At 36.9% G+C, this 139,312-nt stretch overlaps 3 protein-coding genes across 18 annotated transcripts; 2 read left to right on the forward strand and 1 right to left on the reverse strand.

Annotated features, from left to right (window-relative positions):
• Positions 1-34,875: 34,875 nt before the first annotated feature.
• On the forward strand, positions 34,876-59,599 carry thrap3a (thyroid hormone receptor associated protein 3a). Of its 8 annotated transcripts, XM_055211101.2 has the most exons (12): positions 34,884-35,241; positions 42,855-43,010; positions 47,739-48,569; positions 49,076-49,143; positions 49,225-49,768; positions 50,355-50,524; positions 52,362-52,473; positions 52,572-52,656; positions 53,375-53,562; positions 55,918-56,086; positions 57,360-57,500; positions 57,870-59,599. In XM_055211101.2, the coding sequence occupies exons 2-12, from the start codon at positions 42,883-42,885 to the stop codon at positions 58,089-58,091; spliced, it is 2,658 nt and encodes an 885-aa protein (XP_055067076.2). In that variant the 5' UTR covers positions 34,884-35,241; positions 42,855-42,882; the 3' UTR covers positions 58,092-59,599. The 8 variants fall into 8 exon arrangements, with proteins under 8 accessions (XP_055067079.2, XP_055067080.2, XP_055067078.2 ...); XM_055211103.2 differs by having other exon boundaries at positions 34,880-35,241; positions 49,076-49,768; positions 57,795-57,934; XM_055211100.2 differs by having other exon boundaries at positions 34,883-35,241; positions 49,076-49,768; positions 57,363-57,500.
• Positions 59,600-60,941: 1,342 nt separating this feature from the next.
• On the forward strand, positions 60,942-81,266 carry sh3d21 (SH3 domain containing 21). Of its 2 annotated transcripts, XM_073872311.1 has the most exons (17): positions 60,942-61,150; positions 64,945-65,102; positions 65,197-65,254; positions 65,609-65,721; positions 66,372-66,462; positions 68,268-68,329; positions 68,479-68,524; positions 68,855-68,949; positions 69,261-69,341; positions 69,550-69,648; positions 69,936-69,987; positions 74,479-74,541; positions 75,141-75,264; positions 75,866-76,054; positions 78,614-78,796; positions 78,892-78,955; positions 80,809-81,266. In XM_073872311.1, exons 1-17 carry the CDS (start codon positions 61,147-61,149, stop codon positions 80,836-80,838), a joined length of 1,512 nt encoding a protein of 503 aa, XP_073728412.1. In that variant the 5' UTR covers positions 60,942-61,146; the 3' UTR covers positions 80,839-81,266. The 2 variants fall into 2 exon arrangements, with proteins under 2 accessions (XP_073728412.1, XP_073728413.1); XM_073872312.1 differs by lacking the exon at positions 69,261-69,341 and having other exon boundaries at positions 60,945-61,150.
• A 2,580-nt stretch (positions 81,267-83,846) lies between these two features.
• eva1ba (eva-1 homolog Ba (C. elegans)) lies at positions 83,847-96,618 on the reverse strand. 8 transcript variants are annotated; one of them, XM_055210887.2, is made up of 5 exons: positions 96,324-96,618; positions 87,404-87,501; positions 86,994-87,146; positions 86,366-86,456; positions 83,847-84,632 (listed from the first exon to the last, which is right to left on the reverse strand). In XM_055210887.2, the coding sequence occupies exons 4-5, from the start codon at positions 86,430-86,432 to the stop codon at positions 84,205-84,207; spliced, it is 495 nt and encodes a 164-aa protein (XP_055066862.2). In that variant the 5' UTR covers positions 86,433-86,456; positions 86,994-87,146; positions 87,404-87,501; positions 96,324-96,618; the 3' UTR covers positions 83,847-84,204. The 8 variants fall into 8 exon arrangements, with proteins under 8 accessions (XP_055066862.2, XP_073728414.1, XP_055066863.2 ...); XM_073872313.1 differs by lacking the exon at positions 86,994-87,146 and adding an exon at positions 91,080-91,267; XM_055210888.2 differs by lacking the exon at positions 96,324-96,618 and adding an exon at positions 88,271-88,417.
• Between the last annotated feature and the right edge of the window lie 42,694 nt (positions 96,619-139,312).

Below are 139,312 nucleotides of genomic sequence, written 5' to 3' on the forward strand. Positions count from 1 at the left end.
AACAGTTTTAATGCAGTTTAAAATTGCAGTTTCAAAGGACCAAAACTTTTAAACGCGTCTTAAAACGCCTTGAGGACGCCGAATGCCAGCTGTTTTCAGCCGAGCACTTTGGTAGCTCTGATACTTGAGCTATGAGCCTGTTGGTTGCTGTGGTAATGTCCCGCCCCTCCTCCATTGTGATTGGATGGCCATGTGAGAACTGACATTGACGAGCGGAGCTTTTCATCCAAAGTTGAATATTTTTCAGCGGGAAAGAAAACCGCTAGCTGCTGGCTTATTTAAAAAACGCAGAGCTTTCATTGGAAACAATTAAAAACATGCGCCGTCTGCGGGCGTAAAAGCTTAATGATCTTATCTAGCCAAGAAAGGGTATTTTTCTTGCCAAAAATTACAATTGTTTCACTAGATAAGACCCTTATGCCTTGTTTGAGATCGTTTAGAGTCCTTTGAAACTGCAATTTGAAACTGCATTAAAACTGTTAAAGGAACACGCCCACATTTTGGGAATTTAGCTTATTCACCGTATCCCCCAGAGTTAGATAAGTCCATACATACCTCTCTCATCTCCGTGCGTGCTGTAACTCTGTCTGACGCAGCCCCCGCTAGCTTAGCTTAGCACAAAGACTGGAAGTGGGTGGCTTTAGCTAGCATACTGCTCCCAATAAGTGACAAAATAACGCGATCATTTTCCTATTTATGTGTTGTGATTTGTATAGTCAAACCATGTACAAATAACAAGGTGATATGAGACACAGCGATCTTTTAACAGTATACATACTGAGAACTATATTCTCTGAAGACGAAGCACTGCCGCATGGGCGGAGTGATTCGCACAATTCTGACCGAACTCTCTGCTCCTCACCAGGGGCTTCTCGTGTGCTGCGAGCAGATCACTCCGCCCATGCGGCAGTGCTTCGTCTTCAGAGAATATAGTTCTCAGTATGTATACTGTTAAAAGATCGCTGTGTCTCATATCACCTTGTTATTTGTACACGGTTTGACTATACAAATCACAACACATAAATAGGAAAATGATCGCGTTATTTTGTCACTTATTGGGAGCAGTATGCTAGCTAAAGCCACCCACCTCCAGTCTCCGTGCCAAGCCAAGCCAGCGGGGGCCGCGCCAGACAGAGCCACAGCACGCACGGAGACGAGAGAGGTATGTATGGACTTATCTAACTCTGGGGGATACGGTGAATAAGCTAAATTCCCAAAATGTGGGCGTGTTCCTTTAAGTGTTGGGGTCCATTAAAGTCCATTTAAATAAGAAAAATCCTGGAATGTTTTCTTCAAAAAACATGATTTCTTCTCGACTGAACAAAGACAGACATCAACATTTTGGATGACATGATGGTGAGTAAATAATCCGGATTGTATTTCAAGAAAATCGACTAATCCTTTAACACATGCACATACTGTGTAGTTTCATACATGCCGGTGTAAAGGGCTGTTTAATGGAGCCGCATACATTCATTATGCATACTCCTACTGTATTTTTATTTAAATAGTTAGTTCGTCCAAAAATGAAAATTGTGCCATCATTTAGGGGCCAATCACACCAAACGTGTTTATGGCAGTTGCAGGCGCCTTTTTTGAATGATATTCTATGGGCAGTGAGCGTATGCGCGCCACCTTGCTATTTTTTCCGCCGGTAGCAACGCGGGTTTTTGAAGGAGGCACGCTGAGAGAGGAAAAGCAGGCGACGTCATTCGCGTGTTTCCATTGTCCAATCGAATGAGGGGAGAGGCGGACCTTACGTTGTGGTGAGGGAAGTTTACAGTTGCTTTGAAGAACCAGAACCATAAATCACGTGTTAACACGCACTTACGTGTTAACGCGTGATGTACACGTTAACACGTAGTGCGTGTTAACACGTGAATTTAACACGTTTTTGCTTCAACGGTGTTCCATATCTTTCCTGCGTGTTTGTGCACCTCTCACCCTCACAACAAGGTCTGAGAGCAAGCGTCCTCTTTTTAAAGTTTCTTGTAATATGACAGTTAACAGCAAAAGAGCGCTCACGCTTGAATATTTGATTGACAAGACAGCTGACTCGTTGGTTGCCTAGCAATATAAAAAGCGCGTCGCTGCTCTTTTTTTTTAAAGGCAGTGCGTCGCGCCTTGCGTTTCCAAGCGTTTAAAACGCGTTTGGTGTAATTAGTCTCTAATTCACCCTTGTGTTGTTTCATAGTTCAAATTTTCTTTTAGATGTTACTATATTTGCAGTCTAAATATTGATGCATTTTAATGATGTCCGTGATATTTGAGATTTGTATATCATTTTGGTAAACCCAAATTCCAAGCTAAGTCCAAGATGGCTCATATATCCCCACTGATGCCTCTTCAGAAGGCCATCAGTTACGTGGTCATACTGAAATCCATGCCAAACTTACATCCCTGTGACCTTTGTGCACATGCTGCAGCTCTGTTGCCATATGCCATGACATCTTAAACTACAAAGATTTATGTCCTAATTCCTCCCTTTTTCAAACCATGCTCACACCAGACTTCATCTCCCACCATGATCTTTCTTGATCCATGAGGTTTTGGGGTCAAGAGCATTTTTTTGGCTCTCCAGCATGGTTTCCAAAACCCTGTTTTCCGAATCCCTTTTCAAATTCTCAATTTTATTTTCTTACCTTAGATCAGTATGAATGACAAGATGGAAACCTAAGTCTTTTCAATACTTTTGATTTACTGGTTGGGCTCTGTAAGAAAACACGCAGGAATTTGCTATCCATGCGACGCTGGCCTATGTAGGGCACCGTGTATCTGAGGTTGTGGTGTATTAATGTCCATTTGTTGAGACATCTGTCAAATTCATACACAGCAGAGGGCAGCATATCAACACGGATGTACTGACGCACGATCAGGTTTCTGTCACCTCAAGCCATTCACGCTAGTTGCCAACATTTATTTTTCTTTGCTGCGACTGTTTCAGAGAAGAATCTAAAGCATGGAATTGGCTATATTTTCCTTCCCAACATTCCCTGGAACTTTATATGGACCCACAAATGACTGGTTTGTTTAAGCGTTGTGTTGTTGCCGTGGGGATCACTCCAATTGCGGGCACCGCATGTATATTCTCCTGCCGGGAAAATAAGATGGCCTATTTTTAGGACAATGTCAGTGGCTGGTGAGTTATAGCGTGGAGGCGAGGCCATGCTGGTGAATTAATTTGCTAAAAATGAAGGACAATGGAAAGTATACAATTGGCGTGGAAGTGGTGGAAAGTACAAGACAGGATCCGTTAAAGGTCGACATCACTCGAACAGTTTCGAATTCGGATTATTCACACATTGCCGTGTGGCCTCTCCAAAGATGAATGCTGATCTCGGCAGGCTTTGCAGTTGAACGTCCAGTTCTTGAAGTTGATTGCCAACTTGAACTGTTGATTTATCTAAACTTTGTCTCGAGCTGAGATTTACTTTTATAATGATGTAAGAGTATTTTTTTCTGGAGTGAGAGCATCCCACTGCACCTGTTGTTTCAGACATTGATCTTTTGACCCGAAAACATCTCAAAACATTTAAGCATTTGGAACATGATTTTATCTTTCTGCGCATTTTAGGTCATATATGAATTCATAAGTATCCTCAGCCTTGGTTTTACTTTCCCAAATTGTCCTCCACCACAGGAAAGTTGCTGGCCAGCATTTTTTATTATTTTCACAAAAGTTGCGCAAAATGCCTTCCAGCAAAATTTTCTTCTATAAATATATAAACATACAAATATATCAAATGAAAGAACAGATCCTCAAACAACAAACAAACAAAACGGGGAAAAAAAAACTTTTCATCCTATCTATATTTTTTCTCTGCTTATAAACTTTTAAAGGATTAGTCAATTTTCTTAAGTAAAATCCAGATAATTTACTCACCACCATGTCATCCAAAATGTTGATGTCTTCCTTTTAGTCGAGAAGAAAATATGTTTTTTGAGTAAAACATTCCAAAATATGTTTCATTTTATTGGACTTTACTGGACACCAACACGTAACAATTTTAATGCAGTTTAAAATTGCAGTTTCAAAGGACTCCAAACCAGGCATAAGTGTCTTATCTAGCGAAACGATTGTCATTTTTGGCAAGACAAATATGCACTTTTAAACCACAACTTCTCTTCTTGCTCCGGCTGTGTGTGTTGTGCCAGCGCGACCTCACGTAATTGCATATTGATGTCAAGAGGTCACGTATTACGTACATGAAACGCGCATTTGCAGACCATTTTAAACAATAAACTGACACAAAAATAATTAGTATCATTCGACATACAACAACGTCGGAATGGTACTTTTTTCCACATTTGTAAACACTTGGGGAGTAGTTTCGCATACGTTGTCCCTGACCTCTTGACGTGATGACTTATTACGTGAGGTCACCCTGGCGCGTCACAGGACCGGAGGAAAATGAGAAGTTGTGGTTTAAAAGTGCATATTTTGTATTTTTCTGGGCAAACATGACAATCGTTTTGCTAGATAAGACACTTAGTTTGGGATAATTTAGAGTCCTTTGAAACTGCAATTTTAAACTGCATTTAAACTGTTAAGTGTTGGGGTCCATTAAAGTTCTATAAAATGAGAAAAATCCTGGAATGTTTTCCTCAAAAAACAATTCGTTTTCGACTGAACAAGGAAAGACATGACATTTTGGATGACATGGTGGTGAGTAAATTATCTGGAAATAAATATGGGTATTTTTCTTTAAAAATATTTTTTTTAGTAAAAAGCTAAAATAATAGAATTTTTGTTAAGGAATGTTGTTAGAGATCAGATTTAGAAAGATTATCAAAACATACACAGAGTTTACAATTAGTAAATAACATTTTTGCTTCACTTTTTTCATAAATTGGGTAATCTAGTGGATAATTGTGGTATTGCAGATTAACATAAAAATTAATCATAAACACGCTTTTTATGCAAATGTTTTCTCTTAATTGCCGAGATAACTCGTCAATGGCAGGGAAGGAGTTAAGGGATATTTCACCCAAAATAATTAATTCTGTTATTTTCTCATCCTCATGTTGTTCTAAATCTGTATGATTTTTTTTCTGATGTACACAAGAGAAAATATTTTGGTTAATATTGATAAGCACAGTTAAACTTATTGTAACCATTGACTTCCATAGTAGGAAAAAACAAATATGATGGTATTCAATGTGGACTTTCAGCTGTGTGCCTACCATCACATATCAAAATATCCTCTTCATCATTCATCACAATACTTCCATAATATTTGTTTATCGTACTATGGAAGTCAATATTTATGGCAGCTGTGTGCTTACCACCATTTATCAAAATTGCTTCTTTTGTGTTCATCAAAATAAAAAAACACATACAGGTTTAAAACAACATGAGGATGAGTAAATGATCACAGAATTTTCATTTTTAACTTACTACCATGAACACAATAAATGTTACTGCTTTCCATGAAGTGTAGGAGTTATCGAGCAGGCAAGCTTTAGGCCAATCGAACCGCAATTGCTCTACAATTTTTAATCTCCACCATCAAAGGAGTTCAAACTAACTTCTGTCTCCAGCTCATCTCTCTCACTTACTCGTAGCTCTTATCTCCTGAGCAACAAGGCCACTTCCCACAGCTGTTATCGCATGATGGCATATTGACGTGAGGGCGCAGAATGGCTGGTGCTCAAAATAAGCCCATTGGAAATTGTTATTGGCTTTTGAGTCCTGAGTACTTTCCAAGAAAGCCTGTTTTGTAATTCTCTTGGTAGAGGTGTCTTTGCATTAAGCTGTGTAGTTTTTGGCATTCTCACTACAATTCAAATAATTTTATAAGGTGGTTGGGGAAAAGATCCATGAGGTCAAAGTAATAGGGGTGGAAAATTTTGCAAGAGGAGATAAATGGAAAACAGCTGGACAACCTGTGGTCTTCTTGTCTTCGTGCGTTTGGGCATAGGTGGATTTTGCGATCAGACACCAGCATGGCTTTCCCTGTAGGACCTAAACTGGTTAAGCTTTCAGGTCCACAGTCATGAGTCACTGAGCTTTCTTTGTGAGGGGAAGAAATACTAAATGACTCACTGTGTTTTGTTAGCCAATAAACATGATGGTGAATTGTGTCATCCACATAATATTATGGTAAGATATGCGACCCACTCTGTGAAAACCCAGCTAAAGGCATTTTTTATGCATTTCACTGTTGAAAATCTAACTTTGATATCTTTAATATTGAATGAGTAAGGTCATGTCAAAGATTCAAATCAATGTGAAATTAATGCTAGAAAATCAAACTTCGATGCCCAATCTCATTATTATAAGTCTTTGGATTTTAAAGGGACACGGCACTTTTTTAAAAAAATATGCTAATTTTCCAGCTCCCCTAGAGTTAAACATTTGATTTTTATCGTTTTGGAATCCATTCAGCTGATCTCCGAGTCTGGCGGTAGCATTTTTAGCATAGCTTAGCACAATCCATTGAATCTGATTAGACCATTAGCATCGGGCTCAAAATTAACCAAAGAGTTTTGATTTTAAACTTGACTCTTCTGTAGTTACATCGTGTACTAAGACTGACAGAAGATTTAAAAAGTTGCGATTTTCTAGGCAGATATGGCTAGGAACTATACTCTCATTCTGGCGTAATAATCAAGGACTTTGCTGCCGTATGGCTGCAGGAGGTGCAATGATATTACGCAGTAGCCGAAAATAGTCCCCTTAGTAACTTTCAATGTCAGGGGACTATTTTTGGGCATTACGTAATATCATTGCACCTCCTGCAGCCATGTTACGGCAGCAAAGTCCTTGATTATTACGCCAGAATGAGTGTATAGTTCCTAGCCATATCTGTAATAGTTCCAAATCACAACTTTTAATTTTCCGTCGGTCTTGGTACACGATGTAACTACAGAAGAGTCAACTTTTAAAAAGGAAAAATAGCAAAACGTTTTGGTTATTTTTTAGCATGATGCTAATGGTCTAATCAGATTCAATGGATTATGCTAAGCCATGCTAAAAGTGGTAGCGCCAGACCCGGAGATCGGCTGAATGGATTCCAAAACGGTAAAAATCAAATGATTAAGTCTAGGGGAGCTGGAAAATTTGTATATTTTCAAAAAAGTGGAGTGTCCCTTTGGGCATAGTACTAGTCCTAAGCCTAGTCCTAGACTAAAACACATGTTTGAGCTGTCTCAAATGAAAATAACTTGCAATGTCAGATCTTAAAATAACTCAGTGCCATTGAATTGTTTCAAGATACACATGCACCAGTAACAGCTTTTTCTAAGGCATGCTTATTACTTAAATATCTTAATTTAACTAAGGCCTTGTCTGTGAAACCAGGTCGTAGTGTTGTATAGGTATAGTGTGGAAGAAGAAAACGATTCTCTCTTACATAAACTGTAAATGAATTGCATGCAGGGCATGTATTTGAATTTCATTCACGCAGATGGATTTAAGAGACGGTATTTGCTTTCAATGTTAAGTACTGTTGAGTTGCCATCATTTTTATACTAGGGTTTAGTTTTTAATGTCACAGCAGGGCACAACAGCTGTCCCTGCTATTTTATCATCTTTATTGAGATGACTGACCACCTCTTGTGTCTTAAAGCCAATGGCGGGGGCAAAGATTCATGGACAGCTGAAATCTGTCATGTGTGGCATTGGGTTGTTATTACTATTCAAACAAGCCAGTCACATCAGTCGCTGCTTGTCCAGAGATACAATTTATCCTTGTCGTTTAATGTGTACATTTGTTATCAGTAGACCATCCTTACAATTAGATTTTTTGGGGTCTTTAAATAGTCCGAGCTCTCGGTTTAGTGTGTATGTGTGTATCAGAGACATTTGAGAAGAGGTACTTAGGAACTGTGGACAGTTTGTGAAAAGGTCTGGAGTGTTTGTTTTAGTATCACAGCAAACACACAGCAGGAGATCTGGGGATCTGTTATAATTGTAAGTCACTAATGCCATTCCAGTAGTTCAGCTGGTTGACCATTGGATTAGCAGTGCAAAAGGTTGTGGGCTCGGTTCCCAGATAACACAGATACTGATATACTGATAAAATATATAGCTTGAATGCACTGTACGTCACTTTGGATAAAAGTGTCTGCCTAATGCATAAATGTTAAAGGTGCCAAAAAATGCCTTGAAATGATATGTTAAATTGTTCTCTGATACAGATATTAAGAAAAAATCAACTGTTCAGAGATTGGGAAAAGACGTTTCTGAGTGGTAAGTTTTTTTTTAGTGTGTCTGCATCTTTTACTGTAATGTAGTAGAACTTCAACCTAAACAATAGCATATAGCATTAACTAGCATATAGCGCTAACTCAGCAGTCACACTTTGTTTCTAGCATTGAAACAAACAGTGCTAAATAGTGACAATGCTAAAACAAAAACGGTGCAAACCATTTTTTATTGCACCTATGTAGCACCTGTGTAGAAAATGCTGGTTGTTTTAACCCATTGTTAAGTGAAATATAAACATTTTCTGGGTTAATTTAACTCAACGGCTGCGTTCGTCTCTTTTTAACCCAATGCTGGGTTGAAAATAATCTCATGGCAATTCGTACGTATTTTACAAGGCAGCTAATTCGTATTAATTTGCAAAACCACATTTGTATACTTTTATAAAATTTGCTTTTGGTCCTGTGACGTTGGGGGTAGTTCACCTAGTACGAAATCATACTAATTAGATCCTCATGACATCAGGCTGAAATACTATTTGCAGTGTCCTAATAGATTGAAGCAGTTTAGTCGATCTTGTTTCTCCAAACTTGCACGCAGTGGCAGAATTTGATGTCCTTCCTGTAGCTGTTCTAAAATGATCTCCGTTTCACTCTGATATATAAAACAATTATTTGGGGTCAGTGAAGGGCGATGGATAAAGCTACAGATGTTGGTGTTTATCACTTATTTTTCACAGGCAAAAGCAATATCCTCTTCAGTTGTACAGGCGCAGCTGTGGACATTGTGGCTTATGTAAAGCCTCCCTTGGTCTTCATAAAAGTCCTGATTATGACTCTGAGATCTATGACCAGTGCAAACACACAAAAAAATGAAATGTTGCCTGACTAACAAAAAAAAAAACATACAGTATGTTCAACCACTTCTAAACAGTCCTTTGAACTTGCAGTACATTACAGTACATTGCATTATGGTTAATAAATGTGACCCTATCTTTGGCTAAAGTCTCATAATTTATTTGAGTATTTTTAATTTTTTAATGATTGTGCTCTCATAAACTTTTAAATTTTTAAAACTTTAAAAATTAAAAATCTGCAAAAGTACTTCCGTCCCCTTGTGGCGATCATTTTCGGATGACATCAGCTAGACAAGTGGTTCCCAAACTTTTTTAGCGTGCGGCCCCCCTTGTGTACAGTGCATTTTTTCGCAGCCCCCCGAAAGAAAATTTATGACAAAAACAGTTTTAAAATGTAATATTTTAATTAAACAAAACATATAAAATTATACCTAGTAGTGCTGTTGGTTAGTTGGCTTTTTTTAGGTTTAATTACACAGAATTCATGATAAATGAATGTATTTTATAAAATGTCATAAAACCGGGGCCCCTCTGGCACCGGCCCCCAGTTTGAAAACCACTGCGCTAGACAGCTTTGGTGTGAGCATCTGTTAACTCCGCCCCCTCCAACTGTCAGTCTGCTGCGAGTTCCATTTCTGAATGACACGCCTACTTTTCTATATCCAATCAATTCACACACAAACCACACCTATTATTTTCCGTTTGTGATAATCTGTTCCACCCGGAAATACGCCACAATACAGAAGTCAATCACAACTTCCTGTTCATAGAGACTTTTAAGTAATATTTTCACAGCGTGTTCTTAACATTATGTAGGATGAACAGTAAATCACAAAAATTACTTTAGTTGTGTTTTCAAAGGCAGGGTCACAAATGCTTTCATCATGACGTCTGGCTGCTCATTTTGTTAATTTTTTCTGCTTCTGGTTGAGCGACATGTTTATGTGCAATGAATTGCTTTCCTTAAATGGCTTCATTTTTACAACTTAGGAAAGGCACATATTCTCACATAGCTTTCAAATTTCTTATCAAAGAAATTGCAACAGTTTTGGAAAGCAATTTTGACATTGATTCATGCCAGTAAGCTGATCTTTGCTGGGCATACGGTATGTTAATATGACGGACCAATTATAATAAATAGTTGCATAAACATAATATATAGAGGTCTTAGCTACCTTGACTTTGCTACATACAATGCGATAAAAAATATAAGTGATTGACATCTGATATCCAGGCTTACATATATAAATATATAAATGGTTCATCTTTCATTATAGCTGGAAGAATATCATATGCTTGATTTGGAGACACAACAGATGGCCTTATGTATGCCTTTCTGGATATTATATCTCTATCTCCTCCGTAGCTCCCGAGGCTTAGTTCTTCCTTACCCATCGGGCTGGCACGTTAACTTATTAAAAATAAACTTGTTCTGGACGCCCACCGTAGTAACAAGGTCTCAAGGGCTGCGTGTCATGTTACTTTCAAGGGCTGTTGCGTTAGCCAAACCGCATTAACCAGCAGCAAGATGAGAGGAACTTTAGTTTATTATTTAGATGCCAACCATGCTAAATCTACTACTTAACATTCTCACAGTCCCTGGTCATTACCCAACATCTCTTGTTGCTTTATGCATAGCTGCTTCTTGCCCCTTGGGGGGTTTAGAGTTCATGTTATTACGGCTTCGTTCTTGGGGTCATTTTGGGAATCGCATCCATACCTTTCACGTTCTGTCTACTCATTTGTATCATATTTTTTATTTGCAGGAGAAACTCATATGCGTTGAATTTTTTCTGTACGATTCCAAAACCATGTTATTTGTTTCCAAGCCAGTTTAATTCAAAAGTCCTCCAAGATAATAAATACTTGCTGCTAGTTGGAGTGAAATGTACGGTGGTGGTTGAAGTGTATGATGCTGTGGGTTGGGATTTTATGCTGTTTGTGCTTTATTTGATCCAGGAGTGAGCCTGTCAGAATTCCAGTAAGGTTTGGCTGTTTCCGAGGAGGTCTCGATCAAGTAAATGAAGTTATAACTAGCACTTCTATGTAATAGTGGGGTGCTTATTTCCAGACAAATTTTTTTTGTTCATGCTTTTGGAATATCTCATCCAAAAGCTAAGCCCACCACAAACCTTGCCTACCAAACTAATTTCCTTTTGTACAAAATAAAAAAAAATCAGGCTAATGCAAAGCATTGTCATCTGCATGACTAATGCGATCTAAGGAGTTTTTAAGGCTGACTACTCGTGCAGTTAAAGCCAAAACAGCCTTTAACGTTATTTATGATCAATAAAACTTTGTGCCAAAGTTCAGCGGGTATCGCTCATTCTGGGGAAATTTTATGTGGTTTATTGATTATCCAACCAAAATGACTTTGGCATCCCATGCACTGTTCACAACAGAGACATTGTTTGTGCTTTATTCGAGCAATGTAGTAAATGGTGAGTAGGAGAAAAAGAGCCAAATCCAATACATGTGGTCTTCATTGCAGCTGCAATCCCAGTCGATGTGCTGCACCCCCATAAAAAAGATATAAAAGAGAGCTTTCTGAATCAATGTCTCATTGTCCCACAATGTATTTGAAGTGCTTTTCAAATTATTTTTTGTAAATGATTTTTTTTTCAGGCTCTTATGTTTAGGTTCAGTAATTTCACTTTAATGGCTTATTTTCACAAATATCACTTTAAAGGGATACTACACTTTTTTTGAAAATAGGTTGATTTTCCAGCTCCCCTGGAGTTGAACATTTGATTTTTGCCGTTTTGGGATACATTCAGCTGATCTCCGGGTCTGGCGGTACTACTTTTAGAATAGCTTAGCATAATCCATTGAATCTGATTGGACCATTGGCATCACGCTGTAAATAACCAAAGAGTTTCGATTTTTTTCTATTTAATACTTAACTCTTCTGTAGTTACATCGTGTACTAAGGCCTTCAGAAAAGTGAAAATTACGTTTTTTTTTGTTTTTTTAGGCCGATATGGCTAGGAACTATACTTTAATTCTGACGTAATAATCAAGGACTTTGCTGCCGTACCATGGCTGCAGCAGGCGTAATGATATTACGCAGCGACCGAAAATAGTCCCCTTGGTTACTTTCAATAGCAGGGGACTATTTTCGGGCGCTGCGTAATATCAATGCGCCTGCTGCAACTATGGTACGGCAACAAACTCCTTGATTATTATGTCAGAATGAAAGTATAGCCATATCTGCCTAAAGAAGTCGCAACTTTTAATTTTCTGTCGCCTTAGTACACAATGTAACTACATAAGAGTTACGTTTTAAATAGGAAAAATATCGAAACAGTTTGGTTATTTTTGAGCGCAATGCTAATGGTCTAATCAGATTCAATGGATTATGCTAAGCTATAGGGCTGGGCGATTAATCGAAAAATAACCGAAACCGAAATTCAGAACCTCTAACCGACATTATTTTATCATGTCGGTTATTTCGGTTTTTAATCCTGTTAATACTTTCCCTTTAAAAACAAACTGCTGCGTGTGATGTTGCGTAACTCCGCCCCGTCCTGTCAGTGGCACAGCGAAACATGGAGGAGAACTCAAACACTGTTTAACTGAGCAGCAGGATCATCTAGTGCCCAAAAGAAGCACAGTACTTTTTTTTAAGAAGTACTCGCGAATGTGCAGGCACCTGTGACAAAAATACGGAATGCGCGATCGGGTTTTTACCGCACACGCGCTCAGTTTAATCTACCGATGGGTCTCTAAGCAGCCCGGGTAATGTCATCACATCTCACTCACTCAAAACCGCGAAAAGACGCGCCCGCGTGAGTTTAATTAGACACTTCAGAGATGACGGAGAGAGAGAGAACGGGAGAACTTCTAGTCTACATTAACACCAAAAGCATTACAGATGAGAATAAATGTCTTAGACATCAGTGCCCAGTTAAGAAAAAATGGATTGAATACAAGAAACGTGTAAAGGATACAGTCCAAGTATGTATTTTGCCCTACTCATCTCATTACAATATGCTATCTGGATACAACTTATTATGCATGTATCTTATGTCTATAATTAGTCATGGGGGTTGTATGATTCTTTGGTTCATAACTTCCCATTCTGAAAGTTTCATCAATTGTACATAATGACATGCAACATCTGCATAGAGTTAAGTCTATTTAATATTTTTCAGTAATGCAGTTATTTTGGGAAAAATGTGAATAATTGCATTGCAGGCTGATTTAAGGTGTGCCCTAAACTTTCCAACCTTGTCAGGGAACTATGAGGCAAAAAAATAATCGTTTATTAATCGTAACCGATGTCGAATGTTAGATTAACCGAGGTTTTGATTTTAGGTCAAATCGCCCAGCCCTACTAAGCTATGCTAAAAGCGGTAGCGCCAGACCCGGAGATCAACTGAATGGATTCCAAAACGGTAAAAAACAAATGTTTAACTCTAGGGGAGCTGGAAAATTAGCATATTTTAAAAAGTGGAGTGTCCCTTTAATCATTTCATTGGTATTTAACAAATTTGACTGTCTTTTGCTACAAAACCCTCTAAGTGGATGCGGGCAAAACTTCTAAAATAAAATCCACTACTTTGTCAAGACATTGTAAACGGGTAAAAGATTTTGCAATTGTGGCTGCCACATTTGAGTTGTATTCAATGTGATCCATGGCTGTTTACATTCGTCCTCCGTGTACTTAGAGGACTTTGCTGGAAAATCCTCTTGGATAACAGATTCTGCCAATTTATCAATATTTCTGAATGGCCTGAGGCCGGGATTAAGCGGATTTGAAGTGGAAGTTTTTGTTGAACATTTGGGGGGCGTTTTATTCGGACAGGTCTTAGCCTGTCCTTTTAGTCCCAGACTAAAATGCATGTTTGAGCTGCCTTAATTTAAAAACATCTTGTACTGACATATCTTAACATATTTCAATGCCATTGTTTTGTCCCAAGATGCCTACCAGTAATGCTTTTTTGTAAGGTATGTTTGTTAAAACTACTTTAATGTCCTAATTATAACTAAGGCATAGTGGATTAATCTAAACCTTGTCCGGGAAACCATTGGGTGCAGAGAGCATTCGATTAATATCATTACCTAATTTTTTTGACAAAGGTGACGTTTGGCAGCTTTTGCATCTCAGCTCTTTATTTGAACCATAAAATGCACAGTTTGATAGCATTGTGTGAATGGCTAGTTCATTATAGTTTGGACTCAATTGATTAGATAACTCTGTGGCCTTGTTTTACAAACTGGATTTAAGATCAATTTTGTGATTCAATAACAGGTGAGATCGTTTCCAAATGCCGGTTCTGACGCTACGCTTTATAAAGAGCCAGATATGAAAAAAAATATAAAACTGCTTAAATTAAACGCTTAAAAAATTTACAATGTAATAAACCCATGATCTTTGACTTAACCCAGGGTTTAGAGATGTTTGAGGAGGCTTGTGATTTGACAATGCTGTCAGTTGTCTGCACAGCTGTTTCGGAAAGCTGAAATCTTTACGCTCTTTATTTTTGGGATGGCCAACGTCGTCTCGCCTCTTCCGTTCTTTGCTGGTGCCAAGAGTCGAATGGAAATTGTGCGCTTACATTTGACATTAGAGTTGTCAAATATGTTGCATGTTTGCGAGTGTCTTTTTACATTTGCGGGTCGAACAGTGTGCGGTTGGGACAGGTGGTCCACATCTGTACAAGAAAAGCGCAGGAGACAAAACGGTAAACAGCCAGAAGAGCAAATCTGGAATTGGTGAAACAGTCTACAACAGAACAGTGAGCTCTTTCAAACCAATAATTTTCCCTGGCACCATTTTAAAGGGTAGATTATATGAGATCATGCACTTTTGGTGCATGAGCAAAGATGAAGCTAAATTATTAAAAATAAAGGATGGGCCTGAGTAAGACTGAGTTTTAGTTCAAATAAGTTTCAATATCTTAGATTTTAATTAAATTATTGATTTATTTTACTCAACCAATGGGAGCCTTCTACATTTTTCACCTTCTTGTTGCTGTAAGGAAATTAAAGAGGCATAAGAATATGTTTCTCTTCAGGTCAGGTTTTAGAAGAAACACTCCTTGTCCTCACTTGAGTGTAAATCCTGTTTTATTCCATGCACCTTTGGCCTGATGCAGCCAACAGTGTGAAAAATATTGGATTTTAGCCTTCAAACAGTGTTTGGTCCAGCACTAACAACAAATACCAAACAGTACCAGGTATTACATACACTGGAGAAAGGTGTACTGCCCGACAGCCGTGTGGGTGAGTCTAAGAGTTGACTGTGTTTTTGCCAATTACACTTAAAAATAAAGGCTCTGTCTCGAGCTGGGTGGTTCTATATAAACATTTATCATCCACAAAATGTTTTTGTGGCACACACTGCCAGAAAAAAATGATTAAAAATGGTCCCTAGCTGTCACTGGGGCAGTACCCTTTCAAAAGTGCACGTTTGCACTTAAAGATTTCATATTAGAACCTTAAAGGTATATATTGCATGCATGTACACTCACCTAAAGGATTATAAGAAACACCTGTTCAATTTCTCATTAATTCAATGGTGTGGGGAATGTTTTCTTGGCACACTTTAGGCCCCTTAGTGCCAATTGGGCATTGTTTAAATGCCACGGCCTACCTGAGCATTGTTTCTGACCATGTCCATCCCTTTATGACCACCATGTAACCCGTCCTCTGATGGCTACTTCCAGCAGGATAATGCACCATGTCACAAAGCTTGAATCATTTCAAAGTTTCTTGAACATGACATTGAGTTGACTGTACTAAAATGCCCTCCACAGTCACCAGATCTCAACCCAATAGAACATCTTTGGGATGTGGTGGAACAGGAGCTTCATGGCCTGGATGTGCATCCCACAAATCTCCATCAACTGCAAGATGCTATCCTACTAATATGGCCCAACATTTCTAAAGAATGCTTTCAGCGCCTTGTTGAATCAATGCCACATAGAATTAAGGCAGTTCTGAAAGCGAAAGGGGGTCAAACACAGTATTAGTATGGTGTTCCTAATAATTCTTTAGGTGAGTGTATACTAGGACCTTTCACCCAGCGACAGCTTGGGACCATTTTAATATTTTTTTTCTGGCAGTGTAGGGAGAGACAAAAAAGTGTTTTTTATTTACATAGAGGCAAAGCATTTAACGTGCCTGTCAAGTATTCCCTGTCAAGCTAAACAGCCAAACACTGAGCCCTTGTGTTACATGATACAGTAAGTTGTAAAAAGACAAACAACAGAACAACACATTTTTGGACCAAAGAAGAGATGTGCTTGCCAAAATAATAGTCGCCAGGGTTAGGGGATAAAAATAACAGTAGTGGATCATCAGTCTGTCAGGAAATATAGCAATTATTCTCAAGTATGTGACCCAGTCTGTTAAAACCAAGCTAAAGTCATTTTTGTGATTTACTGTTTACAAAAAATCATTGTGCATGATGTAAAGAAAACCTTTTTTCAATGCGTGCACTAAATCTACAGCGCATCGGGAATGTGTTAGCATTTAGCCTAGCCCCATTCATTCCTTAGGATCTAAACAAGGATGGATTTAGAAGCCACCAAACACTTCCATGTTTTCCCTTTTTAAAGACATGAGTACGAGTAAGTATGGTGACACAAAATAAAACTTGGCAATTTTTAAACAATAAAAAATGAGAATTATTGTATGGCGGAAGAGCACTTAGTTTGCAGCACTTCGCTGTTTTATTTTGTGCCACCATACTTACTCGTGTAACTACTTTTGTAACAGTCTTTAAATAAGGAAAACATGGAAGTGTTTGGTGGCTTCTAAATTCATCCCTGTTTGAATCCTAAGGAATGAATGGGGCTAGGCTAAATGCTAACACATTTACAATGCGCTGTGCAAATATGAAGTGCACGAATTAAAAAAAAAGATAAGTATGTATTAATTTGTCTAGGCCGGGGGGGCCCGGCCCTGCTCCTGGAGGCCTGCCGTCCTGCGGACTTCGGTTCCAACCAGCTCCAACACACCTGTCTGTAATTATCAAGCAACCCTAAACACCTTGATTAGCTGCTTCAGCTGTGTTTGATTGGGGTTGGAGCTAAAATCTGCAGGACGGTAGCCCTCCGGGAGCGGGGTTGGGCACCCCTGGTCTAGGCTTAGGTAAGAGCATAAAATATTGAAAAAGGGACATGGTCAGAAGCAATGCTCAGGTAGGTCATGGCATTTAAACGATCTGACACTAAGGGGCCTAATGGGTGCCAAGAAAACATCCCCCCCACATGTGGCCCAATGGGCTGGCATTGCACTATGGTAATGCCATGGGTTACACAACAACATTTTTGTGTATATAAATAAGCGTATATGAACAATTTTTGTAATCTTAGGAGCAGAAAAAATTACCTCACGTTAATAAGAATGGTGTTTTGTCAGCATTGAGAAGATAATGAACAATCTAACAAGAACCATATGAAGTCTAGTAGGCTCTATTCAGGCGAGAGGCTTTAGAAAAACCGTTATTTTCGGTTAAGTAACCAAATGTGAACAGGAATGAAGTCCAGATGGGCTTCTTGGACTTTACTGGACTTGGACTTCCAAAGTTGGGGTTTGGCTGTCTGTGACAATGCGTAAGAAAAGAGAAAAATTGTGGTATAATAAGCTTTTACATAACTGGACTGTCTGAAGATGTGCACGTGAAAGTAAAACCTAATGTATATCTTAGCATAGCTTATAAGCATATAATTTTGATAATAACTATAATGCAAATAATTATAATTTGTTTACCCTATTACCCTATTGTTAATACATGCTGTTTATAATCCATACATTTTAAAGTCCCTGTATAGGCCTTCTTCACATTTATTGATATACTGAACTGAAATATTTAAAAAATATTGCTTGATATTGGGATCTCATGTAAACCCATGTTAACTTTTTAATTTTATTTCCTTACAATGTGTAAAATATTGAAGGCTTATCAACCATGAAGTGAAGCCCAGTTGGGCGACACTTTCTTGGGACGCTTTTCATTCATAAAAAATACATTTTTGCCTAAACATAAATATTGATTGAGTACTTTGCAATGTGTGTGTGAGCACACAATGTAAGTAAAAAGTAATAGCGTGTCATTGTTGCAATCTTTGAAATCTTTGAGTCAGGTCAAGTGGCTTTCATTTTCACCTTTTTAAATAATATAAAGTATTTTACATGTGACACTATCGGTGAAATCAAAGCTAAATCTTGTAATGTAATTATGAGATCAGGAGCATCATAATTTCATTGATTTCAATCTTAGATCTTAGCCTTAGATATTAAGATTATATTTTCACAAAATGTTCCTTTACATTATGTAGGATGGTTTTACGGTATGTAGAAAGCAGAAATTCACAATGAAAGACTTTGGCTGGGTTTCCCACAATGGGTTACATAATGTACATGAGTTCTTCTTAGCAACACCAAACTTATTTTCCTGCATTTTATTATCTACCACATGTTAACTGTAAACCAAAATCATAATAATTTGTCTGCAGCCTCACAGCATGAATTCTCATATATTTCAAATCAATTATCAGGTGTGAACCATAAATATATTGCCAAGTGCAGTTACAAAACAAGCGTGAAATTGCTCCATACCAAACAGCTGCTCACCATACAGAACAAAATATTATGCCTTGAGTTTCAGACCCTGGGAACACAAATCTCAAGAGACCCTGTCCTTATTCATACAGGTACAGTAGCTATAAATGTCCTGTTGACACTTTAGTGCAGCGTACTGTATAGCTCATAAATTACTAAAAGATTATTCTACCATATGCTACACAAAACACTTTACACTGTAAAACAATATGAAGCATTTTTGTCAAATCAACATATATTTTTATGTTACTTTAACTTAAAAAAAATAAGTTAAACAATTTCAACTTGATTTTATAAGTTATGTTAACTTATCACAAGCCAAAACTTAAAATAGTAGATTTATTTGACTTGTAAAACCAAATTGTTTTAACTTTTTTGTACAGTGTACACTTTAACAATTATTTGTTGTACTTAAATTTATAAGTTGAATAAACTTGAATTTACAGTCAATTTAAACTTTCTTGACTAGAGTTGCTATAAAATATAAAAATAAAGTTGAAATAATCTAAGCTATTTCAACTTTATATTATCATTTATAGCAACTGCTCACTAGTCAAGAAAGTTGAAATAATTTGTAAATTCAAGTTGATTCAACTTAAAAATTTAAGTGCAACAAGAAATTACACTGTAAAAAATACTTTGCTGCCTTAGAATTTTTTTTGTTAAATCAACTCAGATTTACAAGTCATGTCAACTAACCATTATTTATCTCGACAAGAGATAAGTTGTTACAACTTATAAAATGAATTTGACTTTTTTTAAAATATATATAAGTTATAACAACTCACATGTAGTTATAACAACTCATCTCTAGTCAAGATAAATAATAGTAAGTTGAAATTACTTGTAAATCTAAGTAGATTCAACAATTTTTTTTAAGGCAGCAAGTATTTACCAATGTTTAGCTAATTTAAATTACAAGCTAATTAATAATCACCAATGTAATCATTTTATGAAATAAATGTGCATATTTTTCTATTTTCTAACGTTAAAAGCACAATTTGTCTCTAATTGCTTTAAGTCCTCAAATTTATTATGATAGGCATGCACTTTACACTGTAAAAAATATGCAATATTTTTTTATGTTACTTTAACTTAAAGTTAAGTTAAACAATTTTAACTTGATTTTATAAGTGATGTCAATTTATCACAAGCCAAAAACTAAAATAGTAGGTTAAATTGACTTGCAAACCACGTTGTTTTAACTTTATGCTGCATTTTTTTTAACAGTGTACAGTACTTGTTTTAGATGGCAAGCGTCTGTGTACATTCCAGTAGCTCAACTAGTAGAGCATTGCATTAGCAGCGCAAAGGTCATGGCTTCAATAAGGGAACACACTTAATGAGAAAAAAATTATAGGTTAAGTGAACTGTAAATCACTTTGAAGCATCTGTTAAATGTTAATGTATCATCCCAGGTTCACTGAACATTAGTCAGTGCTATTGATGAGGTCATCAGCCAATCACAGCAGAGACACTACATCATCCTCCCCACATTACTTGCTGTATATCAATGATGCTGTGCTTTATAACCTTAACATGTTTTTAGTTTAAAAATAGCTATTTGAATGTTAAAATCTGCAGGTGGAGTATTTAAGTGGGCAGACATGCCGGCATCTGTCAGTAGGCATTAAACCTCCAGCATCTGTTATAGTCCTGCATCTTGGAATTTTTTATTTACCCGTCTCTTCTTTGCCAATTTATTAGCTGGTATACAGTTTCCAGACTGGCTTCATGGCAGGCGATTCATTGATTGGGTCTCTGAGGCTCTAAAGGCCAATAGCAGCAGTAGCTGTCCAACAAACTGTGCCCATTCTCCCACAAAACCCGCTGTACGAGTGTTGCGAGAGAACAGGCTGTTCCTAAACCTACACATGTACACCACACCTCTGTCTAGATGCCCAAAGCTTCACTTGAATCTGAAGCAAGACGTAGGTGTCTCAAAGCAACGGTGTTGACGGTCCCTCGCACATCCTCGGTTCGTCATTGAGTAAATAGTGCTTTTTCACATCCACCCCTTTTTATAAGACTAAAGGCCTGCTGTGCTAGCTGAAATGCTGTTTTTCGATTTGTCTGTTGTTCCCATGAAATCTTCTTGCACCAGATGTTTTTTGCACTAAAACTGTGCTGATGGAGCTTGGGTTTGAAAGTGAGTCATTGTGGCAATCCTATTTGACTCATCAAAGGAAGATAATATCCAACAAAGCAGAATATTTGATCTGAGTTATTTTATTTCTATCCATTATAGCTTAATGCTTGGCAAACTATTGTTTAGTGCATCTGTGCTCATCTGCAAGTTGTTTTAGATGTGTTTAACTTTTAACTGATTTATATAGATGCTTTTAGCGGGATAGTAAGTAATTTAATTATTTGCATGTGAGTCTTGCTTGGGTTTTCAATATAAATTCTTTAAAATCACATGAAACATCTAACATTTATTTGGCAGACATTTTTATCCAAAGCGACTTACGGTGCATACCAAGGTACAGGCCTACAAGTGTGTGTTTTCTGGGTTTGAACCCATGACCTTTTCCGCTGTGTACGCAATGCTCCGCCACCGAGCTAAACAGGAGCATGTGCAATTATTTGTAAGATTTCCACAGATGCAAACCCATTTGGCTTGGTGTTTTTTGAAGGGATAGTTCACCCTAAAAATAAAATTCTGTCATCATTTACTCAACACTCATCTTGTTACAAACCTGTATTCATTTCTTTGTTCTGTTGAACACAAAGGAAGATATTTTGAGCAATGTTTGTAGCCAAATCCTTTCTTTGTGTGCTGATATCGTGTTACATAGAGGATGGGCTTTGAAATATACATGTGGAGAACTGATCTGTATAGGAGAAGCATTTACAGTGGGAACCAAACCATTAATTTGCTTGACACGTTTAAGAGATAGAACATAACAAAGTGTTTCTTTGCACCCAAAGGCCATAAATAGGTCACCGACTTGCGCATTTGGCAGACACTGTAATCCACAGCGACTTACAGTGCATTTAAGCTATACATTTCATCAGAGTATGTGTTTTCCAAAGGGATCAAACCCATAACTTTTTGAGTTGCTCTATAAACAGGACAGAGGAGACCACAGAGCGGTATGAACGACATGAAACTGTTAAAGGAAAACACCACAATTTTTCAATATTGTACTATGTTGTTACCTCAACTTAGACGAATTTATAGATACCTACCTTTTTTCAATGCGTGCACTTAATCATTGTACAGCGCGTTGTGAATGTGTTAGCAATTAGCCTAGCCCCATTCATTCCTTAGGATCCAAACAGGGATGAATTTAGAAGCCTCCAAACACTACCATGTTTTTCCTATTTAAAGACCGGTACATGAGTAGTTACATGAGTAAGTATGATGGCATAAAACAAAACGTGCACTTCGACCTCGGGAGCAGTAATATTGACAGAAGTTTGAGCGAAAGGGGGAGTAGTCAGGAGTGATGATGTAACTGCGTGCCGAGGTCGAAGGGCTGCAAACGAAGTGCTCTTCCGCTATACAATGTATAACATGTTTTATTTTGTGCCACCATACTTTCTTGTGTAACTACTCATGTAAGTCTTTAAATAGAGAAAACATGGAAGTGTTTGGTGGTTCCCAAATTCATCCCTGTTTGGATCCTGGGGAGTGGATGGGGCTGGGCTAAGTGCTAACACATTCACGACGCGCTGTACAAAGATTAAGTGCAAGCTTTGAAAAAAAGGTATGTATTAATTTATCTAAGTTGAGTTAAGAACATAGTAAAATATTGAAAAACGGTGGTGTTTTCCTTTAAACAAAAGTATTTTACTATAGCTTGCTGTGATTGGCATACCTGTATCAGAATCAAGTATTCCAGAGAGATATGTACAGTAATGTATAATGTAAATCAGGTCAGCACCAGGCATACTCTGTGATTTTATCTCCCGCTCTTGGATCGTTATTAATATTTTGGAAAGTTAACTGTGCATTAAACGTGAATGTTTGCAGACTATGTTAAGAGAAAAAACATATGGAAGTAGGATTTGGACAGGTGGTAAATTTACCCTTGGTGATGATGGTTGAGGATTGAAAGGGGACCTTTGTGAAGATCCAAAATGTATCTTATTCCAGAGCAGCCAGTGGAATTGTTTTACTCTGTTTACAGTATAGTGGCTCAACAGCTCCTGCTTGTAACTTTCTTATTGAAGTAACATATAACAAAACTCCCAGCAGGCATTAGGACTGTAGGCTATATCGGCAGCCAGGTGGATTAACTTGTGTCTGGGGAACTGGAGGGAGTTTTCTGCTTCAGTTGTCGTCTCGTCTCAAACGTTTTCACTGCTGAGCATCCATCTCGCAGCGGGATTTGACTTTAGAGAGGGTGGCAGCTGGCTTTACCATGTTTTTCAACAAACTGTATAGCGCCTGTGGGCAAAACCACACAGCATGTCAGGAAAAGCCAGAGGTCTTTTAATTTGGTGAACAGAGATGCAAGATGAAGTAGCATTCCTTGTGATTTTTCTTGGCAACGTGGAAGTCATTCTTGTCCATGTGTATGGAATCATTGTGAGAAACTTTAAATCATTTTAATATACGACTGCAAAAAAACACACTTGCTGACTGTTTTTCAATGTGCATTTTATCAATTGAAGTCATATGACACATCTTTAGTCAATCAACAGTATCCGACTGATAATCACCATCTGTTGGTTATATTAGATTATGTGCTTGGAATAATAACACTTCTAAACAAGAGCATAATAAAAAAATATGATGCATCAGCTGCTGTTGAACACCATAAAGTTAAAACAACTTGGTTATGCAAGTAATTTCAACCTACTATTTTAAGTTTTGACTTATGATAAGTTGACACAACAAGTTAAAATTGTTTAATTTAATTTATTCAGCACAACCATTTATAGGGTTTACAACGAATGGTGTGAAAAGAAAAAAACATCCAGTATGTGGCAGTCCTGTGGGAGAAAATGCCTTGTTGATTCTAGAGGTCGGTGGAGAATGGGCCAACTGATTCAAGCTGATAGAAGAGCAACTTTGACTGAAATAACCACTCGGTACAACCTAGGTATGCAGCAAAGCATTTGTGAAGCCACAACACGCACAACCTTGAGGCGGATGGGCTACAACAGCATAAGACCCCACCGGGTACCACTCATCTCCACTACAAATAGGACCAAGAGGCTACAATTTGCACGACCTCACCAAAATTGGACAGTTGAAGACTGAAAAACATTGAAAAATGTTGCCTGATTTATGAGTCTCGATTTCTGTTGAGACATTCAGATGGTAGAGTCAGAATTTGGCGTTAAGAGAATGAGAACATGGATCCATCATGCCTTGTTACCACTGTGCAGGGTGGTGGTGGTGGTGTAATGGTGTGGGCGATGTTTTCTTGGCACACTTTAGGCCCCTTGGTGCCAATTGGGCATCGTTTAAATGCCACGGCCTACCTGAGCATTGTACCTGAGCAATGTCCATCCCTTTATGACCACCATGTACCCATCCTCTGAAGGCTACTTCCAGCAGGATAATGCACCATGTCACAAAGCTCGAATCATTTCAAATTGGTTTCTTGAATATGACAATGAGTTCACTGTACTAAAATGGCCCCCACAGTCACCAGATCTCAAACCAATAGAGCATCTTTGGGATGTGGTGGAACGGGAGCTTCATGCCCTGGATCTGCAACCCACAAATCTCCATCAACTGCGAGAATGCTATCCTATCAATATGGGCCAACATTTTGAATGCTTTCAGCACCTTGTTGAACAATGCCACGTAGAATTAAGGCAGTTCTGAAGGCGAAAGGGGGTCAAACACAGTATTAGTATGGTGTTCCTAATAATCCTTTAGGTGAGTGTATGACATTTGGGACACAGCTTATGGTTTGCAGCTTTAATATAAACCTGCATTACCTTTTTGTGGAAAACAAAACATAACATAAAATTTGGGGTAAACTAATCCTTAAAGGCGGTGTGTGTCTGTTTTAGCGGCATTTAGTGGTGAGATTGCGAATTGCATCCAACAGCTCACCCCTCAATTTCAAAATGCATATGGTACACAGGACAAACATGTCACCGTCTATAACAAAAGGGACGAAATGCGCTGTGAAGAACAGTTTGTCCATTTAGGGCTACTGTAGAAGGGGGGACCTGAGGTGTAAAAACGACTCATTCTAATGTAATAAAGACAATACAGTTCATTTTGTAATGTCTTTATACACCACTAATAATACAGTTATGTATATTATATTGCATTGCTGTCAAGAGATCCTTCTTAAAGTTACACAATGCATCTTTAATAGACCCTTTAATGCACTTTTAATGGGTAATCTTGTATGCATGATGGCTTGCAGAATTTACCGTACATCATGACATTATAGTGTTATGTAATGGATTCACCAGATGCCTGTTGCTTCCTGTTGAAAGGAATAACAGATGAAACGAACCTGAAATGATATAAATCCAAAAATGTTATGGAGGGAATTTAGTCTGACTGCAGCTCTTTCTCTGGCCTCTGGTGTGTAATAAATGGCCTCAGGTCAGTGGGGTCAATTATTCACAGACCTGTTTTAGCTCAAGGCTTCCCTTGAAATCACAGTAATACTGATTCATCAAATATCCACTTTGTCAATCCCCCTCCTACAAACGATCTATTCTTGACACAGAGTTTGCTCTTTAGCAGTAACTCCAACTGAGCCACCTGTTATCGGTGTCCCAGTGGGAGCTCCTCTTTTATGAGTGAGCTGTCCCGTATTATATTAGGAGTCTATATAGGTCTTCATGTTTAGCAGGGAGCTGTAACTAGGGCTTTAGATTCTCAGACCTGAACTTAAGCAAGGATTACATTATCTACTTTCAAATGACACAATGTCCCTTTCCTTTTACATTTTACCAATTTACATACATACACAATGTTAATAGAAAACAAAAAACATTCCGTAAACATTAAAAACCATGATGAAAACGTTAACATGTGTGGGAAACTTTCCACGCTGTCTTCTATTTAGGGTTTTATTGACAAAGAAAAAACAAACATTGCCATGATTTGTTTTTTGTGGCTTCTTGATTTATACTTCTTGATTTGAGCTCTGTTTCAAATTATTGTTTTCCCATTACAATGTTTATTTTAAACTCACAAAAACTGTAAATATAGTTGTTTGACTCAGCAAAAGTGTATTAGTACTGTATCCAAATAAAAGCATACAGTAGCTTTTAGCCCAAAGACTCTTGTTATATATAGTATATAGTATCTAAATTAAAGGTCTACATAAAATTGTAAAAAAAATATACTTTTAACCCTATAGCAACTTAATATTTACCTAATAAGACTTTAGTACACTGCCCTACATAAACAGTACAAATACATAACAATACATATCTATAAGGGTACTGCCCCAGTGACAGCTATAGAAACCTTTTTTTTACCATTTAATGATACCTGAACAGAGCCAATTTTACACCATTAATTACAGTTTCTTCTCCAAAGTCTGAGTCATAACATTCATCAACAAATGCTTTCCACAATTCAAACAGCTGACCCACAGACAATGTAGATTTATATGTGATGATAGTTTCCGCCATTTTATGACTCTTTATTATCTGGCATTTGACAGTTTCCGCAGATGAGAATACTTCCAGCTCACTGACACACAAATGTTATTTTGCACTTCATTATTTGGACCTGAAATGCTTTATTTTCCAGTGCATTAAACACTACAATGGAAAGCAATGCTGTCATACAGTAAAAAATGGCACTGTAAATGGTTTAAATAACTGTAAGAATAACAACTTTCGAGTAAATTCATGAAAACATTTCAATTTCTGGACAGTACCGTGCTTAATAGATTTACCAGGTAAGACTTACAACTCCAGTAAAAACAGTTAAAACAAATATTGGTTTTAGGATCTCTTAAAGGAAAACATCACATTTTTCAATATTTTACTATGTTCTTACCTCAACTTAGACGATTAAATCATACCTATTTTTTTTTCAATGCGTACACTTAATTTTTGGAAAAACCGTCGTTAATGTGTTAGCATTTAGCCTAGCCCCATTAATTCCTTAGGATCCAAACAGGGATGAATTTAGAAGCCACCAAACACTACCATGTTTTTACATGAGTAGTTACACGAGTAAGTATGGCGGCACAAAATAAAACGTGCCGATTTTTTCCGAAGTGCTGCAAACTGTGCTCTTCCGCCATACAATATATTTCTCATTTTTATTCCTTTAAAATTATTCCCTTACTCGTGTAACTATTCATGTAACAGTCTTTAAATAGGGAAAACATGGACGTGTTTGTTGGTTTCTAAATTCATCCCTGTTTGGATCCTAAGGAATGAATGGGGCTAGGCTAAATGCTAACACATTCATGACGCGCTGTACAAAGATTAAGTGCACGCATGGAAAAAACATAGGTATGTATTAATTCGTCTAAGTTGAGGTAAGAACATAGTAAAATATTGAAAAATGGTGATGTTTTCCTTTAAGACTCAAATACAGAAACTGTACTACACTTGAGCATACCAATTAAAAGGGGCAGATAAATATGAACCACACACAAATTTTAAATGCAATTCCTTTTAGAATAAGTAGATACATAATGTTTCCATCTTGCTGATTAGAAAAAGCCACTGTATTTGCAATTATTATTTTTTCTACACAAATTGCATTTTGCATACGTGATTACATGCAAACAGCTCCTGCATATTCAGGAAGTTTGTTGGCAAACCAAATGTGATCTGAGGTGAACCAAAATACAAAAAACGTGTTTCGCTTGTCTTGGCGCATTTTACAGTCTTTCACGACACGCTATTCATAACTGACAGACCCTACATATCATCCTGTAAACTATAAAAACATATGGGTCCTAACATGCACTCCTGATCATTTCCAGAATTCCCATGTTTTATACAATGATGTAAGCACATATTCATAGGATAAATCATTTAGGATGGTTTGCTTCAATGTATTTGATTTTATAAATGGATCTTCTGATGTGTTCATGTGTCCAACCCTCAGAATGTAATACAAGTAGTAGTTTCACTAATTTCTTTTGAATTCTAATTCATTTTACCCCACTTTGAGTTGAGCGATATATAATATCCAAAACTTTAATCGGTTCCATTACATGAGCCTGGTAAATGTAATCAAGCTGTGATTAAAAGTCAAGAATATAGCAGGATCTCAGATTTCTTTCAGCAGAAAGCCACCACGCTGACACAGATCAAAGTTCATGCACTGTGGAAACGACTAGAAGGTGGCAACAGATTCCGAATAGTTTTGTCACTTCCTCTGATGACAAGGGCAGTTGGTTACTCCACAACAAGGGCACAACAAATGGTGTGATGAAGATGTCTTCATTACCATAGACATAAAAAAAGAGATTAGTATTTTAATAAATGAATGCATTGCAATGCAAAGCCACAGCAAATTTACTAAACATTGACCATACATCTGAGGGGCGCAAATTCAAAATATGTGTTCGGAGTGTCATGTGTGTTGCTTGCGTTTTCAAAATATGTGTCAACCATGTGCATCACGTGTTTTGTCAAAATAAGTGCCTGCTGCACATGCATCAAAACTGTTTATGATAAAAAACGCTCACGTTCACAAAATACACGCAAGACACTCCCTTAACGGTAAACTCTGATTACACATGAGATTATGCGAGTATCTGGCAAACACGAGCGTCTCTTTTGTCATAAATCCTTTCGACGCATCGGCAGCAGGCCCTTATTTTGACAAGACACATGATGCACATACACGCACTCGACGCCTAGAACACATATTTTGAAATGAGGAACCACACACATGACGGGCTACATACATGTTGTGATGAACTTCGCATTAAGTGCCCATAAAAAAAGAAGTCACCGGCCGCAACTGGTAGTGATTGATCAGCTGATATATCTCAGCTGTCAGCATGTGCTATGGGATAGGATTACTGCGGTGTGACTGGTATATCTATCCTCTCAACTCCAGTTTAATAGACAAAATGTGGACTTTTAGTACAATGTTTAATAGGGCTCCAAATTGGATAGTAAAATCCTACTTAGCAAACGTAATGGCAGAAGTTATGATCTTTTCATTGTAATTTCACTTTTTAAATCATTAAATAATAATGAACTTCTTAAAAAATTAATCAGAATTATGCAATTATTCGATGAGAATCATAATAATAAATCAAATGAGTGCAATTTCCCATGATGCTTTGCTGGCCTTGCCAATAATAAGTACAGTTAATATTAAGACACTTACTGTACAAGAGACCATCCATAATACCTTGTGCTAATCCTTTAGAAATCCCTTTGAAGATAAGCTCCACTGGTGCTTCATGCAACAGCCTGTAACTTAATATAATTTCTTTTGTATTGAGAAAAACAGGTGCCATGGACACTAGGTTTAGCGAGGCAGGCTCAACATAATAGTAAGTAGTTACTGGGCAAGAGATAGAAGACTGCATCACTGTCATAGCGATTGACACCTATTATAATATGTCATGTGTCACGGAGTGCACGCCTGCAAATTTAACATTCCCCTCGGCCAATACAGTGGGGTGGATTGTCACCATTGTTAGACAGTGACATGAGAGGTCAAAACACATTTACATTAAATTAACAATAAATGTTTGGAATGTTTCACCTTTGTCACCTTCAACATTTAGGTATTGCATTGGTATGTACATAAGGCCTTTAATTTATTTGACTAACCTAAATAACAGAAAGTGTTACTAAATTTGTACTCGGGACAAAATGATTCATTGATCATTAAAGAAAACTAAACACCATAATAATAGCCTAAACCATAATACCCAACACCATAAAGCTAAATCCCCTAAGGGTTGAACAACATCAATTCAAAGTTTTACTGAAGATTTGCGGTTTAGTTATTAAATCTTACAAAATTAAACAGTGGTCAGATTAAGATTTTATTGTAATAAAAAAAAATTTGTGAAAAAACGCTCTTCAAAATTTATTTTCAAAGTTTCTTCTGTTTGGACTTAACACAAAAGCACAGATGAGGCCTATAATCTTATTCCAGGACTTTCTGTTGGCATCAATATTGCCATAAAATTCTGTGTTACATAACCGCTTGACATCCATTTAAAGCTAAATAGTTTTCTTTACATTTCCATCCAATGTTTGATATGAAAAAAATGCATTTATTTCCTGCTCAATTTTTTTGCATTATGTTATTTGAATTAACTATTTTGGATTGGACTTCTTCGCAAGACTAACTACAGAAATCTGATCCAAAGACACCCCCGAGAATCATAATAATAATAAATCATGTCAGAGGCATGGGAAATCTGTTCCATATTGCCTATAAGATGCATCAACATCACAATATCACAACTGTAAACAAATTTGGAAAATTGCCTTAATTGCTAAAACATGATGAAGAATGTATACAACCAAACATTTAATTATTTCCAGCTAAAGTTAACCAATCGTTTTTTCATTAAATTTGATAATTTACAGATATAAAACCAGTTTGTGTTTACGTGTTGTGAGAATAAAAGCATATAACCCTGCATATTTTCTGTTGGCCATCACTCTGACCTGATGTAATAGTTAACAGATGGTCAGAAATTTTATAAAACCCACAATCGTGAGAACTGCTATGAATCAAAAAATGGCTGGGGAAAGATAGCTGGCACTAAAGCTCTCTTCCTCCCGGTGATGCTTCGGCCATAGAGGTGTTGCAAAATCTCTCCTGGTCTATGTATTAAGTATTGAATAACACAGTTTTAATAGTTATCATATGTGCCTGACTAAAATTGCATTCGCTGTGGAAAATAGTGAAATCAGTTTCAGACATTATATCAGACATTTGCTGAGTCACTGATCATGTAATACTTTCTCTTGAGGCTTTTACTCAACAAATTGGGTAAAACTAATATGTTGTGTTCAATTCTTCTGGCTTTTGTCTACACCGCTGGGATGTAATGTAAGGAGGTTATTTAACCAATGCTTGTTTTAACCCATTGTTGGGTCAAATATAATTGTCCTTTTTTGACCCAATGCTAGGTTGAAAATAACCCTTTATTTTGTTAGAGTTTAGTCAGTCTTTACAGAAATTAAAAGAATAGTTTACCCCAAAATGAAAATTCCTTAAAAGCATTCTTTGACGTTTTTCTTCTGCATATTTTTTCATATAGCTAATGACAATGAATGGTGACTGAGGTTTGTCAGTTGCTAACATTCTGTGTACTATTTGCATTTGTGTCTTATGAAAGAAAGACTGAGTAGATTATGACACATTTAAATTTTTTAAGTGAACCATTCCTTTACGTTTGCATTTTTAAATAAATTATGTGTGTGAATGCCCTCATATTTTGTTTGTAGTTTAGAGTCAAAGTAGCACCGCAACTTGAAAAAAAACCACAGCCTATGCAAACAATAAGAACTTAATCAAACATTATCTGTTTGTCTATGGAAAAGTTTGCCTAATGTGGTGATGCATGTAAGGTCACCTATTTATATATACAAAGTAGGTGGTAAATTGATAGTCCTCTCTGATTCCATCTTAACTAAACATACATAGTCATGCGCTTCATGTTTACACTAATTACTCTTAACAAAGAAAATAAACTTACAGACATGAATGTACACATTCACAAAACTACCACTATCTCTAAATCTCTACCAAAAAATTTACTACTTGGTTTGTGGCTGCTATTGTAATGGATAAGGCTTGCGTGTTAGACACAAAATTATTTAAAGTTCAAAAAGTCAGCTCTGAAGACCTCAAGGGTTATTCTCCTGTAGTAGTAGAGTCTGCACATACAGTAACAGCTTGTACAAACCTGTCCTCCTACAAAATTTGACCCCACAGGCCGTTTGACCAAGTATACAGTAGTTATGTTTTAAAGGGGACATTTTACAAGACTTTTTTTAAGACGTCAAATAAATCTATGGTGTCCCCAGAGTATGTATGTGAAGTTTTAGGTCAAAATACCATGTAGATAATTTATTGTAGTATGTTAAAATTGTCACTTGCAACAATGTGCCGTTTATGGGTGTGTCCTTTAAAATGCAAATGAGCTGATTTCTGCACTAAATGGCAGTGCCATGGTTGGATAGTGCAGATTAAGGGGCGGTATTATCCCCTTCTGACATCACAAGGGGAGCCAAATTTCAATGACCTATTTTTTCACATGCTTGCAGAGAATGGTTTATCAATAAGTTACTTTATTTTTTCACATTTTCTAGGTTAATAGAAGCACTGGGGACCCAATTATAGCACTTAAACATGAAAAAAGTCAGATTTTCATAATATGAAGAGTTTGGTTCCAAAACGCAGTAAACGCCATTTAAAAAATATTAGTTACCGCCAAAATCAGTATTGTATCAAGTCAGTATTAAAAAGTCAATTCTTCATTTTACACAAAATGTCATTTTTTCTCTCTTTCTTTCCAAACCGCGACAAACACCAGTCCTCCTGCTCTGCAGAATGCAATAAATCTGCTTAACCAATCACAGCGCACCATTCCACGCATTGTAAACATTTAATGGCGGTGCTTTAATTACACACATAATCCTAGTTTTCCTCATCTAATTTGTACTTCATGATCAACAAACAAACAAAAACAAAATAGTAATTTTGATTGCATTGATAAACCTGTGGTGGTTTTCTGTGGTGGGGAAGAAACATAACCCATCAAAATAATAATTTACGCGAGAGGCATTCAGGAGACAGAAAATGTCGGCTGTTGCTTGTTCTCACACTACAGCATCAAGCTTCTGTCATGCTAACACATTGACCCCAGGTGATCTTTTGAAAAACGTTCCATTATTTTATGCTAAGTCAACGAAAATCAAACAGGACCAAAACATTTTACAGATGATCGCTGTCAAAATAGTTCAGCGACGATATCCCAAGGATGACAGCAACAATGAAAGTGATCTTAATATGACAAAGTAAGTGTTTTGATTAATGCCATTAATGTTAATCAGTGTATACCACTAGTCAACTAAATGAATACAACATGGCAAAGGTAAATGCACATTTATATATTGATTCAATAGCATTTTGAAAAAAAACTTGATTTATCACTTTTTGCGGAAAAAATTATACTTTTTTTTATAATAAATCTTTGAAAATCAATTTGTGGATTTGAATCGTTAATGTTATTATAACCTGAAGATGCTATGTGAAGTTTGAAACCAACAAATAGTGGTTTTCATCTTGTCACTTTCTTGGTATAGAAAACATATTTTTACCCAAATTAGTCTAAATGGATTTATTGCATTTTGGAACCAAGCTCAACATATGTCCCTTTTAAAGTTAAGCATATTTTAGCAAGCATAAAAACCAACATTGACTTGTGTTGCATTTGTTGTCTTAAAATAACAATTGACCATCTCTACAAATCGAAAAACGTTGCATAATGTGTTAACTCGAACAAACCTGATCTTGGGCACAAACCTGAGCACTGATCTTTGTACTGCTAACACAATGCTCTACCAGTTGACCTACAGGAAGCCCCAGTTATCAGATTAAACCTTTCAATGCATTAAAAAGGCACATTATGTCATTTTCACTACTGGCTGGAAAACAACAACAAAGGTGTGCCATGATTACGCTGTTAAGGAGCAGGGAATGTTGAAGTACATCAATCCATCGGCACCCACAAATCATGTTTATGGATGATGTAGTAAAGGAACCTTGCGTTATAATAATAGAAACAAGAAAAAAGTAGCATGCTAGATGCTGCAAATGCTATTTCTGCACAGATTGATTTGTGTAGGACCTCAAAGTATTGTGAGACTGACTCCACGTTTTGTAATTGCAGTGGTGATGCTTTGCGTACATGAAGTTAAACACACCTATGTGAAAAAAAACTGAGAACACGTTCCACAGAACACATCAACTCCTTGTCGTGCCATGTCACATGCTGTCTTTGTTTGTGGCTGAATGTGATCTTAACTCAAAACACAAATGTGCTACACACCTCCTTCGTGGGTAAAGGTGATTTACTCGTCTAAACACACATGGCTTAACATTTGCCTTGCAAAAAGAAACATAAGAAGAGTGTTGAATGACCTGACTTAACCCCTGGCCTTTGCTTCTTATTAAAGAGCCCCTATTACGTTGCTTAAAATAGCATTATTTTGTGTATTTGGTGTAATGGTGTTTAAGCAGTTTATGTTACAAAAAACACACTATTTTCCACATTATTGTTACTCTTATCCACGCCTTTCTGAAACGTGTAATTTCTACAAAGCTCATTGTTTTCAGAAAGCACTGGGTGTTCCAATTGGCTAGCTATCCAGTGCATTGTAACTGGCCAAATACCTTAAGTGTGACGGAAATGTGACGCTCCAAGTCCTTACCATAATTTGAAGATCAGCTCCCAACAAGAGTTAATATCATTTTTACTACCTTATTAATACAAGCCCGAATCTGATCCAGAAAATGCAGATGATCAAGCTGATCGGTACACTTCTGCCAGTACGGCTTGAGCAGAACGTAACAGATTGGTAAACTAAAAAATAAAACCATTTCTGCATTTGTAATTGTAGAAACAGCAAACAACAAGCGCTACACTGCTCAAAGCTCATGTTTGAGTTATGGTTTAAATAGTCAGTAGTGAATTCTGTAAATATGAAAACAGAGGCTACTTACAGACTGTGAGTCAGAAGCGGGCCGAATTATGATAATGGACACTGTGTCCATGTCAACTTATTAAGGAAGGAGACTTTGGGATTTGTAACTTTGCACCTACACACCAAAAGAAATGTAAAATAATGAAAAGGAAAATAGGGGCTCTTTAATGTCTAAGTCCAGCCTCAAGATAAATCTAATACACAAAGAATAAGTGAAAAATAAGAAAAAAATAATGGCCTTAAAAACATGGCAATTAAAATTATTAATAATTATTAATAATAAAAAAAATTAAGAAATAAATCTTAAAGATCTTGACTTAAATATGTTCTCTCTCGGAATTACATGAACTCTTGTTTTTAAACTCTTTTGACTGAAGGAAAAGCATGCGCATGTTTCTTTAACTCATTTGAGGGCGGGGCTAATGGTTAACGCGCATTTGATTGACAGAGGGAATCCAGGGAGCGAATTTTGACCTGCACGCTGCAAAAAATCCAAACACGCTGCATATCAGTCTTGTGTTCGACTTCATGCGGCGCTGCGCAGACTGTTCTCTGGTATGACATCAAAGGACAGCGATAGCGATTCGAAAGCAGTGCTCTCGCGGTACTTCGATGTCATGCACCGATCAGTCTGCGCAGTGCCTGCATACAGTCGAACACACCTACTGTCACACCCTCAGCCGGTGACTTTGAGCACTAGAAGCTCCTTTACATCACTTCACTCGTATAGCGCAACTTACTCACATACTGTATGACGGTACAGGATTATCCAACGGCATATTGGTCATTTTAGATTTAAATTATTAACTTATTATCAGTGGCGTTTGTTTGTTTGTTTGTTGTGGCTTTTTTTAAAGCGTTTTAAAAGCGGATAAGTTACCTCAGAAGAAACCAAATGGATTTTGCCTTCAAAATGATTTAAGCAACAGTTGATATTAGCATAAAGTAAGTGAGTCTGTTTCAAAACTGAGGGAAATCAGTACAGTTCTCAAGAAAACGGTCCTCTTACATTTGACAGAACGTGAATCTTCCTAGTCTGGACTAAATCAAAACACAGGTAAGTTTTTTTTACGATTGAATAACAAAAGCACACACATTTACCTGACTTTTGACTTATAATTTAATTTAAATGAAATTATAGTTGCATTATTCTCGTCTAAAGTGATTACATATGCGCAATATTAAACGCAACTCACGTTACTACACGTGAAGCATGGACACGAAACTGAGTAACATTATATCTTGAGAGACTCACGATGTATCTTAATATATCACGATAACAGAGACCTCCGAGCAAGAAAACGTGCACTTGAGTACCAAACAAATATTTCATTGGAAACTTTCAAAACCAGTAAGCACATTTACCATGGTAAATTTGTTAAGGGACAAAATGGTCTGATGCAGTATATAGCATTACGATACCATATAAAAGCACATTATGTATATTATATAGGCACTATACTGTAACTGCACAACATAACTGTTACAGCTTTGGTAATTCATCATTTCAATCATTCAATAATTTCCCTTTATTTCCTTTATTGTTCGGTGAGTATTGTAAATAGCAATTACTTATTAGGTACAAAACCAGGATTTATTTTAAAACAAATTCAATGTTGTTTAATATAACTGATGAGCAACACATGCTTAATTACAACTGCCCTGTAATGTATTTGTAGGTCTGTTTGTGGCCATATTGATATCAGCAGTAGTTAGGATGCAGGATGCTTAAAGGGATAGCTACCCAAAAATTTAAATTCTGTCATCATTTACTTACTCTTCTGTTGTTTAAAACCTGTCAATTTCTTTATTTTGTTGAGCACAAAATAATATATTTTGATCATAGATGGTAAGCACACAGTTGACAGTAAGCAACTGTGTGCTCAACATCAGTTATCAAACTCTAATTTTGTGTACAAAAGAATAAATAAACTCATACAGGTTTTTAGCAACATAAGGGTGAGTATATATAATGACCGAATTTTCATTTTGGGGTGAACTATCCCTTTAATATAGGCTACTGTAATCCAAAAAAGACCGCACTCCCTTGACCATTTAATCTCCTTGAAAGATGTTATCGTCTTTCAAGCAAATATCAAATTTGTTTGGATTTAGCCTGTAACCTGGCCAGCCAAAACTTCACATGTAATGCCATTTTGTTTTGCATTACTTTTCTTCTCTTGCTTTTCACATTTGCATTCGTGCATTTGGCAGATGTTTCTTTTCAAGGGAACTTACAATTGCATAACAGTCAATTTGATCAGTATTTTATCTGTGGGGATTGAACCCATAACATTTGCACTGCTAACACAATGCTCTACCAATTGAGCTACTTGTCAGTTTGGACACTCCTTGCTTTGTCAGTACCTTACAAGGTTTTGTTAGGAAAGTTTGTTATGGTACATTACCTTGGGAATCAGTGTTGTGGAGCACACCATCTAAACAAAGCTCCAAGTTATCACGAAACATAGTTTTTTGTAGGCTATAACATCTTGTTGTCGTATACAAGACTGAAATAGAAAAACACCTTTAAATGCTAGTTCCCTTTTGAAATCACCACAGGCTGGCAGATGTTGTGATGAGATGTCTTCACAAAATCAGTGGTAGTGGGTTTGGTATTGGACCCCTATATAATACTACCGACTGAAATCTATAAACTGAAGTTTTGAAGTTTCCTTCTTGGACTTAATGTTTTATGATAAAATCTTGGCTGTGAAGACATCAAAGAATCATCAGTTCAAAATAAAGGTTGATTTATGCAACAGTGTCTCACATTCAGCTGGTATCTTTGCTCAATGGACCCAACTATATTTATAGAGTTAAAGGGTTTAAAACTCCATTATCAATCAACTGTTGAGTAGCAGAAGCTCCACTGTTCATTCTTCCCAAATCTTCAACCTACTGTAGTTGTCCCATGTTTTTGAAGGAATGTAGCAGTTGCTGTCCTGTGATAAGGAGCTCTGTTGTTTGATTGGCTTATGCAGATAACAAATGGGATAACAAATCTGGCTGCTAATGTAGCAACTGCGGCCTCAGTGATAGAGAAGTTAAGTGTCGGTAGGGTGTTGCAGAAGTACCGTATCGGGTTGCGCTATTGTTTATATTAACTTTCCCCCTTTAATGGAACAGGTGAGGTTTGAGCCTCAGCTGTCACTTTTGGTCGGCATCTATATGTGTGTGTATGTATGTGTGTGATTTGTAATGACAGCAAAAGGGTATGACCACCGGAGATGTTTGACATAGACATTTTTAGATAGCAAATCCTGTTGATTAGCCCATAGAGCATATTCTTCTCCCTGACTAATAGACACATAGACATAGTAGTTGATCCCTAAGGGAAAATTCAGGATAGAGTATATGAGGCTTTAAAAACAGCTGTTTATTCTTAATCTCATGATACTATAGTTTGAAATAGACTCTCATTCTTACTCCATGAAAAGATGCGATCAATATTATACCTTATACCAAGGGGCTGTTGAATGCTTTTTTCTGGTTGAGAAATGTTCCATGGTTGTTGATTAGGGATGTCAATTTATGCAATTTCCCATATTCGATGATCGTTTAAATTAATGATCAATCAATTGAATAATCTTTAACTGTAATAGTGCAATAAGCCTTTACAGCAGTGGCATGATATAGCCAATGACATAAAAGTGTGTGTAAAAATGCCAGCTTCCTCACGCAAATTAAAAGATTTTATTTTGCCTACATTAAATAACATGCTAGTGGAATTGTAAAATGAGTTGTAGTTGGTGTTTTAAGTCCGTGCGTCCATGACAAAATAAAAGTTTCATTATCATCAAGTGTTATTTTTTTAGTTGTTCACCTCGCTTTCCGAGTCGTTGATACACTGTTTGTTGTAATTATATCCAAGAAGCACACAAAGGGCACTTTTCCCATTGTCACCTCAGATTAGACCCGTGTCGTACTTTCAGCAAAGTTGCTTATATTATGAAGATTTCAACCTTCCATTAGAAAACCCGCAACAGTGTTTAGCATGTAGCTCATCAGCCAGTCAATAATGATGATCAATGATTTATATTGCGGGTGTTCAGAGTGTAACGACAGTCATTTACAGTTTACATTTTAGTTTCTTTCCAGAATTTAAGATTACATTTTTCTGTTCATTAAAAACGGCTTCTGGTCTCCTTCCTTCTGTATAGCAGTGTTGCTATGCTAATCTTGCAGGCTTCCCTGAAGAGGGTCTTTGCTTTCAGTATCCTAACCATATTTGCATTTTCTGTATCGGACCCTTTCAGATCCACTGCGGATGCCATTTCGTTGCGTTAGCAGCCATGTCTTGCATGATATTAAAAAGCCCAGGTGTTTGTTTGGCATCGAGCATCATTGTGATCATGACTTGTTTAAAGGGAAAGTTCGGCCAAAAATGATATTAAACCCATGATTTACTCACCCCCAAGCTGTCCGAGATGCATATGTCCATCATTTTTCAGACAATGACATTTTCAGTTATTTTAGAAAATGTTTTAGATCTTTCAGTTAATCAAATGTGAAGTTACGGAGTCCACGACCTTCAAGTCCCAAAAGTGTGCATCCATCCTTCACAGAATGGATCCAAACGGCTCCACGATGATAAACAAAGTCACTCACCTTCCAGGATTAGAGACATGCTGCCAAAACCGTTTGTGCTGAAGATCGCATAAAGTTACACCCATTTCAGGCAGGATCATGGACCCCCTCAAGCCAGCATGTACGAGTATGTTTATTGTTTGTTTACTTTCTACACGAAGATATGCTAACGTTATGCTATCTGGCTGTCTGCCTATCTATCTATCTATCTATCTATCTATCTATCTATCTATCTATCTATCTATCTATCTATCTATCTATCTATCTATCTATCTATCTATCTATCTATCTATCTATCTATCTATCTATCTATCTATCTATAATCTGCGCTATCAGAACTGTACTTTACTCGTCTTTCTATAGTCATTCTCAATGCTCTCAAGGCGGCTTTGGTAAATTCATACAGTGCGTTGTGAGGGAAAGGAGAATCATTGCAAATTACAGTACTTTTTCATACTTTTTCGGGTTTTGTGATACCCAACAACATAAAAGACAATGGATAACAGTTTAAATGTTTATTATCAACAAGCAAATTGCACAAATTCGTTGAAAAATTTTACCTGCAAAACGCCCTTTAAGTTTTATCGATTTAATTCTTTTCAACAATTCATTCTTTTTGAAAATCGATACTTATTGATTGTTAACAGCCCTAGTGTTGATTATTTTTCAATAACCGCACACCTAACCTTTAAAATGCACCAGAGCAATACTTTTGGTAACCATGGTATAAGTGGAATAATTAACTCCGATCCTTTGAATTATTCGAAAACAATCGGCACTCCACTTCGCGTCGTGCTGCGTAACTACCTTGGGTGTGCATTATTTTTTATAATTCAACAGCCCATCAATTATTCCTTAATACCAAGGGGCTGTTGAATGCTTTATTCTGATTGGTTGAAATGTTCTGAAATGTTCCATGGGTATGCATTACTTTTCGAAAAACGCACACCTGACCTGTCAAATGTCTTAAAATAAGCACCAGAGCAATGTCTTAGCAATGTCTGTTATAAACATGGTAAAAGCGGAATAATTTTTTATAAAAAATAAACTTTATCCTTTGTTGATTAAATAATTCTTATTTATTTACCGTAATCAAATCATAGTACTTATGATTCAGGGTTTAGCATTTCTCAGTGACCACCACAAATAGATGTTTGCATAGATGGTTACATCGTGTTTATCACTACCTCTGTCTCACATGACAGTTTCTGTACAAACAGCCGTTGCGTCAGTGGACGCCCTCCGCTGAGTCTCATGTAATTTGCATTTAGGCATATATGCGGACGTGCTCGTCGCAAATGTGCCGCCACAAACTGCAAGTCTAGAGTTTTTTTATGGGGTTCCTGATGACTAATAAATAATAATCGACTCCGCACCTTTAAATTATTTGAAAATAATGCACACTCGAGGTGTTACTCCGTTTCGCGTCGTGCAGCATTACCACCTGGGGTGTGCATTATTTCCAATTAATTCAGCGGTCCGTAATCAATTATTCTTTATACGTAAATATGTCATGGATTAATTTGTGAACTATACAAAAAAGACAGAAAAATCTAATTCCCGTTAAACAGAGCTTTTATAATCTGATGAATCATCCAGTATTTGTCACATCGCAATATACATTGCAGAGAAACAAAACATTGCAATGTTAGTTTCCTCCAATATAGGGGCAGGCATAGTGTGACATGTTTTTAACGTCTGTTTTTCCTGTTATTTCTATCTTGGGGTATCTGAAACTAAGTCTACTAATCTCTAAAGACAGGTGTTGAGAAACGAGAAACTGCTGCTGCGGTCAATTACTTTACATTTAGTCATTTAGGAGATGTTTTTATCCAAATTGTCTTCATCACAATGTAAATTCGTTTAATGGATTTAATATTTGTAAAGCTTTACATTTCAAAATTCCAGTAGTTCCTCCATATTAGAGTAAAGTGGACATTTGAACTCAGAAAGTGAAGCCAAATGTCTGAATGTCTGGAGGCTGCAGGAAATTATGAACTGTTGGCCAAAACCAACAAGCAGTTGATAAGAATTAAATGAAACCTCATTTAAAGAAGTTTAAGATCCATTTAGTTTTTACTTAAATAGCAAGATGGATCTATTCAGGCTATCACACAAATAAGCAATGCTGTATTTTTGGCTATAGTATTCGCTCTGTAATTTCCCATGTGCACAAAGAGCTTCTCTTTTACCTAAATAACTGTGTAGTTCCACTGTAAACAGCAGGATTATGATCAGACTAACACTAGTAAATCATGAGGATTGTATTATGATCAGTAGATTTAGAACGTACTGTAACACAAAACTTTACTGTGTGTTTGCATTTTATTTGAGTTCCTTTTTGTTATGTAAAGAATACAGATGTTTCAGGTAAGTGACAGCTAATTGTTTGCTCATGTGGAGGTGTAGTAGCCTTTTAGTCAAGCGGACAAAGAACAAACTGTTATTACGCTTATTCACGAGGGCGAAGATAGCAATAAAATTTGTAATTTGTAATGTGCTTTAAGAATTAGTATTAGTAATAAACTTAACATAGTAAAACCACAATGTTCCTTTTTTATAATACATTTTATTGTTTTAAAACTGAATACTATATTTATGGTTAGACTTGTGATAGTTGTCAAGGTCCAGCCTTCAGGGTTTAATATGGATATCTACAAGCTTCACAGACAGCTCAAAAACTCTCTCTTTATCTCTGTTGAAAGTCTATTTTAAACCACAATGTTTGATCATCAGTGTTCCCTCGAGTAAACCCAAGTGTCCAGTTAACCACGACATTTGTGGGGGGTAGAGATGACGGACAATAGGCAGAATGGCCTTTCAACAGCTCTTTAAATACATTTGGGATAATATTAAAGAGCCAGTAAAGATCTCTGCCCACCTCACTAATGCGGCTTCACTTTACATCTGTCCTGCCAAACCTGTTGTGATTTCTCATGTGTCTACGTCAAAGACTCCACACTTGCGGTGTCTTTACATTTTTCTTTTGGGTCAACATTATTCATTGGTAATTAAAGTGTCTGCGTGTCATTTTGGTTGTAATTTATGGTTCGACAATTTGTTTAAGAAACGAGTTTGAAAATGATCCTTCACATTTGGTCCCACTAAATATACACTGTAGCTAATAATTATTTGACGTCGTGGATCCAAATCTACTTGATAAGTTTATCTTTTGTTGATTAAATAATTCTTATTTATTTAACATAATGAAATCATAGTACTTATGATTCAGGGTTTTGCATTTCTCGGTAACCACCACAAATAGATGTTTGCACATCGTGTTTATCACTACCTCTGTCTCACATGACAGTTTCTGTACAACACCCGTTGCGTCGATGGATGCCATCCGCTGAGTCTCATCCGCTGAGTCTCATTTAATTTGCATTTAGGCATATATGTGGATGTGCTCGTTGTAAATGTGCCGCCACAAACTGCAAGTCTAGAATTTTTTTTATGGTGTTCCTGATTCACAACCTGTGGATGTTTTCATTACTAAAAGGGATTTTGGGAATGTACAGCAAAACACAGATGACAACAGGTTTACTCTTGACAGCGCAAGCTAGCATAAAGGTAAAGCTAATCTTTTACATTATAGCGATAACGCTAGTAGTGACGATTCTTTCAGACAAATCAGTGATCTACAGTGTTTTTGCGTCACGTTTTGGTATCACCTTGGAACCCCAACCGAGGTGCTACAAAAAAGTATTGGGTACTACGAACTAAACCCAGTGGAAAAGCTCCCAAAAGTAAGCTGACCCGACCCAAATCAAACCAAACCGTGGGGTACTATGCAGTGGAAAGCGCCATAAAATGCATGTTTGAGCCGCCTAATATAAAAATATCTTGAACTGATGTATCTTAACATTTTTTGTCTCAAGATGCATACCAATATTGTTTTTTGTAAGGTAAGGTACAGAAGGTATGTTTGTAAAAACTACTTAAATGGCCCAATATAACTAAAGCCTAGTCCTAAACCAGGTCCGGGAAACCGCCCCATATTGATTCACTACAGATCATATTCTCCCTTTTGTCAGACATCTATTTAAGTATGTCTACAATGATTTTTATTTTTTGTTCCAGATACATATGAGAGTGGCTAGAGGTAAAGATGTCTAAGACACCGAAATCAGAGTCCAGGTCTCGCTCCCGATCGGCCTCCAGATCCCATTCGGATTCTCGTTCCCGCTCCAGATCACAAAGCAGTTCTCGATCCAGATCTAGAAAGCGCAGATATGCGTAAGTGTCTGTTGTGCTAATTACATGTAAAGAAGTTTTGCTTCCTGTAATAAAGTCATTTAATAGAAATCAGTTTTGGTCTATCACATCAAGTCTCTACACGTTTAAAGTAATAACGCAAAACTGAATCGCCAAGTTCACAGCAGTTATGTGCAGATGTTAGATTAAAAGAGTTAATAGTTTCAATTTTCCGTTGCTTTCAGGTTTAAATGTAGGTCGTTTCATCATTTTTCCCTTTCGATAATGTGTTTGTTTAGTGTATGTAAAGTCATACAAAAAGTGTTTAAACAGAATTTTAAGGGTAAAACTTAGTAATAGAATCCCCAAAATGTTAATTCTGTAATGTATTCACCTTCATATCTTTTTAAACTTGTATTTCTTTATTGTAGAACACAAACAGAAACCATTTTTTGAATACACTATTTGCTTTCTTCATGCAAATACATTCAGACTGGAGCTTTCACAATTCATAAGGGACGTAAAAATCACCTTATCATAAAAGTGGTCTGTACTTGTGCATTATATTGCAAGTATTTAATATAATCACTAAATGACAATTAATAAACAAACAAACAAACGTATTTATCAATTATGTTTACATACAAAGCTGTTGAATGACTTTAAACACTGAGGGACGGTTTTCCAGCTTATGCATGTTTGAGATTTAAAAACATTTTGCACTGACATATCTTAACATATATCAGTGCCATTTTTGTCTCAAGATGCAAACTACTTTAATGTCCTAGTATAACCAAGGCTTAGTCCTGGATTAATCTAAACCCTGTCCGGGAAACCGCCCTTATTAATATTAAGCATAAGCAATATAGATCACTTCTGCGCCTCCTTTAAAAGACAGCTATAATCTGTTTTGTGAGTATTTACAATTTGTCATTCATACTGATTCATACAGATATCCTTCAAGGTTCTGTGGGTAGAAAAACTGCTAAGTCTGTAAACACACAAATGAACTTCATCGTAAACACACATGACTCAAGATCGGTTTCCCGTGACTCATTTGACTTTAAAACAATATTCCAGTGCCACATACCCGGCCGCAGATGCCAAACCAACGTTATGCAAGACATACGTCCACACATGAAGGACAACAACCTGTGTTTTAATTCCTGTATGGTTTCTTGTGTTGTAAAAGGGGGCTCTGTTAAAACACATGGCCACAGCAATAAGCTCAGTCAGCATTATTCCCCTGTCCAATTGTTGTACAGTGTTCTTTGTCATCGCTTAAAGTCTGATATTTGGAAAGGGCTGTGGCTTTGGAAAGCTCGCTAGATTTTCTTATTTCCTGTGCTAAAACTGTACTTCGCATTCTCCAATGAGAGCTGGTTTTATACTCACGGCACACAAGCGCTTCTTGGGTAGCCAAATGTAAACCGGTCACGCCTGAAGACTGCTGGACTGTCTGAGACTTGCGGTTTTGCTTTTTTGTTTTTCACAGAGGTTGCATGGTTTTGGCATATACAGATATCCTGTTTCCGATGCGAAGAGGTGGAGAGAAATACAATGTTGATTTTTTATTCAAATTCTTTGCATGGGGAGCAATGTGTTATTTTTCTAATTTGCAAGGGAAATCGTAAGAAATTGTTCTGTTGTGGCTGACCACGGTTTTACAGCTGTTGAAAGGTTTGACGTGAATGAAATATAGACAAAGTGTAGGGGCGTTTATGAGGTGTTCTGTACAGATACACTCAGTAATTTGCAAACAATAAATTTCCCTTGAGTTATGAGAATACAGAGTACTTTTTGAATGAATTGATAAATTAAGGAGCTTTGAAAAGATATTAGTTGACCTTTATGTGTTGTAACTGGCAGGCTGAGATACCTCCTCTTTGCTTCGTAAAAAGAGAGTAGAAATCTTTCCCATATGAACCATGTGACTGACTCTTTCCATTCACGCTTGGGCTCGGTAGAGGAGATGCAAAGTCCCTCTGCTTACTGTGAGAGTATCATGTTGCTCTGTACGCTAACTTCTCACTCTGTATTCCAATGAAAAAACGCATCAGGTGAGTAGAAACAATACTGAAAGTACAGATAATGTAGACTATTATTACTGTCATTTAGTTTGTTTGTAGTTGATTGATTGCACAAACTGGCGTTTGTGTCCTTAAGTTGTGTATTTATTTGTGCCACTGATTTACCATCCAAACAACTTTTTTACTTATTTTTTTTTGTACCAGCATGCAGGTTTTAATACAATGCTAGATGAACTTTGATCCCGACTGTGTTTTTGTCAGCTCATACTGTAGCTGGTGCATGCATTGTTGTATTGCGCATTGAAATGTTTTAATTTTTATGTATTTTCCTTTTTAAGATTATATTCTAAAATTAAACAATTGTTAGCTCACGGTATGAACTACTTGCAGTGTAAAAACTGTTTAGTTGCTTATGAGTGTTTTCAATGTTAAGGCTTTGGTGTATGAGACCCTCTTATACGAGACTGGAGTTTTTTTGTTTATAAATACAACACTAGAGCCACCATGTGGCTAATGTTGATACTGCACCTGATATTGTCACTGATTATTTGTTGGTTGTATTAGTACTTTAAAAAAATGGTTTGCCAAATTGAATACACAATACACTTAATTTGAGTGTTTTTTGTTTTCAATTTAAAGTTATAGGGTGTTTATTTGTATATAGGGCATATCGATGTTTTCCTGTAGCTGCATTAGCAGCTCAAAAGGTCATGGGTTTAAGTTTGATCCCCCAGAGAACAATCATACTGATCAAATGTATACCTTGTTATGCATTAGGGCTGTCAGATAAAGCAGAATCATCAGAATTTTGCAAAGGTGCAAATTGCGATGATTTGTATGGAGTAACTGAATGATTTAAATACCCCCTAAAATGATGCATGGTCAGTTTTAGGTTGATGCAGATAGCAAAGAGAAACATATGTTGTTATATAATTTTTAGTTTATAAATTATATTTTATTATTGTTCAAATTGATTTTACAAATGTAAAGTATTGTTGTTAGGCCTGTCACAGTTATGATATTTGGCTGTGACGATTATGATGATTAATTGCCTGTTCTATTGCTTTGACATTTAATTCTCAGAATTGTTTTGTTTGTTCATGAAATAATTTTCACACATTGTTGTGATTATTTAAATAAAATATTTGCAATGTTTACCTGGCAGTAAACATTAATACACATAACACATATTTAAAAGTAATTATTTAATGAATATATATATATATATATATATATATATATATATTCAAAAACTGAAAATTCTTAATAGAAAAAAAAACACAAAGTGTCTGAAAAATAACTGAAAATAAAAATGCAATCAAAATAAACTGACTATACCAGAACAGGTCTTAAATAGTAGCTAATCCTACTGAGGTCATATTAGTACTGGACCACACAAAAAATATATTCCTTACAGATCCTTAAGAATAGCATCCTTCACTTCCCTAAATTTGGAAATGTTTTACCTGGCAGTTCATACTGCTTATAAAAGTTTTGCATCATTTCCTTAAATGGTGTTTTTTCCCACTGTATTGAATGGCTTTGCAATGTATCGCATTACACAGTCAGTTAAGAAGCGCCATCTGATACTGTTCGTTTATACAGGCGCCGCAGCTACACCTTGTGTTCTTTAGAGAGATGTGCAATCATCGCGGTGATCTGAAATCATCGCAGTGAGGTCAAACAATTGCGATGAGACGATTATTTAATAATTGTGACAGCCCTAATTGTTGCATCATTTAGCAAGTTATTGCATGTCGCATTTTTCGTCACTATTGTGGAGCCCTATTATGCACTGTAACTGACTTTGGATAAAAGGCTCTGCTAAATTCAAATAAGTATTGTAGAAAATTGCAATAAATGTCATATATTTGATTGTTATGGTTAAGAACCGGCTGCCTGTACATTGTACATCATATTTGTTATTTTTTTTTAATGTATGTTTATTTTGGTCATTCATTTCAGTACAATTCCACAGTATGTTTCAATTTACATAATGCTGATTACAATCACAAAGTGTTTTAACAAATACAGGTATGAACAATTACTTGCTGTGTTGTAAATATAAATTGTACTCTAGATTTGTTTAATTGTTTCCATATTTGCTCATATTTAAACGAATGCAGACCTTCGGTGAGTAAAATCTGTTTACATTTGGTTTTAAAATAAGACAAGACATTTAAATGTCAAAAACATACTATTTGGTTTAATTATTTGTAAATATAGTGTCATATATGTTATTAAAAGACTATTAATATATAATTCTTGTGTAATATTAAACTGTACTGTCAAAATGATTTGTAGCATCCGGATTACAGTGTGTTTTTAGTTTTGAGTGTTGTTATCTGGCAATCCTGCAAATGTTGTGTAAGACCAATCAGAATCAAGCATTCCAAAAAGCCATGCAATAATGTTAAGGAACAGTTTACCAAAAAATCTGAATGGTGCCAATATTTACTTTGTTACAATATTTATGGTGCCATTTAAGAAAATATAAGTAAAAAATGTTGACTTTGCTCTTCTTTGTGTTTTAAGAAAGTTACATTGGAAGAACTAAAATGTGATATTTCAGTAAAGATTTCCTTTAAGTAAAGACGTTAAGTAAAGACCTTGAAGTCATTTTTTTTAAAGACCAGTGTTTCCTTATGGTTATGTACACACCATGAATATTGTGTTTCTCTGTTTCAATTTCTATAAGAACTTTGTTGGCTCACTTTATCTTTCTCTCATTTTCTTCAAGGTCTAGGTCTCGCTCTCGGTCAAGATCTCATTCCCCGCCGTCCCACAACCGGGAACGCAATCACACACGGGAGTATCAAAACCACCGCGAGTTTCGAGGCAACTACAGGGGCTTCCGGAGGCCGTATTACTTCCGGGGCAGAGGTCAGGGTTTTTTCCGTGGCCGCTTCCAGCGTGGAGGAAGGGGTGGATATAATAACTACAGACCCAAAAACTGGCAAAACTTCCATCAGAACTCTCAGCAGCAGCACCAACAGCAACACTACCTAAACAGCTTCAAAAGGGGGCGCTCTCGTTCACAGTCACCAAAGAAACAATCCAAAAGCCCTCAATCCCGAAGCCATTCCCGTCGGTCTGACAGGTCGTCCTCTGGGAGATCACCACAGTCGCATGCTTCTTCCTGCTCCAACTCTGGGTCTGCCAAGCGCGATAAAGAATCAAAGGAGGATGTTCCTGTGGCTAAAGCATCTCCAGATCGAGGAGAGGTTGAGGGGACTTTGGCAGACCAGGTGGAGGGCTCTTGTGCGGCCGTGGGGAACGGCATTGGAGATGGGGCTATGGAGAACGGTCAGATTTTGACGAACCATGAGAAAAGTCAAGTTCGCTCGACTGTTACTCTTTGTAATAGTGACTCTGTGATGAACGAGACTGTGTATAAGAGTTCAAATGCTTCTAGTAATGGTGCCACCACATGGCAGAATGCTGCAACTGCATCTCCAACTAAGAGCCCAAAAAAGAAAAGCCCTGCACAGGTGTTCAATGGTTTGGGGCTTTTTACAAATGTTGACCAACAGACTGATGATACAATTGCTATTTCTGCAGCATTTTTGAAGTAAGTTATTATTTCTCTATTCATAGTATTTCAGTATGGTGTCATTATTTTATTCCCCATTTGATAAAGTTTTTGCCTTTTACCTTTATTTTAGTCAGTGTAAGATGACTTACACAATACATTGTCTGTGTGCGCCAGACAAAAGATGATAAGAAATCAGTTGGTTTGCTTTCACGCCCTTCAAATCCATCAACCGAGCTCTTGGAACTAAAAATCTTGCACATGAAGTGCTCGGCATTTCTGACCTAAATGCCTTGTTTACAAATGTCAGCTCAGAGTCTGTAATTTAGATGTGCTTTAAAAGTCTAAAGGGTGTATTGATGCACTTTACGGATGAATTGATTCCCATCTGCACAGTGCGCACACAGTTGTTTACTTGTTTCAGGGTGCCAGCTACAGTATTCATTTTTCCACGGTAAAATGAACTAGTTTCATTATATGCCTAGGTTTCTTGGTCACTGAGCTCATACTTGTTAATCACTGTAAATTTCTCTCTCATTAAACAGATTTCTGGAGGAGCAAAAGGTTAAAAAACAGGCCCCTACGTGGGAGAGCAACACGAATACAGACAAAAGTACTGGGTTGTTACTTAGTGGTAAAGAGAATGGAAGTGTCTTTGAAAAGGGGTCTGATGTTGAGTTGTCTCGCACCTTAGATCACAACAACGCAGAAGAGAAGGAGAAATACAAATTTGTGAAGAGCTGTGATGGTGACATGCCATCCGTTAGTGGCACTCAAAGAGGTCCTCAATTTCTGTGTGAGGATGGCGAGGAAGACGATGAAGAAATGGAGATCTCTGATAAGATGAGGGATGTGGAAACGAATCCTTCCAAAAGCAAATTCACACCTTCAGCTCGTGAAATGTTTGAGGAGCGTGTCAGGAAGCTGCAGGATATGGTTTGGGATGATGAGCTGGAAGCTCTTCTTCTCACCCATAAACAAGAGAGAGTGGCAAATATCTTAGCTGCTTTGTCTAAGAGAGAGCAGCTGAGTGGCATGCTTAAGGACCCCTCTCCTGAAAGGCTTTCAAAAGTGAAACGAAAGGAGAAAACCACACTGGAGACCTCATCGAAATCTTCACTGCTGTCTAGGAGGAGCTCGGAGAATCAGGAGCAGGAGATGTTTGTGGTTATGAATGAGTCCCCTCCAAGAGGGTCAGCAAAAAGAGACTTCAGTGTGAGGATGGATGAGCTAGCAAGGTAAATTATTTTCTCAAAGACCTCAAAAATGACTGTTTGAGATCCCAAATGTTTTCCCAGGGAACATAGGTGTTGATAAAAAGCATATACTGCAGTGGCGGCTGGTGACTTCATTTTTTGAGAGCGCACGATGTGAAGTTTGTTGCAACATGTATGTAGCCCGTCATGTGTGTGGTTCGTAATTTCAAAATATGTGTTCTGCGTGTCGAGTGAACCTGTGTACATCACGTGTCTTGTCAAAATAAGTGCCTGCTGCAGACACGTCTAAAGGGTTTATGATAAAGGAGACGCGCGCGTTTGCCATATACTCGCATAATCTCATGTGTAATCAGAGTTTACTGTTAAGGGAGTGTCTTGTGTGTATTTTGTGAACGCGAGCGTCTCTTTTATCATAAACCGTTTTGACGCGTGTGCAGCAGGCACTTATTTTGACAAAACACGTGATGCACATGGTTGACATGACCCAACAAACATATATTTTGAATTAGCGCCCCTCGGATGAGCAGTCACGAGCAGCCACTGATATCTCCCAAATGCTTATTTTCATATCCTTAATAATTATATGCACAATTGCTTTGCTTTGTAGGTCATCTGCTTTAATGAATGAAAGAAGGAGTTTTCTAGATCTTGTGCATCTTGATAAAAAGGATTGGGATCTTCACGCTGTCCTTCAGCACCTTCAGGCTCAGCAGTCACTCAGAAGCCCCTCTGAGCTCTTCGCCCAACATATAGTTTCAATCGTCCATCACATTAAAGGTGACTAAAGCCTTTTCACTTAAATACTGCAACTTTGTAAGATAATTGTTTGTTATACTGGCTATATGATTGTTTAACCTTCTGTACAATTTGGCATTTGTGACCCTGGACAACAAAACCAATCATAAGGGTCAATTTATTTAAATTTAATTTTAATTTATTGTTAAATAAATAAGCTGAATAAAGTTAAATAAGCTTTCCATTGATGTATGGCTTGTTATGATAGGACAATATTTGGACGAAATACTAAACTATTTGAAAATGTATCAATCGCCCAAATTAAGACATTAGCAACTACATCCACGCACAAAAATAAAGTTTTTATATATTTACGGTAGGAAATTTACAAAATATCTTGATGGAACTCTTAATATCCTAATGATTTTTAAAGAAAAATTTATAATTTTGACCCATATAATGTATTGTTGGCTGTTGCTACATATACCTGTGTGACTTAAGACATTAAACTTAAGACTTAAGTTTGTAACGTTGAAATAAAATCTATAAAAAAATTATTTTTTTACATTGTCACAGATCTACGCATTTTTCCGTGGCTGTACCACGGACTGTTTTTTTTGCGTGTCATTGTGACGGATTGGTTACTCAACTATTTTGTCCTATTTTCTTACCATTGTCGCTTCGGTTTAAGGTTATATTTACATTAAATGACATCCCTACCCAAACCCAACTCTAACCCTAACGCCAGGCGACAATGGTTAAAAATCTGAAAATATAAAAAATAAATTAGAAAAAAAATTATAAACCAATACTTGAAGTGACATTGTAATGCAAACACCAAATCTAACCCTAAACCGAAGCGACAATGGTTTGAAAATAGCAAAAAACAGTTGAGTAACCAATCTGTGACAATAGCCTCTTTCACACAGTAATTCTGTTAAATTACCATGAATTTACCAGTAAATACAAAAATGTGCTGTTCACACATGCAGTGACGTTCCGTCTTTTTACCAGTAAGACATCATTCACACATCAGTATCAAAATACCGGTAAACTCGGAGAGAAAGCGGAAGTTACCTGCGCGGCCGGCGAGCTCCGTGTCGTATTTGTAAACAACGGCGGGTTATGACTTCATATCCACGGTCGGTATTTTGTTGTTTTCACATCTGTGGCAAACGGTCGCGAAGTGACCAAACAAATTGCGTGAGGCGGCGTCAACCTGCGTTTGCACATTAGGCTTCACAGATGGTGTGCTAAGGACGTCGGCAATATGGCAAATAGACGGTAAGCTATTTTCAACAACTTTGGTGAAGAAATGTGAATGTTTACTTCAGGTGTGCTCGACTTTTAAGCAGCATGTGGAAACGTCCGTAAACATTTCGTCGTCCGTTCTAAATGCCGGTAATCCTATATTTTTCGTTCACACATAGCGTTTACCAGTAAATTACTGGTAATCTTACAACCTGTCTTACTGGTAAATTGGGAGCACTGATTTACCGGAAAGGTTCTGTTCACATATGACATGTTAACTGCAATTTACCAGTAAATTACCAGTAAAGACTGTATGTGTGAAAGGGACTAATGACACGGAAAATAAAGTTTTGTTTAAAAGCAGAGTGTTTGTTATTTCATTTTATATTTTGTTTGTTTTTATATTTATAGAAGAAATTTTTTGCAATGCATTTTACTTTTGTTAAAATCATTAAAAATGCTGGCGCTGGCTGGCAACTGTTTTTTAAAAACGCTGGCGGGGAAAGAGTTAAATGCCTTATTAGTCACCTAGCATCTGCCAAATGCAAAAATGTAAGTGTTGTTCCAAATGTGAATGAGCCCCCAACCAAAAGTTGACTGCATGTAATTATTTTCTGTTCTCTCACAGCTCAGTATTTTCCCTCTTTGGGATTGACGCTAAATGATCGATTTGCCGTGTACCAGAGAAGAGCTGCTGAGAAAGAACTCATGAAGCTTAGAAAGAGTCCGGAGATACACAGGTACACCTGAGGATACGGTCTAACACACATCCGATTGACTTATTTGTTTTAAAAAGTAGATCCATAAAGCATGTATCTCTATTCAACTCTATTCACAGGAGAATTGATGTTTCTCCAAGTGCTTTTAAGAGGCACTCGCTTCTGTTTGATGAGATGAAAACCTCCATGGAAAACAGCTTCAAGGTGACCGAAAATTTTGAAATATGACGTATTTCGGGAAAAAAGAATGCTACGATCCGGCCTGAGCGTTCTTAGGCTTGTTTCTGCTGAGAGAGGCATTAAGTCCAAGAATGAGATGCAAAAAGTGGTGCATTGAGGTTGTTGTGTTGTAAATGCCCCCACAACATTTGATGGTAGCCTTTTACTATGGGTACTAGCCTTCCTAAGGCTGTTGAATCCAGAAATCAGAGGTCAGAAATGGAAGTGACCAGTTGTACCCAAGTCAAATCCATTCAAAGGACTCTAAACAGTTGTCATAGTAAGTATTCCTCTACAAAGCCTGCAAAGAACAAGTGAAGGAACTTTAGGCACAACAAATTAAAACAACATACTTTCATGAGCACCAATGAAAGTATTTCTACTATGGTCCTAAACTGTTTCATACTGCACTGCTTTGTTTTCTGTACTACGTTTGATTTTGTGGAGCAAGTGAATGGAGATCTAAGCCCTTGGTACGTTTTAATGTTTGATGTCTACTGTACATTACTGTACATCGCAGAAGAATCACTGATCTGAGAATTGTTGTATATAATGATATATATCATTCTCTCATCCGTTTGCATGTCAACCATCGCTGAATTTTTTCGTTTTGGTCCCGTCCCATACAATGCTGCATGAAGCTAACAGAACACGTCAGCTAACCTTCATCTGGCCACAACGTTTTTTTCTCTCCTCATCACAGGTTAATGGAAAGCAATCGAAAGGTGATACAGTGGACCTTCGCATGGATATTGAGCGCAGAAAGAAATACTTTGTTGGAGAGAGAGATCACAAGGAGGAAGAGTACGGAGGAAGAGTATTGAGAGAATCTCCAGACACAAGCAAGGAAACGTCCACTCAGAAGGCATCAAAGAACCACAAAAAATCAAAGTAAGCTGCCTGGGGAAAGAATAGTTGAATAAATGTGGAATTACTGTTAACAAGTCAGAAACTCGTATTAATGTAATATTAATGCTGCATCAGTTGCAGTCCTGGAGGTCCACCTGGCACAAATCACATTCAGCAGTTTTACCTAAAACACCTCAACCTGGAACTTAAAAAAATTAGGTTGAGTCCAAAAAGATGAAAACATAAGTGTGAAGGGTGAGTTGACACTGACAGCTGTTTTTGGCAACAAGAAGACGTTTTCACTGAAAGTTGGTGATGTGAGGTGACATGAGTGACAGCAGCCTGCGATGATGTCACTGTTGAGCAAAGATGAATTTAATGCAATGATCAGTCACATGATGCAGTGACTGACTACCAGTGGAAGTACAGTAGAGATAGTGGAGCTCACGTGACAGCTCCATCTACTGCTGACAAGTAGGAGTGTGAATGCGCCTATAGTGCTTTTGGTCAGCTGTATATTGTTGAGTCTTGATTTCAAGGTTTTACTATGTGCAGGTAAAATTAATTCCTATGTAAGCCACTAAACATGTATTTTAAACCTAAGTAGCTTATACCAGTCATAAGGGCTTGAGATTTATACATACAGTGGGGAGAGTGGGTATTTGACACATCAGCATTTTGTCAGTAGGGGGATTTCTGGGTGGGCCATTGACCACATTTCCGCCGGATGTGGCCATCGGGCCAAGTATTGAATTCATACAAAGAAATCAGAACATTTAGGTATGCAGGTTGAGTCATAATGGGTGAAGTGAAATGACACGGGGAATAAGTACAGGTGTTGAACACACTTTATTTAATACTTTGTAGAAAAGCCTTTGTTGGTGATTACAGCTTTTAGACGCCTCTTGTATGGAGAGACCAGTCGTCTGCATTGCTCAGGAGTGATTCTGGCCCATTCTTCCTCACAAAGGGTCTTTAAATCTTGAAGGTTCCTTGGGCCTCTTTGATCTTTAGTCCTCTCCATGGATTGTTTTATGGGATTTAGGTTAGGTGATTGACTGGGCCATTCAAGCAACTTGATTTTCTTTCTTTGAAACCACTTTATTGTTTCCTTTGACTTGTGTTTGGGATCATTGTCTTGCCGAAATGTCCAGCCTCTTTTCATTTTCAGCTTTCTGGTAGATGGCAGCAGATTTTTATCCAGAATGCCCCGGTACATTTCTCTATTCATCCTGCCTTCAATAATATGAAGTCTGCCAGTACCCCTTGCTGAAAAGCAGCCCCAAACCATTAAGCTTTCACCCCCAAACTTAACTGCTGGTATGGTGTTCTTGGGGTGGTGGGCAGTGCCATTTAGGACTAAAGCAGCTGATATCAATTAGTACTGATAGGGGGCAGGGTTTCTCTCTCCATACTGACAGATTTCAGGTGATCTGCTGGCTTCTATGCCATTTTGCATCTTGTTCTCTTCATGTGTTTAATACTTATTCCCTGTGTCATTTCACTTTGTTTGTTGTGACTCAACTTGTATACTTGAATGTTCTGGTTTCTTTGTATGAATTCAATATTGGGCTACATCTGGTGGAAATTTTGTGTCGGTGGCCCACTTGGAGTTTCCCTTACTGGTAGAGGTGCTGATGTGTCAAATACTTATTTTCCCCGCTTTATTGCTGAATAAATAAGCTTTCCATTGATGTATGGTTTGTTAGGATAGGACAATATTTGGCAGAGATACAATCATTTAAAAAACTGAAATCTGAGGGTGCAAAAAATCTAAATATTGAGAAAACCTTTAAAGTTGTCCAAATGAAGCTTTTAGCAGTACATTACTAATGATAAAAAATTGGGTGACACTTTACAGTAGGGTATATTAGTTAACATTAGTTAACTACATTAATTAATATGAACTAATAATGAACTGCACTTATACAGCATTTATTAATCTTTGTTAATGTTAATTACAACAATTACTAACACTTATTAAAATCTTGTTAAAGTTAGTTAATGCACTGTGAACTAACTTGAACAAACAACGAACACCTTAATTTCTATTAACTAACATTAACAAAGATTAATAAAGACTGTAACAAATGTATTGCTCATGGTTTGTTCATGTTGGTTAATACATTAACTAATGTTAACTAATGAACCTTATTGTAAAGTGTTACCAAAAATGGTTGACATATTGACATTTTCCAAATGTCTTCATGGAACATGATCGTTACTTAATATTCTAATGATTTTTTGCATTAAAAATTGATCATTTTGACCTATACAATGTATTGTTGGCTATTCCTCCAAATATACCCATGCGACTTATGACTGGTTTTGTGGTTCAGGGTCACCTATGTAAATTTATAAATTCTTATGTGAATTACATGTTATTTCTTACTTAAGGAAAAAGAAGAAGAAGCGAGAGCGTTCGCGGTCATCCTCCTCATCTTCATCTTCCTCTTTTGACCAAGAGGAAGAGGCTGAGATGAAAGCAGAAAGCTTCACCAGAGCCCGACCGGGGCATAGAGAATATGGAGACCCGCTTCAGAGAGGTTCTCTTCGAGGGGGCTTTGTAAGTTCACTCTGTTCTTATAGAAAAAAAATTGTTTTCATTGCTTTCACCGCAAACAATTACTTTCTTACCTAGTATTTTTGTCTTGTTTTCAGTACAAATATCTAAAAATTCTGAAATCAAGATGAATTTTCTTGATGAGCAAAATGACCTAAGAAAATAAATCTAGTTTGTGCTAAAACAAGCAAATCTGCCAGTGGGGTAAGAAAAAAATCTTGAAATAAGTTTAATTTTCTCTTAAACATCTAAATCAAGAAAACATTTCTCACCCCATTGGCAGATATTTTTCCTTTTTTCAAGCACAAATTCACTTACGTTTTATATTTTTTCAACTAAAAACTAAACTTATTTTCTTCTTTTGCTTATTAAGAAAATTTTGCTTATAATTTAGCTTATCAAGAAAATGCATATGGGTAATTCTCACGAAATCCAGACTTAAAAGGTGTCCAGCATAAAAAAAATTAAAAGCCACTGAAGCCAATTTTTTTGCACATATAAGATTAAGGTCTGAAATTTTTTTATATCATTAGATCATTTTTATCATTATAAAAAATTATCATTACTGCAACATGATATTACATTAAATATATGCATTTACAAACTCATGTTTCGGTAATGAGAACTAAAAGGTTGTCTAGGTACTATGACAAACAAAATACCTGGTAGCCATCTTGAGTGTCACAGTCAATTATGTCCCTTCCAACATTTTTTTAAATGTTAGTTCCTTGAAGGCTTAATCAATGATTGAAAATTGTTGCGGAGGATGAGAAAATTGGTCTTGGACACATTTATATTCCTTATTATTGTCTCTACATTTACCAATGATCACGAAATACTACATGTTTCTTTACTGTAAATGTTTATAGTATAACATGCACTTAAGCTTTTTATTTTTTTTTAGATTTTTTTAATTATAAATATTTCCATGTCAAACAACCCAAATCCAGTCATGGACACGTTGCGGTAATGACAATTTTCCCCTTAAATGTGGAAAAAAAACTAAATTGGTTTGTATGTTTTCATTTGAAATCATGTGCAAAATAGTACGTGAAGAGATGTTTGTAACTGAATGCTTCTTATTTTGATACTCTTACTTTGCATTTACTTTTTTTATCAAAATGTTTCATGACACCTTATAAGTCTAATTTCACAAGAATCACCCATATTGATAAAAGAATTTTATGATATTTCTACTGAAAACAAGACAAAAATACTAAGTAAGAAAGTCATTTTTTGAAGTGTTGGATCTTATGTTTTATATTTCATTTCCTAGCAGCTTAGTATACGCGGTAGAAGTTGGAACAGAGGAAATTTTCATGGAAACGGTAACGGCAATGATGCACAGACGGACACGCCGGTGAAGAATGAGGACTGGGATCAAGAATACACTCCCAAAAGCAAGAAATATTTTCTAGTATGTTATAATCCTTTCAAGCACTTATCTTACTGTATCTATCATGCTAGTGTTTGGATTGTACAGCTTTAAAATGAGTTTCCATTTAAAAAAAAAAAAAATTAGTAATAACTGAAGAATAAATTGAAGTGTTTATTTGCACATGCTGTCTGGGTTGTTTTAGCAGTCCATATACTCTACTAAGATTTATGCAAATCAGGAAACAGGCCAAACATCCACAAAAATTTGTGAGCTACAATTTGTGCAGCAAAATTTGTCTCACCGCACTGCACCCTGTGCTCTTTTTTTAATAAGATTGAGTCTACAGAATGAGAAACAACATTTTATGTTGCTGTTTCAACCTCCTCTTCTGGGATACTGTCTTCACAGCACAGTGAAAGAGACGGTGAAGGTGAGAGGAAGCTGACTGAGGTACGAGGGCGTGGTCGAGGTAACATTCTGCGAGGAAAGGGCCGTTTCATCCTCCGGAGGGCCACGGGTACCAATGCCACAAATAATACGAGCCCCAAATGGGCTCACGATAAATTCCAGGCCACTGATGATGAGGGTGAACAACAAGGAGAGGATGTAAAACAGGACCACAAAAAATGAGACACTCCTGGGGCAGCACAGAATGAGATTCCTCATCAAGATGCATAGGACTTGGCAACCATCACACTGTCATCTATTTACTTTTCAATTAGCTTATGGCTTCTTTCACTGTGCTAATAATCTGGTTTTCATTTCTTTGTGAGATATTTGTAGGGAATGATTTTTTTTTTTGCAATACATGTTACAGTTAGATGTAGGTATTCTGTCCTTTTTATATTTGCACATAGATTCACACACCCTAACACAAACAAACACATTATGCATTTGGCAGAAGCTTTTATCCAAAGCACCTTATGGTCTGTTCAGGGTACACATTTATCAGTATGTGCGTTCGAACCAACAACCATTTGCACACAATAACACATAACACAATGCTGTACCAACTGAGCTAGGAACATAAAAGTTCAATTGAGTGCTATAGCACCTCCGTTGTGGAAAGCAAGCCAATTCGATGAATCCCTTTATCTCGTAAAACAATTGCAACATTCAAACTCTTTATATAATATATGCAAAAGCATTCATATGTAGGGTTTCAAAGCAAGATGTCTTAGATGTGCTATAGTGCCTAATGTCTAGAAAGTGTGAAATTATAACTGATTTTGTTCTTTGTCATTGTCTTTAAAAAGGACATTGTTGCTGTTTGAATTAAAAACTAAAACTGTTTTAATGGATGTACATATTTATATTTGTGGACTTAACTGAAACTCTTTGAGACCCTGTGAATCTCTGTGATGCCAATAGAATAGATACATGACTTATAAGAATGACCTAGGACTTGTCTCAATATGGGACCAAACTACAGCAGGTAGACGATTCTGTCTCAGTGACTGACATACTGTAGTGTGTGTATGTGTGTGTGTTTGGGGGGCAGGCTTAAGCCTAATCCCAAACTAAAATGCATGCACGTAACAGAAAACAGCTTACACTGACGTATCTTAAAATATATCAGTGCCATTTTTTTTGTCTCACCGGTAACATTTTTAAAGGGTATGTATGTTAAAAACGACTTAAATATCCTAGTTTAACTAAGGCCTAGTCCTGGTTTAATCTAGTCCCTGTGTGGGAAAACTCCCCAAAAACGTCTAAGAAGATATGTTTAAAACTGGTCAGATGTTTTTTTTTGTTGACATTTTTGAACGCTGTTTGACTTTTTTTAGACAATAGGTGTGTGCACTCTATTATAGTGTTATATTCGTCTTTTCTTCAAAAGCTGTTTCTTGCAAAGCACCTTTACGTAAAATATTTGATTTGGCACTTACCTTTATTTTTTATTTTTAAGGGTAATTTGTTGTTGTTTTTATTTGATTTTGAAGATTTGAAGAACTGAATATATTATTGTGAAAAGGGGCAAACAAAATAAATAAACAGAATCAGTCATCCTTTGATTTTTTTTTATTTGTCTGGGTTTTGATTTGCACTGTCCAATGTATGTTTTGACTTACATTTATATACCTACATAAAAACTGTCAGACAGAATAAAAAATAAAACAATTTTGCAGATGAGTGAATTATGTTGTGACTGACCTTAAACATTTTAATACTTTTCTTTAGGAGTGAATAGTTGATCTTTTTCTTTAATACAAAGACATTAAAAACCTTAAAGGGACACTCTACTTTTTTTGAAAATAGACTCATTTTCCAGCTACCCTAGAGTTAAACTTTTGATTTTGGAAACCATTCAGCCGATCTCCGTGTTTGGTGGTACCACTTTTAGCATATAGCAAAATCCATTGAATCCGATTAGACCATTAGCATAGCACTCAAAAAAGTTTCAATATTTTTCCTATTTAAAACTTGACTCTTCTGTAGTCTGGTACCGCCAGACCCGAAGATCGGTAAACCGTAAAATCGAATGTTTACCTCTAGGGGAGCTATTGTGGCCTATTTTCAAAAGAGTGGATTGTCCCTTTAACCTTTTTATTACACTCTAAAAAATCCTTGCACTTAAACTTTTAAGTTTAATCAACTTGAATTTCCAATTTAATTCAACTTTTGTGACTAGTGAGGTTTTGCTATAAATTATAAAAAATAAAGTTAAACAATATTGTCCGATGCGCATATTTTAACAATATGCAAAATGTACAAATCTCAAAGTAAATGATGACGCGAGTTCTCTTTTTTTGGACTACAACAAACACACGGATTGTAGGCAACTGTTAACTTCCTGGGATTAGTGATGTAGACAAGACCGACATTATCATAATTCCTCCCGTTCGGACTCACAGCCTGTAAGTTAACTCCTGTTAGCATTGCATTGTTACCGAATCTTTCAAACATGGTAAGAAGCGTCACGTTTCCAGCTCACGTCAGAGGTATTCAGCCCAATCAGAGCTTTTTTTTTAAATCGGTGCGCTTCAGGAAGAGAGTGCAATCTGGAGGTACAAAAATGTGTGGTATCTGAAAAATAATGTGTTTTTTAACCATAAACCATAAAACACATTGTATTATACCAAATACACAACATAAAGTAGTTTTTTAGAGGTGCTCTTTAAGTTATTTCAACTTTATTCACATCAACTCCTCATTTGTCAAGAAAATTTAAATTGATTAAACTTAACAATTTAAGTGCAACAAGAACTTTGTTTTTACTATTTATTATTATATTTATTTATACGTAAGCCTCTTTGTAAACTACATGACAGGCTATAAATGTGCTTTTCCACAGTCGTTCAAAAATTTGATTTATGCCATTTGTTCAGTACATTCATACTACAAACATTACACTGCCATAAAACCATAATAGCACATTTCCCAGACTTGCCTTAAATTTCTTCCATTTTTTGTTTGTGACATGCGACACCTTTACTAGAAGGCACATACCAACACAAACCTGTCATACCTGTTGCTATCTTTTCCTTTCTCAGAGTATAGCGTGTCTTGACTAGCTGGGACTTTTATTTGACAATGCTGATGTTTAACTAAAAAGAAGGAGGTCTCAGAATACCTTTGCTCTCTGTAGATTGTGTAATTCAAATAGTGTACACAGAGACTTTGAGAACGAAACAGAATCTACATTTTCTCATCTCGGTGCATTGAGCACGGCTTTAAAGTGGCCATGGGTGAGTTTTAAAGCCTTGTTCCTAAATAATATGTGTCAGGATTTGTATGGTTTTTGTTGTATTTGTGTAGTCAGATGTCTATGATAGATAATGGTCATGAAAATGTCTTAAGTACGTTTATTTATTAGTAAGACAGACTTTTATTCAAAGTGACTTTACAGTGCACATGTGTGTCTCCTGAGGCTCAAACCCATTAACGTATAGGTTGAGCTACAGATTATGTATTAATTCCCTGATTTCCTGGTCAGTTCTAATACATAATATAAACTTGTAAACTAGATTCTTTATTGCTGTGTGTAACTGTCTCTATCTACTGTATGCGCTATATTTGTTAAAGAACATGGTTAAAGTTATTAAATGAGGAGACATCACTTTTATTGCATGGTTTTTATGAGTAATGAGTCTGCTACCCAAACAACACAACCTGTTATAGAGGCGCGAACTAAATTGTATCTTTTAGATTGACCCAAATCACATGATGTCATACTTTAGTTGTGAATCATGCACAGTTCTCCATTTGCATTTAAGTTCAGTTCACTCAGGTTTGTCTCACATACCGGCACTTCTAGGCCTGTTGAAACACATTGCTCTGGCTCTCCAGCTGAAGTATTTCATCTGAGAATCGCATAAATCCTACCATTTAACACATAATTTCCGTCATGTTGTTTCATGCGTTATACAGATAATTATGTGCTTTAGTCTGTAGGCCATTTATTTCAAAGATAATGTGTGGCTGCTCAGCAGTGTAACATTAATGAAATTATAAGAAGCCATTTCCCCAAACTGAAATAAAGTAACCCATGGTTGGGTCAAATATGGACATTTTATGGGTTAATTTATGCCAAAGGTTGGGTTTGTCTATATTTTACCCACCATAGATTAAAACAACCCTATATAAGTGCAGTCCATTTACAAAATTGTATAGCACTTTAAGTCGCTTTGGACAAAAGTGGTCTGGAAATGCATAAACTTAATGTGATTTAAAGGTGCCATAGAATAAAAAACTAGGCATAGATGAATAATAAGAACTCTGTACATGATAATGACATCTGTACATTATAAGCCTCAAACGTGTTTGTTTCCTAATTTTTATGTAAACCTCGTGCACACAGCAGACTGCTGAAAAACAGGCCAATCTCAATGTAAAACACAGACTGTGATGTCAGAGTCGAGATGTATGCCCCAACATCAAAATACATATTAAGTTAGATACAAAGTTGTTAAAATGTTTACTAATGTGTGCTGCTGACATGAGCCTCAGAACAGAGCCAATCCTAGCAGAGCTTAACGTTATTATTCATGATGACACTTCCAATAGACCAAAAATAGACCATTTCATTCAAAGTACAAATTTTAGGGTTGTAAATGACATATAAAAATGTTTTTATATAAATATAAAAAACTATTTAACATATCATTTCAATGCATTCTTTGGCACCTTTAAAACAGTGTACTTTAGCCACTTTAGCCTCCAATGGTCTCGCTTGTTCAATTCAATTTTATTTTATTTATATAGCGCTTTTCACAATGGTTTAGTTGTTCCAAAGCAGCTTACATTAATAAAAACAAGTGAAAACAGAAAAACAGAGGACAACAAAGTAGCAAAGTACATTGGCTAAGATTAAACGGTACAATTGTAAGGGAATATTCCCTTTTTTTATAAATGTTTGGTGGACTTCATTGTCTCCTCATCCTACGCACCTAACCGGAACTAACAGGTGTGCGACATTGTTCTTCTAACAATTGTAAGGGAAAAAATAAAATATATATCCATCCGTTTGGCCCAATGGTGGACATCAAACATCATGGCAGAAGGATTGTCGCGCGTTCGGTCTTTTCCGGCGCTCACAATGACGTTTTAACATTACGCAACATAATATCTGACTCCAAAAGATATGAAACATGTTGTACGTAATTCTGAATCAAATTGGATAAACGTTTGATCATTCTATTTGACTTATATTGATATTGAACTCATTCATTAGATTACCAATGTCGTATCAGCCCACACCGGCCATTGCGCGGGTTCCGAACACAAACTTGACCGTACTAGAGGTTATGACTAAAGCAGTTTAACAATGCCGCTCCCGCAATCTCTTGCTTAAAGTTCACATGTAGCCTCATGCAATCGTTTGTATAGACGGTTTCATCGGATGCACGTGTGCTGGCGCTATACACGTCTGGATCCGAACTTTACTTCCGTTTCGTTTTTTTAATGGTCTGACTTGCTAAACTGATCTCTTGAACAAATGCCTTGTCGAAAATAACAAATGTTTTGGTTTCCTACGTACTCTATGTGTTGTTTTTTGCTTGTTATATAAATAAACTACGTTTAAAGAACTTTGTTGTTATTTATTCTTAGCGGAGTTTACCGGAAGTTACGTGCGGACCACGACAGCCGCTTGTTTATGTTGTTACTGCTGAAACCGTCTATACAACGTACAAAATTCAAACTATAACCAGAGGTTCAGGCTTAGCACCATCTAGCCGAATATAGTTCAATCATACATACAACTTATTTATAGCAGAAATAATAACCAGCGGTTATGACTTATCACCCTGATAGCCCACATACATTATGATTACATAACAACTTAGTTAAGGTTAATCTACCATGCAATAACCAGAGGTTCATGACTAAAGCAATTTTAACAATACCGCTCCAATGACTCTCGTTAAAACGTATCCATATAGCCTCACACAATCTGTTATATACAACTTAATTCAAAGAGTCAATAATACAGAGCAAATAAGAACGAATGCAAACATAACTATTTATTATCCAGGTAGGAAAAACATAATTCAGAAGCCAATTTACATTCCATTTCAAATACGAAACAATCAAACGAAAAACCATTGCATACCTGGTAAGGATGAAGATCTGGTTACAGATTCCTCAAAAGAAATAAAAATACAGGATTCTGTATTGAAGATACAGCATCATGGGGGTTCCTTTCTGCATATAGAAAATCCCAAATCCCCACCCAAATCTTTTAACATTTCCCTTAAATACCCAGAGAACAAAGCATTGAGATAATGATACTGATTGGTTCTTGTAAACCCAGGGGTGTTCCCTAATATACATACAGTGGGTGATTGGTCAACATGTTTAAGGTAGGAGGTCTCCCAACATTAGGTTAAGTTTACCTATTTTATTGTCACACTTCAACATTGAATTCTGTTGTTATTTTAATAAACCAAATTGTACATTGAAACCATTCATAATTCATATGACACCAAACAAGACCAGTTTCAGATATACTTTGTGTATGTAGAATGTAGCATTCCATATACAGTTTGCTTTGAGAAATTGAGGATAGGGGGAAGAGAAAGTGCGGTAGGGTGTGACTCTTCTGTCTCCACACCATAGGGTAGCTGTCTTGGGGGTAGATGTAAATTTGATTGGATCTTCAGATCCTCTGTGTTCTAACAAAAGGGTGATTGTCTTTGAGGTAGATATTAGCTTGATGAGATCTTTTTAGTTTCTCACCAGAATGTATAGTCTTTGATTAACGGTTCCCTGTGGATTCAGACAGTTTTACGAATCCCTTTTGTCAGAGTTTGGCATCACCTTACACAATGTAATGTATAGAAAAAAGTTCAAAGTTAAGCTAATGTCAGCTGACTGCCAAGGGGTTGAAAAAACTACAAAAACCCTTTTAGGGGAAAGTCCTTAGAGAAAAAACCCTTGAGAGAGAGCCAAACCTAGCTGATTCTAGAACAGGTGTCTCTCCTAGTGAGCCATGGCCCCAATGACCTTTGCTTCAACAGTGCTTGTCTTGTGTCTGTTCCAGAGGTGCTTGTGCTTATAGACTTCGAGGCGACCATGGACGACGAGTTAACGGTGCGGGTGGGGGACATCGTGAAAAACGTCTCCAAAGGCAAAGAGGATGGATGGCTGGATGGAGAATTGCGAGGAAAAAGAGGAATATTCCCTGCCAACTTTGCTAAGGTCTCGTCCTGTTAGAGAACTCTTTCCATAACCATATGTATGTCTTCTAGCTCCCAAGATTGTCATTTTCCAAAAACATCTCCTCTCCCCACAGGAAGTGCCTGTTTACTTAATAGGGGACAGCAACAGAGAGCCAAGAAGTCTAAGAAAACGTAAGTCTCCTTTCTCCATGAAGCAGGGAAAGCTTAAAAGCAGGACTTTTACATTTAGCTCCTCCCAACATTTGGTTGAATTTCTGTGCATCAAGTGTAGTACACTAAAATAAGCAGCCTAATGAAAGGTTTGTGCCACCACATCCGGTCTCAAATTATACCTAACAAAATCAAGTCCAGCACTATAGGCTAGGAGGACTATACTATATCCGCTATAAAACCCTGCAGTGCTTGTCATAAAAAGAGTACTTGTAAAACTGAAAACTGGAAGTGCTTCTACAACAGTTCAGTTTGTTCGTACCTTCATGTGTTTAAAAATGCTCCATATGTTTTCGACGTTTTTAATCTCTCCAGCGAAGGAACCAAAAATTCAGACCAGGAGATGTGAGGTGGCTTTTGCTTACACTCCCATGAATGAGGACGAACTGGGGCTGGTGGTTGGGGAGACCATAGAGATTCTCAAAGAGGTATTGTTTAAACTCAATAGCCTACTTTATTACAAATGAGTGCTATTTTACTGGTTATTTTGTTCATGTGAATGTAGTATAATGGATTTACCATAATAATACTGTAGTTCACTAAAAAAATGAAGAGTCAAAACTCATCTGACTTTGTTTTGTGTAACTAAACTTTGGAAACTAATCGTGGCTGGGGTTGTGATTGTTTTTGTGACTCCAAAAATGTAGTTCATAACACTTGCGTGCTAAAAATGCAGAGTTATTTTTAACCCAGTGTTGGGTCAAAAAGGGACAAACTCAGCTGTTGGGTTAAATTAACCCAGAAAATGTTATATTTGACCAAACAATGGGTTAAAACAATGCACCATTTTGGATTGAAACAACACATCATAGGTTTAATTACAACAGAATGTCCCTAACTTTTAATAGTCAGCTAGTAATGTTTCAGCCATAAATGATGTTTTGAAATGAATATTTATGTCATTATTTATTATGTATATCTGTTGATTTTAATGAAGGAAAATAATACTTAAGATTCTCTGGAGTGAATGATTCAATGACTTATGACTAAATTTTTATTTACTTGTCACCATTTATTTACTGAAAACCTTTCTTTGAAATATGTAATACTTTAAACCGTTCTCTGTTTTGTTTGGCAGATTGAAGATGGGTGGTGGATGGGAAAGAAAAACAACCAAATAGGAGCCTTTCCATCAAATTTTGTGAAAGAAATTTTTGTCCCTCCAAAAGGTGATTATTCCTAAACCTACAGCATTTATTAAGAGACTGTCCTCCAAAATAACGACCTTATAGTTTGTTTACAGTGGATCATAATCACTTTTGCGTCTTTTCTCCATATAAATCAATAGTTTGATCGTTGGAATATCTTAAAGGGCACCTATTATGCAAAATCCACTTTTACAAGGTAATGTGTGTTGTTGTGTGAACGTAACTACTCGCTCCTTGTTTTTTAATCCTCATTAAACCAAAGCAGTCTCATTAGACATGCAGTTTTGATTTTTTATCAATGTGAGGTCACATTGATAATGCCCCGCCCACTTACAGTCATGCATTACCATAGTTTCCATCCTCAGCGAGTTGTACTCTATCCACTAGATACTATTGTCTCAGACTGTATTAATCAGATCTATTTTACCTAAAAGTGCTCACTGTCTGTTTGTAAGGGAGTGAGGAGCTGTAGCTCATTTGCATTTAAAGGTATAGACATTAAAACAGCAGTTTTTCCTCACATAGGCATTTTGGACATGCTATGATAAATGACCTTTGGAGTATTTTGAGCTGAAACTTCATAGACACATTCTAGGCACACCTGAGACTTATATTGCATTTTGTTAAAAGGTCGCGTAATAGGTGCCCTTTAAGTACTTGTTGAAAAAATTTGTGACTGTTTTGTAAATGCCTGAATAGTGTAATGTGTAATATAAATACAATGAATCCTGGTGGTTTAAATAGAAAATCATATCCCAATGTCAACAAAGCAAAATTATAACCCAATATATAATTTCATACCCTAATATATTAAAGGGACACTCCACTTTTTTTTTTTGAAAATATGCTCATTTTCCAGCTCGATCCCCTAGAGTTAAAGGAACAGTTTGTAGGATTGTGGCCAAAACTGGTACTGCAATCACAAAACTTGTGGCTAAAACTGGTTCTGCAATCACACAACTGGTGGTCAATACACAAAATGACAACATAAACATCAGGGCTGCAACTCCATTTTTTAAATGACAATATCCTGGCCGGACCACTTTTGTGAGTGATATAAGTATTTGAAATGAAAATGATTCTTAATGTCTAGTGACATATCAGGGCCATTTTATGATTAATTGATATACATTTCTTACATACTGTTCCTTTAAACATTTAATTTTTACCATTTTGGAATCCATTCAGCTGATCTCCAGGTCTGGCGGTACCACTTTTAGCATAGCTTAGCATAATCCAGTGAATCACATTAGACCATTAGCACTGCGCCCAAAAATAACCAAAGAGTTTCGATATTTTTCCTATTTAAAACTTTAAACTATTAAAATTGGCTGCAGGAGGTGCAATGATATAACGCAGTGCCCATAAATAGTCCCCTGCTATTGAAAGTTACCAAGGAGACTATTTACAGGCGCTGCGTAATATCATTGCGCCTGCGGCAGCCATGGTACAGCAGAAAAGTCCTTGATTGTTACGCCAGAATGAGAGTATAGTTCCTAGCCATATATGCCTAGAAAATCACAACTTTTATTTTTCTGTCGGTCTTAGTACACGATGTAACTACAGAAGAGTCAAGTTTTAAATTGGAAAAAGTCGTTGGTTATTTTTTTAGCGTGATGCTAATGGTCTAATCAGATTCAATTGATTATGCTAAACTATGCTAAAAGGGGTACCGCCAGATCCGGAGATCGGCTGAATGGATTCCAAAACTGTAAAAATCAAATGTTTAACTCTAAGGATAGGTTGATTTATGAGCACTTCTTTATGCGCACAATAAGCATTACCATGAGAACTTGTTTCACGATATATGTTCTTATGTTCTGCAGACAGCAAGATGACTGAAGTCAAATCCAGACCTAAACTCTCTGAAGCTCTCTTTAGTAAAGAGGTGAAGCATATTCAGTTTGCTGTTCAATTTAAGTATATATATATATATATATATATATATATATATATATATATATATATATATATATATATATATATATATATATATATATATATACATTTACTCATTGACTCTTTCATTTAAAACAGGGAAAAATGGAACAGAGACCAAGTTTAAGGAAAAAAACATCAAATGGTAAGCATCCTAAAAGTAACTACTATCATACTATCAGTAAATGATGATTTGCTGGTTTTGCTGGTTCTCATCAACTTGAAGAGGATTAAACAGCAATACTCCCATAGTTAGTCTATTTTTGACAGTGAACGTTGAAGATAACTCTTTAGTGAATAATAAGTCTATTCTCAAAGAAACATCCCTTCGGGCTTAATACCAGATAAGAAGCAACTTGCACTTTCAGATTCAACCACAAAATCTTCATTCTGTACAAAGAGCAGGTTATTGCTTTTCTAAATGTCACAAAGTCAGTGCAGTGAAACTGACCGAATACATTTGACTTCTCCACAGTAAAAGAATGCTGTCAGGTGATGTTCGACTACACAGCTGTTGCTGAAGACGAGTTAAACCTGAAGAAGGGAGACGTCGTCACCATTATCAACAAGGTGTGTTGGGTGACCCACTGACTGGTTTCTGTTTATATACACGCATATGTTACTTGATGACAAACCGGATTTGTGTACGTGAGATAATGGAGAGTGTGAGGATGATTTCCTGATATCTCTGGTTTACTTTGGACAAATGTCTGTGATTGTACACTGTCCAAATCAGGCGTTTTCAAACTCCCCTTGCTAAACAATCATTATATGTCAGTCATAGATATTTTGTATAAAGAAACATTTAATTGGCTACACAGTGAACTTTTACAAATTTTGCTTTGTTTTTTATCTTTGGAAATTGTCTGGGGACCCCTTAGAACCTTCTGGGGGACCTCTGGAGGTCCTTGGACCCCAGTTTGAAAACCCATGATGCAGATTACATGGCTACTTACCAGAAAGTAAATGTACTTTTGTACTAAATGTATTAATTGAGTTAAAACTATTTTATTTTGTAAAAAGACATGGGTTTCACTACATAAACGAGTAGATAAATAAAATATAATAGCTCTTCATTCACTGCCTGTGCCATATCAGTATACAAGCAGGCGTCTTTTTCCTGGGCAGAGAGTCAGCTGTGTTTTTGTTTTCTTTTCTTTTTCCCTGAAGGCCACTGACGACGACGGCTGGTGGGAGGGGGAATTAAATGGACGCCGGGGTTTTTTTCCCGATAACTTCGTCATGGTTATCCCAGCGGATACCCTTCATGTGAGTGTTAAAGAAATGTTCTCAGGATTGGCCAGAGAATAGGATCCTCCCTTGTATCAACATTACTGTGGGGTTTAAGTAATGTTCTGGCTCAGAAAACTAAATTTAGGCCAAGGACATTCGTGTCAGTTTACAGATTATTTTTTTTAGCAGAAGAGGGCTAAAATCTGTTTTAATAGCATGATCATGTCACTGATGGCATTACGGCTAACTGTAGTCTAAATAGCTACATCTTCCTGTTACTTTGGACTTATCGTTGTTTTGTTGACAATTTCTCATCAATGCAGGTTGCAAATGCGGGTCAGCCTCCGGCAAGACTTGGTTCTGTGAAAAAAACAGGTAAGACTCATGTCATAGCGGCAGGGCAGGTTCAACAAGTCTGTCTCTTCAGATTACATCGACTGTAGTTGGAGAGGATGGAAATAGTTGCTTTATGATTTCATGTTGCTGGAGTTTTGGAGGTGTGTGAGCTGGTTGGTTAGGATAAAATGCTGATTAGTGTACAGTACTGTAACATGACAGCCTTGCTTTGTACCTTATATGGCATGCAAACTAGATACGGTCTGAGATGTAGGTTCGAAAAACATGTGAGGTCACCCATGAGCCATGTCCTTAGAAAGCTCTTCGACTGGATTGTTTGTTTTGTGAAATATTACAATTGTTCATTTTATCATAAAAGTTTATATCAGGCAGTAGGTCTATATAAAGTACATTATAGTTCGACACATTATGTGACCCTACACTGTAAAAAAAATCCATAAGAAAGGTAACATTCCAGCGGCTAGGGTGCCAAGAAAAATACTGTAAAATTATGGGCACAATAAATTACAGAATTTTTTCAAAATACAAAGATTTTTTTCTGTAATTTTATTTTAACACTGTAAAAATCCGTAAAAAAATAATTTGACATTATCACTGTAAATGTAAATCGTAATTGAAAACTAATCTTTATTCCTTGGCATTTTAATCTTTTATTGATGCTATTTCTGTCTAATCTGTTTTGCGTGTTTCTAGTTTTATTACACTTGTTTTTATCCTGTACAGCACTTTGGACAGCTCTGCTATGTTTAAATGTGCTATATAAATAAAATTTACTTACTTACTTACTATAAAAAATCTGTAAAAAAAACGGTAAAATTCCGGCAGTTAGAGTGTGGAAAAAATACCCTAAAATAACGGGCACAATAAATTATAAAAAATTTTCGTAAATAAAAATAAACATTTTCTGTAATTTGACATTAACATTGAAAGAAATCCTTAAAAAAAAGGGTAAAATTCTAGCAGCTGGGGTGCCAGAAAAATACCATACACTGTAAAAAATGTCTGTAGAAATTACAGTATTAATTTGTATTACTGGCAACTAGCTGCCAGTAACTTACTGTAGATTTTACATTTATGTTATTTACTGGCAACATTTTGCTCAAAGTTAAATGAACATGAAACATCTTTTGACTTTATCGTCTACAGTAAGTTACTGGCAACCAGCTGCAAAATTACAGCAAATTTTTTAGAGTGTAAAATGCAAAAAAAATCTGTAATTTTACATGTAAATACATCCGTAAAAAACTGTAAAATTAAAAAAAAATTAAAATATAAAAAATATAAAAAATCCGTAAAAATTTTTTAAAATAACGGGCACAATAAATGACCAAAAAAAATTTGTAATACAAAAATACTTTTTCCCTGTAATTTTACATTAACACTGTAAAAAAATCCATAAAAATGCTAAAATAATGGGCACAATAAATTACAGAAATGTTCCGTAATGCACAAATAAATTTTTTCCCCTGTAATTTTACATGTGAAAACCCAGCTAAAGTCAATTTTTGTGATTTATTTTTTCAAAAGCATCCTACATAATGTAAAAAACAGTTGTAAGGCAGCAAAATCGCGATCTAAATTGGCCAGAAACGTACAAACTTTGCGTCTATTCAAGTTTGGTTTTTACAACTGGTTTTGTGGTCCAAGGTTACCAAAGCTGTTAAGTCAGAATATATCAGTGGTAAATATAGAAAATGACTCATAAGTTTATTGAAGGGTGTCATCAGTTTCTTCCTCATTCCTTCCCTTAAGCAGAGACAATCTTGATCACCAATTCCAGAAAATACTGTTAACTAAAGGAAATCTAGATCACATCTTTTCAGTTCGACTTAGATTCTTTCCCTTCTTACAAGGAACAAGACTGTTGAACAGTTCTTGTAAAGTACAGTACAATCTATTTGTTTACATCCCATTGTTGTCTCTGGGGAATGAACAAATTCAGTTGTGCAGTAGCTCACATCAAAATCCTTGATGCAGTTTTGAACCGTACAGTATCTGTGCACCTGTTATTTGTAGGACAGGAAGTGAGCCTTTCATTCAGCTCGCGTGTTTCTCACATTTTGCACTCAAGCGCAGAGACACAGCCACCTCCCACCAATATTGCATATTTATAATAACCGACTAAATTGCTACTGTATTATATCTGCAATTTTAAATAAACGCCATTCATTAGTGTGAAAATCTCTGTTTTCTGCTAAATTTAAATATATACACAATATTCACCACCACAAACCACTGTGAGAAACATTGAAGCAGCTGTGTGAGGTTGTAACAGGATGTTGTAGGCCATAGAGAGATGTCATGTGGGCAGACCCTCTAGAGGAAAGAAATGAGCACATCACTGCTCTATATACACGCCTTCACTGCCATAAGAACAGAGAAAACTGACAGGGTATGTATAGACTCTTTGTTTTGAGTTTTTTATGATATACTTACAGTTATTGGGTTTGGCTTTGAATCAAAACATATTTAAATACTGATACAGATGAAAGCGTGTTGTATATTAGAAAGGACGTTCAATGTCCGATGTTCACATATGATAGCTGTTTATCATCAAGATCATGCTGTGTATGCATTTAATAGAACACATATTTCCTGAGACTTTTTAATACAGTTTCTGAAAGTGGTTTGTAAAAGGCATAGTTCACCCAAAAATGAAAAATATGTCATCATTTACTCATGTTGTTGCAAACCTGTATAGATGTATTTGTTGTGATGAACACAAGGGAAGATGTTTTAAGGAGATATTTTGTAACCAAACCGATCAGAGACCCCATTGACCTCCATAGCTTCTTTTTCTTACGATGCAGGTCAATGGGGTCTCTGATCGGTTTGGCTGCAGACATTCTTCAACATATCTTCCTTCTTGTTCATCGGAACAAGTAGATTGGTACAGGTTTGAAACAACATGAGAATGAGTAAAGGATGACTGAATTTTCATTTTTGGATGAACAATCCGTTTAACTTTTATGGGTTGTTGGCCATTATTATTATTTTTTTGTCTTAATTTGGCCACAACTTTCTCTGTGTTTTAGCAAATGGAATGATTTTTGGTGACAAATCTTATATTGACACATATTTTGAGAAAATGTTTTGAAATGTTTTACTAACTCAACAATACCATGGGCAAATTTACTACCCTTTCGGGTTGTTTGTGTACAAAAAAAAAACACTAAATTAACATGCTAACATGCTAAATTAACATGTTATAAACATGCTAACATGCTAAATTAACATGTTATAAAAAAATCTGTTAATCACCCACAGTACTGATCAAAATTTCAATGATTTTAACTCTTTAATTGCCAAGTTCATAAATGATGTCACTGATTTGGGGACAAATACACAAAATTACAGATTTTCAATATAAAAAGTGATTGTGGACTGAATTTTTTACCTTTTTCACAGTGATGGGCTTGTCAAAGATTAGTAAAACATTTGCTTTGATGCATATTTAGTTTTGTGCAGCATCAGGTTTTATTTTTTTCTCCCTAATTTGTGTTTGTGGCTTTTCCCCCATTGACTTCCATTTTAACGACATTTTCCGATTCCAAAGCCATGACACCTTATTATAATACATTCTTGGTTGTTGGTGGTTTTTCCCTTTGCTAAGAGGTAAAATTTTTCAGTTAACCCTTTAGTAGGCCAAAGAAAAAACAGAGCTTAATTTCTGGTTTGTACATTGAGTTATATGGACTATTAAAGAGTTAAAATTATGGAATTTTTGTAAGCATTTTGGTGGTTTCGATTAGTACTGATGGTGATTAACAGATTTATGCCAAAAAAATGGGGAAAAAAATCATCCGATACATTTTTACAGTTGTTTAATTTAGTGGCTTTTTTGTACACAAGCCTTTTTTCAGCACAAGGAACCTTTTTAAGTTATTTTTTGGAGCATGTTTACCTTGAATTGATAGACAGTATTTTGGTGTAAAGGTTCAGGGTGGACAGAGGTTAACAGGCCTTGCAAAGAGCGTCTGCGCAATGTGTTAAAGCACTGCCGACTACACCAGCATATTTAATAGGTTCTTCAGAATTTTAAGGTTCTTTATGGAACCATTTAGCCATGGTTCTTTTATGGCATCGTCATAATGCACCTTTATTTTTAGTAATGTGTGATAATGAGTGACCACTGGAATTAGTTTTTTTTTTTTTTTAAGTTTAGTGATTATTAATAGTTAAACTGACTGAGGTTTAGTAAGGGAACCCATGAGAATTCTTGTGTAGCTGGCCGCACATTTGTCAGGAAAACTTCCCAATGTTCCCATGCCACTGAGACCTCCAGCATGTGCTCAATCATATGGTGCTGTTCTTTATAACTTTGTGTGAATTATAGAAGTGAAAGCTAGCATTAAACTTAAGAAACATAAATGATAGGGCAGGTTTGTTAGTGTACAGATTGCACAGACAGGAAAAGCAAATTTAAGATAAAATCTGCTTCAGACTTCAATAAAACATTGACATGGTACTGACTATAAGATCTCTAAAATGTTTATGTCTGTATTTCAGTGAATCAGATGCCAGCGATGGACCAGAACAGCTCTGATACAACCTCAAAGACAGAGACTAAAACTGAGACTAACTGCCTAGCCCTTTACACTTTTGCGCCACACTGTAACTTACGATTAATGTTATTTCAAAAGCACCAATGGTCCGATTCACGTTTTTACATTTGGTGTGTAAGTGTGTATTAGTACAAGTTAACGATATGCAAATTATCGTCAACGTAAATCTCTTTTCTTGGACTACAACAAACACATGGATTGTAGGCAACAGTTTAGATTTATGATGTAGTAAAGATGGACATTATCATAATTCCTCCCGCTTCGGACTCACAGCCTGTAAGTTAACTCCTGTTAGCATTGCATTGCGAAACTTTCAACATGGTAAGGAGCGTCACATTTCTGGCTGACGTCAGAGGTATTCAGGCAATCACAAGTAAAGATTAGCTGGCCAAATCTATGCGTTTCAGGAAGAAAGTGAAATCTGGAGCTACACAAATGTATGATATGTGGAAAATTATGTGTTTTTAACCACAACCCACTCGGACACATTGTATTACACCAAATACACCAAATGAAGTTGTTTTTAGCAATGAAATAGGTGCTCTTTAAGAAATATGAAACGCAATGTGATGGTGTTTAATTGGCCATCCTGTCTTCTTTAAACAGCTGAGAAACCAGAAACTAAAGATTTTCGAAGTGACCCACCAGGTAAAATTAAGTTGCCTGGTCTACACAAACCACCAGTCCCACCACCACCAGCAAAGGAGAAGCCCATCAAACTGGTTCCAAAGTAGGTGAAGCTTCATATGAAATCAAAGAGTTTTTGATACATTTGTGAATAGTTTAATACATCAAAACATACAAAGTGACTGAAACAATGATGCAATTGTAAATAAAATAACACCAAGATATTCCTACTGTTTACTTCCAATTAACTCTGCATGTTTAGAGAATCATTTAGCATCTGTGACAGTGTTCCTCTAAAGAGCTTTTTAAATGTTCGGTTTTATGAAGAGTAATGGAAATTTTATGAGTTGCTGAGAGACTAAACAAACTCAAACTGCCCGTTTCCTGTTTTTCTGTATGAACGATAAAAGCGGCCCTGTCCTAAGGCAAAGTTGAAAACTGTCATTCGGACGGGGATGCAAACACAGATTATGTATTACAGTCGCTTTGCAGTCTTACTTATCCTTAACGGATCAAAGTGATGCAATGTTTGTAATTTAAATGTTTACCACTTATAGGTGTAAAATATGCAATAGTTGCGTATTATAGTTTGAACCTTATAGATGTTAATTTGAGTGCTTTTAATCAATCAGTGTGTTCTTGATGTATTTGTGTATTTTATGTAGGTAGATGATTTTTAAATAAAATATTTTCTTTTTTCTTAGAAACACTGAAGAGCCGCCAACTGCCTCACAAAAGCAGCCCATTGTCTCAACAACACAAAAAGAGGTTCAAGACAAACCCATCGACAAGTTTGATGGTGTAGATGTGTCCTCAGAAAAACTGAGCCATCCTACAGCCAACAGAGCCAAACCTCCACAGAGAAGACCACCGACAGCTCTCCAGACCACCTCACATGTGAGTTTGAGCTGAACACAAAAAGGCACAAATGTGGTTATGCATCACATACACACACCAGAATCTAAATTAAACGGACACTTCACTTTATTTGAAAATATGCTCATTTTCCAGCACCCCTTAGACCAGGATTGGGAAACACTGCCTTAGAGTTAAACATTTGATTTTTACAGTTTTGGAATCCATTCAGCTGATCTCCGGGTCTGGTGTTACCACTTTTAGCATAGCTTAGCATAATCCATTGAATCTGATTAGACCATTAGCATCGTGCTAAAAAATAACCAAAGAGTTTCAATATTTTTTCTATTTGAAACTTGACTCTTCTGTGGTTGCGTTGTGTACTAGGACCGACGAAAAATTAAAAGCTGTGATTTTCTAGGCAGATATGGCTAGGAACTATACTCTCAAATTGGCGTAATAATCAAGGACATTTCTGCTGTACCATGGCTGCACCAGGTGTAGTGATATTACGCACTGCCCAAAAATAGTCCCCTGCTATAGGGGACTACTTTCAGGCGCTGTGTAATATCATTGCGCCTCCTGCAGCCATGTTACAACAGCAAAGTCCCTGATTATTGCACCTAACTAAGAGTGTAGTTCGGCCTAGAAAATCGCCACTTTTAATTTCCTTACGGTCTTAGTACACATTGTAACTACAGAAGTGTAAATTTTTAAAAAGGAAAAATAGAAAACAATACATAAAATGACACAAAAAAGAAAGTCGTGCAACGGACATGAAAACTAATAGAAAGCTGAATTTCGTGCCATGGACACAAATAAATTAATCACATTTTTCATGACTAAATGAATTTCGGTGAGATCATGTTGGTTTTCACAAACAACATCATATGTTACATTTTTAGCTTTTGAGATGGTCTAACACAGGGTTCTTCACCCCTGGTCCTCGGGGACCCCCTTCCAGAATGTTTTGGGTGTCTCCTTAATTAACACACCTGATTTAACTCATCAGCTTGTTAGGGAGACATTCTGGAAGGAGGCTGATGAGTTGGTTCAGGTGTTTTAAACAAGGAGACATCTATAACTTTCTGGAAGGGGGTCCTCCAGGACCAGGGTTGAAGAACACTGGTCTAACATGATCTTCTCCGTATGATATGGCATTGATAAATAAAGCAAATAACGTCTGTTCTTCATAAAGGTATGATATCAGAAAAAAGATGGATTATTCCAGACTTACTAAGGGACGGTTTTCCGGACAGGGATTAGACTAGTCCTAGACTAAAATAAATGTAAAGCTGTTCAAACTCAAAGCATCTTGTACTGACATATCTTAAAATACATCAGTGTCTTTTGTGTTGCCTCAAAATGTGCACAAGTAATGTTTTTAGTAGGGCATTTTTGTTAAAAATAGTTATATGTCCTAATTAAACTAAGGCCTAGTTCTAGTTTAAGAAAATCCCTGTCTGGAAAACCACCCCTAAATGTTTGGATAACACTTTTATTAATGAAACTATATATAGTTTAACTATATATAGGCTTAACAGATCACTGGTCAGTGTCTTTAAATAGTTACACTGTAAAACATTAGCTGCTTTAAAAACATTATTTAATCAAATTTGCAGTGTAACGGCGCATTCACACGGGGCGTCAGCGTTAACGCTTCCCATTCACTCTTAATGGGTGACGTCATGCGTTGCCGACCTGAATTGTGGATCCGTCGGCGCTGCGTCAGTGCCATTGGTCGTGGCAGAAGTTGAACATTTCTCAACTTTTCAAGCGGCAACGCGTGCGTCAGCCAATCAGATCACCTTATGCAAATTACCTAGAGAGAGCCAGCCAATTACGTTTATGGAAGAACGGAGCATGTGTAGCGGCCACTGTGATTGGCTGTTGGCCACGCTTCAGACAAGCCTTCCGTTAAGCGTTAACGCTTACGACCCGTGTGAATGCTCCGTAAGTCATTTTAACTCATTCCACCCAGCCGTTTTTTGAAAAGTTGACAGCCAGCATTTTTTGTGATTTTCACAAAAGTTTCACAAAATGCCTTTCAGGAAAATTTTCTTCTAAAATATATAAACATACAAATATATCAAATAAAAAGAACAGACCCTCTGCTTTCAAACAAACAATAAACAAACAAACAAAACGGGATGTTTTAAAATCCTATATCTTTATTTTTTTCTCTGCTTATAAACCCTTATGGGTATTTTTTAATTATTTTTTTTAGCAAAAAGCTTAAATAATTGCATTTTTGTAAAGGAATTTTTTTAGAGATCAGATTCAGAATGATTATCAAAACATACACAGAGTTTAAAATTAGTAAATAAAGTTTTGGCTTCAGTTTTTTTCATTAAAAAAATGATGCAAATGTTTTCTCTTAATTGATAAGATCAATGGCGTGGAAAAATGTACTTACTATTTAGGGGTTGCTGTAATAAAATAAAATAAAAAACAAGTTGAATGCATTGAATAAACTACTTATCTGTTAATGTTTGTTAAAGACTTTATGAATTAACGTCACTAAAGGTTGAAAAATGTATAACATTGCTTTATGTTTATATTAGCCTTTTATTGCATAAAGCTGATAGTATTTTTTTACATGTTACAGATGGTGCTTCAGCTCCCAACAAAACCGAGCAACCAACCAAGTCCACCTCACCACCCAGCACACAAACTGAAGCCAAAGCTGTGATCCAGGATGAGAACCCATCACTGGCCTCTGTGCTGACAGAACTCAAAGATCTCCGCGTCTCTCTGACTCTCCTCAAAGCTCAGCATGAGTGAGTATAAACCATTTACAATCACACTGGAATGATCTAAGTTATATCTACAACTGGTATCAGTTTTTATTGCAATATAAATTTTTCTTTCCCAGGAGAGACATACAGGAGCTTAAAGAAGAACTGAAGGACGAGAGAGATAAACGGACGAGATTGCAGGTTAGTGCTGAGATTTTTTAAAAATCAAAGCAACCCTAACTAATCTTACCATCATTTTGAAGTAGGCTATGTAGCTTTAGCTAGTACTATACATGTTTATTTATTTATTAGTCCTACATGCAGCATGCTGTATAAAGACTTGTGCCCAGCCCTATGTACTGCTCTCATCCTCTAGAGGGCAGCATTGAGTTAACAAACTATGCTGTTATTTTAGTTCTGTCAATCCGTCATCCCTAAAGCAGAGAAATATGTGACCCAGTCTTTGAAACCATTTTCCCACATTTTTTTCTGTGAAAATATAACCTTGAGTTGATATCTTTAACACTGACTGAGTAAGGTCAAGTCAAAGATTGAAATCAATGTGAAATTGAAATTGTGATTGAAATCCAACGTTGATGCTCCTAATCTCATACTTTGATGATTAGCAAAGAAGTTTCAAAACTGTTCAATTGATTACATTGTAAAAAAATGACTTTCTTTCTTAGTATTTTTCTCTTGTTTTCAGTACAAATATCAAAACATTCTTTAAAGCAACACTATGTAGTTTTTTTACCTTTAAATAATGTCTCTAAAATTATTTCAGTGATAGAACAACTTTTAACTGGACAAATTGTACTGTTGCTGCAACCTGAGCAGCCTCCTAGCTGCTACAAGCACTCTGCAAGTGGCGGTGGAGGGTAGGAAACACAGCCCCGCCCCTCCCCCTGCCTGCAGAAGAGTGTCTGATACCAGACACTGTTGCGCTTTTCAACCACATGGGGGAGCTGTAAGTCATTTTTACATGGAAACTACATAGTGTTGCTTTAATCAGGATGCATTTTCTTGATGAGTTTTTAGACCAAAAGTAGCAAATTTGTGCTTAAAACAAGCAAAAAAAATTGCCAACACTTAATGAAAGATTTTTTTTACCTCATTAGCAGATTTTTTGCATGTTTTAAGCACAAATTTTACAGAGCCCCTAAGGTGACATTGGAGTAAAAAAAAATTAAAGTTTAGTTTCATGTGCTCACGTGAAACTTTCATGTGCTTACGCAAAACCTTCATGTGCAGAATTTTTTTTACATTTTAGTTTCCATGCTGACGCAAAACTAAACACGGTAGTTTCACGTGCGCACGCTATAGTTTCAAAAATATTAAGTTGAATTGAATTAGTATGGAGCAAAAATTAAATAAAGTTTAGTTTTGCGTGCTCACGTGAAACTAGCGCGTGCTCACATGAAACTAGCGCGTGCTCACGTGAAACTTTCGGGTGCGCAATAGTTTCACGTGAGCACGCGAAAGTTTATGTGAGCACGCGAGAGTTTCGCGTGAGTACGCAAGGCTATCGCGCACGCAAAGTTTGACGTGAGCACGCGATAGTTTCGCGTGAGCACGCAAAACTAAAATTTATTTAATTTTTGCTCCATGTCCCCTTAGGGGCTCCGTGCTAATTCACTTCAATTTAATATTTTTTTGTTTTGAAGCTAAAAAAATGTTTTTTAGATTTTTCAAGAAAGTGCTTGATTTAAGAATTTTTAAATATTTGTACGCAATTTAAAGAAGGAAACTTTCAAAAAACGTTTTGTCCCCATTTTTTAATTCATAGATAACAACAAATGAGATTGTAATGATATTTCGACCATTGAACTGGGAAATGTCCCCGGTTTTTATTTTAAACATCTGGTCACCTTAACATACAGTATATATCTGCTACTGTTAACCTCAAGAAAATTTAGAAACATTAAAATTATATGTATATGCATTTTTTTTTATTAAACTCAGTCAATCCGTAAAATGTAAATAATGCAATCCTAATGCTAGTCTTCAGTATAACTTTCTAAGTGAAAAAATGGGTGTGGTTTTAATGTTTGCAGGATGAAGTGGAGGCTCTGAGGAAAAAATAGTCACTATAAAGACCAATTTCACTACCCTATGTGATGCCCCTTGTGGACATAAATGATGTGAAAACTGCAGAAAGACGAATTTGGAATTTGGAGGAATTGGACATGTTACAGTACCTGGTGAATAATTCCTGACTCATTGGACCACATTCCAAAGCTATGTTCAGGAAAAGACTTATTTGTGTCTGATATTCAACTCATATGGTTGTGGGAGGCCTTTAATACATTTTTAAAGTGTAAATACCAAATATTTGAGTATCTTACTGTATATTTATATGGCAATTTAGGGTTAAACAATGTCATATGTTAAGATATTAACACTTGTTTTATTCAAATGTTTTTGGTTATATCCTGTGGAGTAGGGCAGATATTTTGCTCATGGTCATCGCAAATCATTTTGCATTTGCATTAAAGTTTTATCTGTGTTCAAATCATTGTGGTTGTATTTTTGTGAGAAGAAGAGCTTTATGTCATACAAACAGAGAAATCTGTTTTTGTGAATAAAGTATTTAAATATTTACAGTTTATTTTCCCCAGTAACCAAACAGAGAACTTATACACTGCAAAAAAAATATTTTCTTAGTATTTTTGTCTTGTTTTTATTAAAAATATCTAAAAATTCTCAAATTAATATGCCTTTTTCCTGATGAGCAAAAGGACCCACGAAAACAAACCCAGCTTCCAGACCAAAAACATCAAATTGAAGTGATTTTGTGCATAAAACAAGCAAAAAAAATCTGCCAATGGGGTAAGCAAATTTTTCTTGAATTTAGTGTTTAAGAAAAATGTTCAAGATTTTTTTTGCTTTCCCCACTGGCAGATCCCTTGCTTGTTTTATTCACAAAATCAATTAAAACCTGACCTATTTGGTCCAAAAACCAGACCCACCTTCCTGGGTCATCTTGCTCATCAAGAAAAAGCATCCCAATTCAAGAATTTCTAGACACTTCTACTGAAAACAAGACAAAAATACTAAGATTTTTTTTTCTTGAAAATAATTTTTTGCAGTGTAAATGTGTAGTTTGATCATTACAACAACAAAAAATGCACATGACAATACAGCCATTTAAAACACTTCCTTGCAAGTATGCACAGGATCTGAAAGTGTTTAGTTTTCCCTATGAGAAAGACGTGGTATGACTGGTGTGGATTTAGTTTCTGTTCACCCAAAAAACATTTGGAAACCATGTGGAATACATTAAATCTTCATGACATAGTCTCTGACAATCCAGTGGGAATCAGCTATTTTTATCAGTAACATAAGCGAGAGAAATGTTTGTAAGGTTTCGAAGTTCTATTGCTGTGATGACAGTCAAAAACAAACTCAAATTATTTCCTTTTTTGGGCTTTTCTTTGATGTAAACATGTGGGTACATAATAGTCATTATTTTAACTCTTCCCAAATATCATAAACTTGTTATATAAGGGAATGAAGTTGCAACACTTTTAAACAATGACAAAAGTTGTTTCTTTAGGAAATACTGCCATTATCTTCTATGTAAACATATCTTCGTAGTGATTGTTAGACTTGTCAAAATGTTTGTGTTTTTACCATTTTGGATAACCGTAAAGTTCAAATATTTCAATCAAAGTGTACACATCGTGCCAAGATGTCTTTATATTTTACTCATCCAAGCATCTGTGAAGGAAATCAAATAAAGCACCCAACTACCATAGTAACAAGAGACAAATGTTTTCAAGATGGACCAAAACCTGAAGTCTGAGATGACTACAAATAAACACGGTTGCAAATACATGTAAAAGACATATAGGGGTGGTTTTTCGGACAGAGTTTACACTGCAAAAAATTATTTCCAAGAAAAAATCTTAGTATTTTTGTCCTGTTTTCAGCAAAAAATATCCAAAAATTCCCAAATTAAGAAGCTTTTTCTTGATGAGCAAAACAACCCAAGAAATAAGTTTATTTCTAGACCAAAATATTCAAATTTAAGTGATTTTGTGCATAAAACAAGCAAAACAATCTGCCAAGCAAAAAAATCTTAAACATTTTTCTTAAACACTAAATTCAAGAAAAAAAATTTACCCCATTGGCAGATTTTTTTGCTTGTTTAAAACATTTTGCAGTGTAGATTAATCCAGGAACACACTGCAAAAAAATTATTTTCAAGAAAAAAACTCTCTAAGTATTTTTGTCTTGTTTTCAGCAAAAATATCTAAAAAAATTTTTTAAATCAAGATGCTTTTTCTTGATGAGCAAAACGATCCAAAAAAAGACCAAAAATATCAAATCCAAGTGACCCTGTGCATAAAACAAGCAAAAAAATCTGCCAATGGGGTAAGCTAATTTTTCTTGAATTTAGTGTTTAAGAAAAATGTTCCAGTTTTTTTTGCTTAACCTATTGGCCGATTTTTTTTGCTTGTTTTATGCACAAAATCACTTAAATTTGATATTTTTGGTCTAAAAGACTTATTTTCTTGGGTCATTTTGGTCATCAAGAAAAAGCATCTTAATCCAAGAATTTAGATATTTTTTCTGAAAACAAGACAAAAATACTAAGAACAAATATTTTTTTTGCAGACCTTAAAAAAAAACCAACACTGGTGTGCATCCCGAGACAAAAAAACGGCACTGATATATGTTAAGATATGTCCGTACAAGCTGTTATTTTTTAATTAAGGCAGCTCAAACATGCATTTTAGTCAAAACTGAATTTGGTCGCTTTATAGTGCACATATCCATTAAAACCATTATTCCGGAGAGGGCTTATCCTGGTCCCAGACTAATATGCATGTTTAAAAACATCTTGCAATGACATATCTTAACATACATCAGTGCCACTGTTTGGTCCCAGGATGCACACCAGTATTGTTTTTTGTAAGGTATAGTTGTAAAGACTATTTAAATTTATATTTGGATTAATCTAAACCCTGTCTGTGAATACAGGCTCTGTATAAATTTAAAACCCAAGTATAAATGCTTTTAGAATATATTGGCTTTTCCTACATGGCATTACTTATGTCAGAAAATCCAGAGGAATGCATTTGTTTAAAAAAAAAAATAAGCAGAAAACATCTTTATACAAAAAAATGGCACGTGCAAAGTAATTTGCTTTTTGTGAGCCTTATCACACATATTTACAAACACTGCTTTATTCCCAAACCTGGACCCTGTAATGGTCTGTGCTATGAACCTATGCTTTATAAGAATTGACCGTAGCACCATTAGTTGAGGATTAACAACAGCATACTCAGTTCAATATGACAAAGCCGTATCAACACGTCTGAGGCGTTACCTATCGCCTGCAGGGTTACAACAAGTCACTGTAAAAATAAAAGCAATGGTGCCTCCATTTATAAAAAATAGTGCGCTGAGGCAGAGGAATGGCTTGAGTTTGTGAACTGGGTGTGTTAGTAGTAATGCACTCTTCCAATCGTGCCCGTCCCCGTTCCCAGAATGTCTGGCTGTCCATTCCTCCAGATCTCCCTGATGATCCTCTCCCTCTCCTCCAATCGCTGTGCTCGCTCCAGCTCTTCGGCCGAAGTGAATACGTTCCTGCTCAGAGTCCCATCCGGCGTAGATTGGTGGTTACCCATGGAGATCTCCGTGGTGCTATGGAGGACAGGAGGCTCCAGATCTCCTGCATCCTCATCCTCATCGCTCTCCTCGTCCTCATCTTCTTCCTCACTAAAGTCTTTCAGCTGTTTTTTCTCAGGTGTGGAAGGAGCGGAAGTGGTACGAGGTTTGCAGGAGATCCTGATGACCAGGAGGCAGAGAGTGAGTACTAGACCGAAACATACGCCAATGACGAAGTAAAGACCGAAACTCTCTGGATTTTCTATAGGGAGAGAGAGGAAACAGATTAATTATTGAATTATTTAAAGGGATAGTTCACCCAAAAATGAAAATAATGTCATTAATGACTCAACCTCATGTCGTTCCACGCTCGTGGGACCTTCGTTCATCTTCGGAACACAGTTTGGGATGTTTGAGGTTTGGTCTGGGGGCTTGTTGACCCTTCATTGGGAATCCGTGTGTGGTGTACTGTCCATGTCCACAAAGGCAACAAAAACATCATCAAAGTAGTCCATGCGACATCAGTGGGTCAGTTAGAATGTGTTGAAGCACCGAAAATACATTTTGGTCCAAAAATAACAAAAATTACAACTTTATTTTTTAGCATTGTCTTCTCTTCCACGTCTGTTGTGAAGCGCATGCGCAAGACTAAAGTCACGTGACTGCAGTGACGCAGATGACGTGTTATCCTCAGACACGTTTGCAAAGTTTTTTTTCTTTAAACTAACAGCGTGTGTCTCCCTCAGACTGTAAACGAAGGCCGGGCGCACAAAAAAAAAACAGCTGGGGCGCACCAGATAACACATCAGCCGCGTCACTGCAGTCGGTCCATGTGACTGTAGTCTCACGCATGCGCTTCATAACAGACGCGGAAGAGAAGACAAAGCTGAATAAGGTTGTAATTTTTTTATTTTTGGACCAAAACTGACCCACTGATGTCACACGGGCTACTTTGATGATGTTTTTATTTCCTTTCTGGACATGGACAGTATAGTGTACGTAGATTTTCAAGGAAGGGTCAACAAGCTCTCAGACTAAATATAAAACATCTTGAACTGTGTTCCGAAGATGAACGGAGATCTTGCGAGTTTGGAACGACATGATGGCGAGTCATAAATGACATTATTTTAATTTTTGGGTGAACTATCCCTTTAAACTGTGCAACAACATATTAAAGGTGAAGTGTGTCATTTCTGTGCAAAATTTTATTCAGATTTCCCAAACACCCAGTCGTTCAACAAATTCACACTATTGATTGACACCTTCAAACAAATGCTATGTATTGAGACGACAGATAACAAAATACATTCACCTGCATACATTTGGCAGATGCTTTTATCTTAAATGAATTACAAGCAATACATTTTATTAATATTCGTGGTCCCTGCACTGCAAAAAATGATTTTCAAGAAAAAAATCTTAGTATTTTTGTCTTGGTTTCAGTAAAAATATCTAAATATTGTTAGGTTAAGATGCTTTTTCTTGGTGAGCAAAACGACCCAAGAAAATAAGTCTAGTTTTTAGACCAAACATATCAAATTTAAGTGATTTTGTGCATAAAACAAGTAAGGGAGTCTGCCAATGGGGTAAGCTAATTTTTCTTGAATTTAGGGTTTAAGAAAAATGTTCAAGATTTTTTTTGCTTGCCCCATTGGCAGATTTTTTGCTTGTTTTGTTCACGAAATCATTTAAATTTGATGTTTGTGGTCTAAAATCTACACTTATTTTCTTGGGTCGTTTTGTTCATCAAGAAAAAGCATCTTAATTTAAGAACTTTTAGATATTTTCACTGAAAACAAGACAAAAATACTAAGAAATGTTTTTTTTTTTTTTTAAATAATTTTTTGCAGTGTGGTAATCGAATTCATGATCTTGCGGCGCTAACAAAATGCTTACATGCATTTGTCTTTGCATACTAAATGGTGTGGGAGAAATTGTTTCAATACATTGTTACAAAACATCAGCTTTAAATGTAAGTATTAAAGAATTACTAACCTTTAATGTGAGCATAAGCAGCAATAGTGTTGCTCAAAAAGTCCATCTCCTTCCTTTTCACGTTCATTCTGACTTTGTGCAATTTTCCAACCTACTGAATACACAGTAATTAGATAGCTTTTCTGCACAATAAAAGGTATAAAGCATCAAATTTACTTTGTCCATAAACAAAGCACTTGGCACCAACTTTTAAAACCACCTCATTTAAACAGCCACCACGTTAAAACCTCTATATTTTCTTACACCGTGTGCTTGCTTTAACATGTGCTGTGTGGTTGCTAGTCTGCTTAATAGTATTTAAGACAGTAGTCAGACTTGCTTTGTTTGCTGTCTGCCAGGCTTTATGTCCGCACAAAAGAAAAGATGATCCAGGATCCGTCCCCAATGACGTTCATTCAAATACATCTGCAGCCTTTTATCTTCCTGTTTTGTTTTTTTCTATATTGTGACTCTAATGGAAGATTCAGATTTCCTACAGTCAACAAATACACCCACACCCTCACGTACAGTAAGGCTTGAGAAGGTTACATTTATAACCCCAGACAAACATATCCTCCCGACCCACTACAGTTCTGCGCCTGTTTCCAATCTGACACAAACAGGCGCCACAGAAAACATAGGGACTTGCCGGATCTTACTACACATCCTGTGTTCCCTCCTCTTCATCCCATTCACAACAGTCACACAGAACTTCCTGCTGAGTTTGGCTTTTCTTGCTCACTATTGTTCTGTCTGAATGACATCACCGCGACACACCTGATGTATACGTACAGTGTGCATACTAAGAGATATTGGGAATGTAAAAAGCACATTTAGATGACTGAGAAAAAAAATTATTTGTAACTTTTACAGTTTGAACTAACTAATTTGGATTGCATAATCCTTAAAGTACATTCAATCCGTTTCATCAGTATTCCTGTTCCCTAAGGGTCGAAACCATGACCTTTGTGTTGCTGTTTGTCTTTGAAGAAATAATTAACCTCCACTTTTTTCACTTATCAAAACATTCTTTCAAATAAAATAAAAAATGAGATTTACCATTTAAAGCAGTATTCAGTTCCTCCTCAGTCCCTCATTGGATCAGTCCTCTCTGATTAGTTATTCCACAGTGACCTGCAAATATCAGGGTCCTTCGTCTGTACATTAAAGACACACACACACACACACAAAACACACACACGTCAGACAACATCACATTCAAAATCACTGAGGCATCTGCAGAGCAAACACATGACAGGCGCCACGTTTGTTCAGTGGACACAGGAAGTGGGCTTGACAGTGCACAGCCTTGAACTAATGTTCAAATTTAACCTATCAAACGCCAACAAATCAAATCCTTACAAGAATGAGTTGTTTTAATAAGAAACGAAAATAAATCACTGAATGATTCAAAAGAAGCATTTTCTATAACCCTTCATTTCTTGGTAGCTTTCCAAAATTACCAGCCTAATGATTCAGCGTCACAAGTGAACAAAGCTCAGCTGCTAGACATTAGGCGCAAGCTTGAAATCTAATATGCAGATGGTGTGAAAATCTCTGCGCTGGGTTGAGAGGCGGCGGCTCAAGTTGGTTTAGTAAAGACTGTTTGCTTTTCAGGGATAGTGAAGAACTTGCTGACTCTCGTATGTTTCTAGGCAGCTGTATCCAAGTGCCTGTTCCTGTTTGGTTTCCGTATGAATTACATATGTATCATTTCCTGTATGGGTAGCAGACGAACCAGCTAATCCATCAAACGCTTTGCCAAATGCAACAATAAAATGTATTTGTCTTTTACCAAAATATTTACAGTGGAGTCCATAACAAAGTCAATATCACAGATTTACTTCCTTAGCGATTTCATTTGCGTGAGTATAGTTTTGTAAACTAGATTTTAAGTAGTTTTAGACTCTACTGTATATCACATACCTCATTTTGTTTCTCCAGAATAATGTATTCACCAGTTTGGCCAAATTTTTCCCCTCACTGGAGAGCACCAAAACACTCCAACTGGAGAGCACAAAGCTTGTCCGAGTGACATGATGGCATCTGGAGGCGTGTTTAAAGCCTGTCTAAACATCCATTAACCTGCCCTGTTGTTTTGTTTTTCCCCCAAGCAGGAAATTATTGACAGACCTCCTGCCCACAATAATTCAACACCAGCATCTCACTTTCTCTCTTTCTCTTTCTCTCTCTCACAGATGTTTCAATTAACATGACAAATAAAAATTAGCATCTTATTTTTGTTTTTCGATGTCTAGGTTTGTAGACCGTACTTTACTGTTATCAATAAAACTTTTCTGCCATTTTGTATTTTTACATACTCCTACACCTTTTTGTTACATTTTGTCCTGCTGAAAAAAACAGCAAAAAACAGCATAATTCCCATGCTGGTTTAGCTGGTGGTCACCAGCATACACTGAAAAAAATAAAGGCTGGATTTACTTAAAAATATAGTGCATAATTTTTGAATCCATTTTTTTTTAAGTAAGTATTACAAGGAATTTAAAGCAATTTATGCAATTGCTTAAAATTTCAAGTAAAACTTGCTTAAAAAGGGGGTGCAAAAATGATGCACTATATTTTTTATTAATTCCAGCGTAATATTTTTTACAGTGTACCAGCACCAAAACGCAATATATGCTGGTCTTGCTGGTATGATCAGCATGGGATGCTGGTGCACTGCTGAACACCAGCTAAACCAGCACGGGAATTATGCTGGTCTTTGCTGGTGGTCACTAGCAAACCACCACCAAAACACAACATATGCTGGTCTATGCTGTGTATGGCATCTAGGGACGCTCGTTACAAAATCTTAGCAAAAACAACAACATGTTTGTATTTAGATGGATTCAGATATTCTACTTTGATGAAACATTGTGTTGCTTATGAAGTTTGTGTTACTTTACACATTAGCGTAACGGTATACTACTAACGTTACGTCAAAAGTACCGAAAACGTTCTTAAACTAATTCCAATTTAAACCGTTTATGTGAATAATGTTATTCACTTTGTAGTTTGTAGTGTAAAGTTTTCTTACTGGGAAATGAGAAATGGGATGTAGACCGTGGTTGTCTGGTCTGTGCGTGTTCATGTGTTTTGGAGGAGGCGTGGCTTTGGATGACAATTTCTAAATTAAGAATTTTTCCCTGTTTGTTTGAACCTGTTTGAACCCTGATAAGAGCTGCAGGTATGCAATATTTATAACTAGAGATGTATAAATCAGGGTAGAGGCGAAATACTGTCATGTATGGTGACAGTTTTTTATTTCCACAATAAGAAGACCACGGTAGCATTTCCTTCCCCTGGATTTGTCTCCATCCGACAGGAAAAATTGTGACATAGTGCAAATCCTTGTTTGTTCCTGTATGTATCAGAATGTTTACGAAGAAACACAAACTCATTTGTCTAAAGAAAGAGTACAAGTAGATGATTTGTAAAGCATGAAGTGGAGCGACCTTTGGAGTGATTTTTCCTTCCTTTACCAATTAACAACCTGACTGTACAACCTAAAAATATAATCGCAATACACAAACAGTATTGAATCCATGACATTTAAGGCTATAATTGAATCTACCGATATTGAAAGAAAAACATAACCCGAGCAGCCAGTGCACTCCTCTCGTTTTTATGACACACTGTCGGCCAAAACAAGCACATGGATATTTTTGATACTTAGAAATGTTCTTTCAGTCTCTGGAATTTTCTGGCACAAGTTGAACCACTTGTGGTCTTCTTGGCAGGAGAACTTGGTGACTGATGCATGGCTTTTAAGTTGAATTTAATTGGGTTTCTTTGTTCACTTTAAACTATCACAAACTATGGACATGCTACAAGCGCTGCTGTAAATATATTCAAAACTCCCAATAAATTCCTAATAACATGATTGTTATCAAAAATTTAAAATGTTGTAAGTCTGAGATGACTGAAGTTGTTTTAATTGTAAGAATTGATTTTTGCGGTCTGTCCTCTTAAAATCATAAGTGTTAAAGGGATAGTTCACCCAAAAATGAAAATTCTCTCATCATCTACTAACCTTTATGTTGTTAGAAATCTGTATACATTTCTTTGTTCTGATAAACACAAGAGAAGATATTTTAAGAAATGTTTGTCCCCAAAGCAATCATGAGCCCCATTCACTTCCATAGCAATCTTTTTTTCCTACTTTGTTTGTTCACAACCTGACAAGAGTGTACAAAAGAGTGAGAGTTTGGGTGAACTATCCCTTTAAAAGTTCAAAAATCTTTCTGAAATGTCCAAAATGAATGTGCATGCAAACAAAAACCTTTTCTTTTAATCGCATAAACATCTACATTGGACTGGTGGCTGAAGTAGATCTAATTTACCCCTAAAGGATATTTTTTTTTGCATTTGGGCAGACCACTGCCTCCTCCTCATAAAAACATCCCCATAACCTTCTACAGTTTTTCCATAAACAAGCATCCAAAGGCACATAAACGCTGACTGTGCAATATCTCCGCCTGTACTGAATCTCTGCGGACTCATTTCCATCCATTAGTCAGGTTCACCTAAACACCATCCAGAAGCTCTCCCACGAATCGTAGGTGCTGCCCAGTTTTCCCCCAAAACCCCACAGGTGCTGAGGGTAACTTTTAAAACCAATAAACTTCACATTCATGCAGCTGCGAGTCTGTGTGTGTGTTGCCTGTAAAACCGTTCAAGAGGCGACGTATGGCAAATGCATTCACTCCAGCTCTTTCACAGGTCTGGATCTTACCATAACATTTTCAAAAGAGTGTTGAGTGTCTATCTTCCGTGTTTTTCTTGACGGATTTAACTGCGTAACTCATTTGCACTGCCTATCCAGCCAGTAGCTCCTACTGAGGGTGTTATTTCATTTGGAGGTCAGTCAGACATGTGGTTGCTATCACGTCCTTGACCCCGGCACAAAAGGTGGAGCTGACCCTAAAGATGTGTGCCAGCCAAGAGAGAGGAGACAAGGAATGACACATAAGCTTCCTTCTTGAATTTCATCAAATGAACTGAATGCCTGGCTTCCCTGCTTAAATCTGTTAGTAATTTAAGTTGAAGTATTCAGATACTGATAGATGAACAGTTGGATTTAATTCTGCAAAAGAAAAACACACAGTCTATATTATACTGCTATACAAAGGAGTTTTTTCTATGGCATTGTTGAGAAGAACAAAAAGGAGAGGGACAAATGTGCACACGATGAAATTAAAGCTCCAGAAAGAATTTATTCCAGATGCAATGTGCAATAGACCTGCAGTTTAGGTGAAATGGAGATATAACTGTCCTTGCCCTAACTAGGTTAAATTTGTGATTAACCGGTTCTCACCATGAATATAGTCATAGATGCTGAAATGACGTTAAAGGATTGTATTAGATGGATTACAAAGGACACTAGCATGCTCCTTGCACAACAGAAACAAAGTTTCTGAAGTCTCTTGCAAGTCCTATCCATTCAAAATCCCATTGTAAGATCATATAACAGGTCAATGACATGCTCATGGTGGGTCTCCATTCACTGAGGTTAATATAACAGAGGATGCAGTTGCCAGAACGTGTTGGTATCAGTGGGGGTTTTGTTGCTGAAGGCCATGCTCTTGGGTTGGGCGTTAATATTGAACAGATGTGTGTTTTATTGGGGTCTCAATTCTTTAAAATGCGAATGCAAAGGTGTGTCCAGGTACACGTGTCATGGACGTTGATCTTTAATAATCTTTAAGGAATCTTTGGGAATATCTATGGTATAGGTCAGCTTGTTCAGATTTACCAGATGGTTTAAAGTGAAACAAATCAATTCATACTATTGGTATAAAAAGTATGAAAAGTGTGTGGGTGATGAGGTGAGTAACCCTTAGGTGATCCCAGATCTGAACTTGGAGGTCTTTGCAGTTTCTGACCTCTCAACGACACAAAAACATGTTCTTCTTTCCCATGGACTGGTGGTCATTAAACCCCCCAAAAATGTATGAAGGGCAAGGTCCACAAACACATTTTGCAAAGAGGACTGTGACTGGTCATTAATACCAGAAAATGAGATTGCTCAGCTGCGTGAAAGCATTTAGATGTATGCATTTGTATCCAAATCAATTTTCACCGCATTCAAGTCACACACCTTATGCATTAGCTGGGAATTGAACCCCTAACATTTGCCTTGCTAACCCAGTGCTCTACCAAATGAGCTGCAGGAGCCACATAACAAAATCGGCATACCAATCTGATTTATGGCACATTATCTAGGATTTTCTGTATATTCGGATATGAATATTTCCTATCTTAATCAAAATCCACTAGCTCATAAAAAATAGAGATGACATAGAGAAAAAATGTTTGGGAGTTGTTAAAAAACATAGACTGGATAAGTCAATAAACATTTCAAACCCCCAGAGCAAAAGGAGTGTCTGGAGTAATATGCATCTGAATCAATCAAACTCAGATAAGCATAGTGGGGCCGAAATTCTTCCTGGTCCTCAGATCAATCATGAGAGACCTGACATTTCTGAGGCCATTGGGTTTGCATGGATGTCTGAGTCTTTAACGGCGCCACATTGAGGCAGTCATGTCATTAGATGGAGGTTCTCAACCTTTAGGTCGCGACCCCGTGTGAGGTCAGCAAAGATGCAGAAGGGGTTGTGAGAGGTTTTTAAGATCTGTATTTCGTTTGCGATGTTAAAACAGAACACTGCAAAAAATGACTTTCTTACTTGGTGTTTTCGTCTTGTTTTCAGTAGAAATATCTAAAAATTCTTAAATCAAGATGTATTTTCTTGATGAGCAAAATGAACTAAGAAAATAATACTAGTTTTTAGACAAAAAATATACAATTTAAGTGAATTTGTGCTTAAAACAAGCAAAAATAACTGCCAATGGGGTGAGAAAATTTTACTTGAATTAAATGTTTAAGAAAAACGAAATCTTATTTCACAATTTTTTTTCACCCCATTGGCAGATAATTTTGCTTGTTTTAAGGACAATTTCACTTAAATTGTATATTATTTGCCTTAAAACAAGAAAAAGCATCTTAATTTAAGAATTTTTAGATATTTCTACTGAAAACAAGACAAAAATACTAAGTAAGAAAGTCAATTTTTGCAGTGAAACGTTTGGGTTTTATGTGTAATTTTTAAAGCCATACTTCTTAAGTATAAAATATTGACATTACGCATTTGAAACTAGCAGAAGCACTTTTTCAACATGACTTAGGGCAGTTTACACAACAACTCTTTACAACGTTTACAATGATAATGGCGTTTTGGGGTCCTGAAAAAAACGTAAACCTTTGAAGACGGGTCTAAAAGTACAGTGAAACCATGTCGTCTCTGTGTAAACGAACGACCTAAACAAGAATCTGTGATAACGGTGACATCATCATGCATATGTGTTAATTAAGTCTATAGTGAGTATAACCAAAACAATTGCGGCCTACAGGACTGTGTTTGTGCTACTCAAAGTACCGAGTTTATTAACAAAGTTTACAAAATGGCGCATTTTTCTCAGTGGCGGCTCGTGACTGCTCATCCGAGGAGCGCTAATTCAAAATATGTGTTTGGAGTGTCGTGTGTTGCTTGCGATTTCAAAATATGTGTTTGTTGAGTCATATAAACCATGTGCATCACGTGTTTTGTCAAAATAAGTGCCTGCTGCACACGCGTCAAAAACGTTTATGATAAAAGTACACAAAATACACGCAAGACACTCCCTTAAAAGTAAACTCTGATTACTCATGCGATTATGCGAGTATCTGGCAAACGTGAGCGTCTCTTTTATCATAAACCCTTTAGAAGCGTCTGCAGCAGGCACTTATTTTACGAAGTATGGTCCACTTTGTACACATACGCGAGGGTCCGTCGGATTTTTAAAACCCTGCGTACATGTGTAAGTCACGCATGCGCGTACAGGACAATGTAAAATAAAGCCCAGGAAATGCATTGCATTTTGGCGCAATGTGCATGCATCGAACGTCAGTGTACACGCATGAGTCAAATAAACTATACTTTGCCAGGCTGTGCATTTGACTATGCGTGTACATTTGCACAAACATAAAAAACAGACTATACTTCGGGTTTAGGGACGGTTCTTTTTGACAGCGTTGTCGTGTATTGGGGAACCAAATGTGGTTTGTCTGTGTCATCACTAGAGATGCTCTGATCGATCATCGTACGTTGATGCTTGGTTTGCTTTTCAATGATTTACGATAAATGCGGCTACATCTATAAGCCAGAGGGCGCTCTCGGGCAGAAACTCAATATGCGCTGTAGACCAAGAACCATACACACACAGCTATGATGACACGCAGCTCCAGGAAATGACTTAATGATATATTTATATTGCTGTTCTTCAAACCTTTTTAGGTATTTTCATGATAATAAAGAATATGTATAATGATTATGTTTGATGAGTGTTGCTTTTTCAAATGCATGTTATAAACGACTCAAACTAGTGATTTGAGATCGATAAGGACTTATTGATCAAAAGCCGAAGTACATGAAATAGCTGTGAATAACATTGGCTGTGCGATTTAGAAAAGTTATCAGCCACATATTATTAGTGTATATCAGCATTTATCGGAGCACCCCTAGTCATCACTGTGAAGAAGCCTTTTCAGAAATGTTATTTTTAAAAATGCACAGTATACATTCAAGTTACATGTTTTGTCAATATGTGTGTTCCCTTGGGAATTGAACCCATAACCTCTGCAACGCAGTTCTCTACCAATTAAGCTACAGGAACAGTTAATCCTGTAACTCTTTTGTCAAGGCTCAAAATTGAAAACCTATAAAATTAAAGGTTGTAGATGAAAGAAGGTCCAGAACCTGTGTCGTAGGAAGACCCCATCTCAGTTAATCTGTGTGTTTTAAATCTGTGTGTTTGTGTATTCTATCAGCCTATCTCAACAGTGTGAACGTAAGAGTTTACAAATGCAGTTTAAATAGGGATTGACCTCTGACCTCACCTAAATCAATAGTCTATGTTAACTACCAGCTCTCATGAAGATAAGACGGCTGCCGATAAACACGGTAGACAGGGTTGGCGGAAGACAGCAGAGGCTCAGAATAGGGTTGAATGGCTTTGAGCACAAGTCATCCATCCCTAAACAAAAAACAGCTGCAGGATTTGCTCATCTCTCCATCTGGATATAAATCAAACTAACATCGCATGGCAAAACAAACAAACACACCCTTACAAAGGTGCCAACTCCAGGTCAGAATCTACAATAGATTTTCATGTCAGGTTAATTCAAATAGTTAATAACTAAAAATGACCGTATGTAAACATGGAGGCACTTAACTACCGATCTGGCTCCTGTACAGGCAACCCGCTACACATAAGCCCCTCATCTATACTGCATGATCAGGTTTACACTATAACTGACCTTCCCGCAGATAAACACAACAGACCAGGTGTTTATTTTTATAATGGTAAAACATCAACCTGATCCTCTAGTCTTGACCTGTTCTTATACATCTATTACGGGTTTAGTGTAAACCCACATGGAGGGGAACATTCACAAAATCGATCGTCTAATATGCACATATGGTGGTGTCTGATTGGAGGGTTCATAAATCATTACCTCACAAGATTTGTACGCGAGGGCGAGTCTTACAGATGTGGCGTGTGTCGTTCTAATATTTACGTGTCAGCATCAGTCACACAGGACCAGTATTACAAAAACCCTTAAGTGGTAGCCTATATGTGACCCTATCTATGAAGTCCAGGCTAAAGTCTTATAATCTAAAAATCAGATTAGGAGCATTAAAGTTTAATTTTAATCACTGATTTCAATCTTTGACATTTGTCAGTATTAAAGATATCAAGGTTATATTTTCACAGAATGCTCTTTACATTATGTAGGATGCTTTTATGTAGAAAAAAGGTTTTCACAAAGAGATTTCACAGAACTCACAGACTCATTTCTCATCTCTCTTTGGACAAACTCACAGGTATATCACAGTAATATCACTTAATATAACAAATGAATAGGTCAGCTACTCACCAAAGAAAGGAAGGAGCTCTTCTAGACCATCACAAGTTCTTCTGAAGTTTAGTCCAGAGCTGAGTACATCAATATGTTACACAGCCCGGATTATATAGCTAATGAATAAATCAGTTTTCAGTCTTCACAGCTCAATGACTGCTCAGTTTGATTCTGCATTACAAGAGTCTGGAATGAAAGAGCTGTCGACTTCCTCTTGAATAAGCAGCGTAAGAGAGTTCTCCCGCTTTCAGACACTCACAACAAGCGGCAGGAAAATCTGTCTAACAATACTCACACACAGAGCAGAGAAAGACATGAGGGAGAGAGAGGGAGAGGAAAAGGAAAAAAAGGGGAACAGCCTTAAATGGGCAGGGTTTGGGAAAGGGAAAGGGAGGGAGATGGGGTCTTTCCCCGGTTGTTAAGGAAACGGCCGTGAAAACCTAACTTTAGTGCAATTAACCAAGATTTTCCACACTGAATAAAACATGACAGAACTGAAGAATAAAAGAGCCTTTGAGAGAATTGTAGACCACAAGAAATAGGGTGTGTTTGGGTTTAACCCTACACTGATTCAAAATGTTGTGTTGTACTTTACAGTATGCCTCACAGATTTTTTAAATACAAATGAAAAACAGCGTGGAACAACATTTCAGCCACAAATGAAGAGCTTACATGCAAACCCTATAAGTGAATCTGATGTTTTTTTGTAAATTAGCATCAGACCCAAGTTCAATAATTTCACTTTAATAGCAATGAAAATGTTATTAGTCAGTAGCTGTATCATCTGTATTTAAAGGACAAGTTCGGTTTTTTACACTTAAAGTCCTGTTTTCAGATAGTTTATGATGAAATAGAACGGTTTTGACTGAAATTTTGACATATGCGGCTGCCCCGAGAATTTTCGGGTGTTTGTGTTTCACCTCCCACCTCTACAATGGGTTCATAGGTGCACCGGAACAATCCCTCCCAAAATGCATTAAACTTTAATTTACAAAGACGTGAAACTCACCGAGTGGCCAGGGGTGTTCACCGACATGCCCACACAAAAATCGCCGCAAAAGATGCCCTCCAACAGGTGTTTTAGCATTCGTTGTTAACTTGTGGAGCTATTTTTCCAAACGCCTCACACCCGTACATTCTTCTGACGAGAGCTTGAATAATAGACACTCCAGCCCAGTTGGTGGCGCTAATCCGCCTTTGCCAATTGTAGGAAATATAAAAAAAGTTCCCGGCGTGGAGTAATACCGTACCTCACAGCACATCTAATACAAGTCAATGGAGTTGGCAAAAACTACGATAAAACCTGTTGGAGTGCGTAGTTTGCAGCGATTTTTGTGTGAGCATACCAGTGAACCACCCTGACCACTCGGTGAGTTTCACGTCTTTGTAAACGAAAGTTTAATGCATTTTAGGAAGGATTGTTCCAGTGCACCATTAAACCTATTGTAGAGGTGGGAGGTGAAACACAAACACCCGAAAATTCTCGGGGCAGCCGTTCTATTTCATCATAAACAATCTGAAAACAGGGCTTTAAGTGTAAAATACCGAACTTGTCCTTTAACAAATTTGACAGCAAAACCCTCTACATGCGGCAGGAATCTCTACTTCTAAAAAAAATTCAGTCACTCTTTATGCTACATTCACACGGGACAAAGCGTTAATGCTTGACGGAAGGCTCGTCTGAAGCGCGGCCAACAGCCAATCACAGTGGCCGCAACACATGCTCCGGTCTTCCATAAGCGTAATTGGCTGGCTTTGCTAGGTTATTTGCATAAGGCGATCTGATTGACTGACGCACGCTTTGCTGCTAGAAAAGTTACGTTACATTCACAAGGGGCGTAAGCGTTAATGCTTCCAATTCACTTTTAATGGTGACGTCATGCGTTGCCGAACTGAATTGTGGATCCATCGGCGCCGCGTCAATGCTGCTGCTCGTGGCAGAAGTTGAAAATTTCTCAACTTTTCAAGGGGTAACGTGTGCGTCAGCCAGTCAGATCACCCTATACATGTGTAGCGGCCCCTGTGATTGGCTGTTGGCCACACTTCAGACAAGGCTTCTGTCAAGCGTTACCATGGGTTCACACCAGCCGCGTTTGAGGCGTCAAATTCGTGTCCACTTTGAACATTTTGAGTTTACTCGCTTCATTCGCGTGTGAAATTCTAGTCATCGAGACATTCACGTGGAAATTCGCGTCATGGGAAGGGCTTCTGCGACTCCACTCGCATCCTGTAATCATGTCACTACTAGAGCAAGCTCCTGATTGGTTAACGCGGTGCGTTTTCCCGCCAAAGTAAACATTTTTCAACTCTCAATTCGCAACGCTCAATTCGCACAAATGAGGCGGAATCTACAGACGCACGTCAACGCGTCTTCACATTGACTTAACATTGAAATCACTCATGCTTGACGCCTCTACCGCGGCTGGTGTGAACGCAGCATTAACGCTTCTGTCCCGTGTGAATGCACCGTCAAGAATGTTCAACTTTTGCAGCGAGCCAAGGCAGCGACACATTGCAGACGGATCCACAATTCAGTTCGGCAATGCATTACGTCACCCATTAAAAATGAATGGGAAGCGTTAATGCTTACACCCAGTGTGAACGTACCGTTACTGTCCATTTTGAACAAAAGTAAAATCTCAAAAATTAGGCCAATATCCTAATATGTTCTGTAAACCTCCTTTAACTTGATAACAACCTTGGCGTAGGCATGCTGTCATTCATCCAATTCTTCTTCCGTGCATAGAGGACTTTGCTGAAAAATTGTCATGGCTTTTAATGGATTCTGAAAACAAAGTGGTATTTCTGAATGACCTGAGGCCGGGATTAACTGTATTTGAAGCTAATGTATTTGATGAACATATAATACGTGCCAAGAGCATTCGATCAATATCATTATGTAATTTTTGACGGAAGTGTGTTAAGCGACATTTGCATCTAAGCTATTCAGACCAAACAAAAATTATCTCTGGATGTGCACATATGTAAAGCTGAGGAAAGAAACTGTTTTTTTCTATCTTTTATAGACTATACGTCTCTATGTGGTCATGAATGTAAATCTTTCTTCATGGTCATTTTCAGTTTATGGCTCTATGTTGAGACGGTCTCTCTGACAGACGCATGTGTTTACCAGATCTATGTTACTGTAAATCTGGGAAACCAGAGCAAATCCTGAACCAACCCTGTTTAGATATCTACTGAAAGAGCCCACACTGTTTCTATCAAGATCATATCATGTTACCTGAAAATCAGAAAAATTAAGACTTGTTTTAAAAACATATTAGCACTATAACTATTGTTCATATTTAAGGGTTTTTAAAAAAGGTTAAAGGGATTATTCCCCCCAAAATAAAAATGTACTACCCTTAATTTACTCACAATTTATTTGCCAAGGTGATCTTTTGCAAATTTCAAGCTCATAGCAATATTTTTCAGGAGTGCAGCAGCTTCCTCCGTGGTTCTGCCATAGACACTGTGCCTGTTGAAAGACTTGCGTATGAGTGTGCATTATATTCTTATAATTCAACGGCCCGTCATTAATTATTCCTTACTTAAAGACTGAGTTTTTTTGACTTAGCTTAGTTAGCAAGCAAGCATTCAAAACACCCTGCTAGTAAGCAACTCGCTAAAGCAATTAAAAGACTTTAGCAATAACATAGCAATGCTTTGGGTAACAACTCACGACACACCAGCATCAGGGTAAGTTCTCCACACTTTCAAAAGAAAAGGTACAAATGTTCTCACTGGGACTTTATATTTTAAAAAGGTCCTAATATGTTCCATTTTGGTACAGATATTTACCCTTCAGGTACCAGCAGAGATGTATAGTAACGAAGTAGAACTACTTCACTACTGTACTTAAGTACTAAAAGACAGTATCTGTACTTTACTGACGTATTATTTTTTTCTCCTACTTCCACTTTTACTTCAGTACATATTTTCGATGAGTTTAATACTTTTACTCCGATACATTTTTTATGTGCTGCATAGTTACTCGTTACACTCAAATGTTACGAATCATTCCAAATCCACATTATCACTGCCGGAGCGGTGATACACATTAAACACACACACGGTGGTCTAAACCAATCGGAGATAGTGAAGGGCGGACCCCTCCCTCCCTCTTACTTACAAATATGAGCCGGGGTTGTGGACAAATGTGAAACGAAGAGAGAACCAAAGTGCGCGAGAAAGACCGAGAGAGAGAGAGAATGCGCGAGAAAGGGCGAGTGTGCGCGAAAGAAGGAAACCTAAATTCATTGAAACACCTTGTACCTTTACCTATTACCATTATATTGACTAATATTTCATTACTTCTGAATTTTCTATCACCATATCAGTTAAATTAATCTGAATTATCTGAACATTCATGTCCTTGTACTCCTGCTACAACCAAAGGAATTGTGAGTGTCATTTAGCTTAAACATTTGAAATAATATAAACAATATTATATTCAAACTTTTGACTGTTTTCTTTAATAACTATATTACACAATACTTGTACTTTTACTTTCAGTACTTGAGTAGTATATTTTAAAATAAACTACTTGCAATACTTAAGTACAAAACATGTTTAATACTTTAGTACTTCCACTTAAGTGCTGTGCTTAAAAAGCACTTCAACTTCTACTCAAGTCACTTTTTTGATAGAGCACTTGTACTTTTACTCAAGTCTAGGTCCCTAGTACTTTATACATCTCTGGGTACCAGTATGTAACTCTAATGTTCCAGGGACATTTTTTGTACCTTCTTGTACCTTTTTTCTGAGAGTGCATAAGCAAGCACCACTTATCTTTAGAAAGTATAAAAGTTTTTGCGAGATATACATTCATATATATTAATTTAGAAATGTTTATCTTATTCAAACATACTGTGTTCTCTCCCGTTTCCACAAAAAGAGACAACAAAGACAAACACAGTAGACATGTTGTCCCCATATTCTCTGAAACAGAAGGACCAGAAATTTACAATGTTGAACAGATCCAGAGGTTTTTATTGTTTTCATTAAGCTCTATATCATTCCAGCCTGGATCTCCACACAGCTGGCAGGTATCCACCTGTCCCACAGGCTGATTTACATTTCAGAGAGACTTCAAAGCCAGAAAGCAAATTTGGGGGGGCAAATTTAGGAGACCAATATGAGGCACAATCTGTCTACACAAACAAACAACTATCAGAAAGAACCAATGCACTACAATGCAAATACCAATAGTATCGCAAATACTATATCGTGTTTTTATATGCAGGAACCTGTCCCACATAAACCCAATGCTCATTTCTGGCAAAAGAGAGTGAATTAAGAACAGTGCGACTGAGACTCGAGTTGGACTTACAATTCTAGATGTTTGTCCAAATCAGACAACTTGGTTTGAATGTGTTAATAAGGGAAAGCTCTTGTAATGGTTGGTGGAGACGGTATCACAGGCAAGATCATGCTTGTCCTCCAAGACCTTAACCGAGGTGAAATGAGGTGAAAAAGCTCACCAGGTGTATTAGGTGATGAATGTACATGAAAATACAGTCATACTTCAGTTAACCCTTTGAGGTGAAAAATTGAGATCGATTCAGATCTTCAAGCACCCTTTAATTATCAGCTATTTTTGTTAGATTTTGTCTGCAAAATCCGCCATGGGAGATAAATTCAAACTCATTTGAGATTTATTATAGTGCTCTTTGAATAGTAAATATAGATTATTTTTAACTAAACGTACATTCCAATGGGGTGGATATTTGTTTTGTACATGCACGCCTCTTTAACTCTTTAATTCAGAGCGATATCCTGTAGGAAAGTCACTCGTTTTCCAGCCAACCACTAATCTGATAATTGACTGAGATAATTGTAGCTGTGAAGAATAAGCTGTTATTTCAGATGCTGAAACAGGAGCAGAAGTCGATGATAAAAAATCCAACTCTGCTGCATAAAACATGCCATGTGCTCAGATGAATGCCAGAGATTCCTGCAGGAAATCAGGATAAGACAAGAAAAAGAAACTAAAACCAGTTTTCAGCTGCTATAGCTGGTTTTCCACCCAAGTTTGTATGTTTCTAATCAACCAACTGACAAGTGTCCAAACCTTTATTCAGCCAGCAAAACAGATCAGTGATTACCAGCTAACCGACCGCAGGGTAAATTTAAATTAAATTGTGTTTGACTGAAAAGTTTGCTGTGACGTATTCTTGCGAGCTGTTATTAATCCCAGTGATGCTGATGCCTAAAGACAGATCACATTTTTAATCAGGTAAAGGCTCAACCCACTTACATAATGATGTAACAAACAAACAAACAAACATGCAAAGGTTTTCCCACCACTTTCCCCGGCTATGAGAAACTGACACACCCATTCACAAACAGACCTTGATCGCAAAAAATGATCTGGCTTATAGATGCTTCAAGGAGCTTAACCAAGAACGAGACGATGGAAAGTATGGATGAGTCCTAAGAGCATGGAGGGTTCTTGCACACCCGCTGGCTTGCTTTTTAAGGGAAACACAAGCAGAATGAAATCTGTTTGGTATTAGATGGGAGGGTTAAGACAGGAAATTGCACAGGGGAGACTGACGTGGTCCCTCCGTGGTCGGCATCGATCCTGGAACCCGGAGCCCAGATCAGTAAAAGGCTTCAGTGTTCATCTCTGTGCTAAGGGAAGGCGAATGAGTGTGGGTGAGGTTTGAACTGAAGTACGGGGAACTTGGGGGATGGGAGGGGTGATGGTTGTCGAAATTACATAAACAGTTCAACACCCCAGCAAGCAAGTAACTTTTAAGTTTCTTGCTTAACTCAAAAGCTAAGTCCTATATTGTAGCACATCTGAAAGATTTTAGATACTTTTAAAGTGCCGTAGAATGCAAAACTGTATTTATCTAGGCATAGATGAATATTAAGAGTTGTGTACATGGTAATGACATATCTTAAGCCTCAAACACTATTGTTTGCACCTTCTTATGTAAACCTTGTGCATGCAAAAGGCCGCTGGAAAACAGGCCAATCTCAACATAACACGTTACAGTCGCGATGTATGCCCCCAACATTATTTGCAATTACAATGTTGTTACAATTCTAAAAACACCCAATGGTTTCTGAAGATCGTTTTTGAAGCTTAAAGTAGGCTTTGCCTGCCGTCGCTATCTTGGCCTCGTGCCATCACGCATCACTCGCGGATATCCAAAAATGACTATAGAGGCGTGATGTGGGTGAAGTTGAGGTGTCTGGTTGCTGAAACCACGCCCACCTAGCTCGATTCTAGTGACCGCAGTTGTCATGACACGGATGGAGAGTCAGGACGCAAACGCAGAGTTCAAAAACCGGCAGCCGCCGGGACGAAGCCAATGGGCGGTGAGCCGGCCGAACCGGAGCGACCCTCATGAGGACCGAGGCAGACAAATTACCCCCTTTTGGGAATCGCCGGGGATCTGATGTCCCCGGAAGTCGCGTCCAGCCATCTCGGGAAACGGGCTCCCTCACGGTGGCGACCACCCCGGGGAAATGATCGGGCGTGGTGTCCGTTCCGGGCCCCAGTCGAGCACAGCGGTGGACCTCAGAGGAACCAGAGTCGACGACTCTACCGTCGAGTGAACCGCCTGGGCCGATCCCCTTCCCGCAGGAGCGAGCGATCTCTCGCGGTGATCCCCAAGGACATCGGGACTGGCAGCGTGCAGGACCCGATGTTACTACTCCCCCCGACGAAATACTTGGGGAAGCAGCCCTCCCCGAACTCGCTGCGTCCAATGCTGGCCACAAGATTCTGTCATGACACGGATGGAGAGTCAGGACGCAAACGCAGAGTTCAAAATAAATAACATTTAATAATAAAATGGGAACCAAAACGCGAGGAGTATAAACAGGTACGCAACACAGGAACATCCAAAATATGACATGGGAAACAGACTGGGTAGCAATGACAGTCCAGGTGACAACAATCGGAACAGAGACAAACACAAAACACGACACGGACTAGCCGTGACAGCAGTGGCCGTTCACCCCTCACTCAAGTTGCCACGCCCTTAATTATGCAGAACTTTAAGTCTTAATATAATTTAAACGGGGGAATTACAAAAAAATTCACCCCGCTCACAGTTGTCATGAAGGGCAAAATTAGCTATACACACCAAAAACAATTTTTGTACCAGGCTGTAAACATTATTTCTACTGTAAAGTTGGCCATTTTAACATGGGGGTCTATGGGAATTAACTCCCTTTCGGAGCCAGCCTCTAGCGGCCAGTGGATGAATTGCAGTTTAAATGACTTTCCATGTTGGTTTCATCAATGAGACCGGAAGATTGCCCCTTGGTTTGCACACAGACCGAGCTAATGAAATGAGCAGCTCTGAGAATCAGCCAATCAGAGCAGAGCTCAACATTATTATTCATGACCCTTTCAAATAGGGTAATAACAGACCATTTCACTCTTTGGGCAAAACCTAGGGTTGTAAATGGACATGTTAAACCGTTCCTGGATCATTTTTGCACTTATTAAACCAACATAGCTTCTATGGAGATATCCGCCTTAAATGCAACTCACACAATACAAACCACTTACACAGAAACAACAAAACTGAGAATGTAGATAAGGAAATGCCAATTAGTCTACCCCAAGTTGTGTTTTTATAAGGATAAATGTTGGCAGTCTAATAAAACACTTGACTAGACAAAGGACACATGTTATGCACGTACAGTTATGTAGGGAGGGTGTGAGTTTTGGGCCTGTTCTCCAGTCAGCCTTGAGGCTCCAGCTGTAGCTCAACCCCTATGGAATGCTGGGACTGTGATTATCAGCACTTAATGGAGCTCTGGTGTCACAAACTCACAAGGCTAAAACTGTTATTATGCCAGCAGTGAGGTAAAAAGCTGTTTAAGAGGTATTTGAGAGACTGCAGTCTTAAGGAGTGACTCATTTACATCTATCGTGTCTTTCCGAGCACTGCTCAACATCTCACTAAATGTTCCCAAAAATGCTTGTATGATTCAGGCTGTTGCAAGATTTCATTAATGTTTCTTTTCTCTGTGTTAGAAACAACGGCGTGTGCAACAGGCAACTATGTTTCTGTCTGTATCTTCATTCAAATGAATGTTGACACAATATATTAACTTTGTTAGCCTCGTGAGACAGAGAGCTAATTGATATATTAGCTTTCAAAGGCAGGCCATGTGATTATATCTGTAACCAGTCTGACTTTCTCTGAAGGTCTTGTGAGAAGCCAGAGGCTGGTGACATGACAACCTGCTAACAAAGCCGTCTTTCTGTCATAAAAAGTTCTTGTGACAATTTAGCTAAATTTATTTCTAAAGAATTTCTATAAAAGAGCTGCCTGTTTTAAAGAGCACCTATTTCATTACTAAAAACAATGTTATTTTGTGTATTTAGTATAACACAATGTGTTTGCGTGGTTTATGGCTAAAAAACATTATTTTTCACATACCATACATTTTTGTAGCCCTAGATTTCACTCTCTTCCTGAAACGCACGTATTTGAAAAGCGCTGTGCCCCTGATTGGCCAGCTAATCTGTACGTTGTGAGTGGTCTGAGTACCTCTGATGTCAGCTGGAAATGTGACGCTCTTTACCATGTTTGAAAGATTCACTCACAATGCAATGCTAACAGGAGGTAACTTACAGGCTGAGTCCGAAGCAGGAGGAATTATGATAATGTCAGTCTTGTCTACATCAACAAGCCCAGGAAGTTGACTAGGTTGACTAATCTGTGTGTTTATTGTAGTCCAAGAAAAGAGATTTACATTGGAGATGATAACTCGCATCATCATTTACTTTGGGGTTTGTACCTTTTGCATATCATTAACATGAACTAACATGTAATACACAATTACACACCAAAGTAAATGTAAAAACGTGAATCAGACAATAGGTGCTCTCTAAAATACACAAATCTGGGATTTTGAAGAAGGAATCTGATGATGACAGAATGGTAAACAATAAAATATAACTTTTTGCACTTTTTAAGAAAACAAAAAATAAAATAAACTTCTAAAACTTTAATCCATTTTTTCTATTTACTCTTAAAATTGTCGCTAAACATGATTTTCAAAATATAAAATTTATGGATGCACCAATACAAAATTTCTGTGCCAATACTGATATATATTAGAATGACATCTTGCCTGTTACTCATAAAACGTGTCATAAAATCCTAGAAGTGCCGAGCGTACAAAGTGCAGTTCTGTTCTTATTGTCATCTAATTCAAAATAAATACACACTTTCATGAAGAAAAAATGTACAAGAAGGTACAAAAGTTGCACTGGGGCGGTACCTTTTCAAAAAGTACACTTTTTTCCCTAAAAGGTGTATATTGGTGCCTCAAAGGTACACATTGGTACCCAATTCCTCAAAGGTGGTAGTACATATTAGGACATTTTTACAAAGTACCGTGCCAGAGACAACATTTGTACCTTTTTTTTTTAAGAATGTAGGCCGATATGTCTGTGCATCCCTAATAAAATAAAAATAATTTTAAATGTGTTTATTTTCTAATTGTTCATACTGTATGCAGGTCTAAAAGTACCCATATGTCCAGAAAAGAACACAGTCAAGCAGACTGCATCTCTTTTTGGTTTTAGGACATGCCAACAATCAACAATACTCAAAAAATTAAATTTACAAACTTTCTCTGGAACAGATGGTTTATATGGTCTTCATGCAAGAGCCTCTATTTTACACATGTGTATAGCTATTTATCCAAAAAATACAAATCCATCTGGTTTAATCTCAGATCTGAAAAATAGCTTTTTTAGGCAATAGTGAGCATATGTTCATCTGGACGCTTTCTATAGTGTTTAGGTCTAATCTTGGATCAAATTCTATCAAAATGCAAGGCAAACAACTTAAGCCATGCAAACAGAAGATAAAATCCAATAAAGTCTGAAACATGTAAAGAAAACAGACATAACTGTGCCAAAATATCTACCAAAAGGCCATATTTGCACCGAAACAACTTAAATACCATCAACAACAAACACAAGGCTCCTATAGAGCGCTCTGTTACGAGCCTAAAGGCAGATTTCATTGTTGGGTAGATCTGAAGATCAGTTGATCTGTTGACCTGTCTGTGATACTCTGCACTGTTAGGTACAAAACCCAGACTGAACTTTTCCCAAAATGTCACAGCTGGGAGTCACTAAGTCTCTTTTCAGAAGGAAACACCGGCCATAATGTGGACGCCCTGTGGCATTCTCAGCTGTAATTTAGTTAAAGAGTAAACACGTCAGCCTGCCAAAAAGCTATTCCAAATCTGTTAGAAATCTATAGTTATAGTTAAAAAAGCGACCTGGAGGAAGTGATTTTCAGTCTGTGATCTAGACTGACATTCCCGGTTATAAGCTTTTAGCTTTATCAGACCCGTCTCACTGTGCAAACTCATTAGGATGTATTGTTGAATTTGTATAGCAGCTTAATATGTTTCATTATAAGGCTCAATGTCAGGAAACAGTGCCATTTGCACCTGACAATTTTCTGAAAAATATTGTTTGAATCATTGTATTTCAAAAAGCTACTGGCAGACTAAAGGCCACCAAACATTACTGGTCAATGTGTTCAATCTAATTCAATCTAACTACGAGATTAGGAGCATTAAAGTTGGATTTTAAAAATTGATTTAATATTGATTTAAAAAGAAATGTATATGACCATACTCAGGCAATATTAATGAAGCGTGTTCATTTTTACAGTGCTTCATTGTGAACGGACGCCCCAAATCTTGACATTAGTCACTTACACACATGCAATCTTTGCAGGTAATTTACTGTGAAATTGCAGTTAACAGGTCATGTGTGAACAGAACCTTTCCAGTAAATCAGTGCTGTCAATTTACCAAGAGAGGTTGTAAGATTACCAGTAATTTACCGGTAAGGCTATGTGTGGACAAAAATATAGATTAACGGCATTTAGAATGCTTTAGAAGCTTCGGCCAATCATAACATTGTAATACAGATGACGCTTTTTACCCCCCCCCCCACACACACACACTGTTTACGGACGTTTCCACACACACGCTGCTTGAAAGTCGAGCATACACCTGAAGTTTACATCCACATTTCTTCACCAAAGTTGTTTAAATTAGCTTACCATCTACTTGCCGAATTGCTGACATCCTTAGCACAGCCTCTGTGTATGGAGGACCACAAAAGTCATGCAAAATGTAACAAAGAACTTCAATATTTAATAACTACATGGACAATAAAAATAGCAATTAAAATTCATTAATTAATCTATAAATAAATAGACAAAGTTACAAAAAAATTATTATGTAACATTTTATTAGGCAATAAAAAGTGAGATTGCAAAAATGACGTAGAAATGAAATATTAATCTATTAATAAATAGTTCAAAGTAATATAACAATTTACAAAAACAGCATACAACTCTCAATAAGTTCATCATTTTAAATTGCATTTATAAATTCTTAATAAAATAATGGAATTTCAAAATGTATTTCAAAAAGCGATTTAAAAAGAGAAATAAATAACTGGATTTATAAATTGAACTACAAATGCAGGTTTAAATTAGGCATTTAAAAGGGCATTTCCATTTAGCATTTCTGTTTTCATTTCCCGATGGTTCTCCTTATTCTTTTCCCTATTCGATTTGCTTTTCGTTTTAGCCTCTCTATTTAGCTTTTCCGTGACTCTTTGGGTCCTTGCAAATGGTCAAATGAGAAATAAAAATTAGCTATGGCCAGGTGGACGAAACAAGCTCGCTGATTGGCTCTGATTGTACATCATGCGCATATTTATAGATCTCGGATAAGGACCCAAAGAGTCACAGAAAAGTTTTTGTAAATTCTTATATTAATTTGAACTATTTATTACTGGATTAATATTTAATTTCAACATGTTTTTTATAATCTTTTATTGCCTAATAAAATGTTACATAATAATTTTTTTTGTAACTTTGTCAATTTATTTATAAATTAATTAATGAATTTTTAAATAAATGTATTAATTGCTATTTTTATTGTCCAGGTAGTTATTAAATATTGAAGTTCTTTATTACATTTTGCATGACTCTTGTAGTCCTCCATATCAGTGAAGCCTAATGCGCAAACAGTACTGTTGTTTAAAGGGGCAGTGAATTTGTCGATTTTATTGTTTTATACTGTTGTCTGAGGTCTTCTTATGATGTTCGCATAGTTTTTACAATCAAAAACATCAAAAGCAATAAGTAATAGGCTATTTTGTATCATGGATTAGTGGCTCTCTGGAGAAATGGTTCGTTTGAAGGGGCGGACCGCATTGAAGACCTGGATGTAAACGCCCACTGCTATGATTGGATAGCTTAATTTTCCGTCATTACATGTGGGGAAATGTTTTAAAAACATTAATGTGTTAAAATAGTAGCCGAACACATATATGTTTGAGCTACAAAAGATTTTGGGTGCTAAAGATGATACACATAAATGACAATAAGTATAGTAAAGTAGAAACAAAACTTTAAACTCGACGTGACTAAATTACCGTATACAACACAGTAAGCACGCATCAGAATCTAAACTGCAGCTGGTAAGTCCTTATCAGTAACTTTGTATATTTCTATTGTGCTTGTGAGGTTGGGCTTACATACACGAAACGTTACATACCACAGTTATATGATAAAAAAGCTTTGTTAAGTGTTGGACCTTTCAAACGCAACTTGCCTAAATTACCGTATACAACACAGTAAGCGGGTATCAGAATCTAAATTGCGGCTGGAAAAGTCCTTCCTTATCACTACCTTTGTATTTTTCTACTGTTAAATTACAGTCGTATTGTTAAGTATTGTATCTTTATCATTTAATGTTTTTAGTCAATTAAAACAGTCAAACATACGTGTCTAGACACGGATGTTACAACAGGACATATCACGCGATCTCTTCTAACAAAGCAATAGTGAAATGTTTTTTACTTAATGTGTATACTGCTGTGTAGAGGTCTTCACGGGTCCACTTAGATCCGAAAACCCGAGGTCCGACCCGAGACCCGATTGTGTGGTTGTCGGAAGGTTCATTTTCGTTGAGACAAACATGTCAGTCAATTATAAATGTACATTTTAGCGGTTACGTTGGTGTCATTGTCAGATAACAAAGTAAAACGAATGGAGCAGCTCGCCAAATTGGTTGCAAGGCCACCGGAGTTTCTTTCTGTCTGACTGCTGTGCGTGGGTCTGCAGAATGCACACACGTCAGTGCCGTTTACATTCGGTTCCAGTCGTGTTAAAAAAAAAATTTCACTAGTTCGGGTCGGACTCGGGTCTAATTTTCTCGGGTTTGTCTCGGGTCGGGTCTTTCTTTAAACATTTTTTATTAATGCACGTCGGGTTCGGGTATGAAGTGATTCGGGTCATTTCGGGTCGGGTACATTTCTTTGGACCCGAGAAGACCTCTACTGCTGTGTCATTTTTGTCAGATCCAATATAAGTGGTGCTTTTAATCACAGTCTCTCTGCAAATCCAGCACCGTGGCTTCAAATGAATCCGCGGTACCCTAAGTAAACAAACACTTCCCACGCGAGCTAGAAACTTCTTCAGAAACAAACTTTAACCACGCATTCCTAATGTTATGTTCCGAGCCTACGAGATAAGGTTACCCAGCGTCTGTGTTCTTCCCAGATGATTCTTCTACAACCGAAAACTCAGTTTCCATGGTTACTTTATCACAACAGATCACTGCGTCAAAATAAAAGTCTCTCAAGAGAAAATGTATTTAAAAGTCATTTTGGTTACATTTGGCAATCTTTAAAGGCATGTTTACTGATTGTTGAGACACTGCATGGTTTGCTTTGCCCCTGGCCCACACGTGTGTCACACGAAGCTGTGGGCGGGGGTACAAAAGTGGTCATTGTATTTGGGTTTGGGGAGGTGTTTCAATTCTACTCTGACGACATATTTCAGCACATTCCTGACTCGACTATTTTCCTGGCTTGGTGCCAAAAACATTTATATTTCAGTAGCACGGACGTTTTCAGTTTTGAAACTTGTTTATTTAAAGGTATAGCGGAAGATTTTCCCGAATTATTTAAAAGAACCGCCCCTCCGTATTTTTAAAAAAATGCACACGAAACTCTCTACCTCCTCCCGAGAGGGAACGCCTGTTAAACGCGTGCACGAGAGAGAGAGAGAGAGAGAGCATGCAGGAGCTCAGTTCTTCTATTCGCTCTGTTTACAAGTTGCTGTCGGCATGTTTACCGTGTCTGTGCGGTTAGGGCACGTGACTCGTGCCAGGGCTAGCATCGCTAATCATAACTTACATCAACTTTACTAGCAGTGATTTTAAATGGATTTCTCCAAATAGCATGACAAAATGTACCTTTCCTGTAGAAACTTCGCGTGGGAAGCCCAACCTGTCCTTTTAGCTCACACCAGCGGCCAGCGTGTGAAATAGTCTCCCATAAACAGTCTGGTCTTGTTTCTTTCTTTATAGTCCTTTCTCTTCTTGTCATACAATTCGTAGACACTTTTTCTCTTGCGACCCTCAGACATTTTGAAAAAAAAAACACAGCGAGAACGCGAGCTTCAATGAATGCCGTAGCACAACACACATACACGTGAAAGTGCGCATGTGCAGAAAGCGAACCGAGAGGCGAGCACGTACGACGGTTATACGTCAACATATAATCAGAATGATTGACATCTGGGATGACCAATAACAGAGGTGATCCACCCGGAAAACGAAAATCTTCCGCTATACCTTTAAGTATGATGATTATCAAGTTAAAATTTATTGTTTGATTCACCGCTTCTTTAAGACACAGTTTCGGTTTTACGTCGCGTAATGCAATGCTGTTTGGTCACGAGCAATTTTGCGATCGTCAGCATTTTCCACAGACGTGAAAACAACAAAATACGGACCGTGGATTTGAGGAGTGGATTGTTTACAAAGCACTGAGCTCGCTGTGCGCCACAGGTAACTTCCGCTTTCTCACCGAATTTACCGGTATTTTGATACTGATGTGTGAATGATGTCTTACTGGTAAAAAGACGGAATATCACTGCATGTGTGAACAGCACATTTTTGTATTTACTAGTAATGTTAAATTCATTCTGGTAAATTCATGGTAATTTACCGGAATTACTGTGTGAACGAGGCTATTGACCCCATGGGATGCAATCCTGCGAAGTTCACCCGCAACCTCAATGCTTCACTGCTCTGATGCTCTGCTTCCAGGTTCCTCAGCCTCCCATAGGAGTCTTGACCTCACAGACATCCTCACTGTGAAAACATACAGTCATTTCCTTTGTCCTATAGTCCCATGTACTCCACATATACAAAAAAGGAGACTGAATGTCTCCCAATAAGCGTTCTTACAGATGCAAAACGTAATAATATACCTGGTAGGTTAATTCTCTTTCATTTAGTCTTGTTTTTATACTTGTCATATTCTTGGAGCTCAGAAGGTATTTTGAGTTTAGACATGAAAGTTGTGGGCATTGCTCCCTACATCAAATCGAAATGCTGACAGTGCATTTCCATTTAAGGCAACAGTAAGTGAAGCTGGCACAAAAAGACACAATTTAAACTTGGCTAATGTAAAGAAAGGATGCACTGGAGGAATAACAGGAACTACATAAAAATTGATTTGAGCACATTTATGATGTGGTTAAACTGGACTGCAAGTGGAAGAATTGCTTTGAAGGATTGCATTGCAGTGTGTACACTGTGTGACTTTAAATTTGATTTCGGTTTATAAATGGAGAGTCTGATTGCTTTTACTTGACCTCTGGAGCACACAATATAAGCCCAGCTAAACTATAGCCTGTGGATTCAGGAAACCTTTTATTTTGTGACAAAGATTCATTGCTCAAATAAGCAGTACAGGAAATTAGAGTTTCAACAGGAAGGGGAACTTACGAAGGGAACAGAATGTGTTTTAGGCTAAATCCCCTGCATGTCTGTTTTAGATGTGTGGCATGTTTAGTCTCATTTCAAGCAAAACGTGAAGAGGAAAGCAGGACCGTAGATTTATGGGTCATGGAGGGTGAACTTGGGACGGTGGATGATTTTCCTTTGGGCTCTGATGAGGCAAGTTTAGAGAGATTGGCAGCTTTACTGCAGGTTAGCGTTAGGTTAGAGCTGCTCTCTCTCCCTAAGGGGCAAACATACCCAAACTCTTACACAACTCAAACTATTAAGATATTAGATAAGATATTAAAACTAATAAGATATTACTATCTACACCTGTGCACTACCAAGAAAGACATGTTACTGCTACTGAGGTTTTTCTTTCATAGTTTGTGAAATTTAACTCATAAGTGCATGAATGTTTCGATAATGATTATTACATAATTGGGTCTTCAGCCACCCAGAATCTAACATCAAACTTCTTTATTAGTATAGTTCCTAGGCTTTACTAACGGTTACAAAATGATCAAATAAAGCACATCCCATTATATTTTGACATTTTATATGTCATTCCAAAAAATATATTATGCACTAATGACATCCTGGGTCTCTAAATGCATGCATTTCTCTCAGATGTTTCTCTAAAATGTCTGTATAGGAGAAATTAAAATAAACACAACTATGTATCTTTGCAAACCTGTGCAGATTGAGTGCAGATTGAGTGCAGATTGAGACATTGTGAGATGACTGGTGACTGAGCAGCAGTAGACAACAACAAAAGCCCCTTGCTCTAAAAGGTTATATCTGTTAACAGTATGCACATCGTTGAAATATATATATTTTTTTAAATATACCCCGCAGCTGTCATTGGGGCAGTACCCTTTAAAACGGTCCTAACATGTACTATTAGGTACATACATGTATACATTTGAGGTATGAACTTTTTTTTAAATGGTACCGCCTCAATGACAGCTAAAGTGCATATTTAAAACAAATTTCTGACAGTGTAACATGAAACATTGTTTTGGCATTAACTAACATTAAAGATTAATCAATGCTGAAAAACTAGCTAATGCACTTATTAAATAATGTTAACCAATGAAGAGTTTGGTTCCAAAACACGATAAACGGCAATAAAAAAAATGAGTTACCGCCAAGATCAGTATTTTATCAGGTCAGTATTAAAAAGCCAATTCTTAATTTTCCGGAAAATCCGATATGCATTGTGTTTTTCTGTTATCTTTCCCCCTTTTCCCAAACCGCGAAAAGTGCTAGTCTTTCTTCTCTGCAGAATGCAATAAATTTGCTTAACCAATCACAGAGCACCATTTCACGCATTGTAAACAATAAGGGCGCCGCTTTGAATACACACAGAATCCTAGTTTTCCTCATCTACTTTGTAGTTCTTGATAGTAATTTTGATGGCATTGATAAACCTGTGGTGTGTTTTTTGTGGCGGGAAAGAAACGGAAGCCATCAAAATCTAATAATTTACGCGAGAGGCACTCGAGAAGGAAAAATGCCGGCTGTTGCTGGTTCTCACACGACAGCATCAAGCTTCTGTCATGCTAACAGATTGACCCGAGGGGATCTTATGAAAAACTTTCTATTTTTTTATGCGAAGTCATGCGAAGTCAAAATAGTTCAGCGACAACGTCTCAAGGATGACAGCAACAATGACAGTGTTCTTAATATGACAAAGTGTTTTGATTAATGCCATTAATTTTTTTTTTTTTAATCAGTGTATACCACTAGTCAACTAAATGAATTTAACATGGCAAATATGAATGCACATTTATATATTGAATGATTCAATTGATTTATAGCATTTTGGAAAAAAAACATGTCATTGATTTATTGCATTTTGCGGAATAATATTATTATATTTTTTATAATAAGTCTTAAAAAACCAAATAATAGATTTGAATTGTTAATGTTATTATAACCTAAAGATGCTATTTGAAAGTTTGTAACAGAATTTAAGGGTTTTCATCTTGTCACTTTCTTGGTTGGTATAGAAAACAAATTTTTTTACCCAAATTAGTCAAAATGGATTTATTGCTTATTGGAACTAGGGATGCTCCGATCAATGCCGATCTCCACTAATAATACGTGGCCGATCACTATTCTGAATCGGACATCCGATCTTATTACATCTATTTCATGTAATACGGCTTTTGATCAGTAAGTCCTTATCGATCTAAAATCACTGGTAGTTTGAGTCGTTTATAACATGCATTTGAAAAAGCAAAACTCATCAAACATAATTATTAAACATATTCTTTATTATCATGAAAATACCTGAAAAGGTTTGAAGAACAGCAATATAAATATATCCTTCAGCCATTTCATGGAGCTGCGTGTCATCACAGTTGCGTGTGTATTGTTCTTCGTCTACAGCGCATTTTGAGTTTCTGCACGAGAGCGCCCCCTGGCTTTTGGATGTAGCGGCATTTCACCGTAACACATTGAGAAACATAGCAAGCATTATCGGCCAATCGATCGGAGCATCCCTAATTGGAACCAAACTTTTCAAATACAACCTTATGGTAAAGTGATAAAAGATTACTCTGATGTCTCCTTTATATTGTAGTAGATAAAACAGCACATGGAGTATACATGCACGAAAACATTGCGAAACATTATCATGTGGGAAAAATTATCATTAATTAGAAAAATGAAATTATTCATTCTGTGTCTTGTTTTGAGTCTGGTAGAACTGAAAGATATGGTCCACATAGATACAAGCACACATCCGTACAGTAACCCTCACTATACACAACAGGAACATGTGTCATGATGCAGTCAGACCCATCGCCATGTCCCCTACTTCCTTACTACTGACTCACCATTCATTAAAACATCCTCTTAGAGCCGGACCACAGCACTTGGGGATTGTTGTAACCACAGACTAAACCTACGGCCATTAGGCCCTGACAGTTAACTATCATGTGGTTAGATTTGCCCATGAGTCTCTATTTAATAAAATTGAAGCACTGTCTCTCATAAACGCCCATTTCAGCTGATGTATCTACTTATGGATAAATGGGAAAAATCCCAAAATGAGCTGCACTGGAAAGTTTTAGCTTCTGTGTGCTGTTTTGGTTTTGTAAAGTCACAACCAGTGCACATTTACACAGCAACCCTATAAAATAAAACGCCTTGATGAGTGCTATTTCTTTCCTGTGTTGAAGCATTTCCTACCGAAACAGGAAGTTGGGTTGGGACATATGGGCCAACTTCTATAGCCTATAAGCTTGTTCGACTTCATGCGGCGCCGTAAGAACCTTCAGCCGGATGACGTCAAAGTACCGCGAGAGCAATTTAAAGGAGATTCCTCCGTATGAGTTCGCAAATCGCTCTCGCGGTACTTTGACGTCATCCGGCTGAAGGTTCTTACGGCGCCGCATGAAGTCGAACAAGCCTAATAGCAATAGGATGATGTCATAGCCAAGAACCATCATTTGCTACAAGTAGGCACAAACTAACGCAGCGTTAACTTTAACATTGCTGTTTTACATAGTTACACAGGGTTGTGCTTCTGGCCTTTTTCTCTTACTGTCAGAATTTGTGAAAAGTTTTAAGTGTTTTGAAAACATGAAATTAAATTTCATTTTCATATGCTTTTTTCGATTTTTGAGTTGGGTGTGTAAGTCGCCAGATCCAACCTTATATTAGGCTGCTGTTCCCGCCCACTACGCTTGTCAGCGGGACTGCAGCTGACAAGGCCTATCAGACTTTTAGACCTATCGGACTTTTAAAAATAAATATGGAGCCAGATATTTTTTATTTTATTTTAGAAAATATAACACATTGATGCAGATTAAACTATGTAAAATTCATCAACCTTAGAAATATAGCCTACAAAAGTAATACGCAACACGCACAATATTGCAGCAATATTAATTCACATCACTAAAACATCATTTATAATAATAAAACAGTGACAGGACCTTTAATTTTAAAAATGTTCACTATTATTTAACTACAGTTCTGAATGTTTATTTCAAAATACCCGGACGTCACAGGCGCACATTGAATCTTGGGATAGCAAAGGCTCTGAAGGATACATCTATGGATCCTGGGTTTCAGGGGACAAAGGGACACATTTGGAGGCTTGCATGTGAAGGAGCCTACGAATTGGGACAGCCTTCATCACGGCCCTGTGACATCACTGGCCTTCAAATATGGCCTTGGAAGGCCGCAGCCCCTGAATTGGGATGCACCCTTAGTTTCACATTCTAAAAAATGCTTGGTTGTTTTCAACCCAACGTTGTGACGAACCCAGCCTTTGGGTTAAATTAACCTAGAAAGTGTTTATATCTGTCTCAACAATGGGTTAAAACAATAGGTTGAATTACAAACCAACGGGCTGGGTTCGTCTTTTTTTACCAACAGCCAGTGGCAGCTCGTGACTGCTCATCCGAGGGCCGCAAATTTAAAATATGTGTTCAGAGTGTCATGTGTGTTGCTCGTGTTTTCAAAATATGTGTTTGTTGCGTCATGTTAACCATGTGCATCGCCTGTTTTGTCAAAATAAGTGCCTGCTGCACACGCGTCAAAGCCGTTTAAGATAAAAGAGACGTTCACAAAATACACGTAAGACACTCCCTTAACAGTAAACTTTAATTACGCATGAGATTTTTGGCAAACACAAGCGTCTTTTTTGTCATAAACCCTTTAGACGCAGGCACTTATTTTGACAAGACACGTGATGCACACAGGTTCACTCGACGAGCAGAACACATATTTTAAAATGACGAACCACACATGACGGGCTACAAACATGTTGCAACGAACTTCGCATCGTGCACCCTCGAAAAAAGAAGTCACCGACCGCCACTGCCAACTGCTAGGTTAAAAATAGCCAATGATTTGGTAAAATATGGACAAGCTCAAACGTTAGGATAAAGAAACCTAATGTCCTTATTTGACATAACCATGCACTGTAAAAAAAATTTGCTGCCTTACATTTTTTTGTTTAATCAATCAAGTCATTTCAACTTACTATTATTTATCTTGACTAGAGATGAGTTGTTATAACTTGTAAAATATAGTTGAAATATGTCAAGCTCATTTTATACGTTGTAGCAACTCATCTCAAGACAAGATAAATAATAGTAAGTGAAATCTGAGTAGGGCTGGGCAAAAAATAGATTTTTCATTTAATCGTTTTTTTTTTACGTGGTCGATTCGAAATCGATTCTAAAAGGCCACAAATCGATTTTTTCCCCATATTTATTTTTGCAAACATTGAACGTAAGATAAACGTTAATCTAATTACTAGTCTTCTATAACTAGATGTCACCCCCTTTGTTGCCTTGCGCAATGTTACCAAGAAGCGAGAGGCAAGCCTGTCATTCATTCATTCAGTTTATATTCTAATATAATATAATCTATATTCATTGAGTTGAATCGAGAATCGAGTATAAAAAGCGAAAAAAATCTGAATCGAAAACCAAACTGAGAATCGAAATCGAATCGATTTGATAGCTTGTGAACCGAATCGATCTGGAACATTTGAATCAATACCCAACCCTAAATCTGAGTTGATTAACCTAAAAAATTTAAGGCAGCAAATATTTACATTACTATATTTAGTATATTAAGTACACTATAAATTAGATTCCTAAATGAAGTATGCTCATTATGGTGCAGCTGTTGTCTGTGAGTTTTGCATTCCTTTGAAAGAGTTCCATCTGTCGAAGATGTGAAATTCATTTTTTTCTTTCACTCACATGTTTTACAGGTGAAGACATCTTAACCATCACTGTAATGATAAAAGACTAATTATAATGTACCCCTCAACCCAAAATGACTTCTCAGCAAGAACAAACTCGCTCAGCGCTCATCTGATTTTTCCACAGCATCAGGTTTAGTCTAGGCTTCAGTGTTGATTTGAAGCTTGTCACCTTTACAAAAACACATTCAAGGAATTTAAACTGTGTCCAAACAAAGAACACTGACTATTTAAATTGTATAAGCATTAGTGATTCAGATAATCACTTCAAAGCTATTTACATGTCTGCAAAATTAATTGTCATAAATACTTACTCCTATCCAAGCTTAATTTATGGAGAATCTATAGCCAAAGTTAACAAGATGTGGTAATTCGATTCTATTTAAAGTCTTATACTGTAAGTCCCTTTATCACAAACAAGTGTGATATCTACACAGGCTTATGCATTAATGTGCTTACAAAACAGTTAGTTTCAGTGGAATGCAGAAATATGAAGAGTGGATTTCAGCTCCTGCATTTACTTAAATGCTTGGCTTGTAATCTGTGTTCACTTTGTCAGGCTGTTTACATTGCTATCCTGCAGAGAAAAAAATCCTCCAACATACCATAAATCAACAGTAAGTCTATCTCAGGTTTTTCAGTCACTGCATACTGTGTTTGCTTTCTATGGTCATGTAACGTGCCAAAGAAATGATGCTGGGGTCGTTCAACAAATCTGATTGAACAGTCACAAATAACTTCTGTAGTCGTGCGTTCAATATACTATAATGAACATACTGTATTTATGCTTCAGGACTGCAGTAAGTGTGGTGAATTGGACATACAATACCACACCAGTACCGAAAACTGCACCTCCTTTACTGCTAAACTGTACACTGTCAGAAAAAAAATGTTCAAAAAAGCTCCCCAGCTTTTACTCTGGCGGTACTCTTTTAAAAAGTACACATTTGGCACGTAAAGAGTTCATATTGACCTAAATGGTATATTCATTAAGACCTTTCAATGGGTCCTCCCCACCGACAGCTTGGGACAATTTTTTGACAATGTAGTACATCCAAATTACTGTACCAAACTTTAATACTGAAAACTGATGCAGTACATCAAAACGCATATAGAACACTATTTCAAACTTAGTCCAGATTTCCAATATTTCCACATTGCTTGCCAACAACTGCACCATGCATTTTACATTGTATCATGTAGATACTTGCACTACAGTATGTAGAGGAAAATAAGCTCACCAAAATAAAGTTCATGTTTTTAAGGGTAATAACACCCATGTCATGTTGCTCAAAACGTGACAGACATGTCTTCTTTCTGAGTTTGTTCCAGTCACACAGCTGTGGTTCAGAGGTCAGAAGGATCACACAAACCCATGATGGACCCCAGCTTTCCTTCTCACACTATGCAGTGAAGCAGATGGTCCAGCTCATATTCTGCACAGAGCAGCCAGATCCAATCTGCTGTTTCACGTCATCATGACAGTGTTTTCCAAGTAACTATTACACATTAATAATCCATCAATAATTTCAGAATGATTGATTCAGTTGGGAATAGAAGGAAAAGAGCTCATTTAAGTCGTTCGATTGTGTTTTGAGTTATTTAAAACAAATCCACTTCATTAGTACGTTTAGATAAAATGTTAAATACTCTAATTTGTAAGTTGCTTTGATAAAAGTATCATTAATAATTGTTAATGAATAAACAATATCAAATTCATTATCACAGCACCTTTAAATCCTGGTCCATGATTATACACTGTAAAAAAATATTTGTTGCACTTAAAGGAATAGTCCATTTTCTTAAAAGAAAAAAAATCATGTCATCCAAAATGTTGATGTCTTTCTTTGTTCAGTCGAGAAGAAATTATGTTTTTTGAGGAAAACATTGCAGGACCTCTCTCATTTTAATGGACTTTAATGGACATCAACACTTAACACGTAACAGTTTTTTTCAACGGAGTTTCAAAGGACTATAAACGATCCCAAACGAGGCAGTAGGGTCCCATCCAGCGAAACGATTGTCACTTTTGACAAGAAAACAAAAAAATATGCACTTTTAAACCACAAATTTTCGTTTAGGTCCGGTCTAGCGCGACCTAACGTAAATGCGTAGTGACATAGGGAGGTCACATGATACATATATAAAACGCACATTTGCGGACCATTGTAAACAATAAACTGACACAAAGACATTAATTAGTATTATTCCACATACAACAACGTCGGAACGGTCGTCTTTCAACACACTTGTAAACACTGGGGCGTAGTTTAGCATACCTCATCCGTGACCTCTTGACGTCATGACGTATTGCGTGAGGTCACGCTGACGCTTTCAGGACCGGAGGAATATGAGAAGTTGTAGTTTAAAAGTGCATATATTTTATTTTTCTTGTCAAAAATGACAATCGTTTCGCTAGATAAGACCCTTATGCCTCGTTTGGGATCGTTTAAAGTCCTTAGATACTCCGTTGAAAAAACGTACGTGTTGAGTTCAGTGTTAAGTGTTGGTGTCCATTAAAGTCCATTAAAATTAGAAATATCCTGCAATGTTTTCCTCAAAAAACATAATTTCTTCTGGACTGAACAAAGAAAGACATCAACATTTTGGATGACATGGTGGTGAGTAAATTATCTGGATTTTTCTTTTGAGAAAATGTACTATTCCTTTAAATGTTTACGTTTAAACAACTTAAAAAAAATAAATAAAAGTAATTTCAACTTTTTTGACTTGTTAGAAGTTAAAAATATAAAATGTACATGCATATTTTAACGAAAAAACTTAAGTACAACAAGGAATTTTACAGTGGACATTTTCTCCTCGCGTGTTTTCCTTTAGATGGATGTGTGGCCCAATCTCGACTGTAAACACAGCTCATGCTGAGGAGAAAAAAACGAGACTTCCTATCACCTGCTCGGGCTCTATTGACTGAGAGACAGCAGTAAACAAACTCATCTGAAATCATCAGATCGTCTCTCACAAACACATACATTCAAACAAACACATACAGTCCAATATGTATGGCAAAGATTCAAAAGCTGAAATGGTTTTGACGATTATGAAAAAACGTTCAAAATTTTCCAATAGTTCCTATCTTTTGTTTAAACTTTATTTATTCCCATAAAAACTTTTTTTTGTTTAAAATCCTAAGCAATACATTCTGACCACCAATAATAAATAATATAATCCTGGACCCAAGATTGTGTAATAGGTTGTTCAGCCAGTCAATGGTCTCCAGTGGAGGTCTGTAATATCTAGAGACAGCTATTCATTAGTGTCCTTATTCATCTCAATCTCAGGCCATGAACATTTTCCTGTGCACATTTGAGAACCGTCACATTAATCAAATAAAAAACTTGACATTAGTTAAACTACTTAAACAACAACTATATAATGATATACATTCCTAAAAAGTCATAAAAAGGGATAAACCCAGCCATTTGTGTTGTAATTCAAAGGAAAACACCACCATTTTTCAATATTTTACTATGTTCTTACCTCAACTTAGACTAATTAATACATCCCTATCTGTTTTCGATTCGTGCACTTAATCTTTGTACAGCATGTTGTGAATGTGTTAGCATTTAGCCTAGCCCCATTTATTCCTTAGGATCCAAACAAGGATGAATTTAGAAGCCACCAAACACTTCCATGTTTTCCCCATTTAAAGACATAAATAGTTACATAGACATAGTTGCAAAAGAGCACTTAGTTTGCAGCATTTCGACCTCGGGCGCAGTAATATTGACGGAAGTTTGGGCAACAGGGGGAGTAGTCGGGAGTGATGATGTTACTGCGCGCCGAGGTCGACGTGCAGCAAACTAAGTGCTCTTGCGCTATACAATATAGTTCTCATTTTTTAATCCACTTAAAAAAATCGGCACGTTTTATTTTGTGCCACCATACTTACTCGTGTAACTACTCATGTACCAGCCTTTAAATACTGGGGAAAACATGGAAGTGTTTGGTGGCTTCTAAATTCATCCCTGTTTGGATCCTAAGGAATGAATGGGGCTAGGCTAAATGCTTACAAATTTACAACGCGCTGTACAAAGATTAAGTGCACGCTTTAAAAAAATTGGTATTTATTAATTTGTCTTAGTTGAGGTAAAAACATAGTAAAATATTGAAAAACGGTGGTGTTTTCCTTTAACCATGCTGGGTTGTTTTTAACCCATTGTTGGGTCAAATATAAACATTTTTGCGTTATTTTAACCCAACGCCCCTTTTTAAAATAATAATTTAAATATCTTTAAAAATAACCCAGCATTTTTGTATATGTTATACATATTTTGCATATTTTTCATCCTTCACAACAATCCTCCTTTTAAGCACCAAATGCAAATTCAGGGCTGCAGCCAAGATAGAAACACATTCCAATAGAGGAGAAGTTAAAATAATGTGTCTCTAATGAATGCGAAGGGTTCATTGCCTTTCTTAGCACTTTCTTAGAATGTGTTTTCATCAGTGTTTTAAACGCTGGCTCACATTTTTGTGTGTTTGGTCCATCTTATCTATCAATCACATGTTCATGCTTGAAATAGTTTAACTCTGAACTCTGTTAAATTCTTCATCCAATCCAACCTAAATATTTTAAAAAGCGCTTTGCGGTTCACGGCAGTCCAAAACACTCACCCTGTTTTGGAAGCTGAAATGAATTAACACTTAAGAAGATGCTGTCAAGTAAATATTACAGGCTTCTGAAGCATTGTGTTTTTTTGTGTGTGTTTCTTAATATTCTTAGGATCTTCAACGCTTCCATACAGATTTGTTTTACAAGATATCCATACTCAATTTTATACAGAACTTCTCTATTTTCGTTGATGCATTCTGTACAAAATATTAAAGATGCACCAACAAGAATATTGCATTTTATCCCTTTCTGAAAAAGCCTGAGATAAATAAAGCACTCCCTGCTGTCAAAAAGAAAGAAAAAAACTTTGGCTTCAAGTCAGGCTCTGTGAAACTCCAAAAATCTTGTACTGTGGTAGGGCTGGATTATTGACTACACCATTGGGACCCAACAGGCATACAGAAGTGTATTCATGTCTACAATGTAAAACTGCAGACTTTACTTTCATTTTTTGGTCAAATTTTACGGTTTCTTTGCTGCAGCATATTTCTATATTTAAAAGTGCAATGTGTGCGACTGTAGTATAATTTCACTTTGAACATAAGTAGTGAATTATTACTTTCAACCCTGTCAGCTGGGATGCACTTTTTTTGCATCTGAGCTCTTTATATTTCTATAAATTATTATACTAGCAATATGTTGCCACCACTTAAAAAGAACAAGTACATAATTAATTGTTTTATAGTTTAAACATATTGGGGCCATTTGAGTACCTTAAAGAAAATAAATAGAGAGTTGCAGTTTCCATGGTCCAAAACATCATCTGTTAGAAATCTTCGAAGTGACTCAGAGCAGATGATTCTGGTCCCATAGGAAAAGTGATTAAAACACACATTAATACTCTCTGAATGCAGGGTGACTTGAAAAATCTTATTTTGTTAAGCAAGCTTTCTGACATTTCGTCATAAGAGTAGATTTCAAGGGATTACTGAATGATTTCCTAATACCCCAAAGACGGTGACATCACTAAAACGGAGGAAAAGAACAAGCATTCCAGTTTAATGAAGGAAAGCTTTTAAAAATGAAAGGGAAGATTTTGTGGGATATACTGAATGAATTAGAGAGCAGAAAGTGGTATGGACAGTCACTTATCAATTCTGTAATGCATTGTTACTTCCCACCAGAGTTATTTTTACAGCCCATAATATTATACTGTAAAATCTAAATCAAGCTTTTCAACAGATGGTTTCTGGTGTTTCATATATCGCACCCAGAGAACAGTTCTGGACGCTCTCCCACACTCTCACATTACATGGGAGCACATACAAATATATAATTTAAGTGTATGTATACTATACATATACAGTGAGGAAAATAAGTATTTGAACACCCTGCTATTTTGCAAGTTCTCCCACTTAAAGGGGTCTGAAATTGTCATCATAGGTGCATGTCCACTGTGAGAGACATAATCTAAAAAAATCCAGAAATCACAATGTATGATTTTTTTACTGTTTATTTGTATGATACAGCTGCAAATATTTGAACACCTGAAAAAGTCAATGTTAATATTTGGTACAGTAGCCTTTGTTTGCAATTACAGAGGTCAAACGTCTCTTGTAGTTTTTCATCAGGTTTGCACACACTGCAGGAGGGATTTCGGTCAACTCCTCCACACAGATCTTCTCTAGATCAACCAGGTTTCTGGCCTGTCGCTGAGAAACACAGAGTTTGAGCTCTCTCCAAAGATTCTCTATTAGGTTTAGGTCTGGAGACTGGCTAGGCCACGCCAGAACTTTGTTATCCTGGCTGTGTGCTTCGGGTCATTGTTATGTTGGAAGACCCAACCTTGACCCATCTTCAATGCTCTAACTGAGGGAAGGAGGTTGTTCCTCGAAATCTCGCAATACATGGCCCCGGTCATCCTCTCCTACATACAGTACATTCACCCTGTCCCATGTGCAGAAAAAAACCCCCAAAACATGATGCTACCACCCCCATGCTTCACAGTAGGGATGGTGTTCTTGGGATGGTACTCATCATTCTTCTTCCTCCAAACACGTTTAGTGGAATTATGACCAAAATGTTCTATTTTGGTCTCATCTGACCACATGACTTTCTCCCATCACTTCTCTGGATCATCCAAATGGTCATTGGCAAACTTTAGACGGGCCTGGACATGTGCTGGTTTAAGCAGGGGAACCTTCCGTGCCATGCATTATTTCAAACCATGACGTCTTAGTGTATTACCAACAGTAACCTTGGAAACGGTGGTCCCAGCTCTTTTCAGGTCATTGACCAGCTTCTCCTGTGTAGTTCTGGGCTGATTTCTCATCTTTCTTAGGATCATTGAGACCCCACGAGGTGAGATCTTGCATGGAGCCCCAATCCGAGGAAGATTGACAGTCATGTTTAGCTTCTTCCATTTTCTAATGATAGCTCCAACAGTGGACCTTTTTTCACCAAGCTGCTTGGCAATCTCCCTGTAGCCCTTTCCAGCCTTGTGGAGGTGTACAATTTTGTCTCTATAGTGTCTTTGGACAGCTCTTTGGTCTTAGCCATGTTAGTAGTTGGATTCTTACTGATTGTATGAGGTGGACAGGTGTCTTTATGCAGCTAACGACCTCAAACAGGTGCATCTAATTTAGGATAATAAATGGACTGGAGGTGGACATTTTAAAGGCAGACTAACAGGTCTTTGAGGGTCAGAATTTTAGCTGATACTGATCTCATCTAAAAATAACTTCCTTTTTAACTTTTGGACAAATTTAGTACAAAACTAAGTGAGCATTATGCTTTAAACAGAAAAAAAAACTTTTGTTGAATACATGAAGAGCTCATATGCAAAACCCTCTAAGTGTGTCTGTGTGTTTTCTTGCATTTTTAATCAAGCTCTTAGGTTTAGTCATTTCACTTTAATGGCAATGAAAAGGTTTCCAGTCACTCTTCACTGTCCTTTTAAATGTAAAAGTCAAAAAAATGTGGTCAACGTTTTAATATATTTGGTAAATCTCTATTATCCAGGTAAAAAAACTTGCACTATGACGTACACATGCTGTTGTTCATCCAATTCTTGATGCACATAGAGGACTTTGCAGAAAAATCATTGTGCCAAAAAAGCGGTATTTCTGAATGGCCTAAGGCTGGGATTAAGGGGATTTGAAGGCATATAGGGGCGGTTTCCCAGACAGGGATTAGACTAGTCCTAGACTTAAACACTTTTAAGAGCTGTCCAAACTGAAAACAACTTGCACTTACATATCTTAAAATACATCAGTGCCCTTTGTTTTACCTCAAAATGCACACAGGTAATGTTTTTAGTAAGGCATGTTTGTTAAAACTAGTTATATTTCCTAATTAAACTAAGGCCTAGTCCTGGATTAAGCTAATCCTGGTCCGGGAAACCGCCCCATAATGTGTTAAGAACATTTGGTTAATATCTCATTTTGCTTTTGCATCTGAGCTCGAAGCATAGTTCAAATGAAAATAAGTGTTAAGGCGAAAATGTATATGCATAGAGGCATAGAGACTCAGGAATGTCAACTTTTGACTTGGGCCCGTAAGTAAGCACTTAGCAACCACTCAGAATATTTACTCTGTGATTGCATGACAAGTAACACACCACATTGAGGCGGTGAGATTTGCAAAGGCAAGCACCATACATTTTGTGCTGTTTTTAATTCAAAGGCTGTGGATCCTCAGCCTCAACAGACGACAGCTACACGTGCCAAACCACCAGAACGGACACTAAATTTACCTTCTTGGTGGTTCGCAAAACAAAGTCAGACTGGCATGCTGGCCATAAAACCACAGCTTGACAAAAGAGGCCACTGGTGCTCCACCTCTGGTTTCAGTGAGGCTGGGAAAGAGACAACTGCGCACTGTCACTCTATGAGACACGGCCAAACCCAGACCGCTCCCGTCGCTATTTAACGTTTCCCACAAAAGCCCATGATGAGCATGTAGCAGTTTATTTACTAAGAGGCCAGAAAGTAAGAGGCGAGTAAAAATAGCTGCTTAGCAGCTAGCGTTGCTTTTCCCTTGAGGCTGGTGTGTGTCACACACATTCTCTATTTCTTTAGAGGAAAACAAAAAGATTTCCAAGAAAGTGGGAGTCATGCTTGCCATCACACAGTCCATGAGAGCCAATAAACATTCAAACAAAAACTCTATTTAGAGCTAACTCAAATGTCATGTTTTTTATTCAAACATTTATCGGTTTTACTTCAACTGCATTGCTATAATAAAAACATCTACATTCAGACATAAATTAGAGATATCTGTCTTTCCCCATTCAAGTAAATAGGACATTAGTCATGCATGAGTGATATAACTGCCCAGAGGCATTGCAAACATGGCACCTAGTTGCGCAACTTTCCTAAAGCAGTGGTTCTTAAACCTTTCGGTGTCCACTCCTCCACCCCCCAATGTAGGGTGCATCCCTTTGCCAAAAAAAAACTATTCATGAATCATGACATTCAAGAAACAATCTTAAATTCTGTGTAATTAAACCTGTTTAATTCAAATTCTAAGTTTATGATAAATTAATGTATTTTATAAAATGGGCCCCCCCTGGCACCATCTTGTGCCCACCAGTTTGAGAACCACTGCCCTAAAGGACCTTTGGTTGTTCTTCTAGATTAAAATGGTTGTTTGTGTAATGTACTGGAAACACAATGACACCAACTCTGTAGTATTTCAGAGTAAACACGTAAAAATACTGTTACCTTTAACAACTTCTGCAAGTTCTCAACACTTATCCTGCCCTATAAAAATTGACATTTCACAGATTATGAGACTCTTAAGTTTAGCTCTATGTTTTCTGAGAGACGATTTTCCAGGCACTCACACCAAAGTTTAATTTAGAAATGAAGGAAAATTAAATAATGGCTACTTGTCTCTCAAATCCAAGATGCTAGCGTGTGGAAAAACTTAAAATGGGACATTCTTAGTCTTACTGTTTGTTTGTGGCAGGACATTAGTGGCATTAAACGTAAAATCTACAAACATCTCAGCTTGTTCTAGGAAATCACAAAGAAGGTTTTTAGCGGCATGTAGTAGTAAGATTGCGACTACCAACAGCTCAGTCCACAGCTCACCCAGCCTGATCTCACGAGAATTCGTACATACATATTGGCTAATTCGTATGGATTCATACAAAGTTAAAGGACAAGTTTGGTATTTTACACTTAAAGCCCTGTTTTCAGATTGTTTATGATGAAATAGAACGGTTTTGACTGAAATTTGGACATATGATGTTGGCCCAAGAATTTTCGGGTGTTTGCTGTATCACCTCCCACCTTTACAATGGGTTTATAGGTGCACTGGAACAATCCTTCCTAACATGCATTAAACTTTCGTTTACAAAGATGTGAAACTCATCGAGTGGTCGGGGGTGTTCACTGATGTGCTCACACGGGGATCGCTGCAGAAGATGCTTTCCAACAGGTTTTATCGTAGTTTTTGTCCAACTCCATTGACTTGTATTAGATGTGCTGTGAGGTACGGTATTACTCCGCGCCGGAAACGTTGTTTGTATTCTTGCAATTGACAAACGTGGATTATCGCCACCAACTGGGCTGGAAGGTCTATTATTCAAGCTCTCAACGGAAGAATATACGGGTGTGAGGCGTTTGGAAAAATAAGTCCACAAGTTTACAACGAATGCTAAAACACCTGTTGGAGCAATTTTTTGTGAGCATATCAGTGAACACCCCTGACCAATCGGTGAGTTTCATGTCTTTGTAAACGAAAGTTTAATGCATTTTAGGAAGGATTGTTTCAGTGCACCTATACAGCCATTGTAGAGGTGGGAGGTGATACAACAAACACCCAAAAATTCTTGGGTCAGCATCATATATCCAAATTTCAGTCAAAACCGTTCTATTTCACCATAAACAATCTGAAAACAGGGCTTTAAGCGTAAAATACCGAACTTGTCCTTTAATCGCGCAAAAACATATGATTATCATAAAAAAACAATAATGAAACCCAACCCCTAACCCCAACGTCACAGGGGTCAAGGCAAATCGTACAAAAATTTACAAACGTGTTCATATGAATTAATATGAATAACCCACCTCATAAAATACGTACGAATTGTAATAAGATGGCATTGGCTCACCCCTTAATTTTGAAACCCATAGAGAAGTTACAGTTGCTGCCAACATGACGTTGTCGTCTGAGACAATGTGACGAAATGCGCTCTTTAAAACAGTTTGTCCATAAAGGGCTACTGTATAAAAAAAAATTCTCACTTCCATGTAAGGGAACTTGCGCTGTATGAGATAAAAACGACTCATTCTAAGGTAACAAAGACAATACAGTTCATTATGTTGGTCTTTATACACCACTGATAATATAGTTATTTATATTATATTGCATTTCTGTCAAGAGATCCTTCTAAAAGTTACACATTGCACCTTTAATATATCAATTATTTATCCTAGACAGCATGGAGACTGGATAAAGAGAATTTGTCTTAGATCTGTGCTTCTTCAGTTCATCTCCAAGGAAACCGATCAGAAATAATCAACTCAACAACATTTTTTAAGTCTGCAAAAAAAAATCTCACTCTTAATAAATTTACTATAAACGTATCATTACTAGGGTCGTAATTTTGTCCCAAAATAATAACACTTCCTTGGAAACCTGTGAAACCAATAAAATATAAATGGAAAAATCAAGTCCTGATAGATAAAATACAATTTCAAAAGTGTAATAGCTTTACCAAATGTGCTCCCTCTTCAGTGAATCACAATCTGTTTAGAACTTTGCAAAAGAGCCAAAAACAATGACAGCAACAGGACAAAAAGCTGATGGTATCCAGAATACAAAAATGGCATGGGGTGTCTGAACATTGCTTTCATGACAAAGACATGACTGCACACTACCAAAGAGCTTTTGCCTGAATTCAGTTTAAAGGAATCTTCATGTGTTGTTTTCTGCCCACGCATTAGTTTGTTACAGCTCCCAGAGATGAAGGATTGATCCAGCATGAAGCTCTACATACCTTTCCTGATGTTTCTTCTCCTGATTTTCCAGTTTGCTTGGAAGCTGCACTTAGTGTTTCCTCTGAGCCTTTATAAGAGAGGACAGCTGGTATGATCATAATCACTCATTCACTTTCTATGGATACATTTGCACACATATATTCCGGTTTTGGCTGCTTTGTAACCTCTGGGGGGGTTTGAATGAGGTTCTATAAGCAAAAACGTATGTGAGATAAAGAGATTTTTATTTGGCCATATGATCCTTAGGAGAGTTCAGACACAGGATAATGCAAAATAATTATAGTTATACAAGACATTCAAATAATTGATGTGTTTATTTTGCATTATCCTATCATATTAACAAAATTCAAAAAGAAAAAAGTAAAAACATTGATATTGAGAGTGGGACCCAAGCCATATCTATAGACTTAAAAATAATGAAAAAACCTAAGAAGCTCTCAAACACATCTTGTCACAACAATTTTGGTTTGGCTCTACACCATTGTATTCTTTGCACACTTTAGGCCCCTTAGTGCCAATTGGGCATCATTTAAATGCCACGGCCTACCTGAGCATTGTTTCTGACCATGTCCATCCCTTTTTGACCACCATGTCCATCCTCTGATGGCTACTTCCAGCAGGATTATGCACCATGTCACAAAGCTCGAATCATTTCAAATTGGTTTCTTGAACATGACAATGAGTTCACTGTACTAAAATGGCTCCCACAGTCACCAGATCTCAACCCAATAGAGCATCTTTGGAATGTGGTGGAGCGGGAGGTTCGTGCCCTGGATGTGCATCCCACAAATATATATATATATATATATATATATATATATATATATATATATATATATATATATATATATATATATATATATATATATATATATATATATATATATATATATTTATTAATTTTAAATATTATATATATATATATATATATATATATATATATATATTTGTGGGATGCACATCCAGGGCACGAACCTCCCGCTCCACCACATTCCAAAGATGCTCTATTGGGTTGAGATCTGGTGACTGTGGGAGCCATTTTAATATATATAGTATTTGTGATTTACTGTTTTCTACCTAAAATCATCATATAATGTAAAGAACATTATGTAAAATGCAACCTTAATATCTTTAATATGGACTGGGTAAGGTCAAAGTTTAGATTATGAGACTTTAGCCTGGATTTCACAGAGAGGATCATGTTTGTTAATATTTAATATTGCTTATTAAAACTCAAGTCTTACACTGGGGTCTCTGAAACAAAGTTTGTATGGTGTCTGTTGATTACAGGCATTTATGAAACACATCTGCTGAGTAAAGGATTCTGAGATTGCCCAAGAAAACACTTCAGAAAGAAAGAAATCCCTATTGGGTCTTTAGTGAAATTAATTCAAATGTTGTGAAGTTAACGTTGAGGGTACTGACCACACTGGCCATTCAGACACATACATATGGAGTCATATAGGAATCCCCTGCCCGTCTCTCAGCTTTGGCACCTCTCAGTGTTGACAGAGGAGACAAGAGCTCCCATTGAGGAGGTCAATCTACCTAAAACCAGATGTTCACAGTTAGCTGGCAAGTGCAGAAAGACAGTCTCACTCACACTCCGGTTTCAATTTCTCAAATATACAGAAACGACTCAAATAAGCAGTCATGACATGAAAAACCACAGGAAAAGGTGGGAGGAATCCACAACAGTGATTTTGTAGACATGTGGAATTTTATATGAATAGTGTGTAAATCAGGGGCTTAAACGTTTAAAGATGATTTAGTTGCGAGAACTAATAGATATTAAATGAAGGCAATTATAAAATAATTGTTATCCATTTCATTTTATAATTTATTTAATGTTTTTTACTTTTTTAAATGAAGTTTATTTAACTTTTTTTAGTTTATTGAGCATGGTCATGTGATCCAACCAATCAGTGCAAAGAGGTGCCTATAAATAGCAGTCCCTCACCTCTGTCCTGTGACAGATTTTTTGCAGCAACCTATAACTTTAGCAGATTAATTAAAGCTCACATAACACACGCTGTTTCTGCATATCTAATGTTAATCTGGAGTACCTATAGAGTAGTATTATATCTTTTATATCTCTGAAATCTTTAGTTTATTCAGATTTATAAAAGAAAGATTAGCTTTACCGATCCTTTCCGATAACTTACGAAAAAATTAAAAAGGAGGAGTTACTACCGCGGGAGGAGCGAGTACGAGTCATGCAACACTATACAACACTGTTTAACTTATGATTCACTACATGGTCATGTCATTTATATAATATTTTCAACATAAGACAGAAGTCTTACTTACCGCATGCAACTCATGACCCGATTGGGACTTTTCAATGAAATCCAGCGCATCAAACACACACGCAAAACTCTGCTGCTACCCCGGATAATAAACTATTATCCATTGTTTTCATAAGGCTGACTCTCTTCTCCTTACATCCAAAAACACACTTCTTCTTTCGTGCCATTGTTGAGTTTTGAAATTAAACAAAGCTGTCGCGTGATGTGAATGTTTGTAAGTTCTAGCCTCTCCCACTGATTGACGGGTGGGCGGGGTTTTCCAAAGGGAAGTGCCCATAAAAAGAAGTGATACATATAGAAACCCCTGAAACGTCAGCTGGACACAAAATCAAAAAAAAAAAACTTTCAGAAACTTGTACGAACCCTGGCAAAGTGCATTCGGCACAGAAATACTCTGTAACACGCCCAATTGCTTTTTTGTATACGTTTAGCATGAGGAAACAACTCTATAACTGTGTTAATAAGTCAATGCATGAAATACCATTGAACAACACCTTTAATATTTAATTTGTCCTACCGAGCACACAGGCCATTATTTAAAGAAAACAAAGGATTTTTACATTAAATGCACAAAAATAACGGTAAAAAAATTAGCTCATTCATGGACACAACTCACATAAACATGAAACAGATGTAGAGTTCTTAGTAGAGTAAGCGATATCAGACCGGAAGCTATCTCTGATAGATTTTATCTGCTCGATTTAATACGAGAACAACTTCTAACTTAAATCATTTAGTTATTTTGCCTCAAATGATTTACAGCTATAAAACAAAACCGGTAAGTTGTGCTTCTTCCAAAAAAGTCATTTAATTTAGGAGAAAAATGCAGAGGGTTCACTGAATCCAAACCCCTCAGACTTTAAACATAAGGTTGTTTAAAGTTGAGTCTGGATTCTTTAATTTAATATAGAAACAAACATGTACAAGAAACCCCGGGCCAATGAGGGTCCAGCACATATGCACACGTACACATTCAGTCACAGCAGGGAGGAAGATAAATCAGTGTCAAGGCTTTTCACAAAGCAGAGAGAGCTGTCACATCTCATTCGCTCAAGGTCAAGGATAGAAGGACCTCTGCGAAAGACACACAGCAGGTTACCCAGCACATACCACACTCGAACAGCAGACTTTATTTGACTGAGTCTGGATCTCATTCAACGCATAATGGAATCAATGGGGATCTGGGGTTGGATGGAGGATTCGGCCTCAGAATGGGGTACTGGGGAAAAAGAGTCAAGAGTGGAACAGACAACAAAAGACGATCAAGGTTGCATAAAAGATTAAAGGGACTTTAGTTACAGCTTGGCGACCTTCTTAATTCAATTGAGCAGAAGAAACAATGACTGGAGGCGTGCTTCCTCAAATTCAATTTAAAATTGGAGATTAGTGGAGCTACACACCATATATCAACATGTCATCATACCTGATTAATTGGGTGTAAAATGGTACAGAAAGCCGTGCCCTGATAGAGATCAGGAAGACCTTTAGATGTCATACTTTAAAACCCGAGAGATCGGCTGTCACGCTGCGCCACTGCTTGTTTTGAGGAGAGAAATAAATGTAACACCTCTACACCCTGTCAAAGTGACGTGCTCAGGTTTAGAAAAGAAAGAAACCATGACAAAACCAGATTCATCCACAAATAAAAACTGGTGTCCAAGCAGTGCAGGTGGATTTTATCTTTGCAAAACACCTCGTTTCAGATAAAAAGTTGGAGAAATGTGATTCAGAGTTACTATTTAGGCGAAAGCATTCATCTCCTTGAAATTCTTCCTTTAGTCCTGGTGAACTTTTCAACTTAACAAATCAGGTGTGTTTAATACATGTACTGCAGTATCTTGGCATATATATATATTATATATTTTTTATGATAAAGCATCAGACTTAACAGAATGCAGAAGAAAGACAAATTGGGTAACACCAGGGCTAGTCAACTAGCCAAAAGCGGCCCCAATCATCTTTATCCGGCCAGCCGCCCGCTCAACTTTGTCTGATTTTAAAAACAGCATGGTTATGTTAAACCCTCCTTTCCACTGTACATGACAAATGACGGCTGATAAGCCGATGTTTTTGTGCAATGTTCATAGTTGGACTATTAACATTTGGCTCTTGCAATGTTAAAGCAACACTATGTAGTTTCCATGTAAAAATGACTTACAGCTCCCCCATGTGGTTGAAAAGCACAACCGTGCCTGGTATCAGACACTCTTCTGCAGCCAGGGGGAGGGGCGGGGCTGTGTTTCCTACCCTCTACCGCCACTTTTAGTGTGTGCTTGTAGCAGCTAGGAGGCTGCTCAGGTTGCAGCAACAATACAATTGGTCCAGTTAAGAGTTGTTCTATCACTGAAATAATTTTAGAGACATTATTTAAAGGTAAAAAAAACTACATAGTGTTGCTTTAAACTGCAATTAAAAAAAGAAAATATGAGTTTTCAGTAATTATACGGCCAAATACTGGATACAATCTTTTGATTCATCTTTATTGAGAATGCATGTTTTTTAATATATGACCTGACCTGTAACAAAAACAACATAAATTATAACATATATAACATTGTTGGGGGTAATGCATTACAAGTAACGCGCATTATGTAATAATATTACTTTTCTGAAGTAACGAGTAAAGTAATGCACTTTATAAATGTACACATTAATAATTTAGTTATTTTTTTTAAAAAGTAATGCGAGTTACTTTTCAGTTTAATTAATTCAATCTAAAAATAAAAGAATATACAGAATTAAACTGAACATATTAACGTAGAATTACGCACTCTGTGCGCCTGAGCGGGAACAGTTTGAGTCAGAAACAGAGAGAGGTGGAAAGTAACGAATTACATTTACTCACGTTACTGTAATTGAGTAGTTTTTTTGTGTATTTTTACTTTTTTGAGTAATTTTTAAAATCTGTACTTTTACTTAAGTATGTTTTGTTTAAAGTATTGTACTTCGCTACATTTTAAATCATATCCGTTACTGAGTAAAAAAATATTTTAAAAAGCAAGGTGATAAAGACGCGCAACGGATGTAAATGGGCGGGGCCCGGGGGAACGCGCAAAAAGAACCATGGAGACAGACGAGACAGGCGTGCGCTAATGCAGACCCGCCTCAGTTCAAATCTTATGAAAGAAACCCCTGGTCATATTTAAGCGACCACTTTCCACTGACGCGAAGCGAGTGTTTCATTTCTATGAAAGGTAGGATTCATGCTCTTAAGTACGAAATTGCACGACGCGTTTTTAATACCATGAGCATTATCTTCCGAGGTCTAGCAGCTTCGCGTCAAGTCAAACACAACTTCAAAACTTCCTCGAGAATGCGCAGGTTATTGCACTTTAATTGTAAAGATGTTCCTACAATAAAAAACAACTAGTTTGAGATGTATATTCCCTTGTCGTTTTTGAATTATACTAGAATCCTCCACCTCTTCCCGCTGTAAAAAAGTAACTTTTACTAAAGTTAAAATGACTTTTTACTTTTACTTGAGTAGATTTTTAGACAAGTAACTTTACTTTTACTTAAGTAAAATATTATTAAAGTAACTTTACTTTTATTTGAGTACAATATTTTGTTACTTTTTCCACCTCTGGAAACAGATGGCAGGCCAGAGCTTGACATTTTTGCGATAATAAAAACACATGCAAGGCCTGAAAGAGATCAAGCCTCAGCCATGTAAAAAAGTAACGCAAAAGTAACTTAAAAGTAATGTAAGCATTACTTTCCATGAAAAGTAACTAAGTAGCGCAATTAGTTACTTTTTTGGGGAGTAACCTAAAATTGTAATGCATTACTTTTAAAAGTAACTTTCCCCAAAACTGTATAATAATATATAACAAGTAAAAGTAAAAAAATATATAAAAGGTAAAAATAGGGTAAAAGTTTGGTCCGCATCACATTTACCACTTTAAAATCGTGCCCTCAAGAGTAGTTGAAGAGTTTCGTTGCAAAACGAGATAACCACCGTTTTTTTAATTGTTCAGAAATCTCGTTTTTTGGTTGTGCATTCCAATTAATTTCAATGCAACTGCAGTTGGTTTGTTTTAACCTTGGTTTAACCTTCATAACTTAAAAAATACAGCTAAGTAGCACCATAAAACAAAATAATAACATGATAACATAATAATAAACAGGTTTTGACAAAAATGTAAAAAAATGGATTTAGGTCGTTTTGCAACGAAACTCTTCAGTTGTAGACCCCTCACTGTAAAAAAAAGTGCTGTTATGCAGCTGTTTCCCAGTAACTTACTGTAAATTTATGCTATTTACTGGCAACAGTTTGTTCAAAGTTAAATGAACATTAAACACCAACAAGTCTTTGTCTTTACAGAATAAAAACACCCTCGTGCAAAGTATTCTGGAAACCAGAAATCCTCATAAACCCTTTTCTGTTTATTTCCTTCAGATTTTGCTTCCCAGAATCCTTTACATGAGACTGTTATTTTAGTTTTATTCTGTAAAGACAAAGACTTATTATTGTTCAATATTTGTTTAACTTGAACAAACTGTTGCCTGTAAATAACATAAATTTAAATCTACAGTAAGTTACTGGCAAACTATTTCTATAGTGTACCTTTATTGGTTGAAGCATCCTTGTAGATCCTGGTAAGCAAAGCAAATGTACAAATACAGATGCAAATGAATAGATTTATTTGTCAATCTTTATCAATTGATGATTGGCTCTTTTTACTCCTGTTGCTAGAGCGGCCGTATTGAGCGTTGCATTGCCCCCATTCACAGTAAAAGCAGTGCCACATCTTGTTATTATCCATTCAATGGGTCTCATTCACTAAGCATGCATACTCACAAATTTGTTCGTGAAATGTGCATATGGACATTTTAACAAACACATCATGATTCAACAAAAAAAATGTAACTACAATTTATTTTAAATGTATCATGAACAAGAAAAAAATATATATAACAGATATATATTATAGGTTTTTTTTCCTTGTTCATGATTATTGCGTATGTGTCTACATTGTTCTATTGTTTTTGCATACATTTAAAATAAATTGTAGTATGAAAGTTTTTGTTGATTCATGATTTATTAGTTAAAATGTCCATATGCACATTTCAAGAACAAATTTGTGCGTACACATGCTTAGTGAATGAGACCCATTATTTTTGGCCAAGTGCATTCAAATGTAGAAGACATAACCCTGTGCCAACTGAAACTTTACTTGACTATAAATGTGGTCATGGCTACAAAATCTAATTTATGAAGACACAGCATCTTTATAACCTACAACAGCAGTGCTACAAATGTTCCCATTTAAGCTCCATGTTGTGATTTAGTAACATCACTTTAGTGTGCCTCTCTGCCTTTATTGTGGGTAACGCTGTGAGGGGTAGCGGTTCACACATTGGATGCGGGTGATTGTGAGTCATAAACTAATACTGAACCCGAGGGCTGTAACATAATTTATTAAAGCATTAAAATCTGCTATATGAACTAAGGCTGAATGCTTCAAAATGTCTTTAAACCTTTATCTTTCTGAGCATGATTTTACATGAATAATAAAGGATGTCAAAAATATGCCCGGGAGATGTTGCATATAAAATCCCATTTTATGGACATAAACAACAAAATGAATACTTTAAAAAACAGCTGGGAATTTTCTTCCAGTGCACAGTTTAATTTAAAGGCTCATATGGATGCCTTGTGTGCACTAAGGAAATGTTTCTTGCTTTACAACTTATTTTTTATCTCTAAAAGATAAAGGAGGATGTATTTCATGCATGAAGTATTTCGAGGGAGTTAATTCTGTCAAAATGGGCATTTCCAACAGAAGTTTCTTGGTTTTGCAATTCAGCTGCCTTGCAGAATGAGATAAAGAGAGACTGTGCTTGAGACAGGGTCACACAGAGGTTTACATAACACCATACATTCAGCAAATTCTGTGAGGGAGAAAACAAGAGGTGTTATTCAGACATGTGGTGAACTGATGGCACCAGATCTGGACACATAACATGTCAAGATTAATTGGAATTGGCGGATTTGTCACAGAACTGTGCCGGAAGTGTAAACAAAGTGTATTGGGGGCAGCTGCGAATGATGTGATCCGAGACAAAACAGTTTTCAGCATGAAAGCCCTGGGATGAAAGGAATGTTAGTGAGAGAAACTTTACAGAATAACATAAACGTGTAGAACAACACTCGGATACAGGCCATGAGAGAGAAACCACTGTTCACAGTTATACAGATATAGTTAAATATTTCAGGGATCAAGATTTGCTAGAAAGATGCGAGGAGTGACAGATAAACAAAAAAAATGATGCACTGATTAGTATGTGAAAATAAGTATATAATAGATGTGCACTTTTCCATACCATAAGCCTCCAAATATTTCCAGGGAACACAAATACTGATAAAATGTCATGTAAAACCTTGTACTATATGTCCCATTGAATAGAAGCATACGCCAAATGCATAATTGTAAATGCATACATGCCAAATGTACTGTAGTGTGTCTGCAAAGTATGCATACTTCATTTAAACGTACAACTGAATTTAATTTTATGGTCAAGAAGTAGGTACACCTACTTCTTATTTGATC

This window comes from Misgurnus anguillicaudatus, chromosome 10 (genome assembly GCF_027580225.2).
Source record: "Misgurnus anguillicaudatus chromosome 10, ASM2758022v2, whole genome shotgun sequence".
Taxonomy (NCBI): Eukaryota; Metazoa; Chordata; class Actinopteri; order Cypriniformes; family Cobitidae; genus Misgurnus; species Misgurnus anguillicaudatus.

Excerpts from the sequence above, each read along its gene's own strand:
- thrap3a (XM_055211098.2), top strand. The coding sequence starts at position 42,883 with ATGTCTAAGACACCGAAATCAGAGTCCAGGTCTCGCTCCCGATCGGCC. Across the intron at positions 50,525-52,361 it reads AATCGTCCATCACATTAAAG|CTCAGTATTTTCCCTCTTTG; the intron begins GTGACTAAAGCC and ends GTTCTCTCACAG. Across the intron at positions 52,474-52,571 it reads AAGAGTCCGGAGATACACAG|GAGAATTGATGTTTCTCCAA; the intron begins GTACACCTGAGG and ends CTCTATTCACAG.
- eva1ba (XM_055210882.2), bottom strand. Across the intron at positions 84,633-86,365 it reads TGCTTATGCTCACATTAAAG|AAAATCCAGAGAGTTTCGGT; the intron begins GTTAGTAATTCT and ends CTCTCCCTATAG.
- sh3d21 (XM_073872311.1), top strand. Across the intron at positions 65,722-66,371 it reads CCATAGAGATTCTCAAAGAG|ATTGAAGATGGGTGGTGGAT; the intron begins GTATTGTTTAAA and ends TTTGTTTGGCAG. Across the intron at positions 76,055-78,613 it reads ACAGCTCTCCAGACCACCTC|ACATGTTACAGATGGTGCTT; the intron begins ACATGTGAGTTT and ends TAGTATTTTTTT.